Here is a 144,179-nt window from a genome sequence, read left to right on the forward strand (position 1 = left end):
GTCAAGGTGGTTGAAAAGCTGGTCATCCATGCTAAATATACCCTGTGCTGTTAAGCTATTTGGTTAACCAGCTGTAAACCAGTATAGCATATGTTTTATTTGATTTTGCTCATGTTGATCATTCTAGTGGACCAGTTAAACCATCAAACCCATACGAAAACATACCCTATGCTGGTCAGAAACTTCTAAGCAGCTGGCCATGCTGGTCATGAGTATTTTATAAAATGTACTGTATTGTCTAGCATGTTTTGTGTAAGTCATGCTAGTCATGCTGATTCATGTCCATGCTGGTTAATCCACTTGGTCTTACTGGCCATGATCAACCCATGCTGGTCAACCGGCATGGTCAAGCTTGGTCATACCAAGCGTCAGGTTGGTCATGTGGGTGCTGATGCAAAACCATCAAAGTCAAACAAAAACATACCCTCTGCTGGTCAACCAGCTCAACCAGCCTAAGGTGGCCAGGTTGGCCCCTGGCAGGTTTCAGCCTAGCCAGGCAGGTCACGGGGTAGAGGACAGACGCAATTTGGCTTGTGGTCCTCCCAGTTGGGGGTTGGACGTAGGGCTAACAACCCTATTCTTTAAAAACATCATGCAGATGCCAACAAGTACAACAGTCTTGGGATGGATTCAAGCCAATTATATGGCAGCATGACCACATACTTAAGTCAGAGGTGTGACCGACAAGCTACTCCGCATTGAAACATGGAATGTGCAGCTTTATGTCCCAGAGAGAGCAAATGTTTAACATGCACTGTAGCGTGTTGCATGTTATGTGCTAGTAAAGCTGAGGGGCAGTTCAGTTTTTACTTCCCTAAAATTTTCAGTTCCCCTAGAAATGATCAAAACAGTTCAGCTACTAATGTATTCCATGTCAATGGGCTTCCTATTATGTTAAAAGTAGAGCAGGACCTTAGTGTAACATCACTAAAAACATCACTAACACGTCAACATTAACATTCACAGCCAGGGGTGCCGGATGTGGGGGGAGTTAGGACGATTCTAAGGGCCTTTGACTGGCAGGGCTCCTAAAAATTGTTATGAGTTGTTAAGGACTCAATGTACCATCTTCTCATAGGGCCTGAAATTCTTGGCATGGCCCTTGTTTAGAGCATTTGGCTGATGCTCTTATCAGGAACACACCTGATCAGCAGCATATAACGATAGCACATGATACAGGGTGTTGTCTAGGAGCTTTGAGTGTTGCTGTTCAGGGTACATATCTACTGTTGGTGCAGAGACTGTTGAGTCCAGACAGAAATATCATATTGGTTGCATGGGAAATCACAAACATGTCCCATGACAGGGCCCTTGTTTAGAGCATTTGGCTGATGCTCTTATCAGGATGTAACTTACACTCTTAAAAATAAAGGTGCTACAAAAGCTCTTCGTGTGAGGCCACAGAAGAACCACTTTCGGGTTTCATAAAGAACCATGTTTGTAATTGAGATGTGTGAGAATGAAGAACCTCTAAAAGCTTCTACTGATGTGAAGATTATTGACCAATCGAGAGGAGAATGTAGAGGAGTTAGACGTCTTGTCCAAGGACTATTACCGGTGTAGTGTGGTGTGCTTGTCCAGCCAGGGAATTGAACCCCAGTCTACACCAAGGAAGGCAGTGATATTACCAACTGCACTACACCCCGGCACAACACCCTTCAGAGCTACAGTACTAAACTATACTAAGGGAAAGTTATGGAGTACTCTGTGTTTATGAATGGAGTGTACTGACCGACTCGGAGCACGCGAGTCGCTCCTGTACTCGTCCCTACGCTCTTGGCACCACTGGACACAAATGCTCCACCTTCCTCGTCCTCCTCTTCTTCCTGCCCGTCGCTGTCTCCCTCTGCTTGCCTCCCTTCCTCACTCCCCTGCTCCTCTCCAGCGGCCGGCAGTGAGGCCAACATAGAGTCCTCCGACGGGTACTCGCACACTCGCTCCAGCTGAGACTCAAAACGCACCGTCACCTGAAAGAGGTAGAATGAGGGTACTTTTCATTTCAGTTAAGGGGATGAGATTGGAAGTGCAGGGTTTCACAAATGCTTTGTCTAATAAATAAAGGCACACAAAGCCTGGTTATTGACAGATCTGTTCTTCTAGTTATTTGTGGTTAGTGTGAAGCATGTCTCGATGCAAACAACTTTCAGAAGATCTTAGAAGACATGTTGTAGGGACTGGAGAACCTGGAGAACGCTACAAAAATGGCTGAAGTGTCAATCCACGAAGAAAGAATTCCAGAGAATTCCAAGAGAAAATGGGCAGTCCTGAAACTGTGGGAAAGACTGCAAATCAAACTCCAAAATCCTTTGTTCATTAGAAACATACTGAACACCATCTGTTACTGACCAAGAAAAGTTTACCCTGGACCATCTATATCAGGGGAGCACAACACCAATCCTGGAGGGCCCCCAGTAAAGTTTGGTAGTTGCCTTATAATCAAACACACCTGATCAGCAGCATATAACGATAGCACATGATACACGTATTCACGTATTCACGTATTCGTCACTGTACAGTGTGGACTGTACAGCGAAATGTGTCCTCCGCATTTAACCCATCTGGTAGTGAACACACACTCACACACACACACGTGTTAGGGGCAGTGAGTACACACACACACCCAGAGCGGTGGGCAGCCAACTCCAGCGCCCGGGGAGCAGAGAGGGTAAAGGGCCTTGTCTAGGAGCATTGAGTGTTACTGTTCAGGGTACGTATCTACTGTTGGTGCAGAGACTGTTGAGTCCAGACAGAAATATCATACTGGTTGCATGGGAAATCGCAAACACGCACTGCGGTAGTGTGAAGGGCCATGTTGAAAACAGATGCATTGAATACAACAGTCCAACCATACATATCAATGTTTCTAACAGCTAATCAAAACTAGTGCTCACCAGTTAGCAATAACATGCCACTGCTAATCAGTGACCATTTACTTGTAGTTATTGTTAGCAGTGTTAGCATCCGACTCTAAACAAAACAAATACAGAGGTTTGAGTTTAGTAAAGACTCATCTTATAACTCAAAACTCAAAGTCTCAGAGCAGTAGAATACAGTCAAGTCAAGTCAAATTTATTTGTACAGCTTTTTACAACTGTTGTCGTCACAAAGCAGCTTTACATAATTAGTAATTAGTAAAAGACAGAGACAAAAAAGAAATAACATAAGAAGACATGCAGGATCAAAGACCCCCAGTGAGCAGCCAACGGCGACAGTGGCTAGGAAAAACTCCCTCAGAGCTGGATGAAGAAACCTTGGGAGGAACCAAGACTCACAAGGGGGACCCGACCCGTCCTCCTCTGATCAGAACTATTTATAAATTATTGATAAAAATGACCAAACTGCTCTGATCATAATCATAAAATACTAATACACACACACACACACACACACACATATATATATATATATATATAAATAAATACTAACATAATATATTACAGCACAGAAGAAACAGCGCAGCCCCTAAAACACCCTGAACTCGGCCTTAATGGACAGATCAACATAGGGAGAGGTGGGGGAGGGCAGCTTACCAGGACAGAGCACCGCACCCCTCTCTGAGAGATAATGAGAGTAGAGGGAGGACTGTCAGCATAAAAACAGTCCTGGCTAGAAAGAGTTTGTAACCTTTAGGCACATGTGAAAATGAAAAAGCTCCTTATCTGGCCAGTAAGTTCTTATTTCCTCAGTGTTTGTTTGTTAATTCCCATCACTGTGTTCATCATTAAAACATCTCCAAAGTTCTCCTCGCGGAGTCTAGTATTATTTATAGTAATCATCCAACACCTGGTTTGGTAAATCAGGGCTTAATGATGGTAAATCAGGTGAGCTGCTGCTGGCTGGACTGGGGGGAGCCTTTGTTCTTCAGGTCAGCTCACAAGGTCTCAACTACTTTCTTCAGAATGAGAAAGTTTTACAGGAAAAGCCAAAAAATGACTTCTGCACAGCACTGTATATCATCCCTGTCACGCGAAAACATTGTATCTAAATCAGCAACTTTACAGATAAAGGGGAAAAATTAATCTCAACTTTCAATAGAAGTCAATGTAAACAAATATATTCATTTTGAAGCATTTCTATTGGTCCACTGACACAGCGTTCTCATTTCCATTATGCCAAAAATTAAAACAGTGACAGCCTAACATCAATGAGAACTGAAGTACACCTGATAAACCATCAACATAATTAAGAACTGATGAGAATCAACTAATCACTCTCGGATTCCAGTGGGTTCCAGTTGTATCTGAAAAACTTCACACTAGGCCTCCTGGAAGACCTACATACACATGAGCTGGTAGTCTGGCCAGGATTCAGTCACTGTTAGTACTAGAATAGTAACAGTGTGCTGTATGGGCAGACATGTATGAAGTACTAGAGACCCAGACTTGAGTAAAAGTACAAGAGCTCTATCAGAAAAGTGACTTGAGTAGAAGTAGAAGTGTCTTTAAGCTCCAGACTTAAGTGGAAGTACTAAAGTATTCAGCATTTCTGTACTTAAGTATTTGCAAGTAGTTTATTCTAAACTGTACTACTGAAGTACTGAGAGTAAAAGTACAGTACTGTGTTCTGTAGTTCTTACAGAAATCAGTCAGAAGTCTGAATATCAGTGTTTCTGTTATTTCAGATGCTCAGACTTAAGCACTGTCTCAGTTCCTCTGGCTGTAGTAGAAGGACGGGACTGTAGAAGACGGAGTTCATGAACACGAGTCTTCAGTTCACTCTCTAAACAAACTCGCCCAAAAGAGAGAGAGCTGAGCAGACCTGACTCAACCCGCCACACACAAGAGCTTCATCTGTAAAACCAGTGAGGAGAGCAGCTCAAACCCTGAGCTTCACTCTCTGTAAACTCAACTACAGCTGAAAGATCTCAGGCCATTCGGACACATACGAGTATTTGCAGGAGGTGAAGATGGAGGAGGTTCTTCTGGTGGTTCTTCTTCTTCATCATCTGGAGATAAACTAACAGAGCTCTAGCGTTAGTGTCCTCACTGCAGCAGCGGAGTGAGAGGAAGAACGGCAGCATGCTCCCTCACGGCTCCATCACCTGTTCTGCTCAGTGTTAAGGCGTCCTCATCAAACCCGGTGACAGCGTAGCGTTCAAAAACTCATTCAAAATATGTAGAGAAGTAAAAGTGGGAAGTAGGAGAAATAATAATAATCCGTCAGTAGATTCAGATACAGGGTTTTAGTACTTAAGTACAGTAGTGAAGTATCTCTGTGTATGGGGGTCTCACTGTGTGCATACATACGGTATACATAAGGTATACAGTCTCTCCTCATGCACAACAGCATCGCTCACTCCAAACCCAACTCTACTCTAATTGATGTCGATGCTTAACAGCCATCATCTCTGAGGAGCTACATCCGTCCTGATCTGCATCTTCAGCCAGGAGTCAGAGTAAGTGGTTGTTTATTGTGTTAAAGATCTACACCACTGTACGCAGCTCGTTCTGTGCTGAACTGGGTTGTTGTTGTGGTTGTCTTTCTCTTTCTGCTGCAGAACAGGAAGTGAGCAGGCCTTGAAGAGGAAGTAGCAACAGCACTGTCAGGGAACGAGTCACATGGGGCCTAAAAAAGGCTTACAGGAATAAAAGACATTGAGACTTCCGAGTTCATACACTTCAGTCTTCAATCACTAAACTCACTCTCTTGCTCTTTCTCTCTATTTCTCTTGTATTGCAGCATTTGGGATATTTTGGGAGCCACTGCAGTGACATGTTTTCCAGGAATGAGGTTATATGTGAAATCAAGTTACCATGAATTACCAAGTGGCCCTGCTAAACAAAAAGTTAACCTTTAGTGACTTATAAGTAATTAAAGAATGATAATTGAAATACGCTACATGGACAAAAGTATTGGGACACCTGCTCAATTTAGCTGATTTTTGCTTCTTCCGAAATCAAGGGTATTAAAAAAGAGGTCCTGCTGTAATTGGAGTAACTGTCTCTACTGTCCAGGGAAGAAGGCTTTCCACTAGACTTTGGAGGAGCATTGCTGTGAGGAGAGATCAGGATGTTGGAGGATCACCATCCAACCTCATCCCCAACTCCCCAACTCAAGCCAAATGTTTCGGGTGGAGCACCAGCCATCATTCCAGAGAACACAGTACATTCCACTGCTCCACAGCTCAACGCTGTCTTATGCATGGTGCCAGACAGTCCTGTTCTACTGCCAGTACTTCTCTACTGGGACTAGACAAGCTAGATGTGTGCATTTGCACATTTCTGCCAGCAATGGATACAACTTTAAGCAGCTGAGTGCATTCATTAGAAGGGGTGTCCACAAATATTGGGACATATAGTGTACCACCTTAAGCAAATCAAATCTTAATCTCTCTGGTATTTTTAGTTATTGTAAATGAAACATCAGTTGAATACAGTGGAAATACGAGTATTTTACGAGTATGTGCTCTCAGGTTAACCTTCTGAAACCTGGATTTTTGCTTGGTGTGCATTTTTAATTTCTCCAAGCATAAAAACGGAACTTAGTCTTTCTACAGGACCCATGTCCTTATATGAGGCCAAAGGGTCAAAGTTAAGTATCATGGTGCACCAAAGCAGAAATGTAGTGTTTGCATTTCAGGACGCAGGGTCTCAAGAGGTTAAACAGAGGAAGCAGCTCTGATCCTATCAAAGCGTGTCACTGAACAGCGCTCCTCAGTGGTGTAGAGAAAGCAGAACTGCTGAAGTGTGTTTTCATCTTACATTCGACAGAGTTGTAACGTTAGTGCTTCTTCGCTGTCTGCTTGTGTGGTCTTCTCTCTCAGGAGGAAGTAGGCCCACACTGAAGAAAGCTTATCAGGGGATTGGCAGTGTTACACTCAAACCACACAGCAGAAAAATGCTGTAATTCAACCTGGCTTTTAGACTGCCGTCCTCACCCGTGTTTGCTTAATTACACCAATATCACCACACTGGTTGCAGTGGAGGTGAAATGTAGGTGAATCACTACCAAGACATAAGCATTTATATCATACATATTCATGGGAAATATGCAATCTAGCCACGTTCTGCCAAAGTACACTGAATCAGTACAGAAAGCAATGTGAAAGAAGTAGATCATGAAGGCCTGTCTGGCTCCACTGGCCTTTCAAAATCAAGGCCACTTCTGGCCATGACTTTAAAGAGATCCTTTAGCTTGAAATGGATAGCTTTTAGAGGAAACTGTCAGGGCAAGAAAAACAGAAGTTAGCAAGTTCTGTGTAGGCCAGGTTAGAAAAGTTAGCAGTAATGTCCAATTCAGCAAATTAGCTAGTGATGATTGCACTCTGTAAATGCAGGTATTGTGATATACACTGAGGTGGAGCTACAGTCTCTCATTAGAGTGAATATTAATAACACTCTAAATGCAGGTATTGTGATATACACTGAGGAGGTGGAGCTACAGTCTCTCATTAGGGTGAATATTAATAACACTCTAAATGTAGGTATTGTGATATACACTGAGGAGGTGGAGCTACAGTCTGTCATTAGGGTGAATATTAATAACACTCTAAATGTAGGTATTGTGATATACACTGAGGAGGTGGAGCTACAGTCTCTCATTAGGGTGAATATTAATAACACTCTAAATGTAGGTATTGTGATATACACTGAGGAGGTGGAGCTCCAGTGTCTCATTAGTGTCAATATTAATAACACTCTAAATGTAGGTATTGTGATATACACTGAGGTGGAACTACAGTCTCTCATTAGTGTCAATATTAATAACACTCTAAATGTAGGTATTGTGATATACACTGAGGAGGTGGAGCTCCAGTGTCTCATTAGTGTCAATATTAATAACACTCTAAATGTAGGTATTGTGATATACACTGAGGAGGTGGAGCTACAGTTTCTCATTAAGGTAAATATTAATAACACTCTAAATGTAGGTATTGTGATATACACTGAGGAGGTGGAGCTACAGTCTCTCATTAGGGTGAATATTAATAACTCTCTAAATGTAGGTATTGTGATATACACTGAGGAGGTGGAGCTACAGTCTGTCATGAGGGTGAATATTAATAACACTCTAAATGTAGGTATTGTGATATACACTAAGGAGGTGGAGCTACAGTCCCTCATTAGGGTGAATATTAATAACTCTCTAAATGTAGGTATTGTGATATACACTGAGGAGGTGGAGCTACAGTCTGTCATTAGGGTGAATATTAATAACACTGTAAATGTATGTATTGTGATATACACTGAGGTGGAGCTACAGTCTGTCATTAGGGTGAATGTTAATAACTCTCTAAATGTAGGTATTGTGATATACACTGAGGAGGTGGAGCTACAGTCTGTCATTAGCGTGAATATTAATAACACTTTAAATGTAGGTATTGTGATATACACTGAGGAGGTGGAGCTGCAGTCTGTCATTAGGGTGAATATTAATAACACTCTAAATGTAGGTATTGTGATATACACTGAGGTGGAGCTACAGTCTCTCATTAGGGTGAATATTAATAACACTCTAAATGTAGGTATTGTGATATACACTGAGGAGGTGGAGCTACAGTCTCTCATTAGGGTGAATATTAATAACACTCTAAATGTAGGTATTGTGATATACACTGAGGAGGTGGAGCTCCAGTGTCTCATTAGTGTCAATATTAATAACACTCTAAATGTAGGTATTGTGATATACACTGAGGAGGTGGAGCTCCAGTGTCTCATTAGTGTCAATATTAATAACACTCTAAATGTAGGTATTGTGATATACACTGAGGAGGTGGAGCTACAGTTTCTCATTAGTGTCAATATTAATAACACTCTAAATGTAGGTATTGTGATATACACTGAGGAGGTGGAGCTACAGTCTCTCATTAGGGTGAATATTAATAACTCTCTAAATGTAGGTATTGTGATATACACTGAGGAGGTGGAGCTCCAGTGTCTCATTAGTGTCAATATTAATAACACTCTAAATGTAGGTATTGTGATATACACTGAGGAGGTGGAGCTACAGTCTCTCATTAGGGTAAATATTAATAACACTCTAAATGTAGGTATTGTGATATACACTGAGGAGGTGGAGCTACAGTCTCTCATTAGGGTGAATATTAATAACCCTCTAAATGTAGGTATTGTGATATACACTGAGGAGGTGGAGCTACAGTCTGTCATTAGGGTGAATATTAATAACACTCTAAATGTAGGTATTGTGATATACACTAAGGAGGTGGAGCTACAGTCCCTCATTAGGGTGAATATTAATAACTCTCTAAATGTAGGTATTGTGATATACACTGAGGAGGTGGAGCTACAGTCTGTCATTAGGGTGAATATTAATAACACTGTAAATGTATGTATTGTGATATACACTGAGGTGGAGCTACAGTCTGTCATTAGGGTGAATGTTAATAACTCTCTAAATGTAGGTATTGTGATATACACTGAGGAGGTGGAGCTACAGTCTGTCATTAGCGTGAATATTAATAACACTCTAAATGTAGGTATTGTGATATACACTGAGGTGGAGCTACAGTCTCTCATTAGGTTGAATATTAATAACACTCTAAATGTAGGTATTGTGAAATACACTGAGGAGGTGGAGCTACAGTCTCTCATTAGGGTGAATATTAATAACACTCTAAATGTAGGTATTGTGATATACACTGAGGAGGTGGAGCTACAGTCTGTCATTAGGGTGAATATTAATAACACTCTAAATGTAGGTATTGTGATATACACTGAGGAGGTGGAGCTACAGTCTCTCATTAGGGTGAATATTAATAACACTCTAAATGTAGGTATTGTGATATACACTGAGGTGGAGCTACAGTCTCTCATTAGGGTGAATATTAATAACACTCTAAATGTAGGTATTGTGATATACACTGAGGTGGAACTACAGTCTCTCATTAGTGTCAATATTAATAACACTCTAAATGTAGGTATTGTGATATACACTGAGGAGGTGGAGCTACAGTGTCTCATTAGTGTCAATATTAATAACACTCTAAATGTAGGTATTGTGATATACACTGAGGAGGTGGAGCTACAGTTTCTCATTAAGGTAAATATTAATAACACTCTAAATGTAGGTATTGTGATATACACTGAGGAGGTGGAGCTACAGTCTCTCATTAGGGTAAATATTAATAACACTCTAAATGTAGGTATTGTGATATACACTGAGGAGGTGGAGCTACAGTCTCTCATTAGGGTGAATATTAATAACTCTCTAAATGTAGGTATTGTGATATACACTGAGGAGGTGGAGCTCCAGTGTCTCATTAGTGTCAATATTAATAACACTCTAAATGCAGGTATTGTGATATACACTGAGGAGGTGGAGCTACAGTTTCTCATTAAGGTAAATATTAATAACACTCTAAATGTAGGTATTGTGATATACACTGAGGAGGTGGAGCTACAGTCTCTCATTAGGGTGAATATTAATAACTCTCTAAATGTAGGTATTGTGATATACACTGAGGAGGTGGAGCTACAGTCTGTCATTAGGGTGAATATTAATAACACTGTAAATGTATGTATTGTGATATACACTGAGGTGGAGCTACAGTCTGTCATTAGGGTGAATGTTAATAACTCTCTAAATGTAGGTATTGTGATATACACTGAGGAGGTGGAGCTACAGTCTGTCATTAGCGTGAATATTAATAACACTTTAAATGTAGGTATTGTGATATACACTGAGGAGGTGGAGCTGCAGTCTGTCATTAGGGTGAATATTAATAACACTCTAAATGTAGGTATTGTGATATACACTGAGGTGGAGCTACAGTCTCTCATTAGGGTGAATATTAATAACACTCTAAATGTAGGTATTGTGATATACACTGAGGAGGTGGAGCTACAGTCTGTCATTAGAGTGAATATTAATAACACTCTAAATGTAGGTATTGTGATATACACTGAGGAGGTGGAGCTACAGTCTGTCATTAGAGTGAATATTAATAACACTCTAAATGTAGGTATTGTGATATAAACTGAGGTGGAGCTACAGTCTGTCATTAGGGTGAATGTTAATAACTCTCTAAATGTAGGTATTGTGATATACACTGAGGAGGTGGAGCTACAGTCTCTCATTAGGGTGAATATTAATAACACTCTAAATGTAGGTATTGTGATATACACTGAGGTGGGGCTACAGTCTCTCATTAGGGTGAATATTAATAACACTCTGAATGTAGGTATTGTGATATACACTGAGGTGGAGCTACAGTCTCTCATTAGGATGAATATTAATAACACTCTAAATGTAGGTATTGTGATATACACTGAGGTGGAGCTACAGTCTCTCATTAGGATGAATATTAATAACACTCTAAATGTAGGTATTGTGATATACACTGAGGTGGAGCTACAGTTAGGGATAAGTGGCATTTCTGTAAAGCTTGTCCAACCTCACAACAATAAATACAAAGGACCACATTTGTGGGCAGAACATGGATAAGGCTATTTGAAATTATGTATTTTGTAGGTGATGAGCAGAGGACCTTTCTGAATGTCTGCTTGGTGTTGGTTGTTTGAACAGGGTTTGAAGCCTGAAGGGACAGTGTGTGGGGTTTGGCCATCAGCCTAAACTGGTCTATTAACTGACTGAATGGCAGGACAAACTTGTCCGTGTTGTCCTTCTCAGAGATTCTCTCAGAGGCTTCTTTGTCTTCCAATGCCCTAATTAGTATGAAAGGACGCGTCCATTGGAAACAAGCACTGAAATGATGTCAGAAAACTCGACTAAGCAAGAAACTGTGCAAATCTGACCTCATCCAGTGCCCACGACAAGATACAGCAGTAAACACTCCAGGAGACACAGAGAAACCATGCAGATTTGATTTGAGATTTCTCATGTTGCAAATGTGGAAGTTTCCAGGAATTTGTGAATTTGTGGGCTGGGTATTAAACCACTTCCTTATCAGTCAACATATACAGTGCCCTCCATAATTATTGGCACCCCTGGTTAAGATGTGTTCTTTAGCTTCTAATAAATTGAGTTTTATTCTAAATAATATAGGACAATGGAAAAAAAGAGTAAAATCCAACCTTTAACTCAAATGAATTTTAAGGGGAAAAAAAACTGACTAAGAAATAATTATTCTTCATAAAATCACCTGTTCCACAATTATTGGCACCCCTAACATTTCTTAGGAAATAAACGTAATTAAAGTATTTCTGTCAATTCTACAGTAGTTTACGAAGTTGATCAGAGTATGTAGGAACATTTAATTAGTAATTCACAACTTTCTGTTTCCCTGGGGTATAAATATGACATGACACAGAGGCCATTTCTCCTCAACATGGGAAAGACAAAGGAACATACCATTCAAGTAAGGCAGATGTGTGTTGACCTCCACAAGTCAGGCAATGGCTACAAGAAAATAGCCACTCACCTCCACCTGTCCATATCTACTGTCAGAGGAATTATTAAGAAGTTTAAAACAACTGGAACAGTGGTAAACAAGCCTGGACGAGGAGGCAAGTTTATTTTGCCACCACGCACAGTGAGGAGGATGATAAGAGAAATAAAAAGGTCTCCAAAGCTCACTGTTACAGTATAACAAATGGTAGCTTCTTGGGGTCACAAAGTCTCCAAAACAACCATCAGGCGCTATCTGCATGCCAACAAGCTGTTTGGGAGGCATGCACAGAAAAAAACTTTTCTCACTCACAATCATAAACGCAAACGTTTGGAGTTTGCTAAGCAGTACTGGAACTTCAACTGGGACTGTGTGCTTTGGTCAGATGAAACTAAGATAGAGCTTTTTGGCAACAAATGCTCTAAGTGGGTCTGGCGTAACACAAGAGCTGAGTATGCAGAAAAGCACCTCATGCCCACTGTGAAATATGGGGGAGGATCAGTGATGCTGTGGGCCTGTTTCTCTTCCAAAGGCCCTGGGAACCTTGTTAGGGTGCATGGCATCATGAATGCTTTGAAATACCAGGACATTTTAAAACAAAATCTGGTGGCTTCTGCCCAAAAGCTGAAGATGGGTCATCACTGGGTCTTTCAGCAAGATAATGACCCAAAACATATGGCCAAATCTACACAGAAATGGTTCACCACACACAGAATCAACCTCCTATGGCCATCTCAGTCCCCAGACCTCAACCCCATTGAAAACCTGTGGGGTGAGCTGAAGAGGAGAGTGCAAAGGAGAGGACCCAGGTCGCTGGATGATTTAGAGAGATTGTGCAAAGAGGAATGGTCAAAGATCCCTCTATCTGTATTCTCCCATCTTGTGAAACATTATAAGAGAGGATTAGGTGCTGTATATTAGGTGCCAATAATTGTGGCACACATGATTTGATGTTAAACAATTATTTCTTAATGTGGGATTTTTTTCCTACTGAATAAATTCACTTGAGTTAAAGGTTGGATTTTACTCTTTCTTTTCCACCGTGGTCCTATATTATTTAGTAAAAAACTCAATTTATTAGAAGCTAAAGAACACATCTTAACCAGGGGTACCAATAATTATGGAGGGCACTGTATATGGTAAAGCTTAGAGAGGGAGATGGAAAATCCAGGGTGAGAAGAGTACTGAAAATCTATACTTATAGATTTGGATATGGCCCACCGATCTTTCAAATAAATTAATTTAAAAAAATATTTGGAATTACCTGATTTCTAATCATACTGAAATATATGCAACATATATGACAGCTTATTTGAAATGGGCAGTTATCAAATAATAGCCATCAGCATATATAAACATATACATATGTGTAACATATATTTAACAACCTGACATTTCACTGGAAGGTAATGTAAAATAATGTATGATTAACAACTTATGATGTGTACTATACATATATGTACTGGAATTGTAAATGTAAATGGAATTGACTACATATATGCATTTATTTACCAATTGAACATTTAGAAAAACATGTATCTCCAAAATGGTGACTTTACAGGTGAAGGCAAAAACATTCTTAACTTTCCATGAAAGTCAATTTAAGTAAGTAATTTAGAGCATTTCTATTGGTCCATTCATCCAAAATTATTTACACAGTGTAGAGAAGCAGCTACAGGGATCAAACCATGAAGAAAACTACAAACTGACACAAATGGAGATATCTGGTTTTCATTGGCCATTTTCATATATATGGCTGTGCATCAGAATTCTGTATGAGACATGATAGCATTATCACAAAAATCACAAAAAAAGCATCAGGGTGTAAGCATACTTGCCAGGCTGGAGCAAGTTGGTCTTGGTCTGTGTCTAAATGAACTTTGAGGTATGAAGACAAAATGGACCTCCACACAGGTCAAGCACAGTGCAATAACACTCAGTCAACCACAACAGCCCAGATTTCCTAAAGTCCTTCATATGTGTTGATATGGTGTACAGTTGCACATAGGCACGTCTGTTTGCCTAGATTTCTAAACAACTCGACACACTTTAAGGCAAGAGTGTGATGATTTGGACTATGCTAATTAGTGGTACACAAGCTTACATTGCCAGTCAGCTGCAGTAGCACCAGTAGAAATCTGAGAGACTCCATTTGGGGTAAGAATTCATATAGTGTGGTATAACAAACTGTCACAACCGGTCATCTCCTCTCTGCAGACCAGCTTGTGTATGTGCAAACGGCGAGGTTTGACCATGCCTGTATTTATCTTATCTTTACAAGCTCAGAGGCGGTTAGTTTCTGTTGTAAAACAAAGCTGAGACGCATTCAAAGCCTTAATAGCATACTTAATATACACACACGAAGGTGTGAATTGCACTGACCTCATCCTGCTCTTAAAATATCATGGACAATTAAAAAAAAGCAAGCTTATTTAGACCAGTACAGTACAGCATGGTTTAAAAGGTGGATGGTATCTCAGTAACTGCTGCCATATGTCAGTCAGGAAGCACACAGGGATTGTCCCAGTTGTGACTTTTCTTCAGGTTAAGTGTATTTGCCTTCGTGGTTTCGTGCTTAGCTGCAGTACTAAGCAGTGCATCTGGCCTGTATTCATGCTTGCCTTGAACCGGGACTGCAAATTGTGCTACCAACAGCCTCTCTGGGATGTAAACCAGTCTAGCGAATCGGCAGGACTGAGATGAAGGCAGTGATTATACTCTCCTAACCACAATGGCATGGATTTCCTACAGTTCTTCGTACTTGTTTATATGATGTGCAGTTGCAGGTTGAGTTTCTAGTGTTTCTGGAGTAATGTAGGCATCTGGTTAGCACCATGCTATTTGATGGGATACAAGTTTTTCCATTACCAGTTGCTACTGGTACATTAGACCTGTAGCTCCAGTGCTCCAAGACTTGGCTGATCAACTTTACTTTTGGGGTAAGAGAGAACGCAGTGTAACTTAATTGTGAGTCAAGTTACAGAGGTAGGAAATTGTAGCTTCTCGCTCAAGCGACACGTATTGGTATAGCCTGGTGGTGTCAAGGAGTCAAACTCCACTACATGAAACTAAGGGAGCCCTGAAACCGAGAGCCTGTATAGAAGAATCATTCCTTTATTCATCCCATCCCACATTAACTGACCCTGTTGATCTTAAACCTATGTTGGCAAACCTATTGCCAAATTGTCCAGGATATTACCTCAGACTTAATGGTCCTTAATGGTGTGTTTTGAGTCAGAGGATGTGGTTTTGACATGTAAATGTTTCAGATTATGTTAAATACAGCCTTTCCTCTGCTTTCTGGATACACCCCCTTGTCCACACCCCGTGTCTCAGACAAGCTGAGGGTGTGGTGCATCTGTGTGAGGTGGTAGAGTGTGTCAAATTCGTTCAGGATTACTGTGTGGCCGATTACTGAGTGATTACAGGACAGTGTGACAGCAGAGATTGTGTTAGATAGAGTGAGCAGAGGAAGTGGCACCTATAAAGTCTGAAATCCCTAAACTCCAGCTTGTCTAGAGCAGTGGTTCTCATTTCCAGTTTTGGGGGCCACCTGACCTGTACATGTTCAAGGCTGTAACATGCAGCAGTACACCTGTACACCCAGCTCACAAAGTAATTATCAGGTCCTTCATGAGCTTTAAACTATGTGGGGCAGGGGGTCCCCAGAACCTGAGTTGAGAACACCTGCCCCTGAACATCCTCAGGCATATATTCTCAGTCTTCTGGAACAGCCTTTTGTTTTGGTGGCGTATGTGTGTGCTGTTTCACCTGTCAGCTGTGATGGCGTGAGAGTTAGAGCTTAAGCAGGCTTAAGCCTGAGCTTGTGTCCTGGATGGTGTCATCCAGGGAGATGTTCCAACAGTGCTAATGAAAGATCACTCTATACCTCTCTTCCTTGCCTTTAACACTCAGTGCTGTGAAAGAGTATCTAAACATTTATGTAGGGTTTTGACAGTGTCACTGTAACCACTTGCAGTGAAACTACCATGTTTGCTTTGTTTAGAAATGAGCATGTTCAGTCATAAACACTGTACTACAAATCTTCTAAATGAAGACACTGCTTCAGGCCAGGGCTAGTTATCTTGAAGCTCCAAGCTAGTATTGTTTTAGATTTAAGCCAGGACCAGAGTTAATGTTAATCTTTGAGCTTCAAGCCAAGAGTTTTATTAGCTTTAAACTGCCAGGGCAAGAGTTATATTTGAGCTTCGAGACGGAGTTATTTTTCAGGCCCAAGCCAGGGCGAGAATTCTTTTTCAGCTTCAAGCCAGGGTTAGTTTTCTTTGCGCTTAAAGCCAGGGCTAGAGTTATTTTTAGAGAGATATCTTTGAGCTTAAAGGCAAAGCTAGAGTTTTCTTGGAGCTTCAAGCCAGGGCTAGGGTTACTTTTTAGCTTTGACACAGAGCTGGAGTTATCATTGTGCTTCAAGCCAGGGCTAGAATTGTCTTTGAGCGTCAAGCTGGGGCTAGAGTTATCTTTGAGCTTCAAGCCGGGGCTAGAGTTATCTTTGAGCTTCAAGCCGGGGCTAGAGTTATCTTTGAGCTTCAAGCCAGGGCTAGGGTTACTTTTAGCTTTAAGACCAAGCTACAGTTATCGTTGAGCTTCAAGCCGGGGCTAGGGTTACTTTTTAGCTTCAACACAGAGCTGGAGTTATCACTGAGCTTCAAGCCAGGGCTGGAATTGTCTTTGAGCTTCAAGCCAGGGCCAGAATTGTCTTTGAGCTTCAAGCCAGAACTAAAGTTACTGTATCTTTTTAGCTTCAAAACAGAGCTTTGGGTATCTTTGAACTTCATGCCGGGACTGTGGTTACATTTTTAGCTTTAAGACCAAGCTAGAGTTATCGTTGAGCTTCAAGCCGGGGCTAGGGTTACTTTTTAGCTTCAACACAGAGCTGGAGTTATCATTGAGCTTCAAGCCAGGGCCAGAATTGTCTTTGAGCTTCAAGCCAGAACTAAAGTTACTGTATCTTTTTAGCTTCAAGACAGAGCTAAAGTTATCCTTATCTTCAAGACAGAGCTAGAGTTATCTTTGAGCTTCAAGCCAGGGCTTGAGTTAGTTAAAACCGTTTGTTTGTTTTTATAAAGCTTGTGTATATTTTGCCCCAAAGGTGAATATCACTAAAATATGACACTGGAAATGTGATTCTCAGAATAGCACTGTGACAAAAATGAACCTGCTTAGTCTGAAAATGATGTTTGTTTTTAAATGTTAATTTTTAACAGGTAGTGTATATATTAAGCCTCGTCAAACATGAATTGATCTTTCATACTTACCTCCTTTCGTGATTCTCTGTTCTTCACTAAGCAGGAGTTCTCCAAGTTCTGGTACCCACCAACCACCTCAATTTCCTCTACCGTGGGGTACCTCTTCTTACGCCCCTCATCTCTGTTGTTGGGTTCAGGAACTGGGGTTTCAGGGATAGCTGGAGTCACTGGTGGAGCTGAAGTGGGTGAGGTCGCCGCTGCTGGCCTCCTGGGAGTTATGGTTATAGTGGTCCCCCTCTTCCCAGGGCCACCAGAGGCGCTCCGGATGGAGAAGAGAGGAGAAGACCGGGATGGAGAGGGTGTTAGAGAGGGAGACAGGGAAATAGAGGAAGGAGAGGAAGGAGACGATGGGGACTTTTGGACATTTTCGGGGGACTGAGCGTTTCGGCCATTGATGGTGAAAGACTTAGGCTGGGGAAGTTTAGTTGGTATCCTTGTGCCTATTTGCTGGGATGGAGAGGTTCTGGAGGTGGCTGGCGTTTGGATTTTCTGCATCTCCGTCTGTGTATCTGGCCTCTTCTGGCCTTCAGCTGTCTTCTTAATCTCTTTCTGAGGACCACACTGCGTGTCTCCATTGCCATGGGAACTTTGCTTGACTTCCTGTTCTCTGAGCTGCATCTGCCCCACCTGCCGCTGCACTGACTGAACTGCGGATGTTTCTGTGGTTAGTGCTGGTTGTCCGTCTCTCACTGTCCTGTCTGACCCTAATGTGGCCCGATCATGTGGGCACACTGATGCTTGGTTTACTGAGTGGGATAATGCGGTGAACCTCCCATCTGGGAAGACCTTTCTGCTGTGCGCGGGCACGTCAGCGTTCCTCTCGCTGATGCAAACCGCAGTTCTGGAGCCCACAGTCTTCAAGTTATAGATCCGACTCATGGCAGCCAGAGAGTTGGGCAGAGGTGGTGAAGGAGCAGGAGAAAGAGAGCTGGATGGAGATGGAGAGTGAGAAGGACAGAGGTACTTATCCTCCAGGAGATCCTCCTCTGTTTCTCCTTCTTCTCCTGGTGCTGGTGTCAAGCTGTCAGGGTCCTGCTGATGCCTGAACTCCTCATGTTGCTCCAAATACCGCTCGCCGTTGCTGTACAGTTGTGGAGCTTCTCGTCCAGCTGAGAGAGATTGCGACAGTAAGAGAGGAACAGAAGCAGGAAGTTGGGGGCTGGCTTTTGACACGCTTGCTTCCTTCGTGACGTCAAACAGGCTGAGAGTCTGCGGTAAGGCTACTTCCTGTCTGCTCACCATCACTGCTCTAAGAGATCCTTCTGCTTCTCTCCTCCGGTCTCCTCCTCCTTTCTCCATTCCCTCTGCCTCACTCCTGTCGGCCTCTCTGTCTCCCTCACCCTCTGCATCTCCTCTCATCTGTCTCTCCATCTCTCTCTGACGGATCCTCTCTCTCAGGGACTCCACTCTGGTCAGGGGTCTTCCAGCCTTCCAACTCTCCTTCCTCTCCACCCCTCTTCCTTTATCTCCTCTTCCAGTCTGTCCATCTTCCAACAAGGGGCCTGGCTTATGTCCCTCTGCCAGCTCTTCAACCCCAAAAAACACAGATCTGGGGATGCGGATCTCTTGCTGGACAACTCCAGCCAGCCAGGGAGTGTGTTTAGGAGACTTCGGAGCTGAAGGTCCATCAGCTTCATCGGTCTTTAAAGCTGCATGATGACTGTGCATGTTAGCCATGCCTCTGTGTTCTTCTAGTTCAGACCTAATCGCACTTTTCTCTGTCTCTTTGCCTCCAGGAGCTTCACTGTCTCTCCTTGGCCCTATATGTCTGTTATCCCCTATTTCCTGCATGTTACCAGTCTTACTCAGACGCTCATCTCTGTGTTCTGGCTGGTTCTCTTGTTTACAGAAGTCTGTGGTTGCATCATCCTTCTTCGGTCTAACACCAGAGATTGCTGAGTGCTGACTTTCAGTCTTATGATCTGAGACAGTGTGAGAATTGGACCAATGGTGAGAATCAAGCGTGCATGAACAGAAGGACTTCACAGACTCCATCACTACTGTCACTTCCTCTCCAGCTCTCCTAAGCTTTAAGGATTCGACTTTTTCCTCAACATGAAATTCGATCTGGTTCCCTTTCTCAGTTTCTCTCTGCATCTTCTGTCTCTCTGTCTCCATTTCTTTTTGTCTTTCTTTCTCTCGTCTCCTCACACTGTCCCTCTCCACGACTCTATTTTCCTGGCATCTTTTCAACTCTCTCCTGTCCTGCCTAATTGGGATCCGCCGTGCAAATGCAATGCCTTCTGGGTTTCTGACTGATGCCACGCTGAAGACCTCTCCACCATTCGCTTCTGAACTCCCGTGATCTTTCCCCTCTCTCTCCTTCCCTTCCCCACCCTCTCTCTCCGTCCTCTTGTTCTCTTGTGCGTTCTGCTCCACGTTCTTCACCTCACCTTCAATTTCTCTCTTCCTTTGCATCACCAACTGATGCTCAGTTTTTACTCTCCCTGGCCTCCTCGTGCCTGAATCCACACAGTCACACTGCACGGATACCACTGGAGGTGGATGTCTGCGGTCAGAGTAAGCCCTTTCCACGACTTTCCTTTCCTCGCAGACCACCCGCTCAGAGAAACTGAATGAGCGCTTGGGGACTCCCCTGAATCCACTGGAATCCACGTCCTCTTTCCACTCGTCTTCTGGCCCGTACGGGAGTCTGACTCTGGGGTTGTCCTTGCCTGGCCTGACGAAGCAGTCTATGCTTTTGGACCTGCAGGGGGGTTTTGATTGCTGGCCGAATTTGCTGAGGATCTGGCTGACCCTCCCACTTCCGAGGCTGCTGTCGTCTTGCTTGCACAAGTCTTCATCCAGATTTATTGTGTTCCCAGACCAGACGCCTGCTTCCCTCATCACTCCATCCTGGTCTCTCCCTTTATCAAGCATCACTACATTCTCCTTGCTGCTCCTTCTCTCATTTCCCTGCTCTGCTTCTCTGTTCTTCTCTTCTGTGATGGATGGTTTGATGATCAGTACCTCCGAAGCCCTGATCTCTGTCACATTCCCCCCACTGGCCAAAATCTCCCTCAGATCCATCCTCATGCCTTTCTTCTCGTCTTGCTCAGCTTGTCTTTCTCCTTCCCTCTCTTCCTTTTCTCTTTGGGCATCTCTTTCGCTGGTCTTACCGTCTTTCTCGATTATTATGATGTTTTCTGCTTTGATGGTGCGAAGACCAGAGGTGAGAGAGAGACAGACTCCATCTCTTTCTCCTTCTTTCTTTCCTCTCCCAGCATCCTTTTCCCTGTCCTTCACACCTTCAGCCCCACCTCTCTCTCGTCCTTCACTTCTATCCCTGGTTTTCTCCATCCTTACCTCTCTATCCCTCCCTCTCCAAAACTCCCTTTCCTGGCTTTGGCTCTCTTCTCCTCTCGTATCTTTTTCCTTCTCTCCCGTGTTTTCCTCTCCACTTATCTCTTTCTCTTTCCCATGGTTGTCTCTGTCTGCCTCTCTCCTGCGGTTCTCTCTCTTGTAGCTGTTCTGGGAGCGAATGAAGGGGTTCTGCCGAATGGGGCCGATGGTTTCTACAGAAACCTGGCTGTGCGTTTCTTTAGATGCCGTCTCAATCTCAATGTCTGTCTGCCTGAGCATCAGCTGATCCTCATAGTAACCATCGAGGTGTCTGTTTGCGAACCCTTGCTGTAACCCTTCTCCATCCCTCTCTCTCTCCCTTTCACCTCCGCCCTCTTGTTTTGCCCTCCTGCGCTGGATGATCCCTCGTTTCCAGGCAGGCATGCTGGCCAGCCTTTCCTCTTCCTCTCTTTCTCTCCTCTCTCTCTCCTCCTCCTCCCTCCTCTTCCGCTCCAGAAGGAGTTGCTTCCATTCTGGCAGTGCAGAGACGGACATTGCTGATGGATGAACTGATGGGTGGAAGTGTTCGGTAGAGCCGATGCGAGCCCTGTCATAAAGTACAAATAATAAAGCCAGAGTAAGGGGCCGAGAATTTAGAAGTATTTGACTTTTTTTTAATATGCTGATGTGTGATTGAACCTAATAAGAGAATTTTGCCTCTCGTTCTGTCCAAAGCTGCAGCTTTAGCCAAAAACCCCATAGTCACCATAAAATGTCTTTGAATAGGGATGAACATAAGCTTGAGTACCCTTCAGATTTCAACTAATTTCACCCTCCAGCTAAAAAAATGCCATTTTCTCACTAGTTATCAAAGTGGTCTTGGGAGTATATATTTTCTTCTATTTTTTTATTATTATTGGCTGCAGCCCATAGGCAAAATTAATAAATGAATGCATTTAGCACAACACACTTGACATTCTCTTCGTCTAAACACTGCCATCAATTGGAAAAAAGTTGAAAAGCATACCTTTTCTACAAAAAAGATGCACCACAGAACATCACTTTTCCCACGTAGTGCTCCTCCTCATCACTGACAGCTTGCTAGAAGTTCCCCCAAGCTCCAGTTTGCCTCCAAAAGTGATGGTCCCGTAGAGCAGTGTGCCAAAGAGCAAACCTTCGAGAGCCAAGGCCCGGTCACGAAAACCTATGGGCTGATGATTATAGTTATAAATCCTTTCCGAGAGTTTGATCTGGGGTTGACTCAGAGTGCACACCAAGAGCACCTCCGCTGGTAGTAAATATTCCCAGCCTTGGTGGCGCACGTCGTTAATCCCCTAATCCCATTAAACTGCTTCAGGGGAGTTACTGGCACACAACAGACTGCTCACCCTAAGAAAAGGCCTTAAAATAAGCTAGATCCGTCTGCCAGGGCCCTGTTCTTGCTCCTCCTCCATCAGGGGGGTTAGGGCTTGGAGAAGGTTGTAAGTCCCAAGCACACTTGGAAGCAAGTGTTCTCTGATGGCCACCTGTGTAAAGCACCTCCAAATCCTTCTTAAAACACCATGGCCCTCGTTTCCTCACAGTGCTCACCAGCACTGAAATGCTCTGAGAACAAGCCGGAGCCCTTGTGCAGCTCATTAAAAGTGTGGCTCCTCACATTTATCACGCTTCACTTCCAGACACCAATCACCATGCACCCTCTCTCAGAGATCATCACAGGATAACAAACATTTAGGTCTGTCCTGAAAAAACAGCTTTATTTGTATTATAAAAGTTTTCACCAAACTGCAGAGTACAGGATTACATCAAATTGAGAAATGAGTAAATGAGTCCACACTCAAAAATACTTTTTTTGTGCATCATTTCCACATTAAAAAGAAAACAAAAATAAAAAAACAACACAATTACTGTCAAAATATGATCAATTAAGTCACAAATTTAATGCAGCATTTTTTCAGTGCATGTAAAAGATACATTCAAGACCATCGGAAACACCAACAATCCAAAACCTATAAATATTAAAAACCTGCAGGAATTTTACATCATTCTGAATAATAAACACAATTCCTTAAGTTTTTAGCATTTGCACACATTCACACGTTCATACACCCCAGTACTAATATCTAACTAACAATCAACCTCATTATACCAGTAGAAAAATGTAATGACTCAATTATCACACAAAAACGCCTTTTTTTTTGCTGTTTTGCAAAAACCTTGCATCTCCAAAATCGCCACCTTTCTTAACTTTCAACGGAAATCAGTGTAAACTTTCATTCCAAACCATTCTGGAGCTTTTCTATTTCTCCATTCCTCATAAAATGTTGACAGAATGAAACAGAAAGAACATCTACCAGATTAACATTATGACAATACTAAAAACGTCAGAAATGGAGATGCGAGGATTTGTATGCATGACAGTGACTTCTTGCTGATTTTGCATGATGCTATGTTATTGCTATAATAAATGCTGACAAAAAAAAACATAAAACACAAACATTTGCATATGTTAGAAGCAACACTGCAGAAGTAACACTTGATGATAAATCTAGAGGTGATCCTACTTTATGTTTTGCAAAATTAGGCATAAACAGTCATATCAGAGTATTATGACGCCTAATACAGTCTCACTAGTGTCATTCGAGCCAAGGGTGCTTATTCCCACGATTAGATAGGTGGTCCTAATTTTCTGATATGACTGAGTATGTTTTAATGGTTAAGGTGTGAAGACTTTGTAAAGAGTGCTTTGGTGTGAGATGATCCGAATGGTTCCTTTACAGTGGTAGTGACCGGAATCAGGGGCCTCTATAGCCTCTAAGATGACAACACAAATATAGCCACTGTATTTACTATCCAAACCCACCAGTGAACCTTTACAAGTTGACGATGGTACAATAGTGTCAAATTTATAAAGGAAAAAAATACTATTCTGTCCCATGACCTTTAAACCCCTTTAAAAATACGTCTAATTCTAAACCAACTGTTACGAGTTAGAAATGCATAAGGAATGGCAAATGTGGCGTGAGAGTGTGAGATTAGAGCTCACTGTGCGAGTCTCCCGACCAGTGTGTGAGAGTTGAAAGCTCTGGGCTACAAATCACTCTCACAACACTATGGCAATCAGGTAGCGTATTCCTCACCATGTAGTGTAATACTGTCTGTGAGAGAGATGCTTCCATTCACCACCACTGTAAACAATTCGGTAGGTTTCTCTACAAGAGAGGGTCTCAAACCAAAGCCACTCTGAATCACTTGATGTCCACATCCTTATTATGTGCGTACAAAGACATCTTTCAGGTATAGCAACTGTGCAAAAGCACACAATACTGTCTCTTTAGGCACAGCCTCACAACTCAACACAGACCTATAGCAGAATTATATATTTACCAGGGATGCACTGATCCATCTTTTCTGTTCCAATACAGATACCGATACATAATGTTTGCGTATCAGCAGATACCCGATACTGATCCAATATCATTGTTGACATAATAAAGTATATACCTGACCATCTGGGAGAGACTTAAGGCATCAGGACTGACGTAATCATTACTTTACTTTACTATGTAAAGCAAACTGAATGAATGAGATATAAAAAATAAACAGTAAAATGAATAACTGTGCTGGAGCTCGGCACAGTGTTGTCTGAGCTCGAGACTTTTATTCTGAAATTCGAAGTCTGTGAGACTAAAGAGGAGCTAGCAGCTCCTCCCTTCTCGGTTCTCCTTATATGGAAGACCAGCTGGATTACTGGCTGATCGCTGATGACAGATCGAGGGTAGATAGGTGGTTGCTGGTTAGATAGGTGGAGCCTTGCTGTTTGCTATGATCTGTGTATGATGTCTGTAGGTTACTCTGATCCTGGGTTGTGAAGCCTAGGTATGAGAATCGGGTTCAATGAATGGATCGGTCCTTTGGTTCGGACTAATTATCCGAGACCCGATCCAGCTAATTTTGTTAGTATCGGGGACCGATATCCGATCCTAGTATCGGATCGGTGCATCCCTAATATTTACTTCTTCTGCAGATGGAGTTTAACAGCTGCTCAATACCTTACTGCAGGGAAAATACAAATAAGTGTAGCATGACTGAAAACCAGTGGGACCCACTCTGGCTGTGTCCCAAATTAATGGTAGCTGCCTTGATGCCTGGCTACCTGTACGGTGTCTTAAGTCAGTGCATTAGAAGGCAGGGTAGTCACAAAGGCAACAGTGAGTCCTGGTTTTGACCTGCTTATGCCAATGTTTTGACAAACCATTGCTAGCTGTTAGCTTTTAGCTATGTTCGCATAAGAGGTCAGAATCTTTACACCTAGCAAAAGATATAAGGGCCAGGATGCTGAATGTACATTTAGAAATGACTGTATACCTCAAAATACTGTCTGAGAAGGCAGCATTGGTTAAGTTGGAGGCACAGCCTCTGTGATTTACTGATCATTTGTTCTTAAGGAGTTCATTAGGAGCTAAGCACAGTTCTGTAAGCTCATGATCTTTCACCTGTGCTCTTGACCTCATTACCTGTATTCCACACTGAACAACCAAAATATCTCACGCTGGTTTTGTAACAACAGTCTACAAACACAGAAGAAAAAAAAAAAATAATAACAGGATATTTTGCACTAAAAACTGTCTGACTTACTACTAAGAACATTAGTAAAATAGAAACCAAATAGCATAAATATTAAAAAAACAAAAAGAAAAACAGGTATATGACAGACTTGGAGTTTGTCTCACAGAACAGACCAACTTTAAGCTTAGTTTGTTGCTTTCCTCCTCACTATGGTGGACCACTATTCACCACTGATGCACACCTGTCCTGGTTCATGGCAGGTTACGTTTGCGATTATGGGAGATAAAACAGATCTTGGACCAATCAGACACAACCTTCCAACCTTGTGATGTTTGTATAATCAATGCCTTGAAACATAGGGCTCATCAGTGGAGGAAACTAGTCAAATGATACCGACATCAAGAAAAGGCTAATTATGCACTACGGTTCTCCAGCGCTAACGCTGTTTTTAATACTATAACGCTGATTTAGACAAATGGTCCAAATATACACTATATGGACAAAAGTATTGGGACACCTGTTCGTTCATTGTTTCCTCTGAAATCAAGGGTTTAGTAACTGTCTCTGCTGTACAGGGATGCCTTTCTACTTTATTTTGGAGCAATGTTGTGATGATTTGATTGCATTCATTGACAAGAATGTTAGTGAGGTCAGGATGTTGGTTGATCACCACCTCTCAACCCCTCTAGCCCACACCTGGCATTAGGCAGCATGGTGCTAATAGGTTCAAATTTATCTGCTCCAGAAAGTCCTATTCTATTGGCAATAATTCTCTAAAGGGGCTAAAGAAGCTGTGTGATTGCATTTGCACATCTGCGTCAGCAATGGGTGCAACTTAAAAGTAGCTGAATATGTTCATTGGAAGGGACGTCCACAAACTTTTGGACATATGGTGCATGTCAGGCCAGAGCAGCATTACAGGTTTCAAATAGTTAGCTAAATGCTAATAGGCTAATAGGCTAAAAAGAGAAACTTTTAGTAGCCATATTAAAAAACAGAGCTAGTGATGACTTTGACTATTAAAAATACTATTAATGATTGTTCTAAAAAAATTATTTCCAGAATCTCTCGATCTTCAAAGGTTAAGATTAAATCTTGAGGCTAAAAACATGATAAAATGACAGAAAAGTAGCCCCCAAAATGTAGTCAGTTCCCACCCACTACCTAGGACTCCACCAATCACATGATGCCAGCAGCACTGGGAGGGTGAAGGCTAGCATGGGCTTCCTCCAAGTCATGTGAAGAAGCTCCACCACTTCTTATCAAACTACTGCTAACACAACACCACTGGATGGATGCTTAATACGCTTGGAGGAGAACGCCAACTGCCAATTCTGTTATGCCAGCTAACAAACGCCTGCACTGGCTAGCATCGTCCATGTGGAGTGATGGACGATGGTAGAAGAAGGACCATCCTACTCCTACCCACCCAGAGGGAGCAGAACCACGCATGGCTGTGGCATCACAGTGTTTGGTTTGTAATTTAGCTATTTTCTTAACTTCCTACTACTCTCAAAACATTTCTAACATGCAATAAAACGTCTAAATTCACTACTTGGTGCCTAGTTTTCAATTGGCCTATTTAAATCTTCACTGCGTTAGTTTTTACTGTCTACATTAATAACAAGGATTTCTCTTTCCTACTTTGAAAATAAGCTGCTTGATTCCTGTTCATGTTTCAAGAGAGTCTCTGTTTTTCATAAAAAACTGTAATTATCTAGCCTGAGTATCTAAACCTGAGGTGTAATGGTTAATCACTGTTAACAAACTGCTGTTTGTGTTACAGACTGTGAAGCCTAAACAATTTTTTGTGAGGGAGACCCCTGGTAGGTATTTCATAGAGCAGAATTTCTCAGTTTAGCCAGATAACTGAAGCCCAGAGTCAATCCTGTAGCTGCCTGTATCAAATCCAAACCCCTGATGCTAGCCCTAACCCTAAAGAGCCAATAATGGATAAGCTCCCACCAACATAATAAGGCCTTCCAGCTTCATGTACGGCTCGGCTTGATCCACCATCCATTAAGATGTATGGAAGACAAGCATCTATACCAGGGGTGGGCAATTCCGGTCCTGGAGGGTCAAATTTTTGCATTTGACTGCACTCCTTATTCAACTCACCTGCTATTTGCCAGGTTTAGTAGGTGCAGGGATTTCAGCCAACTGTGCTGGAAGCCGGCCCCCTTTACCCACCCCTGATCTAGACGTTTCTTTGACTTGGAACCGAGCTGGTGGAAGCACCTTCCCTGGGTGTCCAAACTTAACTCGGCACCAATTCTACACCTGAATGCCAGAAACATCAAGAGTAAGACATTCAAGCCAAATCACATGTAGGGTATGTACTGTATCTAGGCATCAGTACAACTTTTGTATTGGGCAGTATCCAATCTTAGAGGTATCTCAGTCTATTCACCCTAGCTAGGGATATTTTCTGGGTGGGCAGTGAAGCACAGTGAAGACATCCCAAATGGATGGTCCTCACCTTTGAGCTGAAGTTATCTGGTTATGTGAAATTCTGCTTTGTAAAATAACGCCCCCATCCCCCCGCCCGTTTTAGATCTGACCAGTGTATTAATTCAGTGGATCGGTTCAGTCTTGCTTGGGTTCATTGCTGTTGCTGTTAACGTGAGCGCTGCCCCCATGTGGAGCAGAGAAGAGTTGCAGCTTGCTGTGGAGCTGTGTGCTGAGGTAGGCGCAGTCCTGGGCATCCAGTGAGTGAGCGAGAGCAAGGTAGAGGGACATGTACACAGCCAGGACACACCTGTCCAACGTCAGTGTGGGCAGCAGCCAGAGCACCAGCAGCAGCTCCACACACACCGGGTGCCGCAGGTGGGCGTAAAGACGCTGAGCGCGGGGAGACTTTAGGGCGAGCGGGTCCCCGAGCCCTAAACATTCATAGTACACCTGAGACATAGAGAGAGGAAGAGGGGGGTAGGGGGGTTAATCACTGTCCATGAGTCCCGTGAGTCTCTAAATAAACCTGTCCACGTTTCTGTGCTTTAGCTTAGCAGGGCTGTGTCCCAAACCACACACACTACCACACTACTACCCAGTGTTTCAACATTAGCCACCCTTAGAACTGCATGTTAGAGTGTAGTTGCCTCTGTAAAGTAAAGGCGTGTGGTACCTGGGATGCAGCCACAGTCAGGTTGAATTTTAACATTCGTCGTTCTGTGGCAATAAACAAATTAGCATGTGCACATTATAAAAAATGTGGTTCAATACCGATATCAAGACGACGTGATTCAATAAGTCAGGTTTAAGGGTCTAGCGGTTAAATTTTTTATGATTTTACGAAGTTCACCTGCAGTATACTTATTCCTTCCTGCTTCCACAGGCGGCCAGTGATCCATCCGTCTAAGCTTCTCCCAGAGAGGATACCCGCCTGCTTCAACCCACAACCTGCTGGATGTTTGCCCGCTGTGAGCTGCAAATTAAATCCTGCCTGCTAGTTATTGCCTGAATTACGCAGGACCCACAGACACACCCGCCTTGGGCAGACCTCTACATTCCAGCCTTTTGTCATACATCTGCATCATCGGTCCAGACCAAAAGACCCCAACTAGAAGTATAAACACACCCTAACAGACACGTTCACACAGTTTTCCTCACCTTTCCTTGCTTTATATGTTAGTACTGTGTGTGTGTGTGTGTGTGTGTGTTTCTACCTGCTTTACTCCTAGAAGCTCTGGATAGTCGAATATCAGCAGGATGCTGCAGATGATGGCCCAGCAAAGGAAGTGTACTGTGAAGCAGATGAGGGGGAACCAGATATCCCAGGGTGCACTACGCACCGACCACAAGCAGGGGGCGCTGGTCACAGGCTGCCAATAACGCATCAACACCTACATCAGGACACACAAGAGCTGAGAGTTATTCATGAGGAGTTTTGTTTAAAAGGTTAATAGCATTGAAACCTACCAGAAGCTGCAGATGCCAGAGTGCTGTAGTTTACAAATTTGCATATCATCCAATAATGAGCTGTTTTTTAATTGAAGAGCTAAAAGAAGGCCATCATTCTGCACAGTAATCCAGAGGTTCTCATTTGTAATTTTATTACCCTTTAGTCCCCTAGTCCAACGTCCGAGTGAGCCCATGTGCTGTGCCGTTTAGTCTTCAAGTTATCACAATATCCAAAAAAAAAAGTATACTGTTCATCTCAATGAGAAGATCTGTCACCGTCCTGCTCAACTAGAGTGTGTGGTCTTAGTTACTAGTTACCTGCAGTGCTATGGCTGTAGTAGTGCAGTACATAGCCCGGTTCAGGACCCCCAAAGCAGACTGGCAGGCTCTCTTCACCGGCTCCCAGGCAAGCAGGCTGTGCTGGACACTGAAAAGGGCTAAGAGTGCTAGATCCACACCCAGAGCCCTTAAAACTGTACTGTCCCGCAGAGCAACAGACCAGGGCACGGCATCTGAGAGACAACGTACACAGAGTAAATAATAAATAATGAGAGAGAGAGAGAAAATGGGAGAGAGCAAGCGAAAAAAAAGAGAAAGAGAGAGATGGAGAGAAAGAGAGAGAGAAAGAGAGAAAAGAGAGAGAGAGAGAGAGAGAGAGAGAGAGAAAGAGAGAGAGAGAGAGAAATGAGAGAGAGTGAGAGAGAGAGAGAGAGAAATGAGAGAGAGTGAGAGAGAGAGAGTGAGAGAGCGAGAGAGAAATGAGAAAGAGAGAGTGAGAGAGAGAGAGAGAAGAGAAAGAGAGAGAAAGAGAGAGAGAGAGAGTGAGAGAGAGAGAGAGAGAAGAGAAAGAGAGAGTGAGAGAGAGAGAGTGAGAGAGCGAGAGAGAAATGAGAAAGAGAGAGTGAAAGAGAGAGAGAGAAGAGAAAGAGAGAGAAAGAGAGAGAGAGAGTGAGAGAGAGAGAGAGAGAGAGAGAGAAGAGAAAGAGAGAGTGAGAGAGAGAGAGTGAGAGAGCGAGAGAGAAATGAGAAAGAGAGAGTGAAAGAGAGAGAGAGAAGAGAAAGAGAGAGAAAGAGAGAGAGAGAGAAAGAGAGAGAGAGAGAGTGAGAGAGAGAGAGAGAGAGAGAGAGAAGAGAAAGAGAGAGTGAGAGAGAGAGAGAAATGAGAAAGAGAGAGAGTGAGAGAGAGTGAGAGAGCGAGAGAGAAATGAGAAAGAGAGAGTGAAAGAGAGAGAGAGAAGAGAAAGAGAGAGAAAGAGAGAGAGAGAGTGAGAGAGAGAGAGAGAGAAGAGAAAGAGAGAGTGAGAGAGAGAGAGAAATGAGAAAGAGAGAGAGTGAGAGAGAAAGAGAGTGTGTGTGTGAGAGAGACAGAGAGAGAGAGAGAGAAAAGAAAAACTGAAGTCGCCCAACGTGGGGCTCGAACCCACGACCCTGAGATTAAGAGTCTCATGCTCTACCGACTGAGCTAGCCGGGCGGTGCTCGTCGCTCGACCAGTAGCGGTTATAAAGAGATCATACGTGTAAAATACGTGAAATTCAACTACGAACTACGTCTGTTTTCATATGTCGACACGATTAAACCAAACTACACATAAATAAAAACTCCGGACACTGTTTTCTGTCCCGCATGGTGAGCTAATGGTCAGTGAAGTGGCTCGTTTAGCGAAGCTGGCGCTAACTTTACTTCTCCTGCGGTTAGTCGCCAGCCAGCTAATCTTACTGCTCAAAATGCAGATTAATAAACATCTGCTATAAAAAAACACAGTACTTATGAATATTTCGCTGGGTTATCTATCTATAAACAGCTCCGTTGGTCAGTCAGTGATCGCTGCCGGCTCCAGGCTGGACTCACCTCGGCACAGCGGCGCCCCGCCGGTAATGTTGTGATAAATTGCGCGAAAAGAGACGAAACGGACGAAATCCGCCCCCGTACCGAACACGACAACAAAGTTCATTAAAGCTGAAACACACAGCGCCACTGGCCGAGCGCTCGCCCAAGCCATGGTCATATTTATATTTAAAAACTGTTGCTTCCGGGAAAAGCAGGTGCAGTGCTGAACCCGGCCACATGGGGGCCCACGCGGTTCATTTCTGCAGGCAAAGGGGGGCAACGTCTGTGACCCCACTCATTTTCTGGGTTTGCTGAATTATTTAAAAGTATTTTAGTCATATTTTACAAAACAAATCTCACACAAATATCGTCAAGACACGAATAGAAATGTTTAGGAACCATCAGGAAGTTAAGAGGTTTTGTTTTTGGCAAGTTTAAGGACATTGTGGGCTTTGGCATCACTGAATTTTAAAACATTAAAAACATTAAATAACCACATGGACGGACACAGATGAAATTTCCCATCTGTGCATTGAACACACACCAGTGAAGCACACATACCCAGAGTGGTGGACAGCCATTGCTGCAGCACCTCGGGAGCAGACAGGGTGATAGGCCTTGCTCAAGGGCCCAGCATCTTGCCGAGCCTGGGTATCAAACCCATAACCCTGCCATCAAGAGCCCAGAGCTCTAGCCACTGAGCCACCACTGCCCCACATAGGCTATATAGACATTTTTCAACTCTGTGGGAAAGAAAACCACACACACACACACACACACACACACACACACACACACACACACACACACACAGTGGTGGACAGCCATTGCTGCAGCACCTCGGGAGCAGACAGGGTGATAGGCCTTGCTCAAGGGCCCAGCATCTTGCCAAGCCTGGGTATCAAACCCATAACCCTGCCATCAAGAGCCCAGAGCTCTAGCCACTGAGCCACCACTGCCCCACATAGGCTATATAGATATTTTTCAACTCTGTGGGAAAGAAAACCTTACACACACACCCACCCACCCATCCATCAACCAACCCACCAACCAACACACCAACGAAACACACACACATACCCAGAGTGGTGGACAGCCATTGCTGCAGCACCTTGGGAGCAGACAGGGTGATAGGCCTTGCTCAAGGGCCCAGCATCTTGCCAAGCCTGGGTATCAAACCCATAACCCTGCCATCAAGAGCCCAGAACTCTAACCACTAAGCCAGATTAGCCCCACATAGGCTATATAGACATTTTTCAACTCTGTGGGAAAGAAAACCTTACACACACACCCACCCACCCACCAGTGAAACACACACATACCCAGAGTGGTGGACAGCCATTGCTGCAGCACCTCGGGAGCAGACAGGGTGATAGGCCTTGCTCAAGGGCCCAGCATCTTGCCGAGCCTGGGTATCAAACCCATAACCCTGCCATCAAGAGCCCAGAGCTCTAACCACTGAGCCACCACTGCCCCACATAGGCTATATAGACATTTTTCAACTCTGTGGGAAAGAAAATCACCAATGAAACACACACACAGTGAGCATGCATACCCGAAGTGGTGGACAGCCATTGCTGCGGTGGCTCGGGAGCAGAGAGGGTGGTAGCCCAGATATTAATTATTGTTTGTTTCTATGTAAAAAGAGCTGCACAGAAATTGTTGAAGGCCCAGTATTGCCATGATCGCCATGTCCATGCCCATATGGGAATCTAAGATATGGCATTATACAGGTTTTCTATTCATTTGAGCTCAAATATATTTCATTCAATTCAGTTCAATTCAGCTCAACTTTACAGTCATTACACTAATACAGGCTTGTACAGTACAGCCAAACACTGTTAGACTAAGTCTCACAAGGTGCAGAATAGGTAGGACATCCAGTAGTGCAAGGACAGTAGACAAAGCACGAGACAGGGTGCATAGACGGTAAGTACAAATACAATAAATATAATAAATGCAATAAATGCAATAAATACAGAAACAATACAAGTACAAAAGTGTGCCTGGGACTGTATGCATGTAGAGATGGGGTGTGCTGTGTGTGTAAATGAAGAGTAAAACATGACATTTTACCAATTGAACCAGTCTCTGGTTTTGTAAATAGTATCTCGTACGTGAACAGAGTGTACAGTGCAGTGATGAGTACAGCAGCGAGTGCTCAGGGTGAGAGAATAGTGCACAGAGAGGAGTTCAGTTAAAGTGCAAAGTGCATGAAGTGCCTGAGCTGGTGGAGCTCAGTGTGGATATGATGAGTGAACTGGAAGGATCAGTGTAATCAACTAGGCTTAGTCCTTGTCCGGCAAAGCGGCCCATAGTGTAGTTTGTTAATAGTTTAAACATCTTGTTGTTTAAATTGTAGTCTGTTTCCGATATAAACATTTGTAACCCACTGAAGAGACCCTAGGCTGTAGCCTATTTAGCCCATAGAGTTAATCCGGTCATGGCTGAGTGAAAGAGGCGTGATGGGGAGGGGAAGAGCAGAGCTCAAATGAATAGAAAAGATATAAATGATCAGTAATTTTTGGGACAGGCAGGTGTAATGACAAAACTGACCAAAACTGACCAGGAATTTATATATACATTTATTTTCCTTTTGTTGAAATGATAAACTGAAGACATCAAAGATTACAAAACATCGAACTATTTCAGTATATTATTTATATTTTAGCTATTAGTTCTGTGTGCAAAGTGGAAATGACCTCAGTTTCATAGAATGACTAAAATAAAATATATAATTAATACTAAAATAACTAAATCAGCACCATTTTCACATTCTTGGTCAAACCCTGTGTGTCGTATGGAAAGTAAGAACATACACTATGCAATGTAAAAGATCACACACTGGCCTGTAAGTGTAGAATTACAGCTCTATACACCAAATTCTAAACCACATTTTATAACCACAGCTCCTGATTTAGAGCTCATGGTATTTACCTAAGAGTGAGTGACAGGAGGAGTTTGACGAGCAAGACACTGGAGGGGGAGTCACGGTAAAACAGGAAGTGATGTCACCAACAAGAGCAGGTCAGGTGCTGCTGTAAAACAGAAACAGGACAGATAATCACTCATGAACACACACTTACAAACACACACCGACGGATGCCTGCCTTATCAACACTAATACTGAACATGTAGGATTCTGCCTCTCACTCACACTGAGACTAAAATGCAAGCACACTTTTCTAATTATATATATATATATATAAAATCATAAAATTAGAAAAATACATATTCTGACAGTCAAAACACAAACACACAAAGGACAAGATAAACACAAATGAACCTTTCATAAACATCCAGAAGCTTTGCACAAAACACATTTTATTTATTTATTTATTTATTAATAATTTTATTTTGCATTAATCTTGGGTGTTATATGACTAAATAGTTTATTTAAAAAAATGATAAAAAATAACTGGTAGTGATATATATATATATATATATATATATATATATATATATATATATATATATATATATATATATATATATACTTATGTGGGAGACCAGGGTTTTATTCCTGGTCTGGGTGACTATGCTGCGCTACACCAATAAGAGACCTTGGGCAAGACTCCTAAAACTACACTGACCTCCCTCTGTAATACGAGTAACCATGTAAGTCGCTCTGGATAATACTGTACTGTAAAATACTGTAAATATATATATATATATATATATATATATATATATATATATATATATATATATATATATATATACAGTCATGCCCGAAAGTATTCATACCCCTGGCAAAGTTTGACTTAAATTTACTTTTATTTAACCAGAAGTTATATTTTTGCCTTGAAACGACACAGGCATCTCCCAGGAGATAACACGATGATGTACAAGAGGCATCATTGTGGGAAAAAGTATTTCTCAGCTTTTATACACATTTGAACAAAAAGTGGCATGTCCAAAATTATTCATACCCTTTGAAAACTGTCACAGTATATGGGAAAATCCAAAGTTCTATACCATTCCAAATAGTCCAAGCTGTTTTAAAGCATCCTAATTACCCTGATTCATTGGGAACAGCTGTTTTAATCAACTCAACAGGAGAAAAACAGCAGCTCTCTGCAGTTGGTTTGTGGACAGTCATGGCTAAGACAAAGGAGCTCACTAAGGACCTGCGGCTGTGCATTGTGGCCGCTCACAAGTCAGGAAAGGGCTATAAAGCCATATCAAAATGTTTTCAAGTTCCAGTGGCTACAGTGCAAAGTATTATTAAAAAATACAAGAAGTTCCGCACTGTGGAAAATCTCAGAAGATGTGGTCGGAAGCCAAAAGTGACACCTGTGCTGGCCAGGAGAATAGTGAGAGAGGTGAAGAAAAATCCAAGGATCACCACCAAGGCCATCCTGGTGAATCTGGACTCTGCTGGTGGCGACATCTCAAGGCAGACAGTTCAACGGACACTGCACACTGCTGGGTTCCACGGACGCAGGCCAAGGAGGACACCACTTCTCCAGAAAAGGCACACAAAAGCCCGCTTGACCTTTGCAAATGCTCATCTGGACAAAGAAGAAGACTTCTGGTGTTCTGTTTTATGGTCAGATGAAACAAAAATTGAATTGTTTGGCCACAATGATGTGTGCACCATTTGGCGTGAAAAAGGAGAAGCCTTCAACCCTAAGAACACCATCCCCACTGTCAAACATGGTGGTGGGAACCTAATGTTTTGGGGGTGTTTTTCAGCCAATGGACCAGGGAACTTGATCGCAGTAAATGGCACCATGAAAAAAGAGCAATACATCAAGATTCTCAACAACAACATCAGGCAGTCTGCAGAGAAACTTGGCCTTGGGAACCGGTGGACATTTCAGCACGACAACAACCCAAAACACACAGCCAAAGTGGTGAAGAAATGGTTAGCAGACAAAAACATTAATGTTTTGCAGTGGCCCAGCCAGAGTCCTGACTTGAATCCAATTGAGAATCTGTGGAGGGAGCTAAAGATCAGGGTGATGGCAAGGAGACCCTCGAACCTCAAAGAGTTGGAGCTCATCACTAAAGATGAATGGGCAAAAATACCAGTGGAGACATGCAAAAAGCTGGTCAGCAATTACAGGAAGCGTTTGATTGCTGTAATAGCCAATAAAGGCTTTTCTATTAATTATTGAGAAGGGTATGAATAATTTTGGACATGCCACTTTTTGTTCAAATGTGTATAAAAGCTGAGAAATATTTTTTCCCACAATGATGCCGCTTGTACATCATCGTGTTATCTCCTGGGAGATGCCTGTGTCATTTCCAGGCAAAAATATAATTTCTGGTTAAATAAAAGTAAATTTAAGTCAAACTTTGACAGGGGTATGAATACTTTCGGGCATGACTGTATATATATACATCCTTTTTGAAGGTGTCCAATCTGTAATAATCTGTAAAATGATGTTTCTCTGTGTAACCATTGGAAATGTATTGTTTTTCCACTGAATTTGAATTTGATATTAATTTTGTGTTTTTGGCAGCCATTGCTACCAGTCATTTGACCATTTTTTCAGATTTCTTTTTTTTTTTTACCCAGTGCGCTAACCCTGACAGGATTCCTTTTCTCTCCATGATGGACCTTTAGTGACTCTCCATTTAGCCTGTGTTCTGCATGTTCACATGTAACTTCAATACCTTTTAATAACTATGATCTAGCAGTGCTGTTTTTTGACACTTGTTTTAAAAAAGAGCTTCAACTCAGATGTGTCCATATCCAAATACATATTTTCCTTACTCAAACGGTGAGATGTCCAAACCTTGTCCTACTTTCTTACGTCAACTTGATACCAGTTATCCTCCAGGGCATGGGGGTGGGTGTCATATAGTTTACTTAATCTAGCTTGTTTGTACTCTTTGTTTGTTACTTTAGATATAGCCAACACTGATGATTTACCTTAGTCGTTTTGTATGATGACTGTAAACAAAAAAGCATGGCCAATTTTTGCATTAAAAGCACTATTCAATAATGTAATGTAATTACCACATAGACTCCCAAACACACAGCTCAAAGTACAAAGTACTTACAAGCTGTGATACTTACCAAATGCAGTTTTACTAAGTCTGACCATACTGACCATACAGGGTGCCTACACTTTAAACCCTTTACCTTTTGGTATTTTAAAAGTGTACAAGAAGGAAACTAATACATTTAAGGTGCACGTATTTGTCACTGTACAGCAAAATGTGGTAGTAAACACACACACTAGTGAACTAGGGGCAGTGAGTACACACACACCCAGAGCGCTGGGCAGCCAACTCCAGCGCCCGGGGAGCAGAGAGGGTAAAGGGCCTTGCTCAAGGGCCCAACAGTGGCCGCTTGTCAAGCCTGGGAATTCACAACCCTGTTATCAATAACCCGGCGCCCTAACCGCTGATCCACCACTGCCCCCTATATAATTACATATAATTTATCATTTATATATAATTAGTACCTTAGAAAATACTGAAAACGTCTTTTATTCCATGTGAAAATCAGGGCGTCTTTTACTTACTTACTTATTTATTCACAATGGCAGACATTTTGACCAGAGTTGCCAAAAAGTTACACACCACTGTAATAACATAAAGACCCGTCCTTAATAGGCCACACACACAAGAGAAAAGAAACTTTATCAGAACACTCCACTGAACAGCCTAAACAATGCATCCGCATATAGTTTTTAACCCTCATAAAGATCTCTAAATGACTCCGAACTCTCTGTATGTGTTGTGCTGTCTGTTTCTGAAAGGAAAGCGTGGGGCTGCTAGACAAGCACTGAGCTCAGTGAAACTGCAGATCACTATCTGGAGGGTGTGCACACGTGTGAGTGGGGAGTTAAGAGACGGCTACTCAGAAACTTACTGTAGTTTCTCCAGTTTAAAGAGGCGGTCCTCCACCAGATCAGAGAGCAGCTTCACTCCAGACTCTCCTGGTTTATTGGAGGTCAGATTCAGCTCTCTCAGGTGGGAGGGGTTTGATTTCAAGGCTGAAACCAGAGCAGCGCAGCCTTCTTCTGTAACTCTGCAGAATTCCAGCCTACATGGATAAGGGAAAAAATTGTGTGAGTGAGAGAGAGAGAGAGAGAGAGAGAGAGAGAGAGAGAGTGTGTGTGTGTGTGTGAGAGAGAGAGAGAGAGAGAGAGAGAGTGTGTGTGTGTGTGTGTGTGTGAGAGAGAGAGAGAGAGAGAGAGAGAGAGAGAGAGAAACTGATGATCTTACTCCAGCCTCTCCAGTTTACAGTGTGGATTCCCAAGTCCAGCAGTGAGCAGCTTCACTCCTGAGTCCTGAAGGTCATTAGAACTCAGCACCAGTTCTCTTAGACTTAGGTTTAAGCTAAGAGCTGAAGCCAGAGCTGCACAGCTTTTCTCTGTCAGATCACAACAACGGAGCCTGAGGGAGCAATGATCACAATCACTGCCATGTCAAACACACATGCATTCAGCAAGAAGGATGAAGACAAGAAAAACACACAAGTTTTACAACCTAGAAACACAACAGTGTTTAATTCTCAGTTGACGTTAAAGAGATAGAAATGCTTATACAGTTGCTTTTTAAGTGAAAATGGAGGGACTGTGTAACAATAGCTGTTATTCCTGAACAGTAAATGTAATATTGTTGAATGTCTGAACCTCAATCATAAATTGATTGCTTCATTCCAAATCCATTGAAGTGGTTTACAGAAGCAACATTAAAAAAGTATATATGTTACTGTTCAAATTGACTGTAATTGGATTTTTGCATGATATTTGTTTATCTAGTTTTAGATATTATTTTAGCAAATTCCAACTCATTTATGAACAAAGTTGTCAAGTATGGTCCCAATCAAACATTTCCTCATTGGGTTTTAGCCAGTAAGATTCAGAAGTATGGCAGAAATACAACATATATAAACACAGTCAAAAAACCTCCCAAAATCTCACTCCCAAACAGTGATGACAAGAATGCAATTATATCCACACACACAAAATGAACAGTGGATGGAAAGTGTCTTACAGTGGATGAACGGCAGCGTATGTGTAAAGTGTGCTGTTTTTGTGTGTGGTCTTATTTCAGTCTGGTGGATGACAGAGATTCTGGTTTCTATTGCACCTACCACCTATATCTATATCTATACCTATACCTTTATCACCTATACAAAAGGGTCATTTTTGGAATGATTCCTTATTGACATTTATGCATCATATTTTATGGTAATTATGTAATAATTAAACGTGTTATGTGACGCATGCAGAAGGATGAGCTAGATTACTGTAGTAGTTCTTCATATCACATATATATAATGTAGGAATGTGATCTGTAATCTGTGTTTTTCTGCTCATTGTGATCTGACACTATTCATTACAAAAGAGTGCTAGTGTTCTGCTAGAATTAGATGCTTTATAAGCATATCTGATGCGTTTTGGTGATTTTAGCGCATTGTGAGGAGCTACATGTTAGTGACAAGGAATATTTGAAGCATTTAGTTAAGTTGAGTTCAATGTGATCAAAGAAATATAAAGTAAACAATGAATAAAAAGTGGCTTATAGTGGATGAATGATCTTACCCCAGTGTCTCCAGTTTACAGTCTGGATTCACCAGTGCAGCAGAGAGCAGCTTCACTCCTGAGTCCTGCAGTTCGTTGTAACTCAGGTCCAGTTCTCTCAGACTTAAGGGCTTTGAGCTGAGAGCTGAAGCCAGAGCTCTACAGCTTGTATCTGTCAGATTACACCAACATAGTCTGAAGGGGAAAAGCACAGCCCCTTAACAAACCGATATTCAGCAGGTAGGTTACATAGTCTACAAGACTGCTTCCCTTTCTCAGACCTACTTGTGTTGGAAAGAGCCTGCAATATGAAAGATGTATTATGGATAGAGGCAGAAGTCTGTTTTTAAGACACATAACATCCTATTCTCATGCACAGTGAACCAGTGAATTCTCTCATTCACCCAAAAAACACAGAAATGTATTATATAAATACAATATGTTGTATGTTATACAATTTAATAATATTTTTATATAATATTATAAAATTAATTAATAAACATTTTGTGGACAACAGAATTGGGGCACCTGCTAATTCATTATTTTATCCAGAATCAAGGATGTTTAAGGCCTTATGAGTTTAAGAGTTCACTCAGGTTTGTTGATGGTGGACACAGATGGACGCTAGCGTTTCAGGGCGCTGCCGTGTCTGTGTTACCTTCTGGCTTTCTCCTTTTAATTAGGCTGTTACAGTCAGACCTGCCGGAGTCGTCAGACACACTCTAATACTGCTCAACATTTTCTACTCTCCATAAAATCCTCTCAGAACGAACTCTTTCTTTTTATCTTCTCAGAGTAAATGGCCACCCAGCCCGACCTGCTGGAAGATTGCCCGCTGAGGTTCCCTCTACCTGCATCAGACCAGCTGCCACCTACCAGTCCGACCAGCAGGCCCCCCACCCACCACCACCCATTCCAGACCAGCGGCTCACCCTTCTACCACTGCTACTACACTGTCTAATGACCATGTTAAAACCTAAATGGACTCTTAACTATCTGCCACTATTAATATTACCACTATTAACTATCTACATCATGATTAATATATTATGATTATGATCAGAGCAGTTAAACAGTATACCTGATTTGGTCATTTTTATCAACAATGTTTAAATAGTTCTGATCAGAGGAGGACGGGTCGGGTCCCCCTTGTGAGTCTTGGTTCCTCCCGAGGTTTCTTCCTCCAGCTCTGAGGGAGTTTTTCCTTGCCACTGTCACCGTTGGCTGCTCACTGGGGGTCTGTGATCCTTCATGTCTTCTTACGTTATTGCTTTTTTGTCTCTGTCTTTTACTAATTACTAATTATGTAACACTGCTTTTTGACAACAACAGTTGTAAAAAGCTGTGCAAATAAATTTGACTTGACTTGACTTGACTTTATCCTGCTTTTGTTGGAATAACTGTCTCTACTGTCCAGGGAACTAGATTTTGGAGCAATGTTGTGAGGACTGAATTGCATTCAAAAATACGAACATTTGTTGGTTTATTGCCACCCCACCTCATCCCAAACTCCTCAAGGCATCCACACAGTATTATTTGGCCTCAGAGTAGATACTGCAATGCAATGTGGAACTTGTAGGCTATTGCTCACATTAGCCAACAACTTCCAATCCAATCTTGTACATCAGCCAATTTACAAATATTCGAAGCCTGCATTACACTGTTACCTTGTTCACAAGTCTAATTCTTGGGCATGGTCTGTTCTCCTTTAAACGCTTCGTATCAAATGTACCTGCTACAGACCGAAGTACCTGATTATGCCTCTTCATGTAGAAGACGCTGTGACAAACTAACCTTACATGCTGAGGGAGTGTCTTTCACTGTTTCAATCTCAGAACATAATTTACAACTTGGATCTTCACCTATCCATTGCCCAAGATTTTGCAGCATTTAAGGACATCCGAGGTAGCTCTTAGCATCTTAATGCCATCTCTTTCCTCCTCATTCTTTAGATTCCACTGCTTTTTCAGTAACCTTGACTCGCCTCTCTTTTTCTACCTGCCATATTGACATTATTACATCTTGGCTCTTTTCTTTCCTCTGTAAAATACCAAATCTTGTCGCTCCATATTTATAGATAACAATGAAACAATGGTTTACCCACTGGATGAAAACATGGATGCTTTCACTCTTTCCTAATACCCTTGATTTCGGAAAGAAACAGTGAATGAGGTGTCCCAATACTTTTGTCCATATAGTGTACATTTTCCACTATTTTCTTTCCTCCGTTAACTTCAAAAGTTAGTTAATGCACATAATTGTGCGTGTGTGTGTGAGTGATTTAGCAACTCACAGTAGTTTCTCCAGTTTAAAGCGTGGAGCCTTTAGTAGATCAGAGAGCAGCTTCACTCCTGACTCTCCTGGTTTATTAGAGTTCAGATTCAGCTCTCTGAGGTGGGAGGGGTTTGATTTCAGAGCTGAAACCAGAGCAGTGCAGCCTTCTTCTGTAATTCTGCAGTAATTCAGCCTGCAGAGAGAACATGCTTCAGACTCTGAATCTAAATACACAAATCAATACTAGCTGAAATATCTTAAGTCAATATGTGCAATATTTCTCATTATGATATTATTTATTTAAAGAGTGTGTGATTTTTCAACCTAAGAAAATTACTTTTTGGATGTATAAGACAATGGGTTTGTTCAGGAAATGTGAGCAGGACAAATGTGAATATAAATCATTTGTGATGCTATTTTTCATCATTAAACATATTTATAGTTCAAATTTGTAAGCATAAACAACATGTACACCTGCTCTTGACCATGTGGAATGTGTACGTAACATCTGAGAGACACAGAAAGTGTTATTTGACATGACTGCACTACAAGGACTAATGTAAAGAATTAAATAAAAAAATTATACTACTACTCATACTCCTCCTCCACCTTCTACTATTACTACTACTACTACTACTACTCCTACTCATACTCCTCCTCCACCTTCTACTATTACTACTACTACTACTACTACTCCTACTCATACTCCTCATCCACCTACTACTACTACTCCTACTCATACTCCTCATCCACCTTCTACTACTACTACTACTACTACTCCTACTCATACTTCTCATACACCTTCTACTACTACTACTACTATTACTACTCATACTTCTCCTCCACCTTCTACTACTACTACTACTACTCCTACTCATACGCCTCCTCCACCTTCTACTACTACTACTACTACTCCTACTCATACTCCTCCTCCTCCTTCTTCTACTACTACTACTGCTACTCCTCCTCCTTCTACTACTACTCCTACTCATACTCCTCCTTCTACTACTACTACTACTACTGCTGCTGCTCCTTCTACTACTACTACTACTACTTTTACTCCTCCTCCTTCTACTACTACTCCTACTCCTACTGCTACTCCTCTTCCTCCTTCTACTACTACTACTACTACTGCTACTACTCCTCCTTCTACTACTACTCCTACTCCTCCTTCTACTACTATAACTACTACTACTTTTACTCCTCCTCCTTCTACTACTACTGCTACTACTCATACTCCTTCTACTACTACTACTACTACTTTTACTCCTCCTCCTCCTCCTACTACTACTACTCCTACTGCTACTCCTTCTTCTACTACTACTACTACTCCTACTGCTACTCCTTCTTCTACTACTACTACTACTACTACTGCTACTACTCCTCCTTCTACTACTACTCCTACTCCTACTCCTCCTTCTACTACTACTACTACTCCTCCTTCTACTAGTATTACTACTACTACTACTACTACTACTAGTCATACTACTCCTCGTCCTTCTACTACTCCTCCTCCTCCTCCTTCTACTACTCGCACTACTCCTCCTCCTTCTACTACTACTACTACTACTACTCCTACTACTATTACTACTACTACTGCCAATACTATTACTACTACTGCTGCTGCTACTCCTCCTCCTCCTCCTCCTCCTACTACTACTACTACTACTACTAATAATAATAATAATAACATCAAACAAAATCACTCTCAATGAGCAAACAATCTTTTTCCTAATACAGCCTGTTTTTCAGAGCCACATCCAATAACCTCTACAAGACAATTGTTTGCATAAAATGTCCTGATGTCCTTACGATTTGTAGCACAACCGTCTCTAGTTCTGCAGACAGAAACATCTTGTTAATGCGAGTCAATAGAGATTTGATTTGAGCTGACAGAAAAGCTGCAGAACAGTAGTTATAGGAAGGGTTTTTTTTTTTTATATTTTGGGCTCAATACCAATCATTACTTGTTTGTCACTTAGTATTGCTACTGATCATGTCCATCCCTTAATGACCACAGTGTACATTATGTCACAAAGCAAAAGCCATTTCAAAAGGGTTGGACATGGACATGACAATGGGTTCAGTTATCTGTAGAAGTCTTTCCAGTAACAGGATCTGATTTCAAGAAGCTCTTTGGGGTGCGGCAGAACGGGAGATTCGTAGGATGGAAGTGTTCCTGAAAAATCTGCAGGAACTGTGTGAGCGATCATGTCAACATGCACCAGAAAGGAAAGCTTCCAAAATCATGTGGAATCACTGCTATGGTACACTGAAGCCATTGAAGCAAAGGGAAGTCCTATCTATTATTACTTTAGCCTTCTTTATAATGTACTTGTCGAGTGTACATATCCACATTGTGAAAGTAATGATCTTACAGCAGTTTCTTCAGTTTACATTGTGGTTTCCTGAGTCCAGCAGAGAGCAGCTTTACTCCTGAATCTTGTAGTTTATTGTTTCCCAGGTTCAGCTCTCTCAGATGAGAGGAGTTTGAGCTGAAGGCTGAGGTCAAAAATACACTTTTCTCTGTCAGATTACATGCACACAGCCTAGAACATAGAAACATAGAAAAAAATATATATACATATAATATATATATATATATATATATATATATATATATATATATATATATATATATATATACCCAATATTATAAGATCCAATTGACATGTATGCATAATTATCATTGACATTGTTATTATGTGTGGATGCTTATGTGTCGCTAGGTAATGAAATAAGTCACGAACTCACTGTAGTTTCTCCAGTTTAAAGTGAGCATCATTTAGTAAATCACACAGCAGCTTTACTCCTGACTCTCCTGGATTATTATAGTTCAGATTCAGCTCTCTGAGGTGTGAAGGGTTTGATTTCAGAGCTGAAATCAGAGAAACACATCCTTCCTGGGTAATACTGCAATCAGCAAGCCTGCAGGGAAGAGAAAACTACATTAATAAAGCAAACATCAAGATGACAATATTTACCCTTCTCTCTGTGCCTACCTCGAAAACTTTAAGTGAAGGCAGCCAGCACTTTCATGCCCTGGTCTGGCACACTTACAAACATCTCTTCTGTGTTATTGCCATCTCGGATGCCCAATCATATAGTTACATTTACATTTAAGGCATTTAGCAGACGCTCTTATCCAGAGCGACTTGTGTGCTTTGCTATTTACTTAAGAAAAAACTCAGCTAAGGCTAAAATTCAAAGATATCTTTAAGTTTAGACTCTACTAAACACAAGAAAACAAGGAGACCAGTCTACCTGTCAATTACAGGCCTCTCTCATCTTTTTAAGTGAGAGAACTTGCACAATTGGTGACTGACTAAATACTTTTTTTCCCCACTGTATGCTATAATAATGCCTAGGTAGCATTAGGATAGCATTAGGATGACAATAGGTTATTGAGAGGTTAAAATGGATGGATGCCATAAACAACCTCTGTAAATATTTATTTGGCCATTTTTAAAGTAAGTTAAAGTTTTAAAAATGTTATTCTCCTGGAGTCAATCATCATAACATGTAACCAAACAAGGGTTGATGATTCCAAACCAGAATGTATAGAAACAAGCCACAAAGAACCTTTAGAAGAAAAAACTAAATAATATGGTGTAACATTTTCAGTGAGATGGGTGAATAGGCTCCTCCAGAAGTATTCAGAGCCATGCTTTGAATTGAAGTATTTACTGGAATCACAGTAATGCTGCCACATAGACATAAAAATAGATATTTCAATATTTTAACCTGAAATTGTCCATAGTTAAGTTAAAGCTGGTATAATGTATGAATATAAAACAAAACTAGCTGGCTGACAGAAATGAGCTTCACAGGTTTTTTAGGGTTTTATGTTTTTTTTTTTTTGCATTTCTGTGAAATGATATCTGTGATATGCCTGACAAATCTCAATGGTTTGATTCTATTTTATTAGAAACCAGCCAGCACTTTCATGCCCTGGTCTGGCACACTCACAAACATCTCCTCTCTTCCACTGAAATGTTCGCCCTGTCATCCACACTGTGTTATTGCCATCTCGGATGTCCAATCACATAGTTCATGCCTTGCCACAGAGTTACCCCTCATTTTTTTCTTGAATTCCACTTTTTTCATACTCTGGTAACACTCAGGAACTAGAGGTGGCAAATTCAGATCCAGAAAGTAAAAAAAAAAAACATCCTGGGCAGCTCTAGTTAGCTCATTCCAGCAGCATAGCTATCAAGGCAGTTGGACGAAAATCCAAGGGAGGACCTGAATTTGCAACCTCTGGTCCTGAGAATGTTTAATAGAAAACAAACAAAAATTTTGTATTCATAAAATAAAAGATGGCAAAGATAAGAAAAAGATTCCTATATAACACAGAGATGAATGGGCAGACTCAGAAGTTTCTGAAAGCTTATCTTGCCAGAGAAATGAGAAAAATGACTATAGCTGATTTAAAGCTTAAAGCAGAGCAAAGTCTTTGGTGTACCTTTAGCCAAATGAAGCTTTCAAAGTTTGCCCAAGCCTGAAACTACAATACAAGCTTTCATATTCTCGGCAGTATTGTTTTGGCTTACTTTACATATTCATATTAACATGACAATCATAGATCTAATTTTCATTCGACTGATAAGAATTCTAACATTACTTTTTCACTATTGTATATTCTATTAGTTTTATAGTTTCCTCATGCTTTTGTTAGCTGCTTTGCCATCCAGTGTTGACCAGAGGATAATGAGTTACCCTCTTAAGTATTGGATTCTCACTTCCTCTTACAATCTTCTACTATCTTTTTTCCCTTGCCACTGTTGCTTTTGGTTTGCTCAAAAGAAGCTCAGACCAGATGACTGTAAATCTGATTTGTGACAACAGCCATTGTTAAAAGTGCTACAAAAACAAACCTGACTAAAGACTAGACTGAGATTTGTAAAATGAGTTTTCAGCATGAACTAGTTTTAAGCTCAGCTAAGTATTAGGCAATCCTCATATCAGCTATAACTGCCTCAGTATTAATGAAACTCTTATTTTAGGTCATGCTCGTGCATACCAAACTCTTTTAGCTATGATATGCTGTGAGCTGCCCTTGAGAAAAGGGGAGAAAATTTGAGCTACAAATTCCTTATATATTGATATTCCTTGTATATCCTTGTATAGACACTATGTTTTATATTACATTAATGTAAATGCCAACTTGATATTGATACACAGTTATTAGTTAGAAATAAGTCAGTAACTTACTGTAGGTTCTCCACTTTAAACCATGAATTCTTCAGTAGATCAGACAGCAGCTTCACTCCTGACTCTCCAATTTTATTGGAGCTCAGATTCAGCTCTCTCAGATGTGAGGGGTTTAACCTCAGCGCTGAAACTAAAGCAGCACAGCCTTCTTCTCTAATACTGCATTCGGACAGCCTGCAGAGGATATAGAGAAGATAACTGTAACTAAAAATAAGTCACAATTAAAGTGATATTGTACCTTACCAGACTTTACCATAATTACATTAATTTCTACATCAGTGAGTGTATTGCTAAACATCTATGCTAATGTCAAGCATGCATAGAAGAATGTCGGCAGTGACGGTACATCGTCTTCCTTTTCATACATAAAGGGGGTATCCCAAGCATACATGCTGACACTGTTTGGAGTGGTCCGTTTTAAAATGAAATAAACTCATCTGATTCTCAGCAACATCTTAACATTTTATCAAAGATGTAGCAGCATCTAGACATTCAGCTGTTCTTCACTTTATTTGGAGAGCCTGAGTTCAGATCTGTAGCTCTAGATCTGTAACAGGTTTTAATACAGACCATCTCAACATTCTCAACCAGATGTTTCATTGCCGCTACTGATACTCTGTTAAAAGCTTATTAAACATTTATAAAGGACCACTCAAAATAAAGTGTTACCATATACTTTTGGGTAAGCAGTTAGAAACTACCTCAGTAATTTCGCACCGTTCTGCGCATTGTACAAGCATCTGTACAAGCATCTTGTCTTCATTTGGACGCTGTGTGTCATCCCCCTCCATATTCTATGTGTGTGTGTTTGTGTACAAATGCAGTAAGGGACTGGGTTGCTAACAGAGCAGAACAGTGCAGCTCAAAGTTGAGAGTAAGGAAGCAGAAAAGAGGCTTTCTGAAAACAGAACTTTTTTCAAAGATTATAAAACTCGACACAACCAATATGACCCCCTAATCAATACATTGATTATTTTTCACCTTTCAATTGAGGAAAGGCAGGGAGAAGAAACATGTTTTTTTTTTTTTTCATTTTGTCAAGGACCCCCCCCCCGCCTAGAGGTTATTATATCATTTGATGCTAAAAAGTGTTTGACGTATTTATTTTTCAATGCATCCCTATAGCTATCAATATCATTTCTTACAGAACTGAATAGAAAAATAACTTATTTTGATCAGGAAAACCCCAGAATTAGAAAATATGTTTGCAAAGACCAAAACAATCTCTGTGTATGGGATTACCTAACTTTCAGTATTATTACTAGGCATGTATCTGCAAGCTTTCTTGTTTTGGGGTCAGATTTTTGAACCATATTATCAACCCGTTTGGATGCAGATTAAACAAGCCATGTGTTTTCCCACCTTCCTTAGTGCACTTATTTTCTTTTTTTTAATATCTTTAAATATGTTAAAAACAGCCCTTTAAAATCTAGACTAATGTCATATGACACTTAAGATGGTATGAGAAATGTTTCCAACTATGGACTCATAACGGTATTACGAAACTGAGACATCTTTCCTTTTCTTTATTCCTTTTTTTTTTTTTTTTTAACCAATTTTCAACTTTGCCTCGACCACCTATTTGCTCCCAGTGGGAAAGTTTTGTTATAATATATTTCTATAACTTTTTGTCTAATCAAGCACACACACTTCTAGATTTGTTCTGCTTGGGAGGATGATTTGGTATTGTTTTGGCAGAAGATAAGTGAAAAGAGGTACAGGGGGGTGTATACTCGGCTTCAATATGTTCCAGACATGGGCTTATATGGTTTAAGGTGTTGCATCGATTTCCAAAGGCCAAACTACCAAAAAGGTAAAATCCTAGTATAGATTTGTGACCACAGTGACCACTGTGGGGCATCCACTGCTTTGTTAATACATACGTTTTAGTTATGTTTAAAAATGTAATGGGATGTGTTGTGGAACCTGACACAGTTTGGGCCATTTCTTAAACACTCCTGTTAAAGGTTCCATCTAGCAACACTTTACTAAGCACTTAATAGCTAGGCAATAAGTACCCCCTGGATTCATGATATACATAATGTATCATATCAACAATCACTATTTGAAGCTGTTTTTAATCTAGGTTGATTTTCTTTTCCGAGAATTTTTTTCTTTGGTTGTTTGTTTACTGTATTTTTTAATTTACTTTGAATTTATTATAAATTAAAACATTTTATTATTTTGGTTTAGTTTTTTTTTATCTGCTTGCCAGCAATATCTCTGTACATTCTTAATCCTATTTCTTTACTCTGTTCCACATGTGATGTTTGTCTGAAAATGAAAAAAAAATTAACAATATATAAAAAAAACAACAACAACAGAGACTTCACAAAAAGCACCACAAACTGAGGTGCTTAAAAGGAGTCCTCCCTAGTTCTGCAGCTGAGTCTTGTGATGAGCCTCAGTTAAGGGGTGGAGCTTAGCTAAAGCACACTGGAGCACATGGTCTGTCCATGTGCAATACCCCTCTGAGGCCAGAAGGGGAAGCCATTACAACACTAAACAGTTCTAACAAATGGTAAACTCTGGCTTCCTATCATCTTCTATCAGTAAAAAGATAGAAGACCTCAATAAGCCTCACTAAGGCTTGCAACATCTGTGTGCAAAGAAGCATCCACATCAGCATGAAAGGCCTCATTATGCTAATAAGGCTTGAACCCAGCGTATTGCCGCTCACAATCACTAATTAGAGCAGATATTTTTGTGTCCATAATCAAAGAAACAACAAGTCAGTAACATACTGTAGACTCTCCAGTTTGCAACATGGGTCCTTCAGTAGATCACAGAGCAGCTTTACTCCTGACTCTCCTGGATTATTGTGGTTCAGATTTAGCACTCTCAGGTGTGACGGGTTTGATTTCAGAGCTGAAACTAGAGCAACACAGCCATCCTCTGACATGCTGCAGTTATTCAGCCTGCAGACAGAAGAATACACCAACACATGTGGTCAGCATGCAAAATTAAGTATTTTACCTATATGCAAACAAAAAAAAACAACAACATAAGACTACAAGACTGATATTATACATTCTCTGTTTATGTCTCTATCTTTCTCTCTCTCTCACACACAAATATACATACATACATACATCAACAAAGAGATATTATATGAATATGCAAACCAATAATGAAAGTAAAGAGGGTCAGTAATTGAAAGGTTAAAGGTTATATTCATACATACACATAAATCAAGGCAGGAAATAATATGCCCAACATATCAGTTTATGTTTAAAAGTACTGCAACGCAGGTAAATCAATATACTCACATAATGTTTCTTGATGCTTTGACCACTGGCAGTAGCCTCAGAAGACATTGTTCTGATATGTCAAATTTCCTCAGGTCAAACTCATTTAGCTCCTCTTCTGAATTCAACATCAGAAATGCCACAGCTGACCACTGAGCAGGAGTTAGCTTAACTCTACTGAGGCCACTGGGACCTCCTCTGTCCAGATATGTCTGGACTTCCTGCACTAAAGAATGATCATCAAGTTCATTCAGGCAGTGGAACAGACTGACTGTTTTCTCTGTAGAGAGATTCTTCCACACCATCTCCTTAATGTATTTCACAATGTCCTCTTTGGTGTGAGAGCTGTTTTCTGTTTGGGTCAGTAGGCCTCTTAGGAGGTTCTGATTGGACTGCAGCGAGAGACCCAGAAGGAAACACAAGAAAAGGTCCAGGTGTCCGTTCTCACTTTGTAAAGCCTTGTCCACTGCACTCTTCAGGAAGTGAGACATTTTTGACTTTTTGAATAGGCAAAATGCAGGTAACAGCACATTTTGTTTTTCAGATTTAAAGATCAGAAATGCATATAAAGCAGCCAGAAACTCCTGAACACTCAGGTGCACGAAGCTGAAAACCCTTCCCAATTGTAACCCAAACTCCTCTCTGAAGATCTGGGTGCACACTCCTGAGTACACCGACACTTCTCTGACATCAATGCCACACTCTTTCAGGTCTTCCTCGTAGAAGATCAGATTTCCCTTTTCCAGCTGTTGGAAAGCCAGTTTTCCCAGAGCCAGAATGATCTTTCTAGTCTGGTCAACATCACTTCTTTCTTGATACTTCTGGCTGCTGTGTTTGATCTGAAATATAAGGAAGTGTGTGAACATTTGAGTCAGAGTCTTTGGGATCTCTCCCTTTTTTGCTTCACCCAACATCCTCTCTAGAACAGTGGCGGCAATCCAGCAGAAGACTGGTATGTGGCACATGATGTAGAGGCTTCTCGAGGACCTCATGTGTGTGATGATTCTTCCAGCAAGTCTCTGATCACTGATCCTTTTCCTGAAGTATTCCTCTTTCTGAGGGTCATTGAACCCTCGTACCTCTGTCACCTGGTCAATGTAGTCAGGAGGGACCTGACTGGCTGCTGCTGGTCGAGTAGTTATCCATAGGAGAGCAGAAGGAAGCAGGTTTCCCTTGATGAGGTTAGTCAGCAGCACATCCACTGAGGCTGACTGTGCTACATCAGATAAGCTCTCATTGTTCTGGAAATCTAGAGGAAGTCGACATTCATCCAGACCATCAAAGATGAATATGATTTTGTTGCGATAGTAGTCTCTTGGCTGTAAATCTTTTGTGTCTGTAAAAAACTGATGAAGAAGATCTTCCAGACTGAACTTTTTCTTCTTCATCAAATTCAGTTCTCTGAAAGGAAGTGGAAATATGAAATGAACATCCTGATTTGCTTTTTCTTCAGTCCAGTCCAGAATGAACTTCTGCACAGAGACTGTTTTTCCAATCCCAGCAACTCCTTTAGTCAGCACAGTTCTGATGGATTTGTCTGTAAAGATGTTGTTGCATTTGATGGGTGTCTCCTGTGTTGCTGGTCTCCTGGATGCTGCTGTAATCTGTCTGACCTCATGTTCATTATTGACCTCTCCACTCCCACCTTCTGTGATGTACAGTTCTGTGTAGATCTCATTCAGAAGTGTTGAGGCTCCAGGGTTTGAGATTCCTTCAATTAATTTATGAAATTTTCCCCTCAGTTTGGACTGGAACTTTTGATGGCAGAAGGGGGCCAGTTCTAAAAAAGTAACAATACACATATATAATATACACATGTAAATGTAAATACGCAATACAACACCCCACAATGTGATTGTACACCCACAAAAGGTCATAATAGGACAATATATATTTACTCATCATTTCGTCATTTGTAATAGGAATTATAATATTTCAGCACAATCATAATTTCAACCCTTCAAACATTCTTTTACATAATTAGTCAATAATCAATGATCTCTTACTGCTCTGAAGTGTGTTAGCGAGGTCTGTCTGGTTCATGTTCCTCAGAACGTGCAATGTAATCTTCAGCGCCCCCTCTCTGACACCGCACTGATCGTCCTCCTTTTCTACCTCTTTCTCAGAGCATTCTGGGTTCAGGAGCTTTACAAACTTCTTAAGCTGATTCTTTACCAGAGAGATCACTTTGTACTCCAGCTCCTGATCAAACAAAGCATAAACCAAACAGCAAAGTATAGAGTTGCAATCTAAATGATAAAATTTTTATAGCAAATTAGGTTTGTTATAAAGCATCAGTGCTTAAGATTGTTTTTATTAAAGGCAGTAGTATTCCTGAGTGAAGAGGGGAGATATTGTTAAAAAAAAAAACAGTATCAGTGTGCTGTTGCAACATCCCTGCAATGTTTCATATATTTACTCTAAAAACAGAGTGGTCTGCCCACGTTATTTGCACAGTCTATGAAGGAGGATCAGGCACTATTTGCTGGTTATGTGTGCAATGTGTGATGCTGAGTTGGCTTTATTCTTGCTGAGCAAAGATGTATGATGTTAAAAAGATGTAAGATGTTGTTTTTTATGACGAGTGCTGTTTGTACCTGCATTTTGGTGTAATACAGCAGTTATATTATCTGTATAGCAATGTTAAATAGCTATTGGACACATGCTAACCCGCTGTACTCTTTAAGCCAGTGTTTTATCTGTAGCAAATGTTAATTACCATATTGCAGCACCTTGAAGAAAGCCTTGAGTATCTACTTTACCCATTTTTAGATTTTCTGTTTGTTGAATGTATTTGCTCTTTACATTGTGACAGTATTTCATCATAAACATCAAAACAACTTCACATGGTAATTTATTCACACTTACCTGCATAAAAAAGTTACAAATGCTCTCCAAACCTTCTCCAAAAGGCAACAAATAGAGTACAAATTCAGCTTTCACATACATACATACCTTTAATATGAACTCCATATTTCTGATGTTACTGCCTGATGTTCCCTGCTGGTCTCTGTTTTTGTTAGAAGCATATTGTAGACATTGTAATGACATTAAATCCACTCATATATGACACCATAGTTATTCCAATTTTATCTGTCAGAAACTTAAACCTCTTTAACTTTTACTCTTCAAGATCACCAAATCATCTTTACTCCTCATTCTCCAGAGTCATATCATCCTTACCTGAGCTCAGTAGAGCTGTTATCCTCTCTGAAGTTTATTTCTTTCTCCATTGACTGGTCACTCTTCATGGACACACAGCTGGGTTCAGGTAGGTCTGCTCTCTCTCTATAAGTCATAAGAAATTACACAAATGATGAACAAAGTTTATATGCTCAAGTTTAAAATGTATAAATACTAGATTTTCTGTTTATTAAGCCAATGTTTGGGATGGAAGGTCTCTTTTTATTGTTCATACAGTAGAATAATATTACAGCAAATAGTATATTGTAATTCTACAAGTAAAATGATAAATTCTGTCAATTGTAGAACTGCATGGAGTCTGTCTGTATCTTTATCTGTTTTAGTATCTGTAAGAAACTTAAACCTCTTTAACCTTTACTCTTCAAGATCATCAAAACCACATCATACTTACCTGAGCTCAGTAGAGCTGTTATCCTCTCTGAAGTTAATTTCTTTCTCCATTGACTGGTCACTCTTCATGGACACACAGCTGGGTTCAGGTGAGTCAGTTCTCTTATCCTGAACCAGTCTAAAACACAACCAGTATCAGATATGATATCCAACCATTCCAGTATGTTGGTGTGAGAACACACACCATTTACACCCAATCACATTACTCTCTCACCTCTCATCTTTCTGTGTGTCCTGTTCCCCCGAGACGCTCATTTTGGAAGACATCCCTCCTCCTTCAGAATACACCTAATCCTGTTTATTTAATCTGTTCCTGAAATGCAGTTCTGTCTCCATGGTTTATAGTAATGTTTCCTCTAAGTCTGAAATGATTTTAGACAGAGGGTAAATTCTAGTAAAGCATCGTTATTTACCTTTATGCTTTTATCCAAATGTTGTTCCTGATATTCTCACAACAACAGAGAGGCTGCTGAACATTTCACTTTCACTTTAAGCCGGTTTGAACTAGACAGCTTCATCACCACAGGAGGAAGTGATGTGTTGTGACCAAAACACAACATAAATACATTCCCAGTGACAACTGGACACTTTCTGCTGCAGTGTTAATCACAGAGCCACTTCCACTTTCAGTCAGGAGTGGAGCTCAGAACAGAGAAGAATCCTACTGTCTCTCTGTCACAGGAGGGGATGAGGACACACAAACACACACACACACCTAAACAAATTTATGTATATGATTTTCTTTGTTGAAAATGTGATGATCTACATCAGACTGAACACCAGACTGATCATGCATTGCAAATATCTTAGAAATAAATTGAACACAGTTTTCACATTTTGAAAGTTTTCTCTTTTTTATGTGGATCAAAAACAAACCCAGCCTCCATAAACAAAGAAAACTGCTATAATAAATAAAATAACATGTATAATCTAAAATATAACAAACATTTAAATAAACAATAAACAATAAACAACAGTAAACGAACGGTTTAAAATGCCTCAATGTAACAATGTAAACATCAATCACTTTACAATGACATCTCTCTCCTGCTCAGGTAGAAAGAAAAACAGTTCACGTTATTTCAATAATTTTGCACAGCTTCAGCTGCTTCCTCTTCTGTCATGCACAATATGCATGGCAGCTGTACTGATCCGATGAAGTGGTCTGAATAATCCAAATACTGTTGGCTTGCTGTTCTCAAAGAACACACTCATCAAGAAAGAGGATAGTTTAGTTCCACAATTATCTATAATACACAATTTACAGTGGATTTTTACAATTTACACAGGATCTTTAAGTAAATTTATAAATTGTAAATCATGTTGGGAATTAAGCATTTGGTCAATAACAAAAATTCAACTCAGAACACAGAAGAGCTTCTTAAAGAAGAAGTTACAGGTCTGTCAGAGCCAGAAATCGTGCTTGTTTGTGGGAGATCAAATACTTATTTTCCACCATAATTTACAATGTGATTTCCTGGACTTTTTCCCTCATTTTGTATCTCATAGTTGTATACTTATATAAATAGGTTAGCCTCACTGACACGTGGTTTTCTTAAGGCTACACAGCTGTAGTCTCAATCCCTTGAGTTCCCTTTGTTGCATTGTTAAATAACTTGTTGCCAGCTGCAACACAATCCCCCATGCAGTAATTATCCAATGTAGACCTGGTTAAGTGTGTGTGAGGGAGTGTGTAGTAGAGCTGGCTATGCGTGTTTGAGGGTGTATGTAGTAGAGTTGTTTAGGTGTGAGGGTGTGTTGTAGGCCTGGTTAGGTGTGTGTAAGCATGTGAGTGTGGTAGAGCTTGTTAGGGGTTAGTGTGTGTGTGTGTGTGTGTGTGTGTGTGTGTGTGAGGGTGTGTGGTAGAGCTGGTTAGATGACTTCCACTCTTCATTTGATCTCAGCTTAGCAATTTGACTCTCCTGATATTTGGAATATTCCCTTGGCGTCCAGTGGGGCGCGATCTCCTTCTGTTGAGTTTAAAGTGGATCAGTTTTTATCATAGGGGGTTCGCAGCTCCTGCTGTCAGTCTGTCTGACAGTGCAGAAGCTTTTGGTGGAGGGACCAAACTACAAGCAGCGAGTAAGAAAATGCAGAAAATCCTCTCAGACCATGTGGAGAAATGCTGTTTTTATTCATCAGCAGAAACAGTAAGACGTGTTCTAGATACTGCAGCTCTTTTCTGTTCTCGTCTGTCATCATTTAATATTTAAATTCAAATTAAAGTGAAGTGTTCAAATCTGTATTATTATACAGATATTTTAATTAATATTTGATAAAATTACGTGTGAATGAACAGATCAGCAGTTTGAGAACAGGTCTCATAAAACACGACCTTGCTTCAGAAAAACAAGCTAAAAAAATATTTTAATCATTTATTATTTCAGAACTTCTGTTTTTGTCTGAGGCTTTTAAACTCCACCAGGATTTAGTGACTGATGTGAGGAAGCTGCTTGGAAATAGCAGAGAGAGCAGAGTCTTTACAGCAGGAGGTTTTTGTACAGCCACTAAATGAGTTTGTATCACTGTGGTGGACTTTTGGTGGTGGCACCAAACTGTCAGTTGGCCGTAAGTAGTTTTACTGTTTATTCTCTGTTCATCTGTAAATCAGTTCTGGAACTGTTCATATACTTAATGCTTTTATAAATCATTTTTTAAAACATTTTTTTTTACGTTTTTGTTCTTTACGTGGCAGTGTAGACTAAATATGGACATTTTAAGAGTCTGTTTCTGTTGTTAATAAGAGTAGAAATTATTCAGAATATATATTTTTTTACTTTACTGAACAGTGAAATTTTTCTTTAATTGAACAGTGAAGGTCTGCTCTTGACCGGAGGCTCTCAGTGCAGCACTTTCACTGTGCTTCTCATTCTCATGATGAACAATCACAGAGCTGCTTATTATGAACACTGATGCATATTTTAATTTTCATTTATTAAGTGTCGACTGTGTTCATATTTATTATTTATTATAGTAAATCATTTATATCTCTGTAGGATCTGAATTCCTGTTGATTTCCATATTATAAATTTCACTAAGCGTCTCAGATTTATTTGCCTGTAAATGAAACATTAAAAAGTGTTAAATTCAGAAGAAAGTAACTACAGATGAATCTGAAGGACAGTTTAAACTGTAAAGTAGGTTATAATTACAGGACCAAACATTTTAATGCACCACTGAACTCAGTTCAGCTCTGTACAAAATAAGAGAAGTGAAACACATCTGTCCATGCCTCTGTGTTTGTGTGTCTGCTAGGTGTGACTGCTCCCAAACTCACGGTCCTGCCCCCCTCCAGTGTGGAGCTGCAGCAGGGGAAGGCCACACTCGTGTGTTTGGCCAACAAGGGCTTCCCCTCAGACTGGAGGCTAAGCTGGAAGGTAGGTGGGAGCAGCTGGAGCTCGGGGGTCAGCCAGATCCCCGGATTTCTGCAGAAGGATGATGGCCTCTACAGGTGGACTAGCACCCTGACCCTTTCAGAGGAGCAGTGGCTGAGGAACCCAGTGACCTGTGAGGCCACCAAGGATGCCCTGTCTACAGTGAGCGAGACACTAAGGAAAGATCAGTGCACTTAGCAGTGAGGACCACCAGCTTCTGCTTTACTCAGCTCACTTTCTTCTCCTTCATTCAGGCTTTAAAGCACATATTTGAGCTTCAGTGCTGAAATGTTGATCTTTTGTCTCAAAGAAATAAAAGGCTTTTGGATTCAGTGTTTGTCTCTTTGTATTCATTGTGCGTTTTCTCCATATTATACTCAAGGGCAGTTTGTACTGTAGAACAGTTGGATTCTGGAGTTAAATGCTCTTGTTTTAATAGATTTGGAGTCATTCTGCCTCAGAAAAAGAAGACTTCAAAGAAATAGTTGAAAGTCCAATATTGCCATGACATTAATGTCCATGATGAGAGTATGTAAACTGCTCATATTAACCATAGTGTCCATCTCTCCTGTGAAAACAAATCTATAAAATCTATAAAAAGGTTTGTTCTGCATTAACAAATCAGTGTTACAAATGCCAAGATCAGGAGGTCAAATCTGACACGGAAACTTATCTAATTACAGTGTAGAGAATAGCCTAAAACAACTTTAAAAGAAGTTAAGATGTTTTTAAAACATGAAAATGAACATGTAGGTCCTATAAGGTCTCACTTTAATCATTATGTCTGCTCGCTTACTTATGAAAAACATGTGATAAGTTAAAGAAGAGCTGAGTCGTGCAGCTGACAGTGTTTTTTGGTGGAAACTGCTGAATTAAGGAAACTCTTAGTAAAACAATTAGTAGTTATGTGCTTTTAATAATGTACCCTAAAGCTTCAGAATAAAATAAAATCAATAACTTTGTTAATCTCATCTAAAAATCCTCATTTTTACCTCTTTTAAAGTTGTTTTAGGCTATTCTCTACACTGTAGTTAGATTTCATGCGTGTTTACAGTTTAGTAATTGAACTGTTCTGCACACACTGTCTGTTACTACATCAGTGTCATTAAATAACCTCAGCTAAACTATAGACTGCCCTCACTGTCCTGCCCTGTCCCATAAAAGCAATTATGCTGCCTTGAGACTGACCAATTCTGATCTGGTCATTCCAGCATCATTTAAGGCATTTAGCAGACGCTCTTCTCCAGAGTGACTTATAAAAGTGCTTTGCTATTTACTCAAGAAAAACCTCAGCTAGTTTAAATAGACTAATAATTCAAAGATCCTCTACTAAACAAAAGTCAGTAAGGAGAACAATCTACTATTCGCCCAAGTCCTCTCAGAAGAAGTGGGTCTTTAGTCTGTGTCAACTTGCTGAGAGAACTGAGAGGAACTGACTCCAGGTCTGAGTGTGAAATGTCTGCTGTAAAGCAGCAGGACTTTGAACTAGGATGGATATGGCTGGAGCAGACAGGGACATGGGGGCTTTGGGTCAATACATGATACAATATCTTCATCCTAGAAATCTGGTACAGAAAATGAACATGTATTGCTATTATGTTGTTGTGCGATTTATGAGGATAGGAGGAACATCTGAATGGTCTGGTTTTGCTGTAGTGTGTGTCTACCCATAACCCCACGCCAGAACCATGTGTTTACACTTGGGATCACACCACTAACACATGAACAGCAGGACTAGAATGATCACAAGCTCTACAAACCTCCTCCTCTCATATAGCTGAAACGCTGTGTGCATTATTGCTCTGTGCTTATTTATAGATTCATAGATGTTTATGCTGTGTGTCAGGGTGGTGGGTTTCCTCCCCTCCACAGAGTGTGTGATTGTGCTGTATCACATCTGCCCCTCGGGACCTGCAGCAGTGCAGTGTCTGTGCCGTCTGAATCAGGGAAGTTTTTGTATGGTGGTGTAACACTGTGTAAACACACCTCTACTACTGAACCAGTGCTCACTCATACAGTAATAATCTCCTGCATCTTCAGTCTGGACTCCACTGATGGTCAGAGTGAAGTCAGATCCAGATCCACGGCCACTGAAACGAGCTGGAGTTCCTGACCATAAGTTTATAGCATGGTAGATCAGGAGTTTAGGTGCTTCTCCAGGTTTCTGCAGGTACCAAGAGAGAGCTATCCCACCATGTACACTGTGGCTGGTTTTACAGCTGATGGTGATGGTTTCTCCTGGAAGAGCAGATTTCACTGCAGGAGTCTGAGTCACAGTCGTCTGACCTCTGGATTCTGAATAAAACACAAAAAAATAAATACTAATATTACAACTATTAGTCATATAATACAATTAGTCATCCTAATAATATTTAGAGAACAACAGATCTTCTTTGCAGAAAGTGAGTCACCTTGAGTCCAGAAGATCAGAGTCCAGATGAAGATGGGGATCAGAGTCATGTCTGCTGTGGGTGAGGTTTGTGGGGCAGCAGCTCTTAGTCATGAACTGTTAAACTCACAGCATTATAAACACTCCCAGAGCACTGAAGCATGTGCTGCTAATGCAAAGTGGAACCTCTCTATTAAAATGTCATCAGCAAATGCCTCTTACTCTTGAACTGCAATGACTAAACAGAGCATATTACACAATGATCCTTTGATCTATAGGAGATCAAGTTTATTTGTTCAATCAATGGATTCTTAGCTTTTAGTAAAAATTATGGCTCCAAATCCCTGATGAGCCTCACAGAGGAAGAGATTCTGATTGTGAAGAGGCACACCTCCTCCTGACCTGACACGATCAGATTCTGAATAATCAGACTAAAATCATAATCAAATATGATCCATAAAATAAAATATTTAAAAATATTTAGAAAATAATACAAATCAGACACTCAAATAAAGATAAAAAAAAAAACTAAAAAGTCAACTGAACAGTGTTAAAGCCTGTGTTCTGGATAATCTTCTGATGGTGATGGACACACACAGGATGTCAGCTGGATATCCTGGACAGTGGACGGCTCAGAGGTGAAGGAGGGCGTTCTGACCAGCATAGAAGAAGAGCAGAACGGCTGCTTCAGCCTCAGCAGCACCCTGACCCTCAGCAAAGCTCTCTGGGGAATAAAGCTTGATGTTGGACATTGTCTGATGTTTTATTCTACTTGATGATCAGGGTTGTGAGAGAGGATCTTCAGCTGGAGGTTCAGGGCAGTGCTGTGTGTGTTTTGTGCTTGAGTGAGTTTGGCTGAACGAAGCTGAACATCTGGTGAAAGTGCTGCTCTATTCTGGGAGAAGGACGACAACTCAGGTCTGTTAATGCAAATCTGAGTTTCACTCCAGTGCTCTCTCTCTCTCTCTCTTTCTCCCTCTCTCTCTCTCTCTCTCTCTCTCTCTCTCTCTCTCTCTCTCTGGTCTGAAGAGGAACTTGTAGTAATTTCAGAAGGTTTACAGGTTGTACTAAATAGTTTAACCCACTTTCATATGTACACATTACTGATGCAAACCAGACACAAAGAAATCAAATCATTTAAACAGAGAATATTAAAGCAACCTGTGAAATCTGATCGGAACCTAAACAACAACTTAAACTTAACCTAAACATTACCCTAACCCTTTACCCTTACTCTAATCATAAACATAATCTAACCTTACTCTTACCCTTAACATTACCCTTTCCCTTACCTTAACCATAACCATAACCATTACCATAACCATAACCATAACCATAACCATAACCATAACCTAACCTTTACCCTAATCCTATCCCTATACCCTTACTCTAAACATAACCATCACCATAACCATAACCTAACCCTTACCATTACCCTCACTCAAATCTTGACCATAACTTAACCCTAACTCTGTCCCTTACTCTTAACCTTACCATAACCTAACACTTACATTAAGCCTTATTCTACCTTTAACATAACCCTAACTCTTAACTATCCTAATTTTAACCGTTTTTGTTCAATGTATACATTTTTTGTGTATTCAGTTATTTTGAAGGAGCTCCATAATGGAGAGAAGCAGGCTGCTGGGTTGCCGCTGTTTTCTCAATTCTTCTTTGAGTACGTATCAGGCTGGGTTGTGTGCTTTGGCAAAACTTCACCACCAGTGGACAGGAGCTCCTTGTGAACCCTAACGTATGTATGAAGAGCTCCTTGTAAATCACATCAAAATGCATGGGGTGCCTTTTAGTCATATACAAAGGAATGTTACAAAATAAATGAATAAAAAAGGGATTTAATTTCTATTGATAACATCAAACGCACTAAAACCTGCAGCTCAGTGGTGACCTGGAGTGAAAACATGAAAAGGCTTCTTCACACACATTAATAAATCAGCTGTTACTGAGAGTGAAAAACTCAAAAATGGGTAACTCCAGCTGAATCCTGTGGACTTTATCACAGTTTACCGTAGTTTACACACTACATGATCAACAGTGTTTTTATTGCTCAGTGTAAAGTGTGAAGGTGCAGGAGGCTGCTGGTTTGGTGCCCCCTGCTGGACAGCCTGCTGGGAGTAGGACTGCAGTGCAGTGTCTGTGCAGTCTGACTTAGGGAGGTTTTTGTACAGCTGTGTAACATTGTGTGAGTGACCAGACACTACTGATGTAAAATTCTCCCAGACAGTAATAATCTCCTGCATCTTCACTCTGGACTCCACTGATGGTCAGAGTGAAGTCAGATCCAGATCCACGACCACTGAAACGAGCTGGAGTTCCTGATGCTCTGTTATAAATGTAATAGAACAGGCGCTTAGGAGATTCTCCAGGTTTCTGCAGATACCAGGCTAAACGCTGACCTGTACTGTCACTGTAAACATCAGGGCTGGTTCTACAGTTGATGGTGACGGTTTTTCCTGGAAGAGCAGATTTCACTGCAGGAGTCTGAGTGACAGTCGCCTGACCTCTGGACTCTGAAATTAAAAAAATGTTTTTTGAGCTGAATTTCTAAAACACTGTTATAATATTTAGTATTTTAGTGTCTGCAGTAAACATACAGCAGTGCATTACCTTGAGTCCAGAAGATCAGAGTCCAGATGAAGATGGGGATCAGAGTCATGTCTGCTGTGGGTGAGGTTTGAGGGGCAGCAGCTCTCAGTCATGAAGTGTTAAACTCACAGCACTATAAACACTCCCAGAGCACTGAAGCATGTGCTGCTAATGCAAAGTGGAACCTCTCTATGGTAATGTCACCAGCAAATGCCTCTTACTCTTGAACTGGCACGACTAAACAGACCATATTAGACAATGATCATTTGATCTATAGGAGATCAAGTTTATTTGTACAATCAATGGTTTCCCAGTTTGCAGTAAAAATTATGGCTCCAAATCCCTAATTAGCCTCACAGAGGAAGACACTGTCAGAAAAACCCCTCTATCAACCACAGAACCACTGAGAGGATCCAATAGTGGAGTAGAGCACCTGTTCCTGATCTGACATGATCAGATACTGAAATTATAATCAAAGATGAGGCTTAAAAAACAGGTAAATCAGACAAACTCAAATAAAGCTGAAAACAGAGACGTCAACTGAACAATGACAAAGTCTGTGTTCAGGAGAATCTTCTGAAGGTGATGGACACTCACACACACAGGATGTCAGATTTGAGGACATGGCAGATGTAGAAGATTAAGAAGCAGGTTTAGGGGTAATGGTGAAGACGGCGGTTCATGAAGATGCTGGGTGAGGTTTTCAGTACAGCAGTAGATTAAACTGCACAGGTAAATGGATCCAAAGTGATCAAACAGGTTCAGAAGATCAGATGAACCAGGTCTAGATCCCAAACTGACTTTATTCAGAATCTCATAAAGAAACAAATGAACAAACACTGAGAAATGAGAAAGATAAAGGAGTGAACATATTAAGACTACACACTTTTCTTATGCAGCTCTGAGCATAAATGTGTGTGTGTGTGTGTGTGTGTGTGTGTGTGTGTACTGTAGTGTGACGGAGGTTTTTGTATGACGGTTTCATTGGAATGTATCACTGTGGTTCACTTTCGGTGGAGGAACCAAAGTCATTGTGAAAGGTGGGTGTGTTTTCTTATTTTCTTTTTTTTTTTTAATAAACATTTATTTTAATTTTAACATATTTAATTGATGTGAAATTCATTGTTATTCTTGATAAGCTGCTTTTGCTTGTACTGAAAGTGACTGTGTTAAAGAGTGAGGTATGAACTGTGAGTCTTTATTAGGTGAATTATCCTGTATTTTCAATAATAGCTCTGTACAGTTAGAATGGGTGTTGGGTTAATGATGCTGTACGGGAGAATTGATGGACTATTTTTATTAATAGCTCTGTACAGTTAAAACTGTAACTTTTTCTGACCATGTTTTGATTATACTTTGATTAAACACATTTAGAGCATTCACATTTAGAGCATTTACATTTAGAGCATTTATATTTAGAGCATTTACATTTAGAGCATTTACATTTAGAGCATTTACATTTAGAGCATTCACATATAGAGCATTTAGCTGACGCTCTTATCCAGAGTGACTTACAAGGTAACTCGTATTACAGAGGTCGGCCAATGCAGTGTTAGGAGTCTTGCCAGAGGACTCTTATTAATGTAGCACAGCAAAGTCACCCAGACCGGGAATCGAACCCTGGTCTCACACAGGGGGTAATAGCTCACTGGCAGGTAGTGGTGTTACTTGTTGCATCACAGCAACCCCACTTTACTGTACATCCTGTACATCTGCACTCCTGGACACTTGACACTTTGCTTAAATACCAATATATACACATATTTACTCAGTATGAACATATCTGCTGATCCACACTCCTACTGCACATTATTATTTATTTGTTCATTATTCTCCCATTATTCATTATTATTGTATTTTTATTCTTTTTAATATTTCTTATTATTGTATCATATTCACTGTGCTGTTATTGTGTAACTGCTACTGGCTGCTGAATTTCCTTCAGGATTAATAAAGTATATATCTCTCTATCTAAGTATCTTTCTATCTATCTGTACAGATGAAGTAGAAGCTCATAGAAGGAAGCAGGTACTGGTTTTTAGGAAACTGAGAAGAGAGTGGAGCTGTAAATGGACGACTGTAGACGGGTTGGATTCAGTCAGGATGCTTAATAAAGAATAACGAGTAAATGTGTTTAAATGTGTTCAAATGTGTTTAATCAAGTGTGTGTGTTGTGTCTCCTCTCCAGGTGGTCCCACAGTGAAGCCCTCTGTGTCTCTGCTCCCCCCCTCCCCTCTGCAGGTGTCTGAGGGTTCAGCCTCACTGCTCTGCCTGCTGTCTGGCTACTCTCCACAGGGGGCGCTAGTCAGCTGGACAGTGGACGGCTCAGAGGTGAAGGAGGGCATTCTGACCAGTGTAGAAGAAGAGAAGAACGGCCGCTTCAGCCGCAGCAGCACCCTGACCCTCAGCAAAGCTCTCTGGGAAAAGGGGGAGGAGTTTGGCTGTTTGGTCTCCCATGACAACGCCAATCAGCCAATCACATTCAGAAAGAGCAGCTGTGAAGTTCAGTAGCCCCGAGATGGAGTTGAACACAGATCTGCTTCACCTCCGTCTGCAGTAGAGCTGAAGTTCTACACAGTGCTGCTGTTTGGGTCTTTACTCTGTTCACTGTCCTGTTGCTGGACCTGTGCTTCTGCTCTGCTGAAATAAAGCTTGATGTTGGACATTGTCTGATGTTTTCTTCTACTTGATGATCAGGGTTGTGAGAGAGGATCTTCAGCTGGAGGTTCAGGGCAGTGCTGTGTGTGTTGTGCTTGAGTGAGTTTGGCTGAACGAAGCTGAACATCTGGTGAAAGTGCTGCTCTATTCTGGGAGAAGGACGACAACTCAGGTCTGTTAATGCAAATCTGAGTTTCACTCCAGTGCTCTCTCTCTCTCTCTCTGTTTCTCTCTCTCTCTCTCTCTCTCTCTCTGTCTCTCTCTCACTCTCTCCCTCTCTCTCTCTCTCTCTCTCTTTCTCTCTGTCTCTCTCTCTCTATCTGTCTCTCTCTCTCTCTCTCCCTCTCTCTCTCTGTCTCTCTCTCTCTCTCTCTCTCTCTCTGTTTCTCTCTCTCTCTCTCTCTGTCTCTCTCTCTCTGTGTCTCTCTCTCTCTCTCTCTCTCTCTCTCTCTGTCTGTCTGTCTCTCTCTCTCTCTCTCTCTCTCTTACCTGGTCTAAAGAGGAACTTGTAAAAATGTCAATTATTGATACAACCCAGACACACAGAAAGCAAACCATTTCAACAGAAAATGTTACAAAACAACCTGAGAAATTTGATCTGAACCTAAACATCAACTTAAACTTAACCTATGACCTATGACCTAATCTTTACCCTAATCCTAACCCTATACCCTTAATCTAACCATAACAATGACCTAACCTTTACCCTAACTGTTTCCCTAGCCCTTACTCTAACTTTAACCATCATCATGACCATAACCTAACCATTACCCTAACTGTTACCCTAACTATAACCATAACCTAACCCTTATCATTACCCTCACTCAAACCTTGACCATAACCCTAACCCTATCCCTTACCCTAACCCTTACCATAATCTATCCCTTACCTTAAACCTTATTCTTCCTTAACCACTCTAACTCTTAACTACCCTAATATTAACCTTTTTTTGTTCATTAAATCCATTTTGTGTGCATTCAGTTATTTTGTAGGAGGTCTATAACGGAGAGAAGCAGGCTGCTGTGTTGCCGCTGTTTTCTCAATTCTTCTTTGAGGCTGGGTTGTGTATTACAAATTGCAGGGGGTGAAAACATGAAAAGGCTTCTTCACACACATTAATAAATCAGCTGTGGAGTTTTTACTGAGAGTGAACACCTCAGTACCTTCACTGACTTTTAGTAGATCTGCTCCTGTTAGAGTCTAAAGGTGATGTAGATTAAAAGACTGATGGAGTCTGAAGTGGATCATGATGGGGTGGTGTTGTAGAAGAACAGGTTCTGTGGTGACTCTGGTGGATAGAAATGTGTAATTCAGAGTCCAGCACTAAATGAATCTCCAGCCGGCCCTTCCTGTGGACTTCATCACAGTTTACAGAGAGGAATCCTGCAGCAGGAACACGGCCAGTGAGGAAACACACAGCAGCGTTCCTGCACGCCTCCCTTTTACACACTACAGGATCAACAGTGTTTTATTGCTCAGTGATCAAGTGTGAAGCTGCAGAAGGCTGCTGGTTTGGTGCCCCCTGCTGGACAGCCTACTTGGAGTAGGACTGCAGTGCAGGGTCTGTGCAGTCTGACTCAGGGAGGTTTTTGTACAGCTGTGTAACACTGTGTGAACGACCAGACACTACTGATGTAAAATTCTCCCATACAGTAATAATCTCCTGCATCTTCACTCTGGACTCCACTGATGGTCAGAGTGAAGTCAGATCCAGATCCACTGCCACTGAAACGAGCTGGAGTTCCTGACCACAAGCTAGAGGCACCATAGATCATGAGTTTAGGTGCTTCTCCAGGTTTCTGCAGGTACCAAGAGAGATCACTCCCACCATCCACTCTGTGGCTGGTTTTACAGTTGATGGTGACGGTTTCTCCTGGAAGAGCAGATTTCACTGCAGGAGTCTGAGTCACAGTTGCCTGACCTCTGGATTCTGAAAAACAATGAGAGTAAACTGACTCATGAACTTTCAACATTATTATTTTACCATCAAATCTTCAGATATGATTGTGTAAGAATAACAGCTGTCGTCTTTGTCTTCCTAAAAGTAAACGTACAGCAGTGCATTACCTTGAATCCAGAAGATAAGAGTCCAGATGAAGATGGGGATCAGAGTCATGTCTGCTGTGGGTGAGGTTTGAAGGGCAGCAGCTCTCAGTCATGAAGTGTTAAACTCACAGCACTATAAACACTCCCAGAGCACTGAAGCATGTGCTGCTAATGCAAAGTGGAACCCCTCTATGGAAATGTCACTGTCCGCTGCAGTGATCATGTGATGCTCAAATATAATGAGATGGAAACTGTATGAGAAGGAATTCTGTGTTCAGATAAATTTCTGATTAATTAAGTCTGATTAATTAAATTTTCCTGATTAATTAAGAGACTTAGTACATGGCTTTTTCCCATTTTCTAGCCGAGCAGGGCGAACTTTTCCTGTCGTTACGATAGCAAAGACACACTGACACGCCCTTAATCAAGCAGCAGGGCGCGGTTGACAGCTCACCAAAAGATCGCTAAGATAGGGCTCAAAGGATTTTTAATAATTAGCAATTAATAATTTTGTATTCTCTCTCCATATGTCCTGATCATAAATGTTTAATAAATCATTAAAACTGCACAGTATTCAGCTCTCTTAAAGTCACTGCTCTCTGATCCTGTGTTTATCTGTGCTCATATTACCGTTAGTCCATCACTGGTTTGGCAGATTTGTGACTGAAACTTGGTCTCTAACTTTAACATTAGATTTGGACACCTGCCCTAGTTTTGCCCTCATGATTTTTAAGTGCAATTACCATGACTTTAAGGGCACGTGCCACAAGCTACTGTATACTCTTCTTTTTTTAACCCATTAGCTCAGAAAGACTTGTTACACACTAAGGTGTATTACTCAGTAACTACAGGTGACTTCTGTACAAACTGGTGTAACACCACTTTCGACCACCGGCTTGCCATAGGCTGCTTAAGGGGTTAAATAATATCTATTGATGGACTATTAAAATATGTTTATCTATGTTTAGCATTAAAATCATACTGTTATGCAACAAAAAGGTGCAGAAATGCATATTCAGAGCTGAGTAAATTAGATGCATTATAAACAGCTCAAACACTTACAGTGTAGCAACAGTAGACTAGAACAAAAAAATGCTCCCAAAGGACCCCCAGGCTTTTTTCACGTTCACGTTTTAAAGTAAACCTGATCCCTTCTGACACCGAACTCACGATTATGAAGGTGAGGCAGACGTTAGAAGTCCCATAAGACCTTTAGGAGATCGTCAACCAGCAGAGTCTGTGAGACACCTCACCTACAATCACACAGTAAATTACAAAAGCTCACCCTCTCTCTACAAGCACACACACCTGCAGTTCATTGGTCAAATTTCAAAATCTAATTGTCTGGAAAAAATTAATAATACACTCCCTAGCCAAAAAAAAGATCACACATGCTAATATTTTGTGGGACCACCTTTAGCTTTGATTACGTCACGCATTCGCTGTAGCATCACTTCCACAAGCTTCTGCAATGTCACAGCATTTATTTCTGAACAGAGTTGCATTCATTTTTCTCAACAGGGTGAAAATGACCTTAACCCTTTTTTTTTTTCGCTAATTGAGCCGGATGAATCCTGGCCTTGTCATCTTGGAATATGCCCGTGCCATCAGGGAAGAAAAAAGCCATTGATGGAATAACCTGGTCGTCTCAGTTATTCAGGTAGTCAGCTGACCTCATTCTTTGGGCACATAACATTACTGAACCTAGACCTGAACAACTGCAGCAACCCCAGACCAAAGCACTGCCCCCTCAGGCTTGTCCGGTAGGTGCTAGGCATGATGGGTGCATCACTCCAGCTGCCTTCTTACCCTGATGCACCCATCACTCTGTACTCATCAGACCACATGACCTTCCTCTATTGCTCCAGAGAAATATCTTTTTTGCAGGTTAGCCTCACTGAAAGGTGGTTTTCTTAAGGCTACACAGCTGTAGTCTCAATCCCTTGAGTTCCCTTTGTTGCATTGTTAAATAACTTGTTACCAGCTGAACACAATCCCCCATGCAGTAATTATCCAATGTAGACCTGGTTAAGTGTGTGTGAGGGAGTGTGTGGTAGAGCTGACTATGTGTGTGTGAGGGTGTATGTAGTAGAGTTGTTTAGGTGTGAGGGTGTGTTGTAGGCCTGGTTAGGTGTGTGTAAGCATGTGAGTGTGGTAGAGCTTGTTAGGGGTTAGTGTGTGTGTGTGTGTGTGTGAGGGTGTGTGGTAGAGCTGGTTAGATGACTTCCACTCTTCATTTGATCTCAGCTCAGCAATCTAACTCTCCTGATATTTGGAATATTCCCTTGTCGTCCAGTGGGGGGCGATCTCCTTCTGTTGAGTTTAAAGTGGATCAGTTTTTATCATAGGGGGTTCGCAGCTCCTGCTGTCAGTCTGTCTGTCAGTGCAGGAGCTTTTGGTGGAGGGACCAAACTACAAGCAGTGAGTAAGAAAATGCACACTTTATTTAAACACTTTACTCTCTCTCTCTTTTCAGCAGAAAATCCTCTCAGACCATGTGGAGAAATGCTGTTTTTTTCATCAGCAGAAACAGTAAGACGTGTTCAAGATACCGCAGCTCTTTAGCTGTTTTCTGATCTCGTCTGTCATCATTTAATATTTAAATTCAAATTAAAGTCAAGTGTTCAAATCTGTATTATTATACAGATATTTTAATTAATATTTGATAATAAAATTACGTGTGAATGAACAGATCAGCAGTTATAAATATTTTAATAATTTATTATTTCAGAACTCCTGTTTTTGTCTGAGGCTTTTAAACTCCACCAGGATTTAGTGACTGATGTGAGGAAGCTGCTTGGAAATAGCAGAGAGAGCCGAGTCTTTACAGCAGGAGGTTTTTGTACAGCCACTAAATGAGTTTGTATCACTGTGGTGGACTTTTGGTGGTGGCACCAAACTGTCAGTTGGCCGTAAGTAGTTTTACTGTGTATTCTCTGTTCATCTGTAAATCAGTTCTGGAACTGTTCATACACTTAATGCTTTTGTAAATCATTTTTTAAAACATTTTCTTTACATTTATTTGTTCTTTACATGGCAGTGTAGACTAAATATGGACATTTTACACCAAGAGTCTGTTCCTGTTGTTAATAAGAGTAGAAATTATTTAGAATATATATTTTTTTACTTTACTGAACAGTGACATTTTTCTTTAATTGAACAGTAAAGGTCTGTTCTTGACCGGAGGCTCTCAGTGCAGCACTTTCACTGTGCTTCTCATTCTCATGATGAACAATCACAGAGCTGCTTATTATGAACACTAATGCATATTTTAATTTTCATTTATTAAGTGTTGACTGTGTTCATATTTATTATTTATTATAGTAAATCATTTATATCTCTGTAGGATCTGAATTCCTGTTGATTTCCATATTATAAATTTCACTAAGCGTCTCAGATTTATTTGCCTGTAAATGAAACATTAAAAAGTGTTAAATTCAGAAGAAAGTAACTACAGACGAATCTGAAGGACAGTTTAAACTGTAAAGTAGGTTATAGTTACAGGACCAAACATTTTAATGCACCACTGAACTCAGTTCAGCTCTGTACAAAATAAGAGAAGTGAAACACATCTGTCCATGCCTCTGTGTTTGTGTGTCTGCTAGGTGTGACTGCTCCCAAACTCACGGTCCTGCCCCCCTCCAGTGTGGAGCTGCAGCAGGGGAAGGCCACACTCGTGTGTTTGGCCAACAAGGGCTTCCCCTCAGACTGGAGGCTAAGCTGGAAGGTAGGTGGGAGCAGCTGGAGCTCGGGGGTCAGCCAGAGCCCCGGATTTCTGCAGAAGGATGATGGCCTCTACAGTTGGACTAGCACCCTGACCCTACCGGAGGAGCAGTGGCTGAGGAACCCAGTGACCTGTGAGGCCACCAAGGACGCCCAGTCTACAGTGAGCGAGACACTAAGGAAAGATCAGTGCACTTAGCAGTGAGGACCGCCAGCCTCTGATTTACTCAGCTCACTTTCTTCTCCTTCATTCAGGCTTTAAAGCACATATTTGAGCTTCAGTGCTGAAATTTTGATCTTTTGTCTCAAAGAAATAAAAGGCTTTTGGATTCAATGTTTGTCTCTTTGTATTCATTGTGTGTTTTCTCCATATTATACTCAAGGACAAGTTGTACTGTAGAACAGTAGGATTTAAATGCTCTTGTTTTCATAGATTTGGAGTTGGACGATAAATTTGTCTATTTCAAATCTACAGAAGCTGACATTTGTTTCTAGAATGACTTCCAGGCAGTTCATAATGTGGAGGGACTAATCAAAATATGAGGTTTCTAGACTTCAGCATAACTTTTAACCTCAACTCTTCTGATGTAAATGATTAGTAAAACTCTGGGGTTTCACACTACACCACACTACACCAATAAGAATCAACTGTAACATGATTCAAGTGTAATTCACTCTGGATGAGAGCTTCAGTCAAATGCTGTAAATGTAAATAATCTTCTTGGTGGTTCTGAAATAAAACTGATGTTGATCTAAACTGTCTGAATTTCTGTCATGCAAATATGAGTTTCATCCACATATGGAGCCTAGCTGCATAATGCAGTTTTCACTTCAGGATAATTCACTACACTGTTCTGAATTCAGAATTACAAAAGATCAACAAACAAACAAACAAAAAAAAAATAAAAGAAAAAATGCATAATTATACAGGAGAAATGACCTCTAAGACCTCTAAGATTGTACATTGCAAATATAGTGTCATCTGTGTCCCATGCAACACATCCAAAATGCAGTGGCACTGGTCGTCCTCAACGTTTCTAAGTTCAGCCATGTAACTCCACTGCTGCGTTCTCTCTTCACTGGTTCCTGCAGCTGCTGCCTGTATCAGATTCAAAACCCTGATCTACGAAGCCAAGAACGGACCAGCACCTCTGTACTTGATGGCAATGGTCAAAAGCCATCTGCTCCAAAGGCCCTTCCAGCTTCAAGTACGGCTCGGCTCAACTCGCCATCCCTTAAGATCCACGGAAGACGAGCGTCCAGGCTTTTTTCTGTCCTTTTTTCAGTGCCGTCTGTGCCGAACTTCCCCTGGATGTCTGAACGGCAGAGTCGCTCGCTGTCTTCAGACGCAGACTGAAGACACACGTCTTCTGAGAATACTTGGGTGAAGAGTGGAGTATTATGGTCTCCTTATTGACTTGTGTTTAGTAGAGTCTAAGCTTAGGGGTATCTTCTTGAGTAAACAGTGAAGTACTTTTGTAAGTCACTTTGCTAAATGCCATGAATGTAAATTGTCTTTACTGAGGAGAATAACAGCTATATAAACGCAGCAGTGCTGATCTAAGCAGCTCAGACCTCAAACACCACTTCTGAATTAAACAGACATTGAAGATTTAAACTGAAAAATGACTGGATACCAGCTCAGAGCCATGACATCTTAGTTGGGTCAAAATATAAAACGTTTAAATCCTATCGGCTGTCCAAGATCTTAATTCATAGGTTTGGATGCAGACCCAGTTCATGCTCATTTGTACCATATTTGATAAGAATCCTCTGTTTTTGTAATATAAGAGTCTGTGAGAGTTTACATGGTGTACCTCTGGATCTCCAGGTGGGCTTCATGTTCCTTTTTTATTTACTCATTACCTTGAAATATATGTCTAGTAAACATATTAATTTAGCTGATTCCAATTTTTGTATTATTTAACCCTTTAAACTGCTGACGTCCTGCCGGCAGACTGGAAGTGTTACTAACGTCTATAACCAAAGAATAGCCCCACCAGTTTCAGCAGAAGTCCCTGTAGTTACTGAGCAATACACCTTAGTGTGTAATAAGTCTTGAAGTGGAGAGGGGTTAAAATCTGTATTTTTTAGAGCAACAGACATAAAAAAAATTATACACACTCTGGAAGTTAAACTAACACTAAACTTTAAATTCAGAAACACAGACATGCGTGTACTTCTGACAAAGTGTTGAGAGCAGAACACTCCTTCTGACATGGTAGTTTCCAAAGTTCAGAAAACCTCAGCAGGTGGAGGAGCCTTTTCTTATAAAGAAAAACCTTCCAGATAATGTTCGGGACTCTCTTTCACTCTCACAATCTTTAAATTTAGGCTGAAAACTCATCTGTTTAGTTTAGCTTTTGGTAATTAATGCTTCCCCTTAGATAAAGATTGTAGGTCCAGGGGTTCACGGATACAGGAAATTGTAGTACACTAAGATGCTGGAGCTGTCGTCTTGCTGCTTACATGCGATCACTCAGGTTTGTTGATGGTGGAGCAGATGGATGCTAGCGTTTCAGGGTGCTCCTGTGTCTGTGTTACCTTCTGGCTCTCTGGCCCACCCACCACCACCCATACCAGAACAACTACACACCCTCCTACCACTGCTACCTGTCTAATGACCATGTTAAAACCTAAATGGACTCTAAATCTGCCACTATTAATATCACCACTATTAAATATCTGCTGTATCTGGTTTGGTCATTTTTATCAACAATGTTTAAATAGTTCTAATCAGAGGAGGATGGGTTGGGTCCCCCTTGTGAGTCTTGGTTCCTCCCGAGGTTTCTTCCTCCAGCTCTGAGGAAGTTTTTCCTTGCCACTGTCGCCGTTGGCTGCTCACTTGGGGTCTTTGATCCTTCATGTCTTCTTACGCCATTTTTTTGTCTCTGTCTTTCACTAATGACTAATTATGTAAAGCTGCTTTGTGACAACAACAGTTGTAAAAAGCTATACAAATAAATCTGACTTGACTTTTTATAGCATAAATGAACAGATCAGATTTGATCTTTTGAGTAGAAATAAGTTACTGTGCAGCACAGAAGAGCAGAATTTATTTCATTACACTGCACTGCTAGGATACACTCTCTATCTAAACCCTAAGAAAAATCTCACTATTTTAATTTAACTATATAAAATCTAGTCAGTTTGTTTATTTATCTTTATGATCTATTAAAGTGGGTAACCTTGATTATGTTTATGTAAATATCCTTTCTTGCTCCTTCACTGTAATTAGTGTACTTCTCTCTGAATAAAAATGTTACTGTGTTGCTGGGGTGGTAGCCCATATGTCAGTAGGGTGGTAGCCTCAGGGGTACTTCTTCAGTGCCTAGCGGTGCACTTAGGGTTGTGCAATTTCAACAAAAAATGTAATCCTTGTAAGTTTAGATATTTTTTTTATATTATTCAGCCTTCAAAAATATGTTCGTAAAAGTCTCATATTGCACAAGCTTGCTCTTGTTATTAGATATTACTTGTTGCTTACTAATGATATTTATTTACCTTAAATTTAATTAATTTATTTATTAAATAAAGTAAAGTACTTGTATTTTTAATAAACTGAAGCATTTTAGTAAAATCAGTACAAAAACATTAAAATCACTGGAGCACTGGAGCATACAGTAGGACTAGAATGAGCTCAAGCTCTACAAACCTCCTCCTCTCATATAGCTGAAACGCTGTGTGCATTATTGCTTTGTGCTTATTTATACATTTATAGATGTTCATGCTGTGTGTCAGGGTGGTGGGTTTCCTCCCCTCCACAGAGTGTGTGATTGTGCTGTATCACATCTGCCCCTCAGGCCCAACAGCAGTGCAGTGTCTGTGCCGTCTGACTCAGGGAGGTTTTTGTATGGTGGTGTAACACTGTGTAAACACACCTCTACCACTGAACCAGTGCTCACTCGTACAGTAATAATCTCCTGCATCTTCACTCTGGACTCCACTGATGGTCAGAGTGAAGTCAGATCCAGATCCACTGCCGCTGAAACGAGCTGGAGTTCCTGAAGGTAATTTAGCAGCATCATAAAACAAGAGCTTAGGAATTTCTCCAGGTTTCTGCAGGTACCAGGCGAGATAGTTGGTGTAATACACTGCAGTGCTGGTTCTACAGCTGATGGTGACGGTTTCTCCTGGAAGAGCAGATTTCACTGCAGGAGTCTGAGTCACAGTCACCTGACCTCTGGATTCTGAAATTAGAAAAATGGGTTTTGAGCTGAATATTTAAAACACTGTTATAATATTTAGTATTTTAGTTTCTGCAGTAAACATACAGCAGTGCATTACCTTGAGTCCAGAAGATCAGAGTCCAGATGAAGATGGGGATCAGAGTCATGTCTGCTGTGGGTGAGGTTTGTGGGGCAGCAGCTCTCAGTCATGAAGTGTTAAACTCACAGCACTATAAACACTCCCAGAGCACTGAAGCATGTGCTGCTAATGCAAAGTGGAACCTCTCTATGGAAATGTCACCAGCAAATGCCTCTTACTCTTGAACTGGCACGACTAAACAGACCATATTAGACAATGATCTTTTGATCTATAGGAGATCAAGTTTATTTGTACAATCAATGGTTTCCCAGTTTGTAATAAAAATTATGGCTCCAAATCCCTAATGAGCCTCACAGAGGAAGACACTGTCAGGAAAACCCCTCTAACAACCACAGAACCACTGAGAGGATCCAATAGTGGAGTAGAGCACCTGTTCCTGATCTGACATGATCAGATACTGGAATTATAATCAAAGATGAGGCTTAAAAAACAGGTAAATCAGACACACTCAAATAAGGCTGAAAACTGAGACGTCAACTGAACAATGATAAAGTCTGCGTTCAGGAGAATCTTCTGAAGATGATGGACACTCACACACACAGGATGTCAGATTTGAGGACATGGCAGATGTAGAAGATTAAGAAGCAGGTTTAGGGGTAATGGTGAGGACGGCGGTTCATGAAGATGCTGGGTGAGTTTTTCAGTACAGCAGTAGATTAAACCGCACAGGTAAATGGATCCAAAGTGATCAAACAGGTTCAGAAGATCAGATGAACCAGGTCTAGATCCCAAACTGACTTTATTCAGAATCTCATAAAGAAACAAATGAACAAACACTGAGAAATGAGAAAGATAAAAGAGTGAACATATTAAGACTACACACTTTTATTATGCAGCTCTGAGCATAAATGTGTGTGTGTGTGTGTGTGTGTGTGTGTGTGTGTACTGTAGTGTGACGGAGGTTTTTGTATGACGGTTTCATTGGAATGTATCACTGTGGTTCACTTTCGGTGGAGGAACCAAAGTCATTGTGAAAGGTGGGTGTGTTTTCTTATTTTCTTTTTTTTTTTAATAAACATTTATTTTAATTTTAACATATTTAATTGATGTGAAATTCATTGTTATTCTTGATAAGCTGCTTTTGCTTGTACTGAAAGTGACTGTGTTAAAGAGTGAGGTATGAACTGTGAGTCTTTATTAGGTGAATTATCCTGTATTTTCAATAATAGCTCTGTACAGTTAGAATGGGTGTTGGGTTAATGATGCTGTATGGGAGAATTGATGGACTATTTTTATTAATAGCTCTGTACAGTTAAAACTGTAACTTTTTCTGACCATGTTTTGATTATACTTTGATTAAACACATTTAGAGCATTTACATTTAGAGCATTTACATTTAGAGCATTTACATTTAGAGCATTCACATATAGAGCATTTAGCTGACGCTCTTATCCAGAGTGACTTACAAGGTAACTCGTATTACAGAGGTCGGCCAATGCAGTGTTAGGAGTCTTGCCAGAGGACTCTTATTAATGTAGCACAGCAAAGTCACCCAGACCGGGAATCGAACCCTGGTCTCACACAGGGGGTAATAGCTCACTGGCAGGTAGTGGTGTTACTTGTTGCATCACAGCAACCCCACTTTACTGTACATCCTGTACATCTGCACTCCTGGACACTTGACACTTTGCTTAAATACCAATATATACACATATTTACTCAGTATGAACATATCTGCTGATCCACACTCCTACTGCACATTATTATTTATTTGTTCATTATTCTCCCATTATTCATTATTATTGTATTTTTATTCTTTTTAATATTTCTTATTATTGTATCATATTCACTGTGCTGTTATTGTGTAACTGCTACTGGCTGCTGAATTTCCTTCAGGATTAATAAAGTATATATCTCTCTATCTAAGTATCTTTCTATCTATCTGTACAGATGAAGTAGAAGCTCATAGAAGGAAGCAGGTACTGGTTTTTAGGAAACTGAGAAGAGAGTGGAGCTGTAAATGGACGACTGTAGACGGGTTGGATTCAGTCAGGATGCTTAATAAAGAATAACGAGTAAATGTGTTTAAATGTGTTCAAATGTGTTTAATCAAGTGTGTGTGTTGTGTCTCCTCTCCAGGTGGTCCCACAGTGAAGCCCTCTGTGTCTCTGCTCCCCCCCCTCCCCTCTGCAGGTGTCTGAGGGTTCAGCCTCACTGCTCTGCCTGCTGTCTGGCTACTCTCCACAGGGGGCGCTAGTCAGCTGGACAGTGGACGGCTCAGAGGTGAAGGAGGGCATTCTGACCAGTGTAGAAGAAGAGAAGAACGGCCGCTTCAGCCGCAGCAGCACCCTGACCCTCAGCAAAGCTCTCTGGGAAAAGGGGGAGGAGTTTGGCTGTTTGGTCTCCCATGACAACGCCAATCAGCCAATCACATTCAGAAAGAGCAGCTGTGAAGTTCAGTAGCCCCGAGATGGAGTTGAACACAGATCTGCTTCACCTCCGTCTGCAGTAGAGCTGAAGTTCTACACAGTGCTGCTGTTTGGGTCTTTACTCTGTTCACTGTCCTGTTGCTGGACCTGTGCTTCTGCTCTACTGAAATAAAGCTTGATGTTGGACATTGTCTGATGTTTTCTTCTACTTGATGATCAGGGTTGTGAGAGAGGATCTTCAGCTGGAGGTTCAGGGCAGTGCTGTGTGTGTTGTGCTTGAGTGAGTTTGGCTGAACGAAGCTGAACATCTGGTGAAAGTGCTGCTCTATTCTGGGAGAAGGACGATAACTCAGGTCTGTTAATGCAAATCTGAGTTTCACTCCAGTGCTCTCTCTCTCTCTCTCTGTTTCTCTCTCTCTCTCTCTCTCTCTCTCTGTCTCTCTCTCACTCTCTCCCTCTCTCTCTCTCTCTCTCTCTCTCTCTCTCTCTCTCTGTCTGTCTAACTCTCTCTCTCTCTCTCTGTCTCTCTCTCTCTCTCTCTCTCTCTCTCTCTCTGTCTCTCTCTCTCTCTGTCTCTCTCTCTTTCTCTCTCTCTCTCTCTCTCTCTCTCTCTCTCTGTCTCTCTCTCTCTCTGTCTCTCTCTCTCTCTCTCTCTCTCTCTCTCTGTCTCTCTCTCTCTCTCTCTCTCTCTCTCTCTCTCTGTCTCTCTCTCTCTCTCTCTCTCTCTCTCTCTCTCTCTCTCTCTCTCTCTCTCTGTCTCTCTCTATCTCTATCTGTCTCTCATTTTCTCTCTCTCTCTCTTACCTGGTCCGAAGAGGAACTTGTAAAAATGTCAATTATTGATATAACCCAGACACACAGAAAGCAAACCATTTCAACAGAAAATGTTACAAAACAACCTGAGAAATTTGATCTAAACCTAAATATCATCTTAAACTTAACCTAAACATTAAACTAACCCTTACTCTAATCATAACCATAATCTAATCTTAGTCTTACCCTTAACATTACCCTTTCCCTTCCCTTAACCTTAACCATAACCATAAAAATAACCATAACCATAACCTAATCTTTACCCTAATCCTAACCCTATACCCTTAATCTAACCATAACAATGACCTAACCTTTACCCTAACTGTTTCCCTAGCCCTTACTCTAACTTTAACCATCATCATGACCATAACCTAACCATTACCCTAACTGTTACCCTAACTATAACCATAACCTAACCCTTATCATTACCCTCACTCAAACCTTGACCATAACCCTAACCCTATCCCTTACCCTAACCCTTACCATAACCTATCCCTTACCTTAAACCTTATTCTTTCTTAACAACTCTAACTCTTAACTAACCTAATATTAACCTTTCTTTGTTCATTAAATCCATTTTCTGTGCATTCAGTTATTTTGTAGGAGGTCTATAACGGAGAGATTCTTCTTTGAGGCTGGGTTGTGTATTACAAATTGCAGGGGGTGAAAACATGAAAAGGCTTCTTCACACACATTAATAAATCAGCTGTGGAGTTTTTACTGAGAGTGAACACCTCAGTACCTTCATTGACTTTTAGTAGATCTGCTCCTGTTAGAGTCTAAAGGTGATGTAGATTAAAAGACTGATGGAGTCTGAAGTGGATCATGATGGGGTGGTGTTGTAGAGGAACAGGTTCTGTGGTGACTATGATGGATAGAAATGTGTAATTCAGAGTATAGCACTGAATGAAGCTCCAGCTGACCCTCCTGTGGACTTTATCACAGTTTACAGAGAGGAATCCTGCAGCAGGAACACGGCCAGTGAGGAAACACACAGCAGCGTTCCTGCACGCCTCCCTTTTACGCACTACAGGATCAACAGTGTGTTTTATTGCTCAGTGTTCAAGTGTGCAGCTGCAGGAGGCTGCTGGTTTGGTGCCCCCTGCTGGACAGCCTACTTGGAGTAGGACTGCAGTACAGGTTCTGTGCAGTCTGACTCAGGGAGGTTTTTGTACAGCTGTGTAACACTGTGTGAACGACCAGACACTACTGATGTAAAATACTCCCATACAGTAATAATCTCCTGCATCTTCAGTCTGGACTCCACTGATGGTCAGAGTGAAGTCAGATCCAGATCCACTGCCGCTGAAACGAGCTGGAGTTCCTGACCATAAGCTTGTAGCATAGTAGATCAGGAGTTTAGGTGCTTCTCCAGGTTTCTGCAGGTACCAGGACATATAATCACCCGAATATACACTGTGGCTGGTTTTACAGTTGATGGTGACGGTTTCTCCTGGAAGAGCAGATTTCACTGCAGGAGTCTGAGTCACAGTCGCCTGACCTCTGGATTCTGAAAAACAATGAGAGTAAACTGACTCATGAACTTTCAACATTATTATTTTACCATCAAATCTTCAGATATGATTGTGTAAGAATAACAGCTGTCATCTTTGTCTTCCTAAAAGTAAACGTACAGCAGTGCATTACCTTGAGTCCAGATGATCAGAGTCCAGATGAAGATGGGGATCAGAGTCATGTCTGCTGTGGGTGAGGTTTGTGGGGCAGCAGCTCTCAGTCATGAAGTGTTAAACTCACATTACTATAAACACTCCCAGAGCACTGAAGCATGTGCTGCTAATGCAAAGTGGAACCTCTCTATGGAAATTTCACCAGCAAATGCCTCTTACTCTTGAACTGGCACGACTAAGAGAGGGAAGGTGAAAACATTATTGATTAAAAAAAGGTCAATAATCTGAGAGAGACAAATTCTTCTAGTGCTGGTCTTCTGTTTAATACACACTAAAACCTGCATCTCAGTGGTGACCTGGAGTGAAAACATGAAAAGGCTTCTTCACACACTTTAATAAATCAGCTGTGGAGTTTTTACTGAGAGTGAACACCTCAGTACCTTCACTGACTTTTAGTAGATCTGCTCCTGTTAGAGTCTAAAGGTGATGTAGATTAAAAGACTGATGGAGTCTGAAGTGGATCATGATGGGCTGGTGTTGCAGAAGAACAGGTTCTTTGGTGACTCTGATGGATAGAAATGTGTAATTCAGAGTCCAGCACTGAATGAAGCTCCAGCTGACCCTCCTGTGGACTTCATCACAGTTTACAGAGAGGAATCCTGCAGCAGGAACACGGCCAGTGAGGAAACACACAGCAGCATTCCTGCACACCTCCCTTTTACACACTACAGGATCAACAGTGTGTTTTATTGCTCAGTGTTCAAGTGTGAAGCTGCAAGAGGCTGCTGGAAGGGACTGTGCTTGTTAGGGGTTAGTGTGTGTGTGTGTGTGTGTGTGTGTGTGTGTGTGTATGTGTGTGTGTGAGGGTGTGTGGTAGAGCTGGTTAGATGACTTCCACTCTTCATTTGATCTCAGCTCAGCAATCTGACTCTCCTGATATTTGGAATATTCCCTCTACGTCCAGTGGGGGGCGATCTCCTTCTGTTGAGTTTAAAGTGGATCAGTTTTTATCATAGGTGGTTCGCAGCTCCTGCTGTCAGTCTGTCTGTCAGTGCAGGAGCTTTTGGTGGAGGGACCAAACTACAAGCAGTGAGTAAGAAAATACACACTTTATTTAAACACTTTACTCTCTCTCTCTTTTCAGCAGAAAATCCTCTCAGACCATGTGGAGAAATGCTGTTTTTATTCATCAGCAGAAACAGTAAGACGTGTTCTAGATACCGCAGCTCTTTAGCTGTTTTCTGTTCTCGTCTGTCATCATATAATATTTAAATTCAAATTAAAGTGAAGTGTTCAAATCTGTATTATTATACAGATATTTTAATTAATATTTGATAATAAAATTACGTGTGAATGAACAGATCAGCAGTTTGAGAACAGGTCTCATAAAACACGACCTTGTTTCAGAAAAACAAGCAAAAATAAATATTTTAATAATTTATCATTTCAGAACTTCTGTTTTTGTCTGAGGCTTTTAAACTCCACCAGGATTTAGTGAGTGATGTGAGGAAGCTGCTTGGAAATAGCAGAGAGAGCCGAGTCTTTACAGCAGGAGGTTTTTGTACAGCCACTAAATGAGTTTGTATCACTGTGGTGGACTTTTGGTGGTGGCACCAAACTGTCAGTTGGCCGTAAGTAGTTTTACTGTTTATTCTCTGTTCATCTGTAAATCAGTTCTGGAACTGTTCATACACTTAATGCTTTTGTAAGTCATTTTTTAAAGCATTTTTTTTTTTAAGTGGCAGTGTAGACTAACTATGGACATTTTACACCAAGAGTCTGTTTCTGTTGGTAATAAGGGTAGGAATTATTCAGTATATATATATTTTTTACTTTACTGAACAGTTAAATTTTTCTTTAATTGAACAGTAAAGGTCTGTTCTTGACCGGAGGCTCTCAGTGCAGCACTTTCACTGTGCTTCTCATTCTCATGATGAACAATCACAGAGCTGCTTATTATGAACACTGATGCATGTTTTAATGTTCATTTATTAAGTGTTGACTGTGTTCATATTTATTATTTATTACAGTAAATCATTTATTTCTCTGTAGGATCTGAATTCCTGTTGATTTCCACATTATAAATTTCACTAAGGGTCTCAGATTTATTTGCCTGTAAATGAAACATTAAAAAGTGTTAAATTCAGAAGAAAGTAACTACAGATGAATCTGAAGGACAGTTTAAACTGTAAAGTAGGTTATAATTACAGGACCAAACATTTTAATGCACCACTGAACTCAGTTCAGCTCTGTACAAAATAAGAGAAGTGAAACACATCTGTCCATGCCTCTGTGTTTGTGTGTCTGCTAGGTGTGACTGCTCCCAAACTCACGGTCCTGCCCCCCTCCAGTGTGGAGCTGCAGCAGGGGAAGGCCACACTCGTGTGTTTGGCCAACAAGGGCTTCCCCTCAGACTGGAGGCTAAGCTGGAAGGTAGGTGGGAGCAGCTGGAGCTCGGGGGTCAGCCAGAGCCCCGGATTTCTGCAGGAGGATGATGGCCTCTACAGTTGGACTAGCACCCTGACCCTACCGGAGGAGCAGTGGCTGAGGAACCCGGTGTCCTGTGAGGCCACCAAGGACGCCCAGTCTACAGTGAGCGAGACACTAAGAAAAGATCAGTGCACTTAGCAGTGAGGACCGCCAGCCTCTGCTTTACTCAGCTCACTTTCTTCTCCTTCATTCAGGCTTTAAAGCACATATTTGAGCTTCAGTGCTGAAATGTTGATCTTTTGTCTCAAAGAAATAAAAGGCTTTTGGATTCAGTGTTTGTCTCTTTGTATTTATTGTGTGTTTTCTCCATATTATACTCAAGGGCAAGTTGTACTGTAGAACAGTAGGATTTTAATGCTCTTGTTTTAATACATTTGGAGTTGGAGGATAAATTAGTCTATTTCAGATCTACAGAAGCTGACATTTGTTTCTAGAATGATTTCCAGGCAGTTCATAATGTGGAGGGACTAATCAAAATATGAGGTTTCTAGACTTCAGCATAACTTTTAACCTCAACTCTTCTAATGTAAATGATTAGTAAAACTCTGGGGTTTCACACTACACCACACTACACCAATAAGAATAATGTGTAACATGATTCAACTGTAATTCACTCTGGATGAGAGCTTCAGTCAAATGCTGTAAATGTAAATAATCTTCTTGGTGGTTCTGAAATGAAACTGATGTTGATCTAAACTGTCTGAATTTCTGTCATGCAAATAGGATTTTTATCCACGGATGGAGCCTAGCTGCATAATGCAGTTTTCACTTCAGAATAATTCACTACACTGTTCTGAATTCAGAATTACAAAAGATAAGAATACATATGGGGATTCAGTATTTAGCTTTGGTAAAAATGATTTGATGAACCAAAAAAATTTTTTGATGACTCAAAAAAAAGAAAAGAAAAAATGCATAATTATACAGGAGAAATGACCTCTAAGACCTCTAAGATTGTACATTGCAAATATAGTTTCATCTGTGTCCCATGCAACACATCCAAAATGCAGTGGCACTGGTCGTCCTCAACGTTTCTAAGTTCAGCCATGTAACTCCACTGCTGCGTTCTCTCTTCACTGGTTCCTGCAGCTGCTGCTTGTATCAGATTCAAAACCCTGACTCTGACCTAAGAAGCTAAGAACGGACCAGCACCTCTGTACTTGATGGCAATGGTCAAAAGCCATCTGCTCCAAAGGCCCTTCCAGCTTCAAGTACGGCTCGGCTCAACTCGCCATCCCTTAAGATCCACGGAAGACGAGCGTCCAGGCTTTTTTCAGTCCTTTTTTCAGTGCCGTCTGTGCCGAACTTCCCCTGGGTGTCCGAACGGCAGAGTCGCTTGCTGTCTTCAGACGCAGACTGAAGACACACCTCTTCTGAGAATACTTGGGTGAAGAGTAGAGTATTATGGTCTCCTTTTTGACTTGTGTTTAGTAGAGTCTAAGCTTAGGGGTATCTTCTTGAGTAAACAGTGACGTACTTTTGTAAGTCACTCTGCTAAATGCCATGAATGTAAATTGTCTTCACTGAGGAGAATAACAGCCATATAAACGCAGCAGTGCTGATCTAAGCAGCTCAGACCTCAAACACCACTTCTGAAATTAACAGACATTGAAGATTTCAGCTCAGAGCCATGACATCTTAGTCGGGTCAGAATATAAAACGTTTAAATCCTATCGGCTGTCCAAGATCTTAATTCATAGGTTTGGATGCAGACCCAGTTCATGCTCATTTGTACCACATTTGATAAGAATCTTCTGTTTTTGTAATATAAGAGTCTCTGTGAGAGTTTACATGGAGTACCTCTGGATCTCCAGGTGGGCTTCATGTTCCTTCTTTTATTTACTCATTACCTTGAAATATATGTCTAGTAAACATATTAATTTAGCTGATTCAGATTTTTGTATTATTTAACCCTTTAAACTGCTGACATCCTGCCGGCAGACTGGAAGTGTTACTAATGTCTATAACCAAAGAATAGCCCCACCAGTTTCAGCAGAAGTCCCTGTAGTTACTGAGCAGTGCACCTTAGTGTGTAATAAGTCTTGAAGTGAAGAGGGGTTAAAATCTGTATTTTTTAGAGCAACAGACATAAAATAAAATATACACACTCTGGAAGTTAAACTAACACTAAACTTTAAATTCAGAAACACAGACATGCGTGTACTTCTGACAAAGTGCTGAGAGCAGAACACTCTGACATGTCCTTCTGACATGGTAGTTTCCAAAATTCAGAAAAACTCAGCAGGTGGAGGAGCCTTTTCTTATAAAGAAAAACCTTCCAGATAATGTTCGGGACTCTCTTTCACTCTCACAATCTTTAAATCTAGGCTGAAAACTCATCTGTTTAGTTTTGCTTTTGGTAATTAATGCTTCCCCTTAGATAAAGATTGTAGGTCCAAGGGTTCGCGGATACAGGGTATTGTAGTACACTAAGATGCTGGAGCTGTCGTCTCGCTGCTTACATGCGATCACTCAGGTTTGTTGATGGTGGAGCAGATGGATGCTAGCGTTTCAGGGTGCTCCTGTGTCTGTGTTACCTTCTGGCTCTCTCCTTTTAATTAGGCTGTTACAGTCAGACCTGCCGGAGTCGTCAGACACACTCTGATACTGCTCAACAGTCTCTGCTCTCCACAAAATCCTCTCAGTACTAACTCTCTCTTTTTACCTTGTCCGATTAAATGGCCACCCAGCCCGACCTGCTGGAAGATTGCCCGCTGAGGTTCCCTCTACCTTCGTCAGACCAGCTGCCACCTACCAGTCCAACCATCAGGCCCCCCACCCACCACCACCCATACCAGACCAACGGCACACCCTCCTACCACTGCTACCTGTCTAATGACCATGTTAAAACCTAAATGGACTCTAAATCTGCCACAATTAATATCACCACTATTAAATATATGCTGTATCTGGTTTGGTCATTTTTATCAACAATGTTTAAATAGTTCTGATCAGAGGAGGATGGGTCGGGTCCCCCTGTGAGTCTTGGTTCCTCCCAAGGTTTCTTCCTCCAGCTCTGAGGGAGTTTTTCCTTGCCACTGTCTCCATTGGCTTGATCACTGGGGGTCTTTGATCCTTCATGTCTTCTTACGCTATTTTTTTTCTCTGTCTCTGTCTTTCACTAATGACTAATTATGTAAAGCTGCTTTGTGACAACAACAGTTGAAAAAGCTATACAAATAAATTTGACTTGACTTTTTATAGCATAAATGAACAGATCAGATTTGATCTTTTGCGTAGAAATAAGTTACTGTGCAGCACAGAAGAGCAGAATTTATTTCATTACACTGCACTGCTAGGATACACTCTCTATCTAAACCCTAAGAAAAATCTCACTATTTTAATTTAACTATATAAAATCTAGTCAGTTTGTTTATTTCTCTTTATGATCTATTAAAGCGGGTAACCTTGATTATGTTTATGTTAAATATCCTTTCTTGCTCCTTCACTGTAATCAGTGTACTTCTCTCTGAATAAAAATGTTACTGTGTTGCTGGGGTGGTAGCCCATATGTCAGTAGGGTGGTAGCCTCAGGTGTACTTCTTCAGTGCCTAGCAGTGCACTTAGGGTTGTGCAATTTTCAACAAACATTTAATCCTTGTAAGTTTAAGGATTTTTTCCAATATTGTGCTTCCTTCAAAAATATGTTCGTAAAAGTCTCATATTGCACAAGCTTGCTCTTGTTATTAGATATAACTTGTTGCTTACTAATGATATTTATTTACTTTAAATGTAATTAATTTATTTACTAAATAAAGTAAAGTACAAATACATTAAAATCACTGGAGCATACAGTAGGGCTAGAATGAGCTCAAGCTCTACAAACCTCCTCCTCTCATATAGCTGAAACGCTGTGTGCATTATTGCTTTGTGCTTATTTATAGATTTATAGATGTTTATGCTGTGTGTCAGGGTGGTGGGTTTCCTCCCCTCCACAGAGTGTGTGATTGTGCTGTATCTGCCCCTCAGGACCTGCAACAGTGCAGTGTCTGTGCCGTCTGACTCAGAGAGGTTTTTGTATGGTGGTGTAACACTGTAAACACACCTCTACCACTGAACCAATGCTCACTCATACAGTAATAATCTCCTGCATCTTCAGTCTGGACTCCACTGATGGTCAGAGTGAAGTCAGATCCAGATCCACTGCCGCTGAAACGAGCTGGAGTTCCTGAAGGTAATTTAGCAGCATCATAAAACAAGAGTTTAGGAATTTCTCCAGGTTTCTGCAGGTACCAGGCGAGATAGTTGGTGTAATACACTGCAGTGCTGGTTCTACAGCTGATGGTGACGGTTTCTCCTGGAAGAGCAGATTTCACTGCAGGAGTCTGAGTCACAGTCACCTGACCTCTGGATTCTAAATAAAACACAAAAAATAAATACTAATATTACAAGTATTAGTCATATAATACAATTAGTCATCCTAATAATATTTAGAGAACAATAGATCCTCTCTGCAGAAAGTGAGTCACCTTGAGTCCAGAAGATCAGAGTCCAGATGAAGATGGGGATCAGAGTCATGTCTGCTGTGGCTGAGGTTTGTGGGGCAGCAGCTCTCAGTCATGAAGTGTTAAACTCACAGCACTATAAACACTCCCAGAGCACTGAAGCATGTGCTGCTAATGCAAAGTGGAACCTCTCTATGGAAATGTCACTGTCCGCTGCAGTGATGATGTGACACTCAAATATGATGAGATGGAAACAGAAGTGTTTAATCAAACTGTTCTAGAAAAGAAACATCCAGCTGTTAAAGAAGCAGAAGCTGAATTAAATGTACTTGTATTAAAGCTCTATGAGAAAACACCTGAGCAAATCCACAGGAAGATGACCAAATAGATAAAACAGAGGGGTCTGAAATGACCACTTTGAATCCCGTACAGTCAATCCTCAAACCACACACAGCTGAGAAAGCTCTGTGAGAAGGTGGGGATCACACTTCTCCTTAGTTCAGGGCAAACAAGTTTAAAATCTAAGAAATTGGTTTGATTTGTTGAATGGAAACGATGTGTACTTTTTCAGTGTAGGGTCAGTTTTTTTGGCCTAGATTTACTGATTACAGCCAAATGAAGGTCACATATCATCAGTAGCACCACATCAGACTGACCAGGACAGAGTGAGATGGACACAGACTGATGCAGTAAATAGAGCGAGTCTTTCTTCGGGCGTACTCACACTGGGCCTGGTTGCCTTCTAATGTGCCTAAGCACGATTGTCCATTTGGCATTTTGGTGCACCTGACTTTTTTACCTGTGTGAAACCAAACCAAGGGAAAAACACTCCAAATTTACAAACCCAATAACTGAGTCATGTCAAGTCAAGTCAAGTCAAGTCAAGTGGGTTTATTGTCATTTCAACTACATACAGAGTACACAGTGAAACGAAACAACGTTCCTCCCGGACCATGGTGCAACATAGACAGTGCATACAAAACACAAGTGCAACACAAACAAACAAGTGCGGACAGACAACACAGTACAGACAGAGGATAATAAATAATGACTGTAGTGTGCAAGTTGTGCAATGTGCGATAAATAAAGTCCAGTGAGGTAGTAAAGTTATCAGTGCAAATGCTTGTGCAAAAAATGCTTCCCATGTTACCTGGGATAAATGGTTGGAAAGAGAGAGAGAGGGAGAGAGAGAGAGAGAGGGAGAGTGTAAGATATCAGTTCAGGAGTTGAGTTGTGTTGAGGAGTCTGATGGCTTGGGGGAAGAAGCTATTGCAGAGTCTGGTCGTGTTGGACTGGATGCTGCGGTACCTTCTTCCTGATGGCAGGAGGGAGAACAGACTGTGTGAAGGGTGGGTGGAGTCATCCACAATGCTGGTTGCTTTGCGGATGCAGCGGGTGGTGTAAATGTCCATGACGGAGGGGAGAGAGACTCCGATGATCTTCTCAGCTGTCCTCACAATGCGTTGGAGGGACTTGCGGTCAGAGGCTGTGCAGGTCCCAAACCAGGCAGTGATGCAGCTGCTTAGGATGCTCTCTATGGTTCCCCTATAGAAGAGGGTGAGGATGGGTGGAGGGAGACGGGCCTTTCTCAGCTTCCGGAGGAAGTAGAGACGCTGTTGGGCTTTCTTGGCTGTAGAGCTGGTGTTCAGGGACCAGGTGAGGTTCTCCGCTAGGTGGACACCAAGGAACTTGGTGCTCTTAACGATCTCCACAGAGGAGCCGTTGATGTTAAGCGGAGAGTGGTCCGGTCTTGATTTCCTGAAGTCAACAACCATTTCCTTGGTCTTCTCTACATTCCAGTGAAGGTTGTTGACTGTACACCAGTCTGTCAGCTGCTGCACCTCCTCTTTGTATGCTGACTCGTCGCCTTTGCTGATGAGACCCAGCACAGTTGTATCATCGGCGAACTTTATGATGCTGTTAGAACTGTGTTTCGCAACACAGTCATGAGTCAGCAGGGTGAACAGCAGAGGACTCAGTACACTGCCCTGGGGTGCCCCAGTGTTCATGGTGATGGTGCTGGAGCTGCTGTCCCCGAACCGGACTAACTGGGGCCTTCCTGTCAGGAAGTCCAGGATCCAGTTGCAGAGGGGGGTGTTGAGGCCCAGCAGGCTTAACTTCCTCGTGAGGTTCTGTGGGATGATGGTGTTGAATGCTGAACTGAAGTCTATGAACAGCATTCTGACATAGGTGTCCTTCTTCTCCAGGTGGGTAAGGGAGAGATGAAGGGTGGTGGTGATGGCATCGTCCGTGGAGCGGTTGGGACGATATGCAAATTGCAGGGGGTCCAATGAAGAGGGCAGTTGGTTCTTGATGTTCCTCATGACTAACCTCTCGAAGCACTTCATGATGATGGGCGTGAGAGCTACGGGACGGTAGTCATTGAGGCAGGACACTGTGGACTTCTTCGGCACGGGGACGATGGTGGTGGTCTTGAGGCACGTTGGGACAGTGGAGCTGCGCAGGGAGATGTTGAAGATGTCCGTGAGAACATCTGTCAACTGGTCTGCACACTCTCTGAGCACTCTGCCGGGGATGTTGTCTGGTCCTGCAGCTTTTCGTGGGTTGACTCTGCGCAGAGTTTTCCTCACGTCCACTGCAGTCAGGCACAACACCTGTTCGCAAGCAGATTTATTAACACAATAGGATAAACAAAAGGGGGCAAGTGAGGCAAAAAAGCAGCAAACCATGAACAACAGTGATCAACAAAAACCTGAACGTGTCAAACGAAATGGCGAAAACAACAAAGACCTGGGACTGGGAGGAGTTGAGCTGGCGTGAGCGGCAAGCGCTAGGGGAGTAAGCCTGGGCTAAACAGGTGTTAACGTAAACTGCACTCGAACGACGCTACAATGATTAAGGGGGGAGAGCTGGGGGACCAGCTACTGAGCAAGAACGGCTAGGCCGACCAAACCTGGAACTGCAGCGTGCTGCCGTGAGCGAGGGTCATCTAGCTGGAACGTGGGTCGCCAGAGAATCCAGACCGTGAGTGAGCGAGCCTTGCAGAAAACGTGGATGGCAGGGTGACCTGCTCCTGAATGAGAACACCGAGCAGAAGCTGGCCTCAACACACCTCTAACAGTACGAGGAACCTCAAGGTCCCAAATGATACAAATCTCGGCACCGATTTGCGAGGCTTCTTAAATACCCCCCAATCCCAGGTGTAACTCATGAACACAAATGAACATGAATCGATACAATGAACCAAACATGAACACAAACAAGGAGGAAGTCCTTATTTGGGCCTGTGGGCGGCGGCTCGGAATTGCACCGGGGGAGGACGCGATACTGAGGGGCTAACAATTCAGACCAGAGCAAAGAACGATAGGTGTGAAAACACTCTAACACACATGCGCAGTCCAAAGCGGGTAGGCGACGCGGATTGTGGCTTATTTGTAGGGGTTTTGTGGCGCACTGTTACACGGCCCTCTCACATGCTTTAAAGATCTCCCACAATGCAACACCAGTGATGTTCTGTGAATCGTGCTGCACTTATAAGAAGAAATTTTTACAGAGGCAGCTAGATCACACTGGATGTGTACCGTGCCTGAGCATGGCACAGTAAACCATGTCCAGGCAATCTTGAAGAGGTGGGCTATTAGACACCGCTCAGCTGGACTCACATCTACGCATCTAGTGGGATTGGGTGCAAGGGTGCACTCATACTAGTCAAACAAACTGAACATGGCTTTTTTTGGGGGAGGTGGGGGGTACAGCTTGGAGAAGAACAGATAATGCACCGCTAACACATGAACTCCTCATCTCATTGAAGAAGTGGAGCTGAAACGCTGTGTGCATTATTGCTTTGCGCTTATTTATAGATGTTTACGTTGTGTGTCAGGGTGGTGGGTTTCCTCCCCTGTGTGTAATTGTGCTGTATCACATCCGCCCCCTCAGCACCTGCAGTAGGTCCAGCTGCAGCAGTGCAGTGTTTGTGCCTTCTGACTCAGGGAGGTTTTTGTATGGCTCTGTAAGACTGTGTGAGCAGGCTTGTACTACTGATCTAATGATAACTCTGGCAGTAATAATCTCCTGCATCTTCAGTCTGGACTCCACTGATGGTCAGAGTGAAGTCAGATCTTGATCCACTGCCGCTGAAACGAGCTGGAGTTCCAGATGCTCTGTTATCAATGAAGTAGAACAGGAGCTTAAGGGTTTCTCCAGGTTTCTGCAGATACCAGGCTAAACACTGAGCTGTACTGTCACTATACACGTCAGGGCTGGTTCTACAGCTGATGGTGATGGTTTCTCCTGGAAGAGCAGATTTCACTGCAGGAGTCTGAGTCACAGTCACCTGACCTCCTGAACCTGAACGCCTCTTACTCTTCAACTGGCACGACTAAACAGACCATATTAGACAATGATCATTTGATCTATAGAAGATCAAAATTATGGCTCCAAATCCCTAATGAGCCTCACAGAGGAAAAGATTCCCATAGTCAAGAGGCACACATCTTGACCTGACCTGACACGATCAGAGTCTGAATAATAAGACTAAAATCATAATCAAATATGATTCATATCCATAGATTCAGATCCATATAATCAAATATATTAAACTCTTTTAAAATAATAAAAATCAGACTCTCAAATGAAGGTAAAAAAAACTAGGAAGTCAACTGAACAGTGTTAAAGCCTGTGTTCTGGATAATCTTTTGATAGTGATGGACGCACACAGGATGTCAGCTGGATATCATGGACAGTGGACGACTCAGAGGTGAAGGAGGGCGTTCTGACCAGCATAGAAAAAGAGCAGAACGGCCGCTCCAACCTCAGCAGCACCCTGACCCTCAGCAAAGCTCTCTGGGGAATAAAGCTTGATCTTGGACATTGTCTGATGTTTTCTTCTACTTGATGATCAGGGTTGTGAGAGAGGATCTTCAGCTGGAGGTTCAGGGCAGTGCTGTGTGTGTTGTGCTTGAGTGAGTTTGGCTGAACGAAGCTGAACATCTGGTGAAAGTGCTGCTCTATTCTGGGAGAAGGACGACAACTCAGGTTTGTTAATGTTTCACTCCAGTGCTCTCTCTCTCTCTCTCTCTCTCTCTTTCTCTCTCTTTGATCTGAACCTAACCTTAACTTAAACCTTACCCTAGCCCAATACCCTTACTCTAACCTTCACCATCACAATATCCTTACCCTAACCCTTACCCTAACTGTTACCCTAAGCCTTATTATAAAACCCTAACCTAACCTCTTACCCTAACCCTTACTCTAAGCATAATATAGCCCTTACCCTTACCCTTACTCAGGCCATAACCATAGCCTAACCCTTTTCCTAACACTTACCCTTACCCTTACCCTAACCCTTACTCTATGCTTGACCATAAACTAGCCCTTCTCTAGCCTTTATCCTAACCTTGACCATAACCCTAACTTTTAACTACCCTAATCTTAATCTTTTTTTTCATTATTGCCATTTTCTGCATTCTGTTATTGTGTAGGAGCTCCATAACGGAGAGAAGCAGGCTGTTGTGTTGCCACTGTTTTCTCAATTCTTCTTCGAGTACGTATCAGGCTGGGTTGTGCACTTTACCACCAGTGGACTAGAGCTCCTTGTGAACCCTAACGTATGTATGAGGAGCTCCTTGTGAGTCGTTTAAACATTACAAATTGCATGGAGTACCTTTTAGCTGCATACAAAGGAATGTTATAAGACAAATGAATAAAATAGGAATATAATTCCTATTCATTAAGTCAGACACACTAAAACCTGCAGCTCAGTGGTGACCTGGAGTGAAAACATGAAAAGGCTTCTTCACACACATTAATAAATCAGCTGTGGAGTTTTTACTGAGAGGGAACACCTCAGTACCTTCACTGACTTTTAGTAGATCTGCTCCTGTCTAAAGTCTAAAGGTGATGTAGATTAAAAGACTGATGGAGTCTGAAGTGGATCATGATGGGGTGGTGTTGCAGAAGAACAGGTTCTGTGGTGACTCTGGTGGATAGAAATGTGTAACTCAGAGTCCAGCACTGAATGAAGCTCCAGCTGACCCTCCTGTGGACTTTATCACAGTTTACAGAGAGGAATCCTGCAGCAGGAACGCGGCCAGTGAGGAAACACACAGCAGCGTTCCTGCACGCCTCCCTTTTACACACTACAGGATCAACAGTGTGTTTTATTGTGTGTTTTAAGTGTGAAGCTGCAGGAGGCTGCTGGAAGGGACTGAGGTGGGTTGTGGTGCTCCCTGCTGGACAGCCTGCTTGGAGTAGGACTGCAGATCAGTGTCTGTGCAGTCTGACTCAGGGAGGTTTTTGTACAGCTGTGTAACACTGTGTGAACGACCAGACACTACTGATGTAAAATAGTCCCATACAGTAATAATCTCCTGCATCTTCAGTTAGGACTCTACTGATGATCAGAGTGAAGTCAGATCTAGATCCATGGCCACTGAAACGAGCTGGAGTTCCTGACCATAAGCTAGAAGCATCGCGGATCAGGAGTTTAGGTGCTTCTCCAGGTTTCTGCAGGTACCAGGACATATACTTACCCGAATATACACTGTGGCTGGTTTTACAGTTGATGGTGACGGTTTCTCCTGGAAGAGCAGATTTCACTGCAGGAGTCTGAGTCACAGTCGCCTGACCTCTGGATTCTGAAAAACAATGAGAGTAAACTGACTCATGAACTTTCAACAAGTCGTCTTTGTCTTCCTAAAAGTAAACTTACAGCAGGGCATTACCTTGAGTCCAGAAGATCAGAGTCCAGATGAAGATGGGGATCAGAGTCATGTCTGCTATGGGTGAGGTTTGTGGGGCAGCAGCTCTCAGCCCTGAAGTGTTAAACTCACAGCACTATAAACACTCCCAGAGCACTGAAGCATGTGCTGCTAATGCAAAGTGGAACCTCTCTATGGAAATGTCACCAGCAAATGCCTCTTACTCTTGAACTGGCACGACTGAACAGACCATATTAGACAATGATCCTTTGATCTATAGAAGATCAATATTATGACTCCAAATCCCTAATGAGCCTCACAGAAAAAGACACTGTCAGGAAAACCCCTCTAACAACCACAGAACCACTGAGAGGATCCAATAGTGGAGTAGAGCACCTGTTCCTGATCTGACATGATCAGATACTGGAATTATAATCAAAGATGAGGCTTAAAAACAGGCAAATCAGACACACTCAAATAAAGCTGAAAACTGAGACGTCAACTGAACAATGATAAAGTCTGTGTTCAGGCGAATCTTCTGAAGGTGATGAACACTCACACACACAGGATGTTAGATTTGAGGACATGGCAGATGTAGAAGATTAAGAAGCAGGTTTAGGGGTTATGGTGAGGACGGAGGTTCATGAAGATGCTGGGTGAGTTTTTCAGTACAGCAGTAGATTACACACTTTTATTATGCAGCTCTGAGCATAAATGTGTGTGTGTGTGTGTGTGTGAGTGTGTGTGTGTGTGTGTGTGTGTGTGTACTGTAGTGTGACGGAGGTTTTTGTATGACGGCTTCATTGTAATGTATCACTGTGGCACACTTTCGGTGGAGGAACCAAAGTCATTGTGAAAGGTGGGTGTGTTTTCTTATTTTCTTTTTTTTAATAAACATTAATTTTAATTTTCAGGAAATAAAAGAATTTTCAACAAAAATATTTAATTGATGTGAAATTAATTGATATTCTTGATCAGCTGCTTTTGCTTCTACTGAAAGCGACTGTGTTAAAGAGTGAGGTAGGAACTGTGAGTCTTTATTAGGTGAATTATCCTGTATTTTCATTAATAGCTCTGTACAGTTAGAATGGGTGTTGGGTTAATGATGCTGTATGGGAGAATTGATGGACTATTTTTATTAATAGCTCTGTACAGTTAAAACTATAACTTTTTCTGACCATGTTTTGATTATACTTTGATTAAACACATTTAGAGCATTTACATTTAGAGCATTCACATTTAGAGCATTCACATATAGAGCATTCACATTTAGAGCATTCACATTTAGAGCATTTACATTTAGAGCATTCACATTTAGAGCATTCACATTTAGAACATTTACATTTAGAGCATTCACATTTAGAGCATTCACATTTAGAGCATTCACATTTAGAGCATTTACATATAGAGCATTCACATTTAGAGCATTTAGCTGATGCTGTTATCCAGAGCGACTTACAAGGTAACTCGTATTACAAAGGTGGGCCAATGCAGTGTTAGGAGTCTTGCCAAAGGACTCTTATTAATGTAGCACAGCAAAGTCACCCAGACCGGGAATCGAACCCTGGTCTTATACAGGGGGTAATAGCTCACTGGATGGTAGTGGTGTTACTTGTTGCATCACAGCAACCCCACTTTACTGTGCATCCTGTACATCTGCACTCCTGGACACTTGACACTTTACTTAAATACCAATATATACACATATTTACTCAGTATGGACATATCTGCTGATCCACACTCCTACTGCACATTATTATTCATTCATTCATTATTCTCCCATTATTCATTATTATTGTATTTTTATTCTTTTGTATTATTTCTTATTATTGTATCATATTTACTGTGCTGTTATTGTGTAACTGCTACTAGCTGCTGAATTTCCTTCAGGATTAATAAAGTATATATCTCTCTATCTAAGTATCTTTCTATCTATCTGTACAGATGAAGTAGAAGCTCATAGAAGGAAGCAGGTACTGTTTTTTAGGAAACTGAGAACAGAGTGGAGCTGTAAATGGACGACTGTAGGCGGGTTGGATTCAGTCAGGATGCTTAATAAAGAATAACGAGTAAATGTGTTTAAATGTGTTTAATCAAGTGTGTGTGTTGTGTCTCCTCTCCAGGTGGTCCCATAGTGAAGCCCTCTGTGTCTCTGCTCCCCCCCTCCCCTCTGCAGGTGTCTGAGGGTTCAGCCTCACTGCTCTGCCTGCTGTCTGGCTACTCTCCACAGGGGGCGCTAGTCAGCTGGACAGTGGACGGCTCAGAGGTGAAGGAGGGCGTTCTGACCAGCGTAGAAGAAGAGAAGAACGGCCTCTTCAGCCGCAGCAGCACCCTGACCCTCAGCAAAGCTCTTTGGGAAAAGGGGGAGGAGTTTGGCTGTTTGGTCTCCCATGACAACGCCAATCAGCCAATCACGTTCAGAAAAAGCAGCTGTGAAGTTCAGTAGCCCCGAGATGGAGTTGAACACAGATCTGCTTCACCTCCGTCTGCAGTAGAGCTGAAGTTCTACACAGTGCTGCTGTTTGGGTCTTTACTCTGTTCACTGTCCTGTTGCTGGACCTGTGCTTCTGCTCTACTGAAATAAAGCTTGATCTTGGACATTTTCTGATGTTTTATTCTACTTGATGATCAGGGTTGTGAGGGAGGATCTTCAGCTGAAGGTTCAGGGCAGTGCTGTGTGTGTTGTGCTTGAGTGAGTTTGGCTGAACGAAGCTGAACATCTGGTGAAAGTGCTGCTCTATTCTGGGAGAAGGACGACAACTCAGGTCTGTTAATGCAAATCTGAGTTTCACTCCAGTGCTCTCTCTCTCTCTCTCTCTCTCTCTCTCTCTCTCTCTCTCTCTCTCTGTCTCTCTCTCTCTCTTATCTGGTCTGAAGAGGAACTTTTAGAAATTTCAGAAGGTTTACAGGTTGTACTAAATAGTTCAGCCCACTTTCATATGTACGCATTACTGATGCAACCCAGACACAAAGAAATCAAATCATTTAAACAGAAAATGTTACAAAACAACCTGTAAAATTTGATCTGAACCTAAACAGCAACGTAACCTAAACCTTACCCTAACCCTTACCTTAACCATAACCATAACCATAACCATAACTATAACTATAACCATAACCATAACCATAAGCTAACCCTTACCATTACCTTCACTAAAACCTTGACCATAATTTAACCCTAACCCTATCCATATCCCTAACCCTAACCCTTACAATAAACAACCACTTACCTTAAGCCTTTTTCTACCGCAACAATAATCCTAACTATTAACTATCCTAACCTTAACCTATCCTAACTCTTAACTACACTAATCTCAACCTTTTTTGTTCATTATTTCCATTTTATGTGCATTCAGTTATTATGTAGGAGCTCCATAATGAAGAAAAACAAGCTGCTGTGTTTCCGCTGTTTTCTCAATTCTTCTTCGAGTGTGTATCAGGCTGGGTTCTTTTACGACCAGTGGACTGGAGCTCCTTTTGAACCCTAACGTATGTATGAGGAGCTCCTTGTGAGTTGTTTAAACGTTACAAATAGTACGGTGTGCCTTTTAGCCGTATATAAAGAATCTTTATAAGATAAATGAATTAAATAGAAATATAATTCCTATTCATGATGTCAGACACACTAAAACCTGCAGCTCAGTGGTGACCTGGAGTGAAAACATGAAAAGGCTTCTTCACACACATTAATAAATCAGATGTGGAGTTTTTACTGAGAGTGAACACCTCAGTACCTTCACTGTCTTTTAGTAGATCTGCTCCTGTTAGAGTCTAAAGGTGATGTAAATTAAAGACTGATGGAGTCTGAAGTGGATCATGATGGGGTGGTGTTGCAGAAGAACAGGTTCTGTGGTGACTCTGGTGGATAGAAATGTGTAATTCAGAGTCCAGCACTGAATGAAGCTCCAGCTGACCCTTCTGTGGACTTTATCACAGTTTACAGAGAGGAATCCTGCAGCAGGAACGCGGCCAGTGAGGAAACACACAGCAGCATTCCTGCACACCTCCCTTTTACACACTACAGGATCAACAGTGTGTTTAATTGCTCAGTGTTTAAATGTGCAGCTGCAGGAGGCTGCTGGTTGTGGTGCCCCCTGCTGGACAGCCTTCTTGGAGTAGGACTGCAGTGCAGTGTCTGTGCAGTCTGACTCAGGGAGGTTTTTGTACAGCTGTGTAACACTGTGTGAACGAGTATCTACTGCTGATGTAAAATTGTCCCATACAGTAATAATCTCCTGCATCTTCAGTCTGGACTCCACTGATGGTCAGAGTGAAGTCAGATCCAGATCCACGGCCACTGAAACGAGCTGGGGTTCCTGACCATAAGCTAGAGGCACCATAGATCAGGAGTTTAGGTGCTTCTCCAGGTTTCTGCAGGTACCAGGACATATAACCCGAATATACACTGTGGCTGGTTTTACAGTTGATGGTGACGGTTTCTCCTGGAAGAGCAGATTTCACTGCAGGAGTCTGAGTCACAGTCGCCTGACCTCTGGATTCTGAATGAAACACAAACAAATAAATACTAATATTACAACTATTAGTCATATAATACAATTAGTCATCCTAATAATATTTAGAGAACAACAGATCCTCTCTGCAGAAAGTGAGTCACCTTGAGTCCAGAAGATCAGAGTCCAGATGAAGATGGGGATCAGAGTCATGTCTGCTGTGGGTGAGGTTTGAGGGGCAGCAGCTCTCAGTCATGAAGTGTTAAACTCACAGCACTATAAACACTCCCAGAGCACTGAAGCATGTGCTGCTAATGCAAAGTGGAACCTCTCTATGAAAATGGCATCAGCAAATGCCTCTTACTCTTGAACTGGCACGACTAAACAGATCATATTAGACAATGATCCTTTGATCTATAGGAGATCAAGTTTATTTGTCCAATCAATGGTTTCTTAGCTTACAGTAAAAATTATGGCTCCAAATCCTTAATGAGCCTCACAGAGGAAGAGATTCCCATGTTCAAGAGGCACACGTCTTCCTGACCTGACACGATCAGAGTCTGAATAATGAGACTAAAATTACAATCAAATATGATCCATGAAATCAAATATATTAAACTCTTTTAAAATAATAAACACTCAAATGAAGGTAAAAAAAAACGAAGAAGTCAACTGAACAGTGTTTAAGCCTGTGTTCTGGATAATCTTTTGATGGTGATGGACACACACCAGATGTCAGCTGGATATCCTGGACAGTGGACGGCTCAGAGGTGAAGGAGGGCATTCTGACCAGCTTAGAAGAAGAGCAGAACGGCCGCTCCAGCCTCAGCAGCACCCTGACCCTCAGCAAAGCTCTCTGGGGAATAAAGCTTGATGTTGGACATTGTCTGATGTTTTCTTCTACTTGATGATCAGGGTTGTGAGAGAGGATCTTCAGCTGGAGGTTCAGGGCAGTGCTGTGTGTGTTGTGCTTGAGTGAGTTTGGCTGAATGAAGCTGAACATCTGGTGAAAGTGCTGCTCTATTCTGGGAGAAGGACGATAACTCAGGTCTGTTAATGCAAATCTGAGTTTCACTCTAGTGCTCTCTCTCTCTCTCTCTCTCTCTCTCTCTCTTTGATCTGAACCTTAACATCAACCTTAACTTAACCTAAACCTTACCCTAACCCCATACCCTTACTCTAACCTTAACCATCAGAATATCCTTACCCTGACCCTTACCCCAACTGTTACCCTAAGCCTTATTATAAAACCCTAACCTAACCTCTTACCCTAACCCTTACTCAAACCATAACCATAGCCTAACCCTTTTCCTAACGCTTACCCTTACCCTAACCCTAACCCTTACTCTATGCTTGACCATAAACTAGCCCTTCTCTAGCCTTTATCCTAACCTTCACCATAACCCTAACTCTTAACTACCCTAATCTTAACCTTTTTTGTTTATTATTTCCATTTTCTGCATTCTCTTATTTTGTAGGGGCTCTATAACGGAGAGAAGCAGGCTGCTGTGTTTCAGCTGTGTTTTCAGACACTTTCGGCCACCGGCTTGCCTTAGGCTGCTTAAGGGGTTAAATAATATCGATTGATGGACTTTTAAAATATGTTTATCTATGTTTAGCATTAAAATCATACTGTTATGCAACAAGAAGATGCAGAAATGCAAATTCAGAGCTGAGTAAATTAGATGCATCACAAACAGCTCAAACACTTACAGTATAGCAACAGAAGGCTAGAACAAAAAATGCTCCCAAAGGACCCCCAGGCTTTTTTCATGTTCACGTTTTAAAGTAAACCTGATCCCTTCTGACACCAAACTCACGATTATGAAGGAAAGGCAGACGTTAGAAGTCCCATAAGGCCTTTAGGAGATCGTCAACCAGCGGAGTCTGTGAGACACCACACCTACAATCACACAGTAAATTACAAAAGCTCGCCCTCCCTCTACAAACACACACACCTGTAGTTCATTGGTCAAATTTCTAAATCTAATTGTCTGGCATAAATTAATAATACACTCCCTAGCCAAAAAAAAGATCACACACACTAAGACTAAGACTACTTCTCCAGCATATCCTAAAGATTCTCAATGGGGTGAAAATGACTTTAACCACTTTTCTTTTTCGCTATTTGAGCAGGATGAATCCTGGCCTTGTCATCTTGGAATATGCCCGTGCCATCAGTGAAGAAAAAAGCTATTGATGGAATAACCTGGTCGTCTCAGTGTATTCAGGTAGTCAGCTGACCTCATCTTTGGGCACATAACATTACTGAACCTAGACCTGAACAACTGCAGCAACCCCAGACCAAAGCACTGCCCCCTCAGGCTTGTCCGGTAGGTGCTAGGCATGATGGGTGCATCACTTCAGCTGCCTCTCTTCTTACCCTGATGCACCCATCACTCTGTACTCATAAGACCACATGACCTTCTTCTATTGCTCCAGAGAAATATCTTTTTTGCAGGTTAGCCTCACTGAAAGGTGGTTTTTCTTACAGCTACACAGCTGCAGTCTCAATCCCTTGAGTTTCCTTTGTTGCATTGTTAAATAACTTGTTGCCAGCTGAAACACAATCCCCCATACAGTAATTATCCAATGTAGACCTGGTTAAGTGTGTGTGGGGGAGTGTGTGGTAGAGCGTGTGAATGAATAGATCATGAATACGTGTGAATGAATAGATCAGCAGTTTAAGAACAGGTCTCATAAAATACGACCTTGCTCAAGAAAAACAAGCTAAATAAATATTTTAATAATTTATAATTTCGAAACTTCTGTTTTTGTCTGAGGCTTTTAAACTCCACCAGGATTTAGTGAGTGATGTGAGGAAGCTGCTTGGAAAAAGCAGAGAGAGCCGAGTCTTTACAGCAGGAGGTTTTTGTACAGCCACTAAATGAGTTTGTATCACTGTGGTGCACTTTTGGTGGTGGCACCAAACTGTCAGTTGGCCGTAAGTAGTTTTACTGTTTATTCTCTGTTCATCTGTAAATCAGTTCTGGAACTGTTCATACACTTAATGCTTTTGTAAATCATTTTTTAAAGCATTTTTTTTTACATTTATTTGTTCTTTAAGGGGCAGTGTAGACTAACTATGGACATTTTACACCAAAAGTCTGTTTCTGTTGTTAATAAAGGTAGAAATTATTCAGTGTATATATTTTTTTACTTTACTGAACAGTGAAATTTTTCTTTAATTGAACAGTAAAGGTCTGTTCTTGACCGGAGGCTCTCAGTGCAGCACTTTCACTGTGCTTCTCATTCTCATGATGAACAATCACAGAGCTGCTTATTATGAACACTGATGCATGTTTTAATGTTCATTTATTAAGTGTCGACTGTGTTCATATTTATTATTTATTACAGTAAATCATTTATTTCTCTGTAGGATCTGAATTCCTGTTGATTTTTCATATTATAAATTTCACTAAGCATCTCAGATTTATTTGCCAGTAAATGAAACATTAAAAAGTGTTAAATTCAGAAGAAAGTAACTACAGATGAATCTGAAGGACAGTTTAAACTGTAAAGTAGGTTATAATTACAGGACCAAACATTTTAATGCACCACTGAACTCAGTTCAGCTCTGTACAAAATAAGAGAAGTGAAACACATCTGTCCATGCCTCTGTGTTTGTGTGTCTGCTAGGTGTGACTGCTCCCAAACTCACGGTCCTGCCCCCCTCCAGTGTGGAGCTGCAGCAGGGGAAGGCCACACTCGTGTGTTTGGCCAACAAGGGCTTCCCCTCAGACTGGAGGCTAAGCTGGAAGGTAGGTGGGAGCAGCTGGAGCTCGGGGGTCAGCCAGAGCCCCGGATTTCTGCAGAAGGATGATGGCCTCTACAGTTGGACTAGCACCCTGACCCTACCGGAGGAGCAGTGGCTGAGGAACCCGGTGTCCTGTGAGGCCACCAAGGACGCCCAGTCTACAGTGAGCGAGACACTAAGGAAAGATCAGTGCACTTAGCAGTGAGGACCGCCAGCCTCTGCTTTACTCAGCTCACTTTCTTCTCCTTCATTCAGGCTTTAAAGCACATATTTGAGCTTCAGTGCCGAAATGTTGATCTTCTGTCTCAAAGAAATAAAAGGCTTTTGGATTCAGTGTTTGTCTCTTTGTATTTATTGTGTGTTTTCTCCATATTATACTCAAGGGCAATATGTACTGTAGAACAGGAGGATTTTAATGCTCTTGTTTTAATACATTTGGAGTTGGAATATAAATTAGTCTATTTCAGATCTACAGAAGCTGACATTTGTTTCTAGAATGATTTCCAGGCAGTTCATAATGTGGAGGGACTAATCAAAATATGAGGTTTCTAGACTTCAGCATAACTTTTAACCTCAACTCTTCTAATGTAAATGATTAGTAAAACTCTGGGGTTTCACACTACAGCACAATACACCAATAAGAATCATCTGTAACATGATTCAAGTGTAATTCACTCTGGATGAGAGCTTCAGTCAAATGCTGTAAATGTAAATAATCTTCTTGGTGGTTCTGAAATGAAACTGATGTTGATCTAAACTGTCTGAATTTCTGTCATGCAAATAGGATTTTCATCCACGGATGGAGCCTAGCTGCATAATGCAGTTTTCACTTCAGGATAATTCACTACACTGTTCTGAATTCAGAATTACTAAAGATAAGAATACATATGGGGATTCAGTATTTAGCTTTGGTAAAAATGATTTGATGAACCGAGATAAAAAAAATAAAAATAAAAAAAAAAGCATAATTATACAGGAGAAATGACCTCTAAGACCTCTAAGATTGTACATTGCAAATATAGTGTTATCTGTGTCCCATGCAACACATCCAAAATGCAGTGGCACTGGCCGTCCTCAACGTTTCTAAGTTCAGCCATGTAACTCCACTGCTGCGTTCTCTCTTCACTGGTTCCTGCAGCTGCTGCCTGTATCAGATTCAAAACCCTGACTCTGACCTACGAAGCCAAGAACGGACCAGCACCTCTGTATTTGATGGCAATGGTCAAAAGCCATCTGCTCCAAAGGCCCTTCCAGCTTCAAGTACGGCTCGGCTCAACCCGCCATCCCTCAAGATCCACGGAAGACGAGCGTCCAGGCTTTTTTCAGTCCCTTTTCAGTGCCGTCTGTGCCGAACTTCCCCTGGGTGTCCGAACGGCAGAGTCGCTCGCTGTCTTCAGACGCAGACTGAAGACACACCTCTTCTGAGAATACTTGGGTGAAGAGTAGAGTATTATGGTCTCCATATTGACTTGTGTTTAGAAGAGTCTAAGCTTAGACTTCTTGAGTAAACAGTGAAGCACTTTTGTAAGTCACTCTGCTAAATGCCATAAATGTAAATTGTCTTTACTGAGGAGAATAACAGCCATATAAACGCAGCAGTGCTGATCTAAGCAGCTCAGACCTCAAACACCACTTCTGAATTCAAAAGACATTGAAGATTTAAACTAAAAAATGACTGGATATCAGCTCAGAGCCATGACATCTTAGTTGGGTCAAATTATACACACTCTGGAAGTTAAACTAACACTAAACTTTAAATTCAGAAACACAGACATGCGTGTGCTTCTGACAAAGTGCTGAGAGCAGAACACTCTGACATGTACTTCTGACATAGTTTCCAAAATTCAGAAAAACTCAGCAGGTGGAGGAGCCTTTTCTTATAAAGAAAAACCTTCCAGATAATGTTCTGGACTCTCTCTCACTCTCACAATCTTTAAATCTAGGCTGAAAACTCATCTGTTTAGTTTTGCTTTTGGTAATTAATGCTTCCCCTTAGATAAAGATTGTAGGTCCAAGGGTTCGCGGATACAGGGAATTGTAGTACACTAAGATGCTGGAGCTGTCGTCTCGCTGCTTACATGCGAACACTCAGGTTTGTTGATGGTGGAGCAGATGGATGCTAGCGTTTCAGGGTGCTCCTGTGTCTGTGTTACCTTCTGGCTCTCTCCTTTTAATTAGGCTGTTACAGTCAGACCTGCCGGAGTCGTCAGACACACTCTGATACTGCTCAACATTCTCTGCTCTCCACAAAATCCTCTCAGTACTAACTCTCTCTTTTTACCTTGTCCGATTAAATGGCAACCCAGCCCGACCTGCTGGAAGATTGCCCGCTGAGGTTCCCTCTACCTGCCTCAGACCAGCTGCCACCTACCAGTCCAACCATCAGGCCCCCCACCCACCACCACCCATACCAGACCAACGGCACACCCTCCTACCACTGCTACCTGTCTAATGACCATGTTAAAACCTAAATGGACTCTAAATCTGCCACTATTCATATTACCACTATTAACTATCTGTTGTATCTGGTTTGGTCATTTTTATCAACAATGTTTAAATAGTTCTGATCAGAGGAGGATGGGTCGACTCCCCCTTGTGAGTCTTGGTTCCTCCCAAGGTTTCTTCCTCCAGCTCTGAGGGAGTTTTTCCTTGCCACTGTCGCCATTGGCTTGATCACTGGGGGTCTTTAATCCTTCATGTCTTCTTATGTTATTTTTTTTGTCTCTGTCTTTCACTAATGACTAATTATGTAAAGCTGCTTTTTGACAACAACAGTTGTAAAAAGCTATCCAAATAAATTTAACTTGACTTTTTATAGCATAAATGAACAGATCATATTTGATCTTTTGAGTAGAAATACGTTACTGTGCAGCACAGAAGAGCAGAATTTATTTCATTACACTTCACTGCTAGGATACACTCTCTATCTAAACCCTATCTAAAAATCTCACTATTTTTATTTAACTATATAAAATCTAGTCAGTTTGTTTATTTCTCTTTATGACCTATTAAAGCGGGTAATCTTGATTATGTTTATGGTAAATATCACTTCTTGCTCCTTCACTGTAATTAGTGTACTTCTCTATGAATAAAAATGTTACTGGGGTGGTAGCCCATATGTCAGTAGGGTGGTAGCCTCAGGGGTACTTCTTCAGTGCCTAGCGGTGCACTTAGGGTTGTGCAATTTCAACAAAAAATTTAATCCTTGTAAGTTTAGATATTTTTTTAATATTATTCAGCCTTCAAAAATATGTTCGTAAAAGTCTCATATTACACAAGCTTGCTCTTGTTATTAGATATTATTTGTTGCTTACTAATGATATTTATTTGCTTTAAATTTAATTAATTTATTTACTAAATAAAGTACTTGTATTTTTAATAAACTGAAGCATTTTAGTAAAATCTGTACAAAAACATTAAAATCACTGGAGCACTGGAGCATACAGTAGGACTAGAATGAGCTCAAGCTCTACAAACCTCCTCCTCTCATATAGCTGAAACGCTGTGTGCATTATTGCTTTGTGCTTATTTATAGATTTATAGATGTTTATGCTGTGTGTCAGGGTGGTGGGTTTCCTCCCCTCCACAGAGTGTGTGATTGTGCTGTATCACATCTGCCCCTCAGGACCTACAGCAGTGCAGTGTCTGTGCCGTCTGACTCAGGGAGGTTTTTGTATGGTGGTGTAACACTGTGTGAACACACCTCTACCACTGAACCAGTGCTCACTCATACAGTAATAAAGGTAATTTAGCAGCATCATAAAACAAGAGCTTAGGAATATCTCCAGGTTTCTGCAGGTACCAGGCGAGATAGTTGGTGTAATACACTGCAGTGCTGGTTCTACAGCTGATGGTGACGGTTTCTCAAGGAAGAGCAGATTTCACTGCAGGAGTCTGAGTCACAGTCACCTGACCTCTGGATTCTGAATAAAACACAAATAAATAAATACTAATATTACAACTATTAGTCATATAATACAATTAGTCATCCTAATAATATTTAGAGAACAACAGATCATCTCTGCAGAAAGTGAGTCACCTTGAGTCCAGAAGATCAGAGTCCAGATGAAGATGGGTATCAGAGTCATGTCTGCTGTGGGTGAGGTTTGTGGGGCAGCAGCTCTCAGTCATGAAGTGTTAAACTCACAGCACTATAAACACTCCCAGAGCACTGAAGCATGTGCTGCTAATGCAAATTGGAACCTCTCTATGGAAATGTCACTGTCCGCTGCAGTGATGATGTGACACTCAAATATGATGAGATGGAAACAGAAGTGTTTAATCAAACTGTTCTAGAAAAGAAACATCCAGCTGTTAAAGAATTAAACGTACTTGTATTAAAGCTCTATGAGAAAACACCTGAGCAAATCCACAGGAAGATGACCAAATACATAAAACAGAGGGGTCTGAAATGACCACTTTGAATTACGTACAGTCAATCCTCAAACCACACACAGCTGAGAAAGCTCTGTGAGAAGGTGGGGATCACACTTCTCCTTAGTTCAGGGCAAACAAGTTTAAAATCTAAGAAAATGGTTTGATTTGTTGAATGGAAACGATGTGTACCTTTTTCAGTGTAGGGGCAGTTTTTGTGGCCTAGATTTACTGATTACAGCCAAATGAAGGTCACATATCATCAGTAGCACCACATCAGACTGACCAGGACAGAGTGAGATGGACACAGACTGATGCAGTAAATAGAGCGAGTCTTTCTTCGGGCGTACTCACACTGGGCCTGGTTGCCTTCTAATGTGCCTAAGCACGATTGTCCATTTGGCATTTTGGTGCACCTGACTTTTTTTTACCTGTGTGAAACCAAACCAAGGGAAAAACACTCCAATTTTACAAACCCAATAACTGATTCATGTCATGGCTTGCTAGGCCAGACCAGGATAGGACAAACACTTGCAGAGATGGAGTCAAAGCAAGCAGATTTATTAACGCAATAGGATAAACAAAAGGGGGCAAGTGAGGCAAAGAAGCAGCAAACCATGAACAACAGTGATCAACAAAAACCTGAATGTGTCAAACGAAATGGCGAAAACAACAAAGACCTGGGACTGGGAGGAGTTGAGCTAGCGCAAAGGGGCTAGCACTAGGGGGAGTAACCAAAAGGGGACAAGAATGAAATCCTACAGGCAGAACCTGGGCTAAACAGGGGTTAACGTAAACTGCACTCGAACGGCGCTACAATGACTAAGGGGGGAGAGCTGGGGGACCAGCTACTGAGCAAGAACAGCTAGGCCGACCAAATCTGGAACCGCAGCGTGCTGCCGTGAGCGAGGGTCGTCTAGCTGGAACGTGGGTCGCCAGAGAATCCAGACCGTGAGCAAGCGAGCCTTGCAGAAAACGTGGATGGCAGGGTGACCTGCTCCTGAATGAGAACACCGAGCAGAAGCTGGCCTCAACACACCTCTAACAGTACGAGGAACCTCAAGGTCCCAAATGATACAAATCTCGGCACCGATTTGCGAGGCTTCTTAAATACCCCCCAATCCCAGGTGTAACTCATGAACACAAATAACCATGAATCGATACAATGAACCAAACATGAACACAAACAAGGAGGAAGTCCTTATTTGGGCCTGTGGGCGGCAGCTTGGAATTGCACCGGGGAAGGGCGCGATACTGAGGGGCTAACAATTCAGACCAGAGCAAAGAACGATAGGTGTGAAAACACTCTAACACACATGCGCAGTCCAAAGCGGGTAGGCGACGCGGATTGTGGCTTATTTGTAGTGGTTTTAGGGCGCACTGTTACACGGCCCTCTCACATGCCTTAAAGATCTCCCACAATGCAACACCAGTGATGTTCTGTGAATCGTGTTGCACTATTAAGAAGATTTTTATAGAAGCAGCTAGATCACACTGGATGTGTACCGTGCCTGAGCATGGCACAGTAAACCATGTCCAGGCAATCTTGAAGAGGTGGGCTATTAGACACCGCTCAGCTGGACTCACATCTACGCATCTAGTGGGATTGAGTGCAAGGGTGCACTCATACTAGTCAAACAAACTGAACATGGCTTTTTTTGGGAGGGTGGGGGGTACAGCTTGGAGAAGAACATATAATGCACCACTAACACATGAACTTCTCATCTCATAGAAGAAGTGGAGCTGAAACGCTGTGTGCATTATTGCTTTGTGCTTATTTATAGATGTTTACGTTGTGTGTCAGGGTGGTGGGTTTCCTCCCCTGTGTGTAATTGTGCTGTATCACATCCGCCCCCTCAGCACCTGCAGTAGGTCCAGCTGCAGCAGTGCAGTGTTTATGCCTTCTGACTCAGGGACGTTTTTGTATGGCTCTGTAAGACTGTGTGAGCAGGATGGTACTACTAATCCAATGATAACTCTGGCAGTAATAATCTCCTGCATCTTCAGTCTGGACTCCATTGATGATCAGAGTGAAGTCAGTTCTTGATCCACTGCCGCTGAAACGAGCTGGAGTTCCTGATGCTCTGTTATCAATGTAATAGAACAGGAGCTTAAGGGTTTCTCCAGGTTTCTGCAGATACCAGGCTAAACGCTGACCTGTACTGTCACTGTACACGTCAGGGCTGGTTCTACAGCTGATGGTGATGGTTTCTCCTGGAAGAGCAGATTTCACTGCAGGAGTCTGAGTCACAGTCACCTGACCTCTGGACTCTGAAATTAGAAAAATGTTTTTTGAGCTGAATATCTAAAACACTCTATAATACTTAGTATTTTTGTGTCTGCAGTAAACATACAGCAGTGCATTACCTTGAGTCCAGAAGATCAGAGTCCAGATGAAGATGGGGATCAGAGTCATGTCTGCTGTGGGTGAGGTTTGTGGGGCAGCAGCTCTCAGTCATGAAGTGTTAAACTCACAGCACTATAAACACTCCCAGAGCACTGAAGCATGTGCTGCTAATGCAAAGTGGAACCTCTCTATGGAAATGTCACCAGCAAACGCCTCTTACTCTTGAACTGGCACGACTCAAAAGACCATATTATACAATGATCCTTTGATCTATAGGAGATCAAGTATATTTGTTCAATCAATGGTTTCTTAGCTCTTAGTAAAAATTATGGCTCCAAATCCCTAATGAGCCTCACAGAGGAAGAGATTCTGATAGTCAAGAGGCACAGCTCTTCCTGACCTGACACGATCAGAGTCTGAATAATCAGACTAAAATCATAATCAAACATAATCAAATATGATCCATAAAATCAAATATTTAAAAATCTTTAAAAAAAAATAATACAATTCAGACACTCAAATAAAGTCACCTTGAGTCCAGAAGATCAGAGTCCAGATGAAGATGGGTATCAGAGTCATGTCTGCTGTGGGTGAGGTTTGTGGGGCAGCAGCTCTCAGTCATGAAGTGTTAAACTCACAGCACTATAAACACTCCCAGAGCACTGAAGCATGTGCTGCTAATGCAAAGTGGAACCTCTCTATGGAAATGTCACTGTCCGCTGCAGTGATGATGTGACACTCAAATATGATGAGATGGAAACAGAAGTGTTTAATCAAACTGTTCTAGAAAAGAAACATCCAGCTGTTAAAGAATTAAACGTACTTGTATTAAAGCTCTATGAGAAAACACCTGAGCAAATCCACAGGAAGATGACCAAATACATAAAACAGAGGGGTCTGAAATGACCACTTTGAATTACGTACAGTCAATCCTCAAACCACACACAGCTGAGAAAGCTCTGTGAGAAGGTGGGGATCACACTTCTCCTTAGTTCAGGGCAAACAAGTTTAAAATCTAAGAAAATGGTTTGATTTGTTGAATGGAAACGATGTGTACCTTTTTCAGTGTAGGGGCAGTTTTTGTGGCCTAGATTTACTGATTACAGCCAAATGAAGGTCACATATCATCAGTAGCACCACATCAGACTGACCAGGACAGAGTGAGATGGACACAGACTGATGCAGTAAATAGAGCGAGTCTTTCTTCGGGCGTACTCACACTGGGCCTGGTTGCCTTCTAATGTGCCTAAGCACGATTGTCCATTTGGCATTTTGGTGCACCTGACTTTTTTTTACCTGTGTGAAACCAAACCAAGGGAAAAACACTCCAATTTTACAAACCCAATAACTGATTCATGTCATGGCTTGCTAGGCCAGACCAGGATAGGACAAACACTTGCAGAGATGGAGTCAAAGCAAGCAGATTTATTAACGCAATAGGATAAACAAAAGGGGGCAAGTGAGGCAAAGAAGCAGCAAACCATGAACAACAGTGATCAACAAAAACCTGAATGTGTCAAACGAAATGGCGAAAACAACAAAGACCTGGGACTGGGAGGAGTTGAGCTAGCGCAAAGGGGCTAGCACTAGGGGGAGTAACCAAAAGGGGACAAGAATGAAATCCTACAGGCAGAACCTGGGCTAAACAGGGGTTAACGTAAACTGCACTCGAACGGCGCTACAATGACTAAGGGGGGAGAGCTGGGGGACCAGCTACTGAGCAAGAACAGCTAGGCCGACCAAATCTGGAACCGCAGCGTGCTGCCGTGAGCGAGGGTCGTCTAGCTGGAACGTGGGTCGCCAGAGAATCCAGACCGTGAGCAAGCGAGCCTTGCAGAAAACGTGGATGGCAGGGTGACCTGCTCCTGAATGAGAACACCGAGCAGAAGCTGGCCTCAACACACCTCTAACAGTACGAGGAACCTCAAGGTCCCAAATGATACAAATCTCGGCACCGATTTGCGAGGCTTCTTAAATACCCCCCAATCCCAGGTGTAACTCATGAACACAAATAACCATGAATCGATACAATGAACCAAACATGAACACAAACAAGGAGGAAGTCCTTATTTGGGCCTGTGGGCGGCAGCTTGGAATTGCACCGGGGAAGGGCGCGATACTGAGGGGCTAACAATTCAGACCAGAGCAAAGAACGATAGGTGTGAAAACACTCTAACACACATGCGCAGTCCAAAGCGGGTAGGCGACGCGGATTGTGGCTTATTTGTAGTGGTTTTGGGGCGCACTGTTACACGGCCCTCTCACATGCCTTAAAGATCTCCCACAATGCAACACCAGTGATGTTCTGTGAATCGTGTTGCACTATTAAGAAGATTTTTATAGAAGCAGCTAGATCACACTGGATGTGTACCGTGCCTGAGCATGGCACAGTAAACCATGTCCAGGCAATCTTGAAGAGGTGGGCTATTAGACACCGCTCAGCTGGACTCACATCTACGCATCTAGTGGGATTGAGTGCAAGGGTGCACTCATACTAGTCAAACAAACTGAACATGGCTTTTTTTGGGAGGGTGGGGGGTACAGCTTGGAGAAGAACATATAATGCACCACTAACACATGAACTTCTCATCTCATAGAAGAAGTGGAGCTGAAACGCTGTGTGCATTATTGCTTTGTGCTTATTTATAGATGTTTACGTTGTGTGTCAGGGTGGTGGGTTTCCTCCCCTGTGTGTAATTGTGCTGTATCACATCCGCCCCCTCAGCACCTGCAGTAGGTCCAGCTGCAGCAGTGCAGTGTTTATGCCTTCTGACTCAGGGACGTTTTTGTATGGCTCTGTAAGACTGTGTGAGCAGGATGGTACTACTAATCCAATGATAACTCTGGCAGTAATAATCTCCTGCATCTTCAGTCTGGACTCCATTGATGATCAGAGTGAAGTCAGTTCTTGATCCACTGCCGCTGAAACGAGCTGGAGTTCCTGATGCTCTGTTATCAATGTAATAGAACAGGAGCTTAAGGGTTTCTCCAGGTTTCTGCAGATACCAGGCTAAACGCTGACCTGTACTGTCACTGTACACGTCAGGGCTGGTTCTACAGCTGATGGTGATGGTTTCTCCTGGAAGAGCAGATTTCACTGCAGGAGTCTGAGTCACAGTCACCTGACCTCTGGACTCTGAAATTAGAAAAATGTTTTTTGAGCTGAATATCTAAAACACTCTATAATACTTAGTATTTTTGTGTCTGCAGTAAACATACAGCAGTGCATTACCTTGAGTCCAGAAGATCAGAGTCCAGATGAAGATGGGGATCAGAGTCATGTCTGCTGTGGGTGAGGTTTGTGGGGCAGCAGCTCTCAGTCATGAAGTGTTAAACTCACAGCACTATAAACACTCCCAGAGCACTGAAGCATGTGCTGCTAATGCAAAGTGGAACCTCTCTATGGAAATGTCACCAGCAAACGCCTCTTACTCTTGAACTGGCACGACTCAAAAGACCATATTATACAATGATCCTTTGATCTATAGGAGATCAAGTATATTTGTTCAATCAATGGTTTCTTAGCTCTTAGTAAAAATTATGGCTCCAAATCCCTAATGAGCCTCACAGAGGAAGAGATTCTGATAGTCAAGAGGCACAGCTCTTCCTGACCTGACACGATCAGAGTCTGAATAATCAGACTAAAATCATAATCAAACATAATCAAATATGATCCATAAAATCAAATATTTAAAAATCTTTAAAAAAAAATAATACAATTCAGACACTCAAATAAAGGTGAAAAAAACTAAGAAGTCAACTGAACAGTGTTAAAGCCTGTGTTCTGGATAATCTTCTGATGGTGATGGACACACACAGGATGTCAGCTGGATATCCTGGACAGTGGACGGCTCAGAGGTGAAGGAGGGCATTCTGACCAGCATAGAAGAAGAACAGAACGGCCACTTCAGCCTCAGCAGCACCCTGACCCTCAGCAAAGCTCTCTGGGGAATAAAGCTTGATGTTGGACATTGTCTGATGTTTTCTTCTACTTGATGATCAGGGTTGTGAGAGAGGATCTTCAGCTGGAGGTTCAGGGCAGGGCTGTCTGTGTTGTGCTTGAGTGAGTTTGGCTGAACGAAGCTGAACATCTGGTGAAAGTGCTGCTCTATTCTGGGAGAAGGACGACAACTCAGGTCTGTTAAAGCAAATCTGAGTTTCACTCCAGTGCTCTCTCTCTCTCTCTCTCTCTCTCTCTCTCTCTCTCTATCTCTCTCTCTCCCTCTGTCTTTCTCTCTCTCTCTCTCTCTCTCTCTCTCTCTTTCTCTCTCTATCTCTGTCTCTCTCTCTCTCTATCTCTCTCTCTTTCTCTCTCTATCTCTGTCTCTCTCTATCTCTCTCTCTCTCTCTCTCTCTCTCTCTCTCTCTCTCTCTCTCTCTCTCTCTCTCTCTCTGTCTCTGTCTCTTGCCTGCTCTGAACAGGAACTTATAGAAATTTCAGAAGGTTTACAATTTGTACTAAATACTTCAATCCAGGTACATGTACACATTACTGATGCCACCCAGACACAGAGAAATCAAATAATTTAAACAGAGAATGTTACAAAACAACATGTGAAATTTGATCTAACCCTAAACAGCAAATTAAACTTAATCTAACCATTTTCCCTTACTCTTACCTAAACCATTTCACAACCCTTTCCCTTTCCCTAACCTTAACCTTAACCTTAACCTTAACCATCACATCACCATCACCATCACCATGACCATAACCATGACCATAATATAACCTTTACCCTAACTGTTACCCTAACCCCTAGTCTAACCATAACCATAACCGACTCCTTACCATTACCCTAACTATAACCTAACACTTACCTTAAGGCTTATTTTAAATTTACCATAAACCGTAATTTACCATAACTGATAAATACCCTAACCTTAACCTATCCTAACTGTTAACTACCCTAACCTTAACCATAACCCTAACTCCTAACTACCCTAATCTTAACCTTTTCTGTTCATTATTTCCATTTTCTACATTCAGTTATTTTGTAGGAGCTCCATAACGGAGAGAAGCAGGCTGCTGGGTTGCCGCTGTTTTCTCAGTTCTTCTTTGAGTACATATCAGGCTGGGTTGTGTGTATTTGGTAAACTTACATCACTGGGAGCTCTTTGTGAATCCTAAACTATTTATGGGGAGCTCTTTGTAAATCATGAAAATATTACAAATTGCTTAGTGTACAGTTCAGTCGTATATGTAATTATAGTTAAAATCGTGTTGCTCTCTCTCTCTCTCTCTCTCTCTCTCTCTCTCTCTCTCAGTTTCAGTGGTTAAGCTGCTGAGTTCGGCTGGGTGGGAGGCTGCTTTTACTTCTTACTTTAGTGCTGCTGTCCTCCAGGATTTGAGTGTAATATCCTGAGTTAACTGTCAGCGTGTAAAACATAGTGCATGTTTAGATGATCACTGAATCCTGTTACACAGTGAAAATGTGTTTTTGACTTGATAATCAGAAAATCTCAATCAGTAACACTGCTAGGAGTCACAAAATTCCACTCATTACCCAGACAGAGGAAAACAGAGATGCTACAGGTCTCTCTAGAAGATCTGGAAGTTCTGACAGAGAAGAAGAATCCCAACTAATTAAAAAGTAGTTTGGATATCACCTGAGAGGAGCACTTTCAAAAGATTTGTGGAGGAGCTGCATAAAGAACAGTCTGACCATTTCTCTTCCAAGAATCAAAGGTTTTTCTAGAATCCGAGAAAACATCTGAACTTTTAATGATCAGAGAGGGAAGGTGAAAATATAATTGATCAAAAAAAGGTCAATAATCTGAGAGAGAAATTCTCTGTAGAAATATTTGATCTAAAAACACAAACATTCTTCTAGTGCTGGTCTTCTGTTTAATACACATTAAAACCTGCAGCTTAGTGGTGACCTGGAGTGAAAACATGAAAAGGCTTCTTCACACACATTAATAAATCAGCTGTGGAGTTTTTACTGAGAGTGAACACCTCAGTACCTTCATTGAGTTTTAGTAGATCTGCTTCTGTTAGAGTCTAAAGGAGATGTAGATTAAAAGACTGACGGAGTCTGAAGTGGATCATGATGGGGTGGTGTTGCAGAAGAACAGGTTCTGTGGTGACTCTGATGGATAGAAATGTGTAATTCAGAGTCCAGCACTGAATGAAGCTCCAGCTGACTCTCCTGTGGACTTTATCACAGTTTACAGAGAGGAATCCTGCAGCAGGAACACGGCCAGTGAGGAAACACACAGCAGCGTTCCTGCACGCCTCCTTTTTACACACTACAGGATCAACAGTGTGGTTTATTGCTCAGTGTGAAGGCCCAGTACGCTGCTGGGAGGGGCTGAGGTGGGTTGTGGTGCCCCCTGCTGGACAGCCTGCTTGGAGTAGGACAGATGAAGTAGAAGCTCATAGAAGGAAGCAGGTACTGTTTTATAGGAAACTGAGAACAGAGTGGAGCTGTAAATGGACGACTGTAGACGGGTTGGATTCAGTCAGGATGCTTAATAAAGAATAACGAGTAAATGTGTTTAAATGTGTTTAAATGTGTTTAATCAAATGTGTATGTTGTGTCTCCTCTCCAGGTGGTCCCACAGTGAAGCCCTCTGTGTCTCTGCTCCCCCCCTCCCCTCTGCAGGTGTCTGAGGGTTCAGCCTCACTGCTCTGCCTGCTGTCTGGCTACTCTCCACAGGGGGCGCTAGTCAGCTGGACAGTGGACGGCTCAGAGGTGAAGGAGGGCGTTCTGACCAGTGTAGAAGAAGAGGAGAACGGCCGCTTCAGCCGCAGCAGCACCCTGACCCTCAGCAAAGCTCTCTGGGAAAAAGGGGAGGAGTTTGGCTGTTTGGTCTCCCATGACAACACCAATCAGCCAATCTCGTTCAGAAAGAGCAGCTTTGAAGTTCAGCAGCCCCGAGATGGAGTTGAACACAGATCTGCTTCACCTCCGTCTGCAGTAGAGCAGAAGTTCTACACAGTGCTGCTGTTTGGGTCTTTACTCACTGTCCTGTTGCTGGACCTGTGCTTCTGCTCTACTGAAATAAAGCTTGATGTTGGACATTGTCTGATGTTTTCTTCTACTTGATGATCAGGGTTGTGAGAGAGCATCTTCAGCTGGAGGTTCAGGGCAGTGCTGTGTGTGTTGTGCTTGAGTGAGTTTGGCTGAACAAAGCTGAACATCTGGTGAAAGTGCTGCTCTATTCTGGGAGAAGGACGATAACTCAGGTCTGTTAATGCAAATCTGAGTTTCACTCCAGTGCTCTCTCTCTATCTCTCTCTCTCTGTCTCTCTCTCTCTCTGTCTCTCTCTATCTCTATCTGTCTCTCATTATTTCTCTCTCTCTCTTACCTGGTCTGTAGAGGAACTTGTAAAAATGTCAATTATTGATACAACCCAGACACACAGAAAGCAAACCATTTCAACAGAAAATGTTACAAAACAACCTGAGAAATTTGATCTAAACCTAAACATCAACTTAAACTTAACCTAAACCTTAACCTAACCCTTACTCTAATCATAACCATAATCTAATCTTAGTCTTACCCTTAACATTACCCTTTCCCTTCCCTTAACCTTAACCTTAACCATAACCATAATAATAATAATAATAATAATAATAATCTTTACCCTAATCCTAACCCTATGCCCTTAATCTAACCATAACAATGACCTAACCTTTACCCTAACTGTTTCCCTAGCCCTTACTCTAACTTTAACCATCATCATGACCATAACCTAACCATTACCCTAACTGTTTCCCTAACTATAACCATAACCTAACCTTTATCATTACCCTCACTCAAACCTTGACCATAACCCTAACCCTATCCCTTACCCTAACCCTTACCATAACCTATCCATTACCTTAAACCTTATTCTTCCTTAACCACTCTAACTCTTAACTAACCTAATATTAACCTTTCCTTGTTCATTAAATCCATTTTCTGTGCATTCAGTTATTTTGTAGGAGATCTATAACGGAGAGAAGCAGGCTGCTGTTTTGCCGCTGTTTTCTCAATTCTTCTTTGAGGCTGGGTTGTGTATTACAAATTGCAGGGGGTGAAAACATGAAAAGGCTTCTTCACACACATTAATAAATCAGCTGTGGAGTTTTTACTGAGAGTGAACACCTCAGTACCTTCACTGACTTTTAGTAGATCTGCTCCTGTTAGAGTCTAAAGGTGATGTAGATTAAAAGACTGATGGAGTCTGAAGTGGATCATGATGGGGTGGTGTTGTAGAGGAACAGGTTCTGTGGTGACTATGATGGATAGAAATGTGTAACTCAGAGTACAGCACTAAATGAAGCTCCAGCTGACCCTCCTGTGGACTTCATCACAGTTTAAGGAGAGGAATCCTGCAGCAGGAACACAGCACTGCACGCCTCCCTTTTACACACTACAGGATCAACAGTGTGGTTTATTGCTCAGAGTTCAAGTGTGAAGCTGCAGAAGGCTGCTGGTTTGGTGCCCCCTGCTGGACAGCCTGCTTGGAGTAGGACTGCAGTGCAGTGTCTGTGCAGTCTGACTCAGGGAGGTTTTTGTACAGCTGTGTAACACTGTGTGAATGACCAGACACTACTGATGTAAAAGTGTCCCAGACAGTAATAATCTCCTGCATCTTCAGTCTGGACTCCACTGATGGTCAAAGTGAAGTCAGATCCAGATCCACTGCCACTGAAACGAGCTGGTGTTCCTGACCATAAGCTTGTAGCATAGTAGATCAGGAGTTTAGGTGCTTCTCCAGGTTTCTGCAGGTACCAGGACATATAATTACCCGAATATACACTGTGGCTGGTTTTACAGTTGATGGTGACGGTTTCTCCTGGAAGAGCAGATTTCACTGCAGGAGTCTGAGTCACAGTCGCCTGACCTCTGGATTCTGAAAAACAATGAGAGTAAACTGACTCATGAACTTTCAACATTATTATTTTACCATCAAATCTTCAGATATGATTGTGTAAGAATAACAGCTGTCGTCTTTGTCTTCCTAAAAGTAAACGTACAGCAGTGCATTACCTTGAGTCCAGAAGATCAGAGTCCAGACGAGGATGGGGATCAGAGTCATGTCTGCTGTGTGTGAGGTTTGTGGGGCAGCAGCTCTCAGTCCTGAAGTGTTAAACTCACATTACTATAAACACTCCCAGAGCACTGAAGCATGTGCTGCTAATGCAAAGTGGAACCTCTCTATGGAAATGTCACCAGCAAACGCCTCTTACTCTTGAACTGGCACGACTAAACAGACCATATTAGACAATGATCCTTTGATCTATAGGAGATCAAAATTATGGCTCCAAATCCCTAATGAGCCTCACAGAAGAAGACACTGTCAGGAAAACCCCTCTAACAACCACAGAAACACTGAGAGGATCCAATAGTGAAGTAGAGCACCTGTTCCTGATCTGACATGATCAGATACTGGAATTATAATCAAAGATGAGGCTTAAAAAAACAGGTAAATCAGACACACTCAAATAAAGCTGAAAACTGAGACGTCAACTGAACAATGATAAAGTCTGCGTTCAGGAGAATCTTCTGAAGGTGATGGACACTCACACACACAGGATGTCAGATTTGAGGACATGGCAGATGTAGAAGATTAAGAAGCAGGTTTAGGGGTAATGGTGAGGACGGTGGTTCATAAAGATGCTGGGTGAGTTTTTCAGTACAGCAGTAGATTAAACTGCACAGGTAAATGGATCCAAAGTGATCAAACAGGTTCAGAAGATCACATGAACCAGGTCTAGATCCCAAACTGACTTTATTCAGAATCTCATAAAGAAACAAATGAACAAACACTGAGAAATGAGAAAGATAAAAGAGTGAACATATTAAGACTACACACTTTTATTATGCAGCTCTGAGCATAAATGTGTGTGTGTGTGTGTGTGTGTGTGTGTGTGTGTGTGTGTGTGTACTGTAGTGTGACGGAGGTTTTTGTATGACGGTTTCATTGGAATGTATCACTGTGGTACACTTTCGGTGGAGGAACCAAAGTCATTGTGAAAGGTGGGTGTGTTTTCTTATTTTCTTTTTTTTTTAATAAACATTTATTTTAATTTTAACATATTTAATTGATGTGAAATTCATTGTTATTCTTGATAAGCTGCTTTTGCTTGTACTGAAAGTGACTGTGTTAAAGAGTGAGGTATGAACTGTGAGTCTTTATAAGGTGAATTATCCTGTATTTTCAATAATAGCTCTGTACAGTTAGAATGGGTGTTGGGTTGATGATGCTGTATGGGAGAATTGATGGACTATTTTTATTAATAGCTCTGTACAGTTAAAACTGTAACTTTTTCTGACCATGTTTTGATTATACTTTGATTAAACACATTTAGAGCATTCACATTTAGAGCATTTACATTTAGAGCATTTATATTTAGAGCATTTACATTTAGAGCATTCACATATAGAGCATTTAGCTGACGCTCTTATCCAGAGTGACTTACAAGGTAACTCGTATTACAGAGGTCGGCCAATGCAGTGTTAGGAGTCTTGCCAGAGGACTCTTATTAATGTAGCACAGCAAAGTCACCCAGACCGGGAATCGAACCCTGGTCTCACACAGGGGGTAATAGCTCACTGGCAGGTAGTGGTGTTACTTGTTGCATCACAGCAACCCCACTTTACTGTACATCCTGTACATCTGCACTCCTGGACACTTGACACTTTGCTTAAATACCAATATATACACATATTTACTCAGTATGAACATATCTGCTGATCCACACTCCTACTGCACATTATTATTTATTTGTTCATTATTCTCCCATTATTCATTATTATTGTATTTTTATTCTTTTTAATATTTCTTATTATTGTATCATATTTACTGTGCTGTTATTGTGTAACTGCTACTGGCTGCTGAATTTCCTTCAGGATTAATAAAGTATATATCTCTCTATCTAAGTATCTTTCTATCTATCTGTACAGATGAAGTAGAAGCTCATAGAAGGAAGCAGGTACTGTTTTTTAGGAAACTGAGAACAGAGTGGAGCTGTAAATGGACGACTGTAGACGGGTTGGATTCAGTCAGGATGCTTAATAAAGGATAACGAGTAAATGTGTTTAAATGTGTTTAAATGTGTTTAATCAAGTGTGTGTGTTGTGTCTCCTCTCCAGGTGGTCCCACAGTGAAGCCCTCTGTGTCTCTGCTCCCCCCCTCCCCTCTGCAGGTGTCTGAGGGTTCAGCCTCACTGCTCTGCCTGCTGTCTGGCTACTCTCCACAGGGGGCGCTAGTCAGCTGGACAGTGGACGGCTCAGAGGTGAAGGAGGGCGTTCTGACCAGCGTAGAAGAAGAGAAGAACGGCCGCTTCAGCCGCAGCAGCACCCTGACCCTCAGCAAAGCTCTCTGGGAAAAGGGGGAGGAGTTTGGCTGTTTGGTCTCCCATGACAATATCAATCAGCCAATCACATTCAGAAAGAGCAGCTGTGAAGTTCAGTAGCCCCGAGATGGAGTTGAACACAGATCTGCTTCACCTCCGTCTGCAGTAGAGCTGAAGTTCTACACAGTGCTGCTGTTTGTGTCTTTACTCTGTTCACTGTCCTGTTGCTGGACCTGTGCTTCTGCTCTACTGAAATAAAGCTTGATGTTGGACATTGTCTGATGTTTTCTTCTACTTGATGATCAGGGTTGTGAGGGAGGATCTTCAGCTGGAGGTTCAGGGCAGTGCTGTGTGTGTTGTGCTTGAGTGAGTTTGGCTGAACGAAGCTGAACATCTGGTGAAAGTGCTGCTCTATTCTGGGACAAGGACGACAACTCAGGTCTGTTAATGCAAATCTGAGTTTCACTCCAGTGCTCTCTCTCTCTCTCTCTCTCTCTCTCTCTCTCTCTCTCTCTGTCTCTCTCTCTCTCTGTCTCTCTCTATCTCTATCTGTCTCTCTTTTTCTCTCTCTCTCTCTCTTACCTGGTCTGAAGAGGAACTTGTAAAAATGTCAATTATTGATACAACCCAGACACACAGAAAGCAAACCATTTCAACAGAAAATGTTACAAAACAACCTGAGAAACTTGATCTAAACCTAAACATCAACTTAAACTTAACCTAAACATTAACCTAACCCTTACTCTAATCATAACCATAATCTAATCTTAGTCTTACCCTTAACATTACCCTTTCCCTTCCCTTAACCTTAAATATAACCATAACAATGACCTAACCTTTACCCTAACTGTTTCCCTAGCTCTTACTCTAACTTTAACCATCATCATGGCCATAACCTAACCATTACCCTAACTGTTACCCTAACTATAACCATAACCTAACCCTTATCATTACCCTCACTCAAACCTTGACCATAACCATAACCCTAACCCTATCCCTTACCCTAACCCTTACCATAACCTATCCCTTACCTTAAACCTTATTCTTCCATAACCACTCTAATTCTTAACTACTCTAATATTAACCTATTTTGTTCATTAAATCCATTTTCTGTGCATTCAGTTATTTTATAGGAGATCTATAACGGAGAGAAGCAGGCTGTTGTGTTGCTGCTGTTTTCTTAATTCTTCTTTGAGGCTGGGTTGTGTATTACAAATTGCAGGGGGTGAAAACATGAAAAGGCTTCTTCACACACATTAATAAATCAGCTGTGGAGTTTTTACTGAGAGTGAACACCTCAGTACCTTCACTGACTTTTAGTAGGTCTGCTCCTGTTAGAGTCTAAAGGTGATGTAAATTAAAGACTGATGGAGTCTGAAGTGGATCATGATGGGGTGGTGTTGTAGAAGAACAGGTTCTGTGGTGACTCTGGTGGATAGAAATGTGTAATTCAGAGTCCAGCACTAAATGAAGCTCCAGCTGACCCTCCTGTGGACTTTATCACGGTTTACAGAGAGGAATCCTGCAGCAGGAACACGGCCAGTGAGGAAACACACAGCAGCGTTCCTGCACGCCTCCCTTTTACACACTACAGGATCAACAGTGTGTTTTATTGCTCAGTTTTCAAGTGTGAAGCTGCAGGAGGCTGCTGGTTTGGTGCCCCCTGCTGGACAGCCTGCTTGGAGTAGGACTGCAGTGCAGTGTCTGTGCAGTCTGACTCAGGGAGGTTTTTGTACAGCTGTGTAACACTGTGTGAACGACCAGACACTACTGATGTAAAATTCTCCCATACAGTAATAATCTCCTGCATCTTCAGTCTGGACTCCACTGATGGTCAGAGTGAAGTCAGATCCAGATCCACTGCCACTGAAACGAGCTGGTGTTCCTGACCATAAGCTTGTAGCATAGTAGATCAGGAGTTTAGGTGCTTCTCCAGGTTTCTGCAGGTACCAGGACATACAATTACCCGAATATACACTGTGGCTGGTTTTACAGTTGATGGTGACGGTTTCTCCTGGAAGAGCAGATTTCACTGCAGGAGTCTGAGTCACAGTCGCCTGACCTCTGGATTCTGAAAAACAATGAGAGTAAACTGACTCATAAACTTTCAACATTATTATTTTACCATCAAATCTTTAGATATGATTGTGTAAGAATAACAGCTGTCGTCTTTGTCTTCCTAAAAGTAAACGTACAGCAGTGCATTACCTTGAGTCCAGAAGATCAGAGTCCAGATGAAGATGGGGATCAGAGTCATGTCTGCTGTGGGTGAGGTTTGTGGGGCAGCAGCTCTCAGTCATGAAGTGTAAAACTCACAGCACTATAAACACTCCCAGAGCACTGAAGCATGTGCTGCTAATGCAAAGTGGAACCTCTCTATGAAAATGTCACCAGCAAATGCCTCTTACTCTTGAACTGGAGCGACTAAACAGACCATATTAGACAATGATCATCTGATCTATAGGAGCTCAAGTATATTTGTACAATCAATGGTTTCTTAGCTTTTAGTAACAATTATGGCTCCAAATCCCTAATGAGAGATTCTGATAGTCAAAGGCACACCTCTTCCTGACCTGACATGATCAGATTCTGAATAATCAAACTAAAATCATAATCAAATATGATCCATAAAATAAATTATTTAAAAATATTTAATAAATAATACAAATCAGACCCTCAAATAAAGGTAAAAAAGCTAAGAAGTCAACTGAACAGTGTTAAAGCCTGTGTTCTGGATAATCTTCTGATGGTGATGGACACACACAGGATGTCAGCTGGATATCCTGGACAGTGGACGGCTCAGAGGTGAAGGAGGGTGTTCTGACCAGCGTAGAAGAAGAGCAGAACGGCTGCCCCAGCCTCAGCAGCACCCTGACCCTCAGTAAAGCTCTCTGAGAAATAAAGCTTGATCTTGGACAATGTCTGATGTTTTCTTCTACTTGATGATCAGGGTTGTGAGAGAGGATCTTCAGCTGGAGGTTCAGGGCAGTGCTGTGTGTGTTGTGCTTGAGTGAGTTTGGCTGAACGAAGCTGAACATCTGGTGAAAGTGCTGCTCTATTCTGGGAGAAGGACGATAACTCAGGTCTGTTAATGCAAATCTGAGTTTCACTCCAGTATTCTCTCTCTCTCTCTCTTTCTCTCTCTCCCTCGCTCTCTCTCTTTCTCTCTCTCTCTCTCTTTCTCTCAGTTTCAGTGGATAATCTGCTGAGCTCTGCTGGATTGGAGGCTGCTTTTACTTTTTACTTTATTAATGCTGTCCTCCAGGACTTGAGTGTAATCTCCTGAGTTACCTGTCAGTGTGTAAAACGTACTGCATGTTTAGATGATCACTGGATCCTGTTACACAGTGAAAATGTGATGTTTTTGACGTGATAATCAAACAGAGAAAATCTCAATCAGTAACAATCCTAGGAGTCACAAAGTTTTACTCATCATGCAGACAGTGGAAAACAGAGACGCTACAGATCTCTCTAGAAGATCTGGAAGTTCTAAAAGTAAAAAAGGTAAAGGTGCACGTACTTGTCACTGTACACCAAAATGTGTCCTCTGCATTTAACTCATCTGTGGTAGTGAACACACACTTATAAGTGAGCTAGGGGCAGCAAGTACACGCGCACTCCCAGAGCGGTGGGCATCCAACTTCAGCGCCTGTGGAGCAGAGAGGGTAAAGGGGCTTGTTTAAGGGTCCAACAGTGGCAGCTTGTCAAGTCCGGGAATCAAACTCACAACCTTGTTATCGATAGCCCGGCACTCTAACCGCTGAGCCAACACTGCCCCAAAAAACTTTTGATGCTTCATGATTTTGCGTGTCATCCTTGCGCAGGGGCCATGCTAATCTTCTCTGTATCGTTCCAATTTTAGTATATGTGCTGCCGTAGCAAGCACATATGACAGAGAAGAAGAATCCCAACCTATTAAATCGCAGTTTGGATATCACCTGAGAGGAGCACTTTCAAAAGATCTTTGGAGGAACTGCATAAAGAACAGTCTGACCATTTCTCTTCCAAGAATAAAAGGTTTTTCTAGAATCCCTGAAAACATCTGAACTTTTAATGATCAGATAGGGAAGGTGAAAATATTATTGATTAAAAAAAGGTCAATAATGTAAGAGAGAAATTCTTCTAGTGCTGGTCTTCTGTTTAGTACACACTAAAACCTGCAGCTCAGTGGTGACCTGGAGTGAAAACATGAAAAGGCTTCTTCACACATTAATAAATCAGCAGTGGAGTTTTTACTGAGAGTGAACACCTCAGTACCTTCACTGACTTTTAGTAGATCTGCTCCTGTTAGAGTCTTAAGGTGATGTAGATTAAAGACTGATGGAGTCTGAAGTGGATCATGATGGGGTGGTGTTGCAGAAGAACAGGTTCTGTGGTGACCATAATGGATAGAAATGTGTAATTCAGAGTCCAGCACTGAATGAAGCTCCAGCTGACCCTCCTGTGGACTTTATCACAGTTTACAGAGAGGAATCCTGCAGCAGGAACACAGCCAGTGAGGAAACACACAGCAGCGTTCCTGCACGCCTCCCTTTTACACACTACAGGATCAACAGTGTGTTTTATTGCTCAGTGTTCAAGTGTGAAGCTGCAGGAGGCTGCTGGTTTGGTGCCCCCTGCTGGACAGCCTGCTTGGAGTAGGACTGCAGTGCAGTGTCTGTGCAGTCTGACTCAGGGAGGTTTTTGTACAGCTGTGTAACACTGTGTGAACGAGAATCTGCTGCTGATGTAAAATTCTCCCATACAGTAATAATCTCCTGCATCTTCAGTCTGGACTCCACTGATGGTCAGAGTAAAGTCAGATCCAGATCCACGGCCACTGAAACGAGCTGGAGTTCCTGACCATAAGCTAGAGGCATCATAGATCAGGAGTTTAGGTTCTTCTCCAGGTTTCTGCAGGCACCAGGACATATCATCACCCTCATCCACACTGTGGCTGGTTCTACAGTTGATGGTGACGGTTTCTCCTGGAAGAGCAGATTTTACTGCAGGAGTCTGAGTCACAGTCACCTGACCTCTGGATTCTGAAAAACAATGAGAGTAAACGGACTCATGAACTTTCAACATTATTATTTTACCATCAAATCTTCAGATATGATTGTGTAAGAATAACAGCTGTCGTCTTTGTCTTCCTAAAAGAAAACGTACAGCAGTGCATTACCTTGAGTCCAGAAGATCAGAGTCCAGATGAAGATGGGGATCAGAGTCATGTCTGCTGTGGGTGAGGTTTGTGGGGCAGCAGCTCTCAGTCCTGAAGTGTTAAACTCACATTACTATAAACACTCCCAGAGCACTGAAGCATGTGCTGCTAATGCAAAGTGGAACCTCTCTATGGAAATGTCACCAGCAAATGCCTCTTACTCTTGAACTGGCACGACTAAACAGACCATATTAGACAATGATCCTTTGATCTATAGGAGATCAAAATTATGGCTCCAAATCCCTAATGAGCCTCACAGAAGAAGACACTGTCAGGAAAACCCCTCTAACAACCACAGAAACACTGAGAGGATCCAATAGTGAAGTAGATCACCTGTTCCTGATCTGATATGATCAGATACTGGAATTATAATCAAAGATGAGGCTTAAAAAAACAGGTAAATCAGACACACTCAAATAAAGCTGAAAACTGAGACGTCAACTGAACAATGATAAAGTCTGCGTTCAGGAGAATCTTCTGAAGGTGATGGACACTCACACACACAGGATGTCAGATTTGAGGACATGGCAGATGTAGAAGATCAAGAAGCAGGTTTAGGGGTAATGGTGAGGACGGCGGTTCATAAAGATGCTGTGTGAGGTTTTCAGTACAGCAGTAGTTTAAACTGCACAGGTAAATGGATCCAAAGTGATCAAACAGGTTCAGAAGATCAGATGAACCAGGTCTAGATCCCAAACTGACTTTATTCAGAATCTCATAAAGAAACAAATGAACAAACACTGAGAAATGAGAAAGATAAAAGAGTGAACATATTAAGACTACACACTTTTCTTATGCAGCTCTGAGCATAAATGTGTGTGTGTGTGTGTGTGTGTGTGTGTGTGTGTGTGTGTGTGTGTGTGTGTGTGTACTGTAGTGTGACGGAGGTTTTTGTATGACGGTTTCATTGGAATGTATCACTGTGGTACACTTTCGGTGGAGGAACCAAAGTCATTGTGAAAGGTGGGTGTGTTTTCTTATTTTCTTTTTTTTTCATAAACATTTATTTTAATTTTAACATATTTAATTGATGTGAAATTCATTGTTATTCTTGATAAGCTGCTTTTGCTTGTACTGAAAGCGACTGTGTTAAAGAGTGAGGTATGAACTGTGAGTCTTTATTAGGTGAATTATCCTGTATTTTCATTAATAGCTCTGTACAGTTAGAATGGGTGTTGGGTTAATGATGCTGTACGGGAGAATTGATGGACTATTTTTATTAATAGCTCTGTACAGTTAAAACTGTAACTTTTTTTCTGACCATGTTTTGATTATACTTTGATTAAACACATTTAGAGCATTCACATTTAGAGCATTTACATTTAGAGCATTCACATTTAGAGCATTTACATTTAGAGCATTCACATTTAGAGCATTTAGCTGACGCTCTTATCCAGAGTGACTTACAAGGTAACTCGTATTACAGAGGTCGGCCAATGCAGTGTTAGGAGTCTTGCCAAAGGACTCTTATTAATGTAGCACAGCAAAGTCACCCAGACCGGGAATCGAACCCTGGTCTCAAACAGGGGGTAATAGCTCACTGGCAGGTAGTGGTGTTACTTGTTGCATCACAGCAACCCCACTTTACTGTACATCCTGTACATCTGCACTCCTGGACACTTGACACTTTGCTTAAATACCAATATATGCACATATTTACTCAGTATGGACATATCTGCTGATCCACACTCCTACTGCACATTATTATTTATTCGTTCATTATTCTCCCATTATTCATTATTATTGTGTTTTTATTCCTTTTAATATTTCTTATTATTGTATCTTATTCACTGTGCTGTTATTGTGTAACTGCTACTGGCTGCTGAATTTCCTTCAGGATTAATAAAGTATATATCTCTCTATCTAAGTATCTTTCTATCTATCTGTACAGATGAAGTAGAAGCTCATAGAAGGAAGCAGGTACTGTTTTTTAGGAAACTGAGAACAGAGTGGAGCTGTAAATGGACGACTGTAGACGGGTTGGATTCAGTCAGGATGCTTAATAAAGGATAACGAGTAAATGTGTTTAAATGTGTTTAAATGTGTTTAATCAAGTGTGTGTGTTGTGTCTCCTCTCCAGGTGGTCCCACAGTGAAGCCCTCTGTGTCTCTGCTCCCCCCCTCCCCTCTGCAGGTGTCTGAGGGTTCAGCCTCACTGCTCTGCCTGCTGTCTGGCTACTCTCCACAGGGGGCGCTAGTCAGCTGGACAGTGGACGGCTCAGAGGTGAAGGAGGGCGTTCTGACCAGCGTAGAAGAAGAGAAGAACGGCCGCTTCAGCCGCAGCAGCACCCTGACCCTCAGCAAAGCTCTCTGGGAAAAGGGGGAGGAGTTTGGCTGTTTGGTCTCCCATGACAATATCAATCAGCCAATCACATTCAGAAAGAGCAGCTGTGAAGTTCAGTAGCCCCGAGATGGAGTTGAACACAGATCTGCTTCACCTCCGTCTGCAGTAGAGCTGAAGTTCTACACAGTGCTGCTGTTTGTGTCTTTACTCTGTTCACTGTCCTGTTGCTGGACCTGTGCTTCTGCTCTACTGAAATAAAGCTTGATCTTGGACATTGTCTGATGTTTTCTTCTACTTGATGATCAGGGTTGTGAGAGAGGATCTTCAGCTGGAGGTTCAGGGCAGTGCTGTGTGTGTTGTGCTTGAGTGAGTTTGGCTGAACGAAGCTGAACATCTGGTGAAAGTGCTGCTATATTCTGGGAGAAGGACGATAACTCAGGTCTGTTAATGCAAATCTGAGTTTCACTCCAGTGCTCTCTCTCTCTCTCTCTCTCTCTCTCTCCCTCTCTCTCTCATCTGGTCTGAAGAGGAACTCGTAGAAATTTCAGAAGGTGTACAATTTGTACTGAATAGTTCAACCCACTTTCACATGTATGCATTACTGATGCAACCCAAACACACAGAAACCATATAAACAGAAAATGTTACAAAACAACCTGTGAAATCTGATCTGAACCTAAACATCAACTTAAACTTAACCTAAACATTACGTATTACCCTTAGTCTAACCTTAACCGTGACACAATATTTTCCCTTTCCCAACCCTAACCTTAACCATCACCATCACCATTACCATAACCATAACATAACATTTACCCTAACCCTTACCCTGACACTTACTCTAACCATAACCATGACCTACTCCTTACCATTACCATAATCTAACACTTACCTTAAGGCTTATTTTACCTTTACCATAACCCTGACTCTTAACTACCCTAACCTTAACCTTTTTTGTTCATTATTTCTATTTTCTACATTCAGTTATTTTGTAGGAGCTCCATAATGGAGAGAAGCAGGCTGCTGTGTTGCCGCTGTTTTCTCAATTCTTCTTTGAGTACGTATCAGGCTGGGTTGTGTGTTTTTGCAAAACTTCCCCACCAGTGGACGAGAGCTCTTTGTCTTTAACCCTAACGTGTGTATGAGGAGCTCCTTATGAGTCGTTTAAACCTTACAAATTGCACGGGGTGGCTTTTAGCCATATACAGGAATTTTTATGAAGGAATTTTTTTAGATAAATGAATTAAACAAAAATATAATTCCTATTCATGAAGTCAGACACACTAAAACCTGCAGCTCAGTGGAGACCTGGTGTAAAAAAATGAAAAGCAGCAGGAACACGGCCAGTGAGGAAACACACAGCAGCGTTCCTGCACGCCTCCCTTCAACACACTACAGGATCAACAGTGTGTTTTATTGCTCAGTGTTCAAGTGTGAAGCTGCAGGAGGCTGCTGGTTTGGTGCCCCCTGCTGGACAGCCTGCTTGAAGTAGGACTGCAGTGCAGTGTCTGTGCAGTCTAACTCAGGGAGGTTCTTGTACAGCTGTGTAACACTGTGTGAACGACCAGACACTACTGATGTAAAATTCTCCCATACAGTAATAATCTCCTGCATCTTCAGTCTGGACTCCACTGATGGTCAGAGTGAAGTCAGATCCAGATCCACGGCCACTGAAACGAGCTGGAGTTCCTGACCATAAGCTAGAGGCATCATAGATCAGGAGTTTAGGTGCTTCTCCAGGTTTCTGCAGGTACCAGGACATATCATCACCCCCATCCACACTGTGGCTGGTTTTACAGTTGATGGTGACGGTTTCTCCTGGAAGAGCAGATTTCACTGCAGGAGTCTGAGTCACAGTCGCCTGACCTCTGGATTCTGAAAAACAATGAGAGTAAACTGACTCATGAACTTTCAACATTATTATTTTACCATCAAATCTTCAGATATGATTTTGTAAGAATAACGTCGTCTTTGTCTTCCTAAAAGTAAACGTACAGCAGTGCATTACCTTGAGTCCAGAAGATCAGAGTCCAGATGAAGATGGGGATCAGAGTCATGTCTGCTGTGGGTGAGGTTTGTGGGGCAGCAGCTCTCAGTCATGAAGTGTTAAACTCACAGCACTATAAACACTCCCAGAGCACTGAAGCATGTGCTGCTAATGCAAAGTGGAACCTCTCTATGGAAATGTCACCAGCAAATGTCTCTTACTCTTGAACTGGCACGACTAAGAGAGGGAAGGTGAAAACATTATTGATTAAAAAAGGTCAATAATCTGAGAGAGAAATTCTTCTAGTGCTGGTCATAGAAGACCAGCACTAGAAGAATTTCTCTCTCAGATTATTGACCTTTTTTTAATCAATACACACTAAAACCTGCAGCTCAGTGGTGACCTGGAGTGAAAACATGAAAAGGCTTCTTCACACACATTAATAAATCAGCTGTGGAGTTTTTACTGAGAGTGAACACCTCAGTACCTTCACTGACTTTTAGTAGATCTGCTCCTGTTAGAGTCTAAAGGTGATGTAGATTAAAATACTGATAGAGTCTGAAGTGGATCATGATGGGGTGGTGTTGCAGAAGAACAGGTTCTTTGGTGACTATGATGGATAGAAATGTGTAATTCAGAGTCCAGCACTGAATGAAGCTCCAGCTGACCCTCCTGTGGACTTCATCACAATTTACAGAGAGGAATCCTGCAGCAGGAACACGGCCAGAGAGGAAACACACAGCAGCGTTCCTGCACGCCTCCCTTTTACACACTACAGGATCAACAGTGTGTTTTATTGCTCAGTGTTCAAGTGTGAAGATGCAGGAGGCTGCTGGAAAGGACTGTGCTTGTTAGGGGTTAATGTGTGTGTGTGTGTGTGTGTGTGTGTGTGTGTGTGTGAGAGGGTGTGTGGTAGAGCTGGTTAGATGACTTCCACTCTTCATTTGATCTCAGCTCAGCAATCTGACTCTCCTGATATTTGGAATATTCCCTTGACGTCCAGTAGGGGGCGATCTCCTACTGTTGAGTTTAAAGTGGATCAGTTTTTATCATAGGGGGTTCGCAGCTCCTGCTGTCAGTCTGTCTGTCAGTGCAGAAGCTTTTGGTGGAGGGACCAAACTACAAGCAGCGAGTAAGAAAATGCACACTGTATTTAAATACTTTACTCTCTCTCTCTTTTCAGCAGAAAATCCTCTCAGACCATGTGGAGAAATGCTGTTTTTATTCATCAGCAGAAACAGTAAGACGTGTTCTAGATACCGCAGCTCTTTAGCTGTTTTCTGTTCTCGTCTGTCATCATTTAATATTTAAATTCAAATTAAAGTCAAGTGTTCAAATCTGTATTATTATACAGATATTTTAATTAATATTTGATAATAAAATTACATGTGAATGAACAGATCAGCAGTTTGAGAACAGGTCTCATAAAACACGACCTTGTTTCAGAAAACAAGCTAAAAAAATACTTTAATAATTTATAATTTCAGAACTTCTGTTTTTGTCTGAGGCTTTTAAACTCCACCAGGATTTAGTGACTGATGTGAGAAAGCTGCTTGGAAATAACAGAGAGAGCTGAGTCTTTACAGCAGGAGGTTTTTGTACAGCCACTAAATGAGTTTGTATCACTGTGGTGCACTTTTGGTGGTGGCACCAAACTGTCAGTTGGCCGTAAGTAGTTTTACTGTTTATTCTCTGTTCATCTGAAAATCAGTTCTGGAACTGTTCATATACTTAATGCTTTTGTAAATCATTTTTTAAAGATTTTTTTTTTCATTTATTTGTTCTTTAAGTGGCAGTGTAGACTAACTATGGACATTTTACACCAAGAGTCTGTTTCTGTTGTTAATAAGGGTAGAAATGATTCAATATATATATATATATATATATATATATATATATTACTTTACTGAACAGTTAAATTTGTCTTTAATTGAACAGTAAAGGTCTGTTCTTGACCGGTGGCTCTCAGTGCAGCACTTTCACTGTGCTTCTTATTCTCATCATGAACAATTACCTGCTTATTATGAACACTGATGCATGTTTTAATGTTCATTTATTAAGTGTCGACTGTGTTCATATTTATTATTTATTATAGTAAATCATTCATTTCTCTGTAGGATCTGAATTCCTGTTGATTTTCATATTATAAATTTCACTAAGCGTCTCAGATTTATTTGCCAGTAAATGAAACATTAAAAAGTGTTAAATTCAGAAGAAAGTAACTACAGATGAATCTGAAGGACAGTTTAAACTGTAAAGTAGGTTATAATTACAGGACCAAACATTTTAATGCACCACTGAACTCAGTTCAGCTCTGTACAAAATAAGAGAAGTGAAACACATCTGTCCATGCCTCTGTGTTTGTGTGTCTGCTAGGTGTGACTGCTCCCAAACTCACGGTCCTGCCCCCCTCCAGTGTGGAGCTGCAGCAGGGGAAGGCCACACTCGTGTGTTTGGCCAACAAGGGCTTCCCCTCAGACTGGAGGCTAAGCTGGAAGGTAGGTGGGAGCAGCTGGAGCTCGGGGGTCAGCCAGAGCTCCGGATTTCTGCAGAAGGATGATGGTCTCTACAGTTGGACTAGCACCCTGACCCTACCGGAGGAGCAGTGGCTGAGGGACCCAGTGACCTGTGAGGCCACCAAGGACGCCCAGTCTACAGTGAGCGAGACACTAAGGAAAGATCAGTGCACTTAGCAGTGAGGACCGCCAGTCTCTGCTTTACTCAGCTCACTTTCTTCTCCTTCATTCAGGCTTTAAAGCACATAATTGAGCTTCAGTGCTGAAATGTTGATCTTTTGTCTCAAAGAAATAAAAGGCTTTTGGATTCAGTGTTTGTCTCTTTGTATTCATTGTGTGTTTTCTCCATATTATACTCAAGGGCAAGCTGTTTTGTTGTACAGTTGGCTTTAAATGCTCTTGTTTTAATACATTTGGAGTTGGAGGATAAATTTGTCTATTTCAAATCTACAGAAGCTGACATTTGTTTTTAGAATGACTTCCAGGCAGTTCATAATGTGGAGGGACTAATCAAAATATGAGGTTTCTAGACTTCAGCATAACTTTTAACCTCAACTCTTTTAATGTAAATGATTAGTAAAACTCTGGGGTTTCACACTACAGCACACTACACCAATAAGAATCATCTGTAACATGATTCAAGTGTAATTCACTCTGGATGAGAGCTTCAGTCAAATGCTGTAAATGTAAATAATCTTCTTGGTGGTTCTGAAATGAAACTGATGTTGATCTAAACTGTCTGAATTTCTGTCATGCAAATATTAGTTTCATCCACGGATGGAGCCTAGCTGCATAATGCAGTTTTCACTTCAGGATAATTCACTACACTGTTCTGAATTCAGAATTACAAAAGATAAGAATACATATGGGGATTCAGTATTTAGCTTTGGTGAAAATTATTTGATGAACCGAGATAAAACAAACAAACAAACAAAAAAAAAATAAAGAAAAAATGCATAATTATTCAGGAGAAATGACCTCTAAGACCTCTAAGATTGTACATTGCAGATATAGTGTCATCTGTGTCCCATGCAACACATCCAAAATGCAGTGGCACTGGTCGTCCTCAACGTTTCTAAGTTCAGCCATGTCTCTCCACTGCTGCGTTCTCTCTTCACTGGTTCCTGCAGCTGCTGCCTGTATCAGATTCAAAACCCTGACTCTGACCTACGAAGCCAAGAACGGACCAGCACCTCTGTATTTGATGGCAATGGTCAAAAGCCATCTGCTCCAAAGGCCCTTCCAGCTTCAAGTATGGCTCGGCTCAACTCGACATCCCTCAAGATTCACGGAAGACGAGCGTCCAGGCTTTTTTCAGTCCTTTTTTCAGTGCCGTCTGTGCCAAACTTCCCCTGGGTGTCTGAACGGCAAAGTCACTTGCTGTCTTCAGACGCAGACTGAAGACACACCTCTTCTGAGAATACTTGGGTGAAGAGTAGAGTATTATGGTCTCCTTATTGACTTATGTTTAGTAGAGTCTAATCTTAGGGGTATCTTCTTGAGTAAACAGTGAAGTACTTTTGTAAGTCACTCTGCTAAATGCCAAGAATGTAAATTGTCTTTACTGAGGAGAATAACAGATATATAAACGCAGCAGTGCTGATCTAAGCAGCTCAGACCTCAAACACCACTTCTGAATTCAACGACACTGAAGATTTAAACTAAAAAATGACTGGATACCAGCTCAGAGCCATGACATCTTAGTCGGGTCAAAATATAAAATGTTTAAATCCTATCGGCTCTCCAAGATCTTAATTCATAGGTTTGGATGCAGACCCAGTTCATGCTCATTTATACCACATTTGATAAGAATCCTCTGTTTTTGTAATATAAGAGTCTCTGTGAGAGTTTACATGGTGTTCCTCTGGATCTCCAGGTGGGCTTCATGTTCCTTTTTTTATTTACTCATTACCTTGAAATATATGTCTAGTAAACATATTAATTTAGCTGATTCTGATTTTTGTATTATTTAACCCTTTGAACTGCTGACGTCCTGCCGGCAGACTGGAAGTGTTACTAACGTCTATAACCAAAGCCCACCAGTTTCAGCAGAAGTCCCTGTAGTTACTGAGCAATGCACCTTAGTGTGTAATAAGTCTTGAAGTGGAGAGGGGTTAAAATCGATATTTTTTAGAGCAACAGACATAAAAAAATTATACACACTCTGGAGGTTAAACTAACACTGAACTTTAAATTCAGAAACACAGACATGCGTGTACTTCTGACAAAGTGCTGAGAGCAGAACACTCTGACATGTACTTCTGACATGGTAGTTTCCAAAATTCAGAAAACCTCAGCAGGTGGAGGAGCCTTTTCTTACAAAGAAAAACCTTCCAGATAATGTTCGGGACTCTCTTTCACTCTCACAATCTTTAAATCTATGCTTCCCCTTAGATAAAGATTGTAGGTCCAGGGGTTCACGGATACAGGGTATTGTAGTACACTGAGATGCTGGAGCTGTTGTCTCACTGCTTACACGCGATCACTCAGGTTTGTTGATGGTGGAGCAGATAGACGCTAGCGTTTCAGGGTGCTCCTGTGTCTGTGTTACCTTCTGGCTCTCTCCTTTTAATTAGGCTGTTACAGTCAGACCTGCCGGAGTCGTCAGACACACTCTGATACTGCTCAACATTCTCTGCTCTCCACAAAATCCTCTCAGTACTAACTCTCTCTTTTTACCTTGTCCGAGTAAATGGCCACCCAGCCCAACCTGCTGGAAGATTGCCCGCTGAGGTTCCCTCTACCTGCGTCAGACCAGCTGCCACCTACCAGTCCAACCATCAGGCCACCCACCCACCACCACCCATACCAGACCAATGGCACACCCTCCAACCACTGCTACCTGTTTAATGACCATGTTAAAACCTAAATGGACTCGTAACTATCTGCCACTATTAATATCACCACTATTAAATATCTGTTGTATCTGGTTTGGTAATTTTTATCAACAATGTTTAAATAGTTCTGATCAGAGGAGGACGGGTCGGGTCCCCCTTGTGAGTTTTGGTTCCTCCCGAGGTTTCTTCCTCCAGCTCTGAGGGAGTTTTTCCTTGCCACTGTCGCCGTTGGCTGCTCACTTGGGGTCTTTGATCCTTCATGTCTTCTTACGCCATTTTTTTGTCTCTGTCTTTCACTAATGACTAATTATGTAAAGCTGCTTTGTGACAACAACAGTTGTAAAAAGCTATACAAATAAATCTGACTTGACTTTTTATAGCATAAATGAACAGATCAGATTTGATCTTTTGAGTAGAAATAAGTTACTGTGCAGCACAGAAGAGCAGAATTTATTTCATTACACTGCACTGCTAGGATACACTCTCTATCTAAACCCTAAGAAAAATCTCAATATTTTAATTTAACTATATAAAATCTAGTCAGTTTGTTTATTTATCTTTATGATCTATTAAAGTGGGTAACCTTGATTATGTTTATGTAAATATCCTTTCTTGCTCCTTCACTGTAATTAGTGTACTTCTCTCTGAATAAAAATGTTACTGTGTTGCTGGGGTGGTAGCCCATATGTCAGTAGGGTGGTAGCCTCAGGGGTACTTCTTCAGTGCCTAGCGGTGCACTTAGGGTTGTGCAATTTCAACAAAAAATGTAATCCTTGTAAGTTTAGATATTTTTTTATATTATTCAGCCTTCAAAAATATGTTCGTAAAAGTCTCATATTGCACAAGCTTGCTCTTGTTATTAGATATTACTTGTTGCTTACTAATGATATTTATTTACCTTAAATTTAATTAATTTATTTATTAAATAAAGTAAAGTACTTGTATTTTTAATAAACTGAAGCATTTTAGTAAAATCAGTACAAAAACATTAAAATCACTGGAGCACTGGAGCATACAGTAGGACTAGAATGAGCTCAAGCTCTACAAACCTCCTCCTCTCATAAAGCTGAAACGCTGTGTGCATTATTGCTTTGTGCTTATTTATAGATTTATAGATGTTCATGCTGTGTGTCAGGGTGGTGGGTTTCCTTCCCTCCACAGAGTGTGTGATTGTGCTGTATCACATCTGCCCCTCAGGACCTGCAGCAGTGCAGTGTCTGTGCCGTCTGACTCAGGGAGGTTTTTGTATGGTGGTGTAACACTGTGTAAACACACCTGTACTACTGAACCAGTGCTCACTCATACAGTAATAATCTCCTGCATCTTCAGTCTGGACTCCACTGATGGTCAGAGTGAAGTCAGATCCAGATCCACTGCCACTGAAACGAGCTGGAGTTCCTGAAGGTAATTTGGTAGCATCATAAAACAAGAGTTTAGGAATTTCTCCAGGTTTCTGCAGGTACCAGGCGAGATAGTTGGTGTAATACACTGCAGTGCTGGTTCTACAGCTGATGGTGACGGTTTCTCCTGGAAGAGCAGATTTCACTGCAGGAGTCTGAGTCACAGTCACCTGACCTCTGGATTCTGAATAAAACACAAAAAATAAATACTAATATTACAACTATTAGTCATATAATATAATTAGTCATCCTAATAATATTTAGAGAACAATAGATCCTCTCTGCAGAAAGTGAGTCACCTTGAGTCCAGAAGATCAGAGTCCAGATGAAAGATCAGAGTCATGTCTGCTGTGGCTGAGGTTTGTGGGGCAGCAGCTCTCAGTCATGAAGTGTTAAACTCACAGCACTATAAACACTCCCAGAGCACTGAGGCATGTGCTGCTAATGCAAAGTGGAACCTCTCTATGGAAATGTCACTGTCCGCTGCAGTGATGATGTGACACTCAAATATGATGAGATGGAAACAGAAGTGTTTAATCAAACTGTCCTAGAAAAGAAACATCCAGCTGTTAAAGAAGCAGAAGCTAAATTAGACGTACTTGTATTAAAGCTCTATGAGAAAACATCTGAGCAAATCCACAGGAAGATGACCAAATAGATAAAACAGAGGGGTCTGAAATGACCACTTTGAATCCCGTACAGTCAAGCCTCAAACCACACACAGCTGAGAAAGCTCTGTGAGAAGGTGGGGATCACACTTCTCCTTAGTTCAGGTCAAACAAGTTTAAAATCTAAGAAATTGGTTTGAAATGTTGAATGGAAACGGTGTGTACCTTTTCAGTGTAGGGGCAGTTTTTGTGGCCTAGATTTACTGATTACAGCCAAATGAAGGTCACATATCATCAGTAGCACCACATCAGACTGACCAGGACAGAGTGAGATGGACACAGACTGATGCAGTAAATAGAGCGAGTCTTTCTTCTTCTTCTACGTACTCACACTGGGCCTGGTTGCCTTCTAATGTGCCTAAGCACGATTGTCCATTTGGCATTTTGGTGCACCTGACTTTTTTTTACCTGTGTGAAACCAAACCAAGGAAAAACACTCCAATTTTACAAACCCAGTAACTGAGTCATGTCATGGCTTGCTAGGCCAGACCAGGATGGGACAAACACTCGCAGAGATGGAGTCAAAGCAAGCAGATTTATTAACGTAATAGGATAAACAAAAGGGGGCAAGTGAGGCAAAGAAGCAGCAAACCATGAACAACAGTGATCAACAAAAACCTGAACGTGTCAAACGAAATGGCGAAAACAACAAAGACCTGGGACTGGGAGGAGTTGAGCTAGCGCAAATGGGCTAGCACTAGGGGGGTTAACCAAAAGGGGACAAGAATGAAATCCTACAGGCAGAGCCTGGGCTAAACAGGGGTTAACGTAAACTGCACTTGAACAGCGCTACAATGACTAAGAGGGGAGAGCTGGGGGACCAGCTACTGAGCAAGAACGGCTAGGCCAACCAAACCTGGAACCGCAGCGTGCTGAGGTTCCCCCTGAAAGCGGGTAGGCGACGCGGATTGTGGCTTATTTGTAGTGGTTTTGGGGCGCACTGTTACACGGCCCTCTCACATGCCTTAAAGATCTCCCACAATGCAACACCAGCAATGTTCTGTGAATCGTGCTGCACTTATTAGAAGATTTTTACAGAGGCAGCTAGATCACACTGGATGTGTACCGTGCCTGAGCATGGCACAGTAAACCATGTCCAGGCCATCTTGAAGAGGAGGGCTTGTACACCACTCAGCTGGACTCTAGTGGGATTGGGTGCAAGGGTGCACTCATACTAGTCCAACAAACTGAATCAGGCTTTTTTTTTAGGGGGGGGGGGTACAGCTTGAAGAAGAAAAGATAATGCACCACTAACACACTAACACATGAACAGTAGGACTGGAATGAGCTCTTAGAGAACTTCTCATCTCATAGAAGAAGTGGAGCTGGAACGCTGTGGGCATTATTGCTTTGTGCTTATTTATAGATGTTTACGCTGTGTGTCAGGGTGGTGGGTTTCCTCCCCTGTGAGTGATTGTGCTGTATCACATCCGCCCCATCAGCACCTGCAGTAGGTCCAGCTGCAGCAGTGCAGTGTTTATGCCTTCTGACTCAGGGAGGTTTTTGTATGGCTCTGTAAGACTGTGTGAGCAGGTTTGTACTACTGATCCAATGATAACTCTGGCAGTAATAATCTCCTGCATCTTCAGTCTGGACTCCACTGATGGTCAGAGTAAAGTCAGATCTTGATCCACTGCCACTGAAACGAGCTGGAGTTCCTGATGCTCTGTTATCAATGAAGTAGAACAGGAGCTTAGGAGATTCTCCAGGTTTCTGCAGATACCAGGCTAAACGCTGACCTTTACTGTCATTGTACACATCAGGGTTGGTTCTACAGTTGATGGTGATGGTTTCTCCTGGAAGAGCAGATTTTACTGCAGGAGTCTGAGTCACAGTCGCCTGACCTCTGGATTCTGAAATTAGAAAAATGTTTTTTGTGTTATAATACTTAGTATTTTAGTTTCTGCAGTAAACATACAGCAGTGCATTACCTTGAGTCCAGAAGATCAGAGTCCAGATGAAGATGGGGATCAGAGTCATGTCTGCTGTGGGTGAGGTTTGTGGGGCAGCAGCTCTCAGTCATGAAGTCTTAAACTCACAGCACTATAAACACTCCCAGAGCACTGAAGCATGTGCTGCTAATGCAAAGTGGAACCTCTCTGGAAATGTCACCAGCAAACCCCTCTAACAACCACAGAACCACTGAGAGGATCCAATAGTGGAGTAGAGCACCTGTTCCTGATCTGACATGATCAGATACTGGAATTATAATCAAAGATGAGGCTTAAAAAACAGTAAATCAGACAAACTCAAATAAAGCTGAAAACTGAGACGTCAACTGAACAATGATAAAGTCTGTGTTCAGGAGAATCTTCTGAAGGTGATGGACACTCACACACACAGGATGTTAGATTTGAGGACATGGCAGATGTAGAAGATGAAGAAGCAGGTTTAGGGGTAATGGTGAGGACGGCGGTTCATAAAGATGCTGGGTGAGTTTTTCAGTACAGCAGTAGATTAAACTGCACAGGTAAATGGATCCAAAGTGATCAAACAGGTTCAGAAGATCAGATGAACCAGGTCTAGATCCCAAACTGACTTTATTCAGAATCTCATAAAGAAACAAATGAACAAACACTGAGAAATGAGAAAGATAAAAGAGTGAACATATTAAGACTACACACTTTTATTATGCAGCTCTTTTATTATGTTCAGCTCTGAACATTCATTTTAATTTTCAGGAAAAAATAGAATTTTCAACAAACATATTTAATTGATGTGAAATTCATTGTTATTCTTGATCAGCTGCTTTTGCTTGTACTGAAAGCGACTGTGTTAAAGAGTGAGGTATGAACTGTGAGTCTTTATTAGGTGAATTATCCTGTATTTTCATTAATAGCTCTGTACAGTTAGAATGGGTGTTGGTTTAATGATGCTGTACGGGAGAATTGATGGACTATTTTTATTAATAGCTCTGTAAAGTTAAAACTATAACTTTTTCTGACCATGTTTTGATTATACTTTGATTAAACACATTTAGAGCATTTACATTTAGAGCATTTACATTTAGAGCATTCACATTTAGAGCATTCACATTTAGAGTATTTACATTTAGAGCATTTACATTTATAGCATTCACATTTAGAGTATTTACATTTAGAGCATTCACATTTAGAGTATTCACATTTAGAGCATTCACATTTAGAGCATTCACATTTAGAGTATTTACATTTAGAGCATTCACATTTAGAGTATTCACATTTAGAGCATTCACATTTAGAGCATTTACATTTAGAGCATTCACATTTAGAGCATTTAGCTGATGCTCTTATCCAGAGCGACTTACAAGGTAACTAGTATTACAGAGGTCGGCCAATGCACTGTTAGGAGTCTTGCCAAAGAACTCTTATTAATGTAGCACAGCAAAGTCACCCAGACCGGGAATCGAACCCTGGTCTCACACAGGGGGTAATAGCTCACTGGCAGGTAGTGGTGTTACTTAATGCATCACACCAAACCCACTTTACTGTACATCCTGTACATCTGCACTCCTGGACACTTGACACTTTACTTAAATACCAATATATACACATATTTACTCAGTATGGACATATCTGCTGATCCACACTCCTACTGCACATTATTATTCATTCATTCATTATACTCCCATTATTCATTATTATTGTATTTTTATTCTTTTTTTTATTTCTTATTATTGTATCATATTTACTGTGCTGTTATTGTGTAACTGCTACTGGCTGCTGAATTTCCTTCAGGATTAATAAAGTATATATCTCTCTATCTAAGTATCTTTCTATCTATCTGTACAGATGAAGTAGAAGCTCCTAGAAGGAAGCAGGTACTGTTTTTTAGGAAACTGAGAACAGAGTGGAGCTGTAAATGGACGACTGTAGACGGGTTGGATTCAGTCAGGATGCTTAATAAAGAATAACGAGTAAATGTGTTTAAATGTGTTTAAATGTGTTTAATCAAGTGTGTGTGTTGTGTCTCCTCTCCAGGTGTGGAGTTCAGTAGCCCCGAGATGGAGTTGAACACAGATCTGCTTCACCTCCGTCTGCAGTAGAGCTGAAGTTCTACACAGTGCTGCTGTTTGGGTCTTTACTCTGTTCACTGTCCTGTTGCTGGACCTGTGCTTCTGCTCTGCTGAAATAAAGCTTGATGTTGGACATTGTCTGATGTTTTCTTCTACTTGATGATCAGGGTTGTGAGGGAGGATCTTCAGCTGGAGGTTCAGGGCAGTGCTGTGTGTGTTGTGCTTGAGTGAGTTTGGCTGAACGAAGCTGAACATCTGGTGAAAGTGCTGCTCTATTCTGGGACAAGGACGACAACTCAGGTCTGTTAATGCAAATCTGAGTTTCACTCCAGTGCTCTCTCTCTCTCTCTCTCTCTCTCTCTCTCTCTCTCTCTCTCTGTCTGTCTAACTCTCTCTCTCTCTCTCTCTCTCTCTGTCTCTCTGTCTCTCTCTCTCTCTGTCTCTCTTTTTCTCTCTCTCTCTCTTACCTGGTCTGAAGAGGAACTTGTAAAAATGTCAATTATTGATACATCCCAGACACACAGAAAGCAAACCATTTCAACAGAAAATGTTACAAAACAACCTGAGAAATTTGATCTAAACCTAAACATCAACTTAAACTTAACCTAACCCTTAACCTAACCCTTACTCTAATCATAACCATAATCTAATCTTAGTCTTACCCTTAACATTACCCTTTCCCTTCCCTTAACCATTACCATAAAAATAACCATAACCTAATCTTTACCCTAATCCTAACCCTATACCCTTAATCTAACCATAACAATGACCTAACCTTTACCCTAACTGTTTCCCTAGCCCTTACTCTAACTTTAACCATCATCATGACCATAACCTAACCATTACCCTAACTGTTACCCTAACTATAACCATAACCTAACCCTTATCATTTCCCTCACTCAAACCTTGACCATAACCATAACCCTAACCCTATCCCTTACCCTAACCCTTATCATTACCTATCCCTTACCTTAAACCTTATTCTTCCTTGACCATAACTCTAACTCTTAACTACCCTAATATTAACCTTTCTTTGTTCATTAAATCCATTTTCTGTGCATTCAGTTATTTTGTAGGAGGTCTATAATGGAGAGAAGCAGGCTGTTGTGTTGCTGCTGTTTTCTTAATTCTTCTTTGAGGTTGGGTTGTGTATTACAAATTGCAGGGGGTGAAAACATGAAAAGGATTCTTCACACACATTAATAAATCGGCTGTGGAGTTTTTACTCAGAGTGAACACCTCAGTACCTTCACTGACTTTTAGTAGATGTGCTCCTGTTAGAGTCTAAAGGTGATGTAAATTAAAGACTGATGGAGTCTGAAGTGGATCATGATGGGGTGGTGTTGCAGAAGAACAGGTTCTGTGGTGACTCTGGTGGATAGAAATGTGTAATTCAGAGTCCAGCACTAAATGAAGCTCCAGCTGACCCTCCTGTGGACTTCATCACAGTTTACAGAGAGGAATCCTACAGCAGGAACACAGCACTGCATGCCTCCCTTTTACACACTACAGGATCAACAGTGTGTTTTATTGCTCAGTGTTCAAGTGTGAAGCTGCAGAAGGCTGCTGGTTTGGTGCCCCCTGCTGGACAGCCTGCTTGGAGTAGGACTGCAGTGCAGTGTCTGTGCAGTCTGACTCAGGGAGGTTTTTGTACAGCTGTGTAACACTGTGTGAACGACCAGACACTACTGATGTAAAATTCTCCCATACAGTAATAATCTCCTGCATCTTCAGTCTGGACTCCACTGATGGTCAGAGTGAAGTCAGATCCAGATCCACTGCCACTGAAACGAGCTGGTGTTCCTGACCATAAGCTTGTAGCATAGTAGATCAGGAGTTTAGGTGCTTCTCCAGGTTTCTGCAGGTACCAGGACATATAATTACCCGAATATACACTGTGGCTGGTTTTACAGTTGATGGTGACGGTTTCTCCTGGAAGAGCAGATTTCACTGCAGGAGTCTGAGTCACAGTCGCCTGACCTCTGGATTCTGAAAAACAATGAGAGTAAACTGACTCATGAACTTTCAACATTATTATTTTACCATCAAATCTTCAGATATGATTGTATAAGAATAACAGCTGTCGTCTTTTGTCTTCCTAAAAGTAAACGTACAGCAGTGCATTACCTTGAGTCCAGAAGATCAGAGTCCAGATGAAGATGGGGATCAGAGTCATGTCTCCTGTGGGTGAGGTTTGTGGGGCAGCAGCTCTCAGTCATGAAGTGTTAAACTCACAGCACTATAAACACTCCCAGAGCACTGAAGCATGTGCTGCTAATGCAAAGTGGAACCTCTCTATGGAAATGTCACCAGCAAATGCCTCTTACTCTTGAACTGGAGCGACTAAACAGACCATATTAGACAATGATCCTTTGATCTATAGGAGATCAAGTTTATTTGTACAATCAATGGTTTCTTAGCTTTTAGTAACAATTATGGCTCCAAATCCCTAATGAGAGATTCTGATAGTAAAAAGGCACACCTCTTCCTGACCTGACACGATCAGATTCTGAATAATCAGACTAAAATCATAATCAAATATGATCCATAAAATAAATTATTAAAAAATATTTAATAAATAATACAAATCAGACCCTCAAATAAAGGTAAAAAAGCTAAGAAGTCAACTGAACAGTGTTAAAGCCTGTGTTCTGGATAATCTTCTGATGGTGATGGACACACACCGGATGTCAGCTGGTTATCCTGGACAGTGGACGGCTCAGAGGTGAAGGAGGGCATTCTGACCAGTGTAGAAGAAGAGCAGAACGGCCGCTCCAGCCTCTGCAGCACCCTGACCCTCAGCAAAGCTCTCTGAGAAATAAAGCTTGATCTTGGACAATGTCTGATGTTTTATTCTACTTGATGATCAGGGTTGTGAGAGAGGATCTTCAGCTGGAGGTTCAGGGCAGTGCTGTGTGTGTTGTGCTTGAGTGAGTTTGGCTGAACGAAGCTGAACATCTGGTGAAAGTGCTGCTCTATTCTGGGACAAGGACGACAACTCAGGTCTGTTAATGCAAATCTGAGTTTCACTCCAGTGCTCTCTCTCTCTCTCTCTCTCTCTCTCTCTCTCTCTCTCTCCCACTCTCTCTCTCTCTCTCTCTCTCTCCCTCGCTCTCTCTCTCTCTTTCTCTCTCTCTCTCTCTTTCTCTCAGTTTCAGTGGATAATCTGCTGAGCTCTGCTGGATTGGAGGCTGCTTTTACTTTTTACTTTATTGATGCTGTCCTCCAGGACTTGAGTGTAATCTCCTGAGTTACCTGTCAGTGTGTAAAACGTACTGCATGTTTAGATGATCACTGGATCCTGTTACACAGTGAAAATGTGATGTTTTTGACGTGATAATCAACCAGAGAAAATCTCAATCAGTAACAATCCTAGGAGTCACAAAATTCCACTCATCATGCAGACAGTGGAAAACAGAGACGCTACAGGTCTCTCTAGAAGATCTGACAGTTCTAAAAGTAAAAAAGGTAAAGGTGCACGTATTTGTCACTGTACACCAAAATGTGTCCTCTGCATTTAACTCATCTGTGGTAGTGAACACACACTTACTAGTGAGCTAGGGGCAGCAAGTACA

General features: G+C 41.6%; 4 protein-coding genes, 3 long non-coding RNA genes, 2 other non-coding genes and 3 gene segments (V, D, J or C); 6 read left to right on the plus strand and 6 right to left on the minus strand.

Annotated features, from left to right (window-relative positions):
- Positions 1–22,773: 22,773 nt before the first annotated feature.
- nrm (nurim) lies at positions 22,774–31,359 on the minus strand. Its single transcript, XM_072674255.1, has 4 exons — positions 31,172–31,359; positions 29,641–29,834; positions 29,088–29,264; positions 22,774–28,323 (listed from the first exon to the last, which is right to left on the minus strand). Exons 1-4 carry the CDS (start codon positions 31,326–31,328, stop codon positions 28,009–28,011), a joined length of 843 nt encoding a protein of 280 aa, XP_072530356.1. The 5' UTR covers positions 31,329–31,359; the 3' UTR covers positions 22,774–28,008.
- Positions 30,722–30,794, minus strand: trnak-cuu (transfer RNA lysine (anticodon CUU)). The gene has a single exon. It is a non-coding gene; the product is annotated as a tRNA-Lys (tRNA).
- A 2,363-nt stretch (positions 31,360–33,722) lies between the features above and the next one.
- LOC140550323 (NACHT, LRR and PYD domains-containing protein 3-like) lies at positions 33,723–54,421 on the minus strand. Its single transcript, XM_072674256.1, has 15 exons — positions 54,187–54,421; positions 53,974–54,090; positions 53,562–53,666; positions 53,334–53,388; positions 52,385–52,580; positions 50,400–52,158; positions 49,875–50,048; positions 47,131–47,304; positions 44,671–44,844; positions 44,295–44,465; positions 41,936–42,109; positions 39,664–39,837; positions 38,339–38,509; positions 37,983–38,156; positions 33,723–34,188 (listed from the first exon to the last, which is right to left on the minus strand). The coding sequence occupies exons 1-15, from the start codon at positions 54,237–54,239 to the stop codon at positions 34,179–34,181; spliced, it is 3,681 nt and encodes a 1,226-aa protein (XP_072530357.1). The 5' UTR covers positions 54,240–54,421; the 3' UTR covers positions 33,723–34,178.
- Positions 42,462–44,274, minus strand: LOC140550203 (uncharacterized). Its single transcript, XM_072674045.1, is given in 3 exon segments — positions 42,462–42,470; positions 43,004–43,587; positions 44,265–44,274. Coding segments are annotated over 3 exon segments (603 nt in total).
- Positions 54,422–55,615: 1,194 nt separating the features above from the next.
- LOC140544080 (Ig kappa-b4 chain C region-like) lies at positions 55,616–57,678 on the plus strand. The segment is given in 3 exon segments: positions 55,616–55,620; positions 55,978–56,054; positions 57,228–57,678. Coding segments are annotated over 3 exon segments (399 nt in total).
- A 5,661-nt stretch (positions 57,679–63,339) lies between these two features.
- LOC140544157 (Ig kappa chain C region, B allele-like) lies at positions 63,340–64,945 on the plus strand (the record flags this gene model as incomplete). The annotated part of the segment is given in 2 exon segments: positions 63,340–63,379; positions 64,528–64,945. Coding segments are annotated over 2 exon segments (363 nt in total), but the record flags the coding sequence as incomplete, so codon positions are not given.
- Positions 64,946–80,641: 15,696 nt separating this feature from the next.
- Positions 80,642–82,668, plus strand: LOC140549780 (uncharacterized). 7 transcript variants are annotated; one of them, XR_011979018.1, is made up of 4 exons: positions 80,642–80,715; positions 81,050–81,106; positions 81,356–81,536; positions 82,217–82,668. It is a non-coding gene; the product is annotated as an uncharacterized lncRNA (long non-coding RNA). The 7 variants fall into 7 exon arrangements; XR_011979019.1 differs by lacking the exons at positions 80,642–80,715; positions 81,050–81,106 and adding an exon at positions 80,835–80,994; XR_011979020.1 differs by lacking the exons at positions 80,642–80,715; positions 81,050–81,106 and adding an exon at positions 80,962–80,998.
- Positions 82,669–90,843: 8,175 nt separating this feature from the next.
- Positions 90,844–93,572, minus strand: LOC140544440 (uncharacterized). The gene is made up of 3 exons (XM_072667965.1): positions 93,524–93,572; positions 93,102–93,436; positions 90,844–91,179 (listed from the first exon to the last, which is right to left on the minus strand). The coding sequence occupies exons 1-3, from the start codon at positions 93,570–93,572 to the stop codon at positions 90,844–90,846; spliced, it is 720 nt and encodes a 239-aa protein (XP_072524066.1).
- A 576-nt stretch (positions 93,573–94,148) lies between these two features.
- Positions 94,149–96,088, plus strand: LOC140544512 (Ig kappa chain C region, B allele-like). The segment is given in 3 exon segments: positions 94,149–94,155; positions 94,338–94,358; positions 95,623–96,088. Coding segments are annotated over 3 exon segments (351 nt in total).
- A 4,668-nt stretch (positions 96,089–100,756) lies between these two features.
- LOC140549782 (uncharacterized) lies at positions 100,757–102,040 on the plus strand. The gene is made up of 2 exons (XR_011979023.1): positions 100,757–100,894; positions 101,590–102,040. It is a non-coding gene; the product is annotated as an uncharacterized lncRNA (long non-coding RNA).
- A 21,458-nt stretch (positions 102,041–123,498) lies between these two features.
- Positions 123,499–123,605, minus strand: LOC140550478 (U6 spliceosomal RNA). Its single transcript, XR_011979173.1, has one exon. It is a non-coding gene; the product is annotated as a U6 spliceosomal RNA (small nuclear RNA).
- Positions 123,606–125,841: 2,236 nt separating this feature from the next.
- On the plus strand, positions 125,842–127,474 carry LOC140549783 (uncharacterized). The gene is made up of 2 exons (XR_011979024.1): positions 125,842–125,882; positions 127,000–127,474. It is a non-coding gene; the product is annotated as an uncharacterized lncRNA (long non-coding RNA).
- Positions 127,475–144,179: the final 16,705 nt, after the last annotated feature.

The sequence above is a fragment of the Salminus brasiliensis genome, chromosome 2, assembly GCF_030463535.1.
Source record: "Salminus brasiliensis chromosome 2, fSalBra1.hap2, whole genome shotgun sequence".
In the NCBI taxonomy this organism is placed as follows: Eukaryota; Metazoa; Chordata; class Actinopteri; order Characiformes; family Bryconidae; genus Salminus; species Salminus brasiliensis.

Coding starts and splice junctions, on each gene's coding strand:
- nrm (XM_072674255.1), bottom strand. CDS start 31,328: ATGACCATGGCTTGGGCGAGCGCTCGGCCAGTGGCGCTGTGTGTTTCA. Junction 29,835..31,171: donor CGGGGCGCCGCTGTGCCGAG/GTGAGTCCAGCC, acceptor GTTGTCTCTCAG/ATGCCGTGCCCTGGTCTGTT. Junction 29,265..29,640: donor CTACAGCCATAGCACTGCAG/GTAACTAGTAAC, acceptor GTCCTGATGTAG/GTGTTGATGCGTTATTGGCA.
- LOC140550323 (XM_072674256.1), bottom strand. CDS start 54,239: ATGTCTTCCAAAATGAGCGTCTCGGGGGAACAGGACACACAGAAAGAT. Junction 42,110..44,294: donor TGTAAACTGAAGAAACTGCT/GTAAGATCATTA, acceptor TTCTCTCTGCAG/GCTGAATTACTGCAGAATTA. Junction 38,510..39,663: donor TGTAAACTGGAGACACTGGG/GTAAGATCATTC, acceptor TTGCTCCCTCAG/GCTCCGTTGTTGTGATCTGA.
- LOC140544440 (XM_072667965.1), bottom strand. CDS start 93,572: ATGACTCTGATCCCCATCTTCATCTGGACTCTGATCTTCTGGACTCAA. Junction 93,437..93,523: donor TCTGATCTTCTGGACTCAAG/GTAATGCCCTGC, acceptor ATTGTTTTTCAG/AATCCAGAGGTCAGGCGACT. Junction 91,180..93,101: donor TCACACAGTGTTACACAGCT/GTACAAAAACCT, acceptor TGGTCTGTTTAG/TCGTGCCAGTTGAAGAGTAA.